We start from the raw sequence: 134,872 nt of genomic DNA on the forward strand, positions 1-134,872 counted from the left end.
CCCGCCCGCGGTTTCCCCGCCCGCGGGGCCTGGGAACCCCGGACGAAGCTGCAGGGCCCCTCGGAGGTTTGGGCTTGAACAGCCACCCAGAACTCAGCACTCGGCGTCGGCTGCGGTGGTGCCACTGCCCGCCCTCTCCCCGACGCTCAGGGCTACTCCTCGGGCGGGGGGGGGGGGGGGGGGGGGCTGCCTACTGGTCCCATCGTCTCCTTTAGCCGTCAAGTCTGCAGCATCCGACCGGGCCAGGACTGTGGCCCGGACGTGGCTTGACCCAAACCAGTTGTCTTGGTGTCGGCCACCGGTTTAACGGACCCAGGAAGGGCCTGGCTGCGTGTGAAACCGGGTGTCAGCGTCGCCCCGTCTTTCCAGACGTGTGCACGGGAGAAGGCCCCAGGCGCCTCGTGCGGAGAGAGCCGGGCCCCTCCGGGTGCTGGCAGACACACTGTCACTGAAGCGGGGACAGAAACGTGAGCCCCTCTCTCTCATCACCCGCTTTGTGTCCGATCCCCACACGGCCCGGCCCGCCTTCCTCTGTAGGACGATGTGAAAGTGCGGCGTTTAACAGACCTCATCGCGCTCCGCCGGGGAGCGGGCTCTGGGTGGGGACCCCCGGCTCTGCAGCCCCCTTCCAGAACGTTCCCGCCTCTCGGGGGGGGGGGGGCTGGGAACGCCCCTCCTGGGATGCAGGCTCCATAAGGCTCCGGGGGGGGGGGGGGCGGGGGCCGTGCCCACGCAGGAGGCTGCCTTCTGGGCTGAGGCGGAAGCTGCCCTCCCCGGGGCTTAGGCAACGGGAAGGAAGCCGCTCGGGCACTGGCAGCTGGGGCGCCAGGGCTGCAGCTGCGACGCGGGCCCTGCCACGGGCGCGACCACCTCGCAGGATGCAGTCTCCGGACCCCGGGGAGTTCCTGGGCGACGAGGAGGAGGAGGACGTGTTCGGGGAAGGTAAGCGCGTCTTCCTGGCAGGAGCCATGCTGACCGGGCTGGGCAGGGACCCGGGACCTCGGGTGCATCGGACGGGACGGCGGGTGGCGTGGCGGCACCGACCGACCCAGGCGCCCGTGGAAGGCACGGCAGAGCGAGGGCGAGGGAGCGCACGGTTCCACGCGGACTTTGCTTTGGGTCATGACTGCGTGGGGTTGAGTTTAGCTTGGAGGATAGGACTGGCTCTCCCGCCGCCTCCTCTGTGCGGTGGGTTCTGTGCGGTGGGTCCGGCGCCGGCCGGGAGCTCCCAGCAGGGCTGCGAGGGGCAGGTGCACGCGGGGACCAGGGGGTTCTCCGGGGAACCCTCCGGCTCTGACCTGCACACCCGCCGCTCCCCTCCGGATCTCTCCCTCACTCTTCCTCTCCCTGCCTCGCCCTCTTGCTCCCAGGCGGGGATCTGCGGCGGGACACCCACCCACCCACCTGCCGGCCAGCACCGCGGGCTTCGCCTCCTACGTCCCTGCTCCCCTCAGGCAGCCGGGGAGCGGGGTGCGGCCCCCGGGGGGTGACTTTCAGTGCTAACTGGTCATCACAGCGTGGTCTGCGAATGCTGCCTGGCACGGGGCAGGCCAGGGCTCCGTGGAGCGGTCTGTGCTCGGACTCGGGGCCTCACACGTGGGCGGTTTTCCCGGAGAACCCACCCCCGGTGCTTTTTCAGAAACTGTGAAGGCGTTTCACGGAGCCCCAGCACGCCGGGCCTCCCCCTCGCGGGCAGCCCGCCGCAGGGGCGTCCAGGCCCCGATGCGCCCGAGACCCTCTCGCCATCGCGTCGTGCGGGCTGTCACCACGATCGGCGTCTGCTTGTCTGTCCGATGTTTTGTTCTCGCCTCAGAAACCCGTGCATCCGGGGTGTGGTCCGGGGTGTGGGCTTGGTCACAGGAGCGTCAGTGAGGCCGAGGAACACCTCCGGCCTCCGGCTGTTTCCGGTTCTCCTGTCGCCGACTCTGTTGACCGGTCTCTCCTGCAGCTGGACCTGAGGGTCCGTTGTTCCGTCGGAGGTGTTTCCCCTTCGGGGCTTAGAACAAAACGGCCACAACCAGGGCCCAAAGCCGAGGTCGGCACTTCCTTCCCCAAAGGGGTTTCTGGGTAACATCCAGCGACGGTGCTACCGGGCGCCGCCTGCAGACGGACGCTCGCACTGCGGGTTGTGTGCGCCCCACCCAACCCCAGAGGTCAGATGGCAGCCAGGAGCCCCCTGGAGCCTGGAGTGCATGCTCGCTCCCCCCCCCCCCCCCCCCCCCCCCCCCCGCAGCGTTCATGGGCGTCAGACAAGATTCAGATCCCAATTCTCCTGCCTCGCACGACCTATGCGACCTGACCCTCGTATTTAACTTTCCGAACCTCAGGGACGCCCGTGGGGGCAGCGATTCCCTGTTGGGCTGTAGAGACCTTTCCAAACCAGCTTCCGCCCAGGGCCCTGCTGCCACCTCCCCTGCGACCTGCTTCCTACTGTCCAGACCGATGCTCTCCTCGAACTCAGTCTCCAAAGACGGAGGAGAAACTTGTAAAGCCGACACCTGGCGCGTGTGCAGTCGGTTCCCAGAGCCACATCGCGCCTCCCCACACATCAGACTGCACCTCCCAGGACCTCCACCCCCTCCCCTCCCCACCCCCTGTCCCCCTGCCCCGGTTAGGTGCTCTGCCGCCGGCCTAGGTGAGCACCCCCTGGCCTAGGTGAGCACCCACAGGCCTAGGTGAGCACCCACAGGCCTAGGTGAGCACCCACAGGCCTAGGTGAGCACCCACAGGCCTAGGTGAGCACCCACAGGCCTAGGTGAGCACCCGCCGGCCTAGGTGAGCACCCACAGGCCTAGGTGAGCACCCACCGGCCTAGGTGAGCACCCACTGGCCTAGGTGAGCACCCACAGGCCTAGGTGAGCACCCACAGGCCTAGGTGAGCACCCACAGGCCTAGGCGAGCTCCCACCGGCCTAGGTGAGCACCCACAGGCCTAGGTGAGCACCCACAGGCCTAGGTGAGCACCCACAGGCCTAGGTGAGCACCCGCCGGCCTAGGGGAGCACCCGCAGGCCTAGGTGAGCACCCACAGGCCTAGGCGAGCACCCACAGGCCTAGGCGAGCTCCCACAGGCCTAGGTGAGCACCCACAGGCCTAGGTGAGCACCCACAGGCCTAGGTGAGCACCCACAGGCCTAGGTGAGCACCCGCCGGCCTAGGTGAGCACCCGCAGGCCTAGGTGAGCACCCACAGGCCTAGGTGAGCACCCACCGGCCTAGGTGAGCACCCACAGGCCTAGGTGCTGCAGGCCTTCGGCTCTGAGGCGCCTGAGAGCACAAGAGGCGGTGGGCACAGAGTTTCCTCCCCACAAGGGAAGATAAGTGCCCAGGAGCCTGTTGCTAAGGCAACCCTGTGTCCTTGGAGTGGACACGGTCTAAAGGACGTCCCCCTGAAGGGGCTGGGGTTGCAAATGCAGGTCCGTTTGGTTCAAAGTGAAAACAAATTCATTCCGATGTACGAACCGCGTGACGATCTGGGGAGGGGCAGAGGAGTGAGCTCACAAAGACGCATTTTTAACGGCCTCTCCGAGGCCCTGTTTGCCGCCGCTGTTGTGTTCTGTGGTTAGAGAGGATGTTGGGGGACAGAACGGAGAGGCCGTGGGTGTGGCTCTGCTCTCGGCCGGGGAGGAGGTGCCTGTGGTTAGAGAGAAGCTGGGATGCACCTGCCCCCAGAAACCCAGTGTTTATTTACACATACCACCACCACCTCTCTCTCTCTCTCTCTCTCTCTCTCTCTCTCTCACACACACACACACACACACACACACACACACACACACACGGGTTTGCTCTCTAAACAGCAGCACCATCAAGCCGGTTAGAAAACGGTCACAATCAGGGAGACGGCTCTTTTTTAAGAATTTAATACGTTTCTATTGATTTCAGAGAGGAAGGGAGAGGGATAGAGAGAAACATCAGTGATGTGAGAGAATCATGGATCGGCTGCCTCCTGCACGCCCCCTACTGGGGATCGAGCCCTGGCCGGCGTGGCTCAGGAGTTGAGTGTCCACCTAGGACCCAGGAGGTCAGGGTTCAATTCCCGGTCAGGGCACAGGCCCAGGTTGCGGGCTCGATCCCCAGTAGGGGGCGTGCAGGAGGCAGCCGATCCATGATTCTCTCTCATCACGGATGTTTCTCTCCCTCCCTCCCTCTCCCTTCCTCTCTGAAATCAATAAAAATATACATTTTTTTTTAAAAAAAGAGAAAAAAGGAACAAAGTAAGAGCAGATTAAATTAAGATTATGTACAAAACCCGTTCAGACGGTTAAGCGCAGCTCTAGGAACAGGATGAGAAGTGCAGGCGCGCTGGCCGAGGCTGCGTTTCACCTCGTGTGACGATAGCGCCTGCTCAGCCATGCCGTCCCCCTCGCAGACCCATCGCTGGGCTGGACCCAAGTATCGGCTGGAGGAGGGGCAGGGACAGGCTGCGCGGCTCCCGGGTGGAAAACGCTGCTCGCTCTTTGCTTTCACGGTTTGCCAAGGTGCCTGGGAACCGCCCCGCCCCCGCAGGCCTGGACAAAAGCTGTGGCTGGCAGTCATCCCCTGCGTTCTTTGTGGCGGGGTCTGGGAGCAGACACGGCCCCCCCCCCCCTCCCCCCCCCCCCCCGCAGTAATTCATGCCTGGGGCCTCGGGCTGGGATTCCTTCCCACCGACGACGTCTAGGCCGCCTCTGCCCGGTGCCAAAGCGCCGGTGTCATTCCAGGGGCACAAACTAAAATAGCACACGGCTCACAGCTCCGCGGGCTCCGCGCCGCGTCCACCGTGACCTCACGGCGACCTGTTCAGATCAGCCAGGGCCCAACGGGGCCCAACATCACAGATGAAACCTTTTGGACGCTCCTCCGGGCCTCCACGAGCAGCCAGCACCGTCCTTTCAGGAACGGGACGCGGCGCACTGAACACAGGGTCCACGGGGCGGGAAGGGGGGAGCATGTGCCGCACGTGAGCCAAAGCCATGTTCTTGAGGACAAAGACACGTGTCGTTGTGATGACTAACACGGGGAAACACGCTGGCGTTCTGCCCTTCCCTCCGATGGAAGCCACTTGGCGTCCGCGAGGCACCGTCCCCACCGACGAGGAAAGTTTCTCGCTCACCGCCCGCATCCCCGTGCTCCCCAGTGGCGGCGGGCTCGCCTCGAGAGTGTCGGGCGGCTAGATGCTGCCTCTTGATCGACTGCCAAGCAGCTGTGATGCTCAGCAGAGATCTTCACAGCCCAGCTGACTTCAGAAGAGATTTTAAAGACGGAAAAGGTGTTGGCCGAGTCCGACGGAAGTGACCGTCTCAGGTCCCAAAAGGAAAGCAGAGCCCTGGCTGGTGTGGCTCAGCGGGTAGAGCACCGGCCCTCGGACTGCGGGGTCCCCGGTTGGATTCCGGTCAAGGGCATGGACCAGAGTTGCAGGCTCAATCCCCGGCCCCGGCTGGGGCATGTGCAGGAGGCAGCCAATAGATGTGTCTCTCTCACATCAATGCTTCTCTCTCTCTCTCTTTCTTCCCCCCCCCCCTCCACTTTCCTCCCACTCTCTAAAAATCAATGCAGCCCTAGCCGGTTTGGCTCAGTGGATAGAGCATGGACCTGCGAACTGAAGGGTCCTGGGTTCGATTCTGGTCAGGGCACAGGCCTGGGTTGCAGGCTTGATCCCCAGTAGGGGGCGTGCAGGAGGCAGCCGATCTATGATTCCCTCTAATCATTGATGTCTCTCTCCCCTCTGAAATCAATAAAAATGCATTTTAAAAAAAGAAACTGTCGGTTCAGTGACAGCAGTAACGAGCCAAGAAACAGGAGAAAGTGACCTTCGGGTCAGACGCTGAGTCCGCCGGCCGCGCAGCTGCACGGACGTTTTGTTCTCTGCGGACTGGCATTCAGGACACGGAGCGCGAGGAGAGCCCGACGCACTCTCTGCGGGGACGGGGGTTTTTCTTCCTATTTATAACCGCGCCACGAGCCGACAGAATGGAATTTGAAGAGCTGCGCGCCAGGGAATCTAACACGCAGACATGGCTCCGGGGCGGCGCTCCGGCCGCTCTCGGATAAATCACAGGACTGTGACGTCGGGCAACGCTCTCCTCCAGGAGCTGGTATATGTGCTGGAGGCGCCAAGGGCGTCTCTGGGGTGGGCTAACTCCATTAGCACCTCTAAAAACTGAAGAATAAATTAGAGACGTAAATCTCAATATAACGCTTTCCCAGAAGACGTTACTATTTGGAAAGACCTGCATCTGCAGCCCGCGGGAAAAACGGGCTGCTCGCTCTGCAGACCACTCCCCGCGAGGGCAGACCCCTCTCCCCGCCGGGCTGCTGTTCTGCGTACTTGGCACACAAAAGTCCGAGAGCCACCACTGTTTTTAAATCTTGGGTGTTCATCATTCAGACTTCCAAAGTCGGGGGGAGGGGCGGGGGAAGGGGGACGGGAAGGTGGCCTAGCACAAAGAGAAAAATATTTGGACTCAAAAGACCTAGTTCAACTTGCTGGTAGTTTAAGGCAAATTACCTAACGTTCAGAAGCTCCATCTGCCACATGGAGGTGATGGTAACGATGGTGATGAGGATGAGGACGGGGTGAGGTGGGGGTGATGGTGATAGTGATGATGATGATGGTGGTGGCGACTGTGATGATGGTGATAGCAGTGATAGTGGTGATGGTGATGGTGATGATGGTGGTGATGATAATGATGATAATGGTGATGATGGTGGTGATAATAATGGTGATGATGGTGATGGTGGTAGTGATGGTGATGATGGTGATAATAATGGTGATGGTGATGACAATGGTGATGGTGGTGATGATGATGATGATGATGATGATGGTGATAGCAGTGATAGTGGTGATGGTGATGATGGTGGTGATGATGATGGTGATGATAATAATGGTGATGATGGTGATGGTGGTAGTGATGGTGGTAATGATAGTGATGATGGTGATAATAATAATGGTGATGGTGATGACAATGGTGATGGTGGTGATGATGTTGATAATGGTGATGATGGTGATGGTGGTAGTGATGGTAGTGATGGTGGTGATGGTGATGTGATGAAGAGGATGACTGTGGTGATGGTCATCGCCCTAGTGAAAAGTCACTAGGAGGTTAAAGGAGAGAAGGTATAAGACGATGGAAACCATTAAGGGGTGACTGCACAGGTGGCGGTTACTATTTAACGGTGATTTTCTCCGCGTCCCAGCCCCCCGTGTCTACACAACCCCCCTCTTCTACTCCCGGCCCGAGATTAACAAAGACGCGGCTGATAGGAGCAGAGCTACTGAGCCCGCTCAGGACGTGCTTTCCTGAGAACGTGGAGGTGCGCCTGCTCACGCATTAACCAGCCCGGCTGCCACCCGATCGCCTCCTGTGACCCAGGCCGGTCTCAGAACAGCCCATCGCTTGGCACAGAAAGTACCGGATTTCCTACCCACTTCTCGTTGCTCTCACCAATCTGGTCTCCCCCTGAGCATTCTCTGAGTATTGAAGAGTAATTCCGGCTACGGCAGTTTTCCTGTGGGGAGCCCCCTTGCCTTGGTCGGGCATGCTGGAGGGGAAGAATTGTATCTTTAACAGTATCTGTAACAACATAGAACCCTATTTCCTGGGTAAATATTTACTGACAGTAAACACACCACAGTTACTGCCTGCCCATCTCTATTTGTTCACATGTTTCTAATTTTAAGATAACATCCACTGGAATTTGAATGTTATATATGTTACGGCATTTAAGACAGTAATTGATAATTAAGATTTTCAATGAAATCTTGGCAATGTCCCCTCTAGTGGTGTTTGTAGTTCCATTGTTTATATATATATATATTGATTTTGGAGAGGAAGGAAGAGGGAGAGATAGAAACATCGATGAGAGAGAATCACTGATCAGCTGCTTCCTACATGCAATCCACGCATGTGCCCTAACAGGGAATTGAACCCTGACCTCCTGGTTCCTAAGTTGATGCTCAACCACTGAGCCAGGGGGCAGAATGTTCCAGAAAGGGCCAGGGAACCGGCGTGGTCGTGGTGTGATGTGAGCGCGCAGAGGGAGAAGCTGAGAGCCCAGAGGTTCTGGTCCGCTGTAAGGATCTGGGTTTTGCTCCGTGGGCGTCATGGGTGGGTGTTGAGCAAAGTGACGTGATTTGATCTGCTTTTCAAAGAGAACATTCTGGCTGTTGTCTTGGAAATGAAGAGGAGGCATAAGAGGCAAAAGCAGGGAGGCCTGCCCAGCCAGGTGTGCCTGCGCGGTTGAGCATCGACCCAGGAACCAAGAGGTCACCGGTTCGATTCCCATCAGGGCACAGGCCCGGGTTGCGGGCTCCATCCCCAGTGTGGGGTGTGCAGGAGGCAGCCGATCCATGATTCTCATCATTGATGTTTGTCTCTCTCTCCCTCTCCCTTCCTCTCTGAAGTCAATAAAAATAAATAAAAATAAAAAGCAGGGAGGCCAGTGAGGAGACGGCTGGGATAATCCAGAAGCGAGTGGTGGGACTCAGAGGCCTGATACTGACTGGAGCCTGCTGCAGGGGTAGGCGTGGGGGTGGGGGTGGGGGTGGGGCGGAGTGGGGGCGCTGGGGGCTCGGGAGGCCAGTTTGGGACAGTGAAGCCTGCAGTGCAGCTATAAATAGGGGTGATCCAGGAGGTCCCCCGCCAGTGCCCAGAACAGTGGGCATTCCAGACGCGTGTGATGAAATGCTGACGTGACAGCAGCATATTCCCAAGTGAAAACCATTCACAGATTTAACTCCAGCTCACGGGGACTGGGCTGTCCAACCTACACGGGCTGTCCGTGGAGCCGGGAGTTCAAGAATGCAGGGCACACTGCTCGCAAACACGGAGGGCTGGGTAATCCCGGCGGGCTTCCCGGAGGAGGCATCCCCACGGCTCTCCACCCCGACCCGGCCTCCCGCATCCCATGCTGTGCTCGCCGAGTTAAGCTGCTTGCCCATCTCGCCCTTGTGCTCCCAGGCCGGACAGCCGAGGGGTCGCAGCCGGAAGAACCTCTGGTGTCTCCTCCCCATAGAAAGCAGGCAGGGTGTCGATCCCTCGGCTAAACTCCCTCTGCTTCTCCCTTCCCCGGGGAGACGGGGAGACGGATCAGCCCCCCTCAGTCACACATCCGCTCAACAGTCAAGAAGTAGCAGCCGGCACATTGCTCTCATTTTACGTCGGATCCCCCAAGCCCGTGGTCAGCAAACTGCGGCTCGAGAGCCACATGCGGCTCTTTGGCCCCTTGAGTGTGGCTCTTCCACAAAATACCACGGCCTGGGCGAGTCTATGTTGAAGAAGTGGCGTTAGAAGAAGTTTAAGTTTAAAAAATTTGGCTCTCCAAAGAAATTTCAATCGTTGTACTGTTGATATTTGGCTCTGCTGACTGATGAGTTTGCCGACCACTGCCCCAAGCGACGTTCCATCACTTCCCTTTAGTCTCACCCCGGGGGACAGGGCTCTTCCCGGGAGTCCCTTTTATCCTCGAAAACCACGGAAAGGGCATCTGCACCCACCAGTCACTCTCCAGACCCCGCAACAGCCGAACAGTTGCATCCCAGCAGGCCGTGAGTTGAACGTGCGTCTCTGCGGACAAGGGCCCAGTGTGAGCGGAGAAGGGTCGGCCTGTCTGTGCATTAGGATCCGACACGCGGGGCACGCGGCCCACAGCTGTGGAACTTGGCTCCCTCCTGGAACGCGGCCCCCAGGGCTGAGAGGAGGACAGCGCCATCCTGACTCCACGGCCTGGGGCTCGGAGCAGGTGGCCGGTTCATCTTCCCCTGGAGCCCCGGAGGGTCAGGGAGAGCCAGGCCATCTGTCCCCCGGCCGTCTCCATCTCTTCCTGCTGCCGCTGAGGAAGCGCGGCAGGATCGGGGGGAAGGCTGGGACGGGGTGCTCTCTTTGGAGATCTGCTTACACCAAAGCCCTTGCCTTTGTCACGGTGGCTGTGAGTGTTCGCCTCCAGCGGCCTCAGCCCTCTTATCTATTTTGAACGTGACAGGAGATGACGCTTGGGGGAGGGGGAGTAATGTATTCACTGTCAACTCGGTGATCCGGCAGGCGGGCTGATTTCGGGCTGATTTCGGAGGGTGATGGTGCCGGTCCCGGGTCACAGCCCCTCTCCAGCTGACGAGGAGAGTGTGTGAGCAGACCAGGGCGGAGGGGAGGCGGCCGGGCGGGTGCCTGCTCCTGAAGAGGCCTGGGGGCCGAGTGAGCGGTGGGCTCTCTCTGCCGGGCCCAGGGGGGCCTGACTGCGCAGAGAATGCCTGGCAGTGGGGGGAAGTGTGGGCTGGGAAGGGGTGACTGGCGGGCACAGAGCACTGGGCCCGAAGCCAGCAGGGCATCGAACGGTCTCCAGGCCTGGCAGAGGTCACCGCCTTCTAAACACCCGGAGCCGAAGGTGAGGGCTGCGCACGGAGCCCAGGAGCCTGGTGCCCGTGTCCACACTGCCCCGCGCCCGATTCCTCGGGCGGGTTCAGCGCCTTGGTTCTCTCCATCGCTCTCTGGCTTGGCGCAGCCTCCGGAGACCCTCCCGGTGTGAGCTGGGCAGCGCCCACGGGACTGCGCCAACCGACAGACACAGCCAAGGACAACGGGGTTTGCTCCCAGCCCTTCAGAACCCGAGCAAGACCCGGGGGGCCGGGGGCGGGCGGGGGAGGCACATCCTTCCGCAGGTGCAGCTGCGATTCAGGCAGATCTCCTTCCCTTCCCGCAAAGGAGAGGCAGCGGGAGCCGCAGGGCCCGAGTAGCTCATTCCTCCCCGTCACGCGCCCCGTCCCGCGCCCTGTCCCGCGCTCATCCTTCCAGAGGGGACAAGGCGGCCCCAAGCACAGTTCCTGACACGAAGGCGTTTATACCCGAAGGAGGGGAAGGGCCCCCACGGCTGTGACAGAAGGAAGGTGCGAGATCGGGTCTGCGTTCGGGACACAGGACCTACAGGGGGCCGAGGACGGCGGCGTGAAAGTGCCCGGCACCAGCCGACGCCGCAGGCGGGCAGAGTGGCAGGCAGTTCTCAGCTGGGCCTCCCGGGCAGCGGAAATGGCCTGAGCAAAAAGGCGGGCGCAGGGACCGTCAGACGTGAGAGCCGGAAGGAAGCCCGGCGATCGATCGGATGGTGCAAACCCCTCCTCGGGCAGGGAGGGCACTGAGGTCGCCGGGGTCGGGGTCTGCGCCGGGTTTCCTACGGGCAGAACCAACATAGATCCCAGGCGTCCCAGCTCCGGGTCCAAGACGCCTCCCGAGCTGTTCCCAGACGCGGAGCAGGGCAGCCGGGCTCAGGGCTGGCCTTGCCGGGAGGGAGCACAGCGATGTGGAGCCTCACTCCGCGCTGGAGGGCAGGGGAGGGGGGGGCGGGGTGTCTAACTCCTTCCAGGTGATGCTCACCCACGTCCTAAGTCAGAAAACCAAAAGGATGAAGGGAGGAAGATGGCTGGTCGGCGCGGCAAGCGGAGCTGAGTGGATGTGAGCAGGTGGACGGCGGGAGCGCCCACCGGGGACAGGACTGGCAGGCTTGGAACCGGCCGGCCTCTGGGTGGCCGGAGGCGTGCGGAGCGCGGTCACAGAGCAGAGGAGCGTTTCCACACCAGGCGCGGAGCTGCTGTGCACGTGGGTCAGAGCGATGAGGAGCGAAGGCCTGGCCACGTCTGCAGGACGCGTCAGCCACACCACGGGGAGCTCTCCCCCGGCCGCCCCCCGGCCGCCCTTCCCACGAATTGCACGCGGCGTTCACTAGCTCTGGTCGGCGGGCGGCACGAAGGAGCCCCAATCGCTCCCCAACCCAACACGGGCTTCTAAAACGCCCGAGAGAGAGGCGCATCGCTTCGGCGGCGGCCAGAAACCCCAGCCTGTGCTGCTGACGTTCCAACACTGTTTGTGCCCCAGAGACCACCACAGCTCCCGCAGCCCAGGGACCCCCGCTGCCGCGACACCCACCTCTTGTCCAGAGCCGTCCCGCCTCCGGGCTCCGCGAGAGGGAGGCCTCCGCCCGGTGTGCCTCTGGTCTCCTGCCTCCTGAGCCGGAAGGAGAGCGTGCTGGATTAACAGCTCTCAGAGCTCTCAATTCCCACCGACACGCGGGCAGCCGGGAGGCCCTGTGTGAACTGTCCCTTCGGGAGGCCCGTTCCTTTCCCGCGTCAGAGCCCCGTAGAGTCTCCCAGCAGGGCCTCCGTGCGGCCCACACCCCGCGCCCCGCAAGCTTCAGGTGTCATTTCCCCGCCGGTCGGACGAGGGTCCCAGGCCTCAGCCTCGGCCTCGCGTGCTCTGATCCGCGAGTGAGGCTCGGGAAGAGCAGGCGCCTGTTTCGGCATCGGGAGGGACCTGGAGGGAGGGCAGGGCATCTAATGGAGAGAGGAGACGGGGTGGGGGGGGGGGGAGGTAGCCCCCTGGGCGCCGGGAGCCGGAGCTTCCGTGGACACACAGGGCCGTGACTTCAGGGGAGGCGTTTGAACGAAGAGCCGTGTGGCTGTGACCTTGGGTTCGCCACTTCACTGCTCCGGGATTGGGACCGGACGGCCCGGGAAAGGCCGTGCTGTGTGGAGCTGTGCTGCCTGGCCTCCGGGGAGGGTCAGTGCTGGAACTATGGGGTCCCGGTCACCAGCAGACCCCACAGCCAGGAGCCTCCCGTCCAACGAGGGAAGCGGCCCTGTGCTGGGCCTTCACCGCCATATTCCGCCTGCTCCACGCCCTTCCTGCCTGCAGGGGCAGGTCGAGGGGTGTTGGGGGACTGTACCCCCTCCTTCCCTCTGAGCTTCCGTCCCAAATCTAGGATGCGAGTGAGATGACCTGAAGGCAGGAGTCACGGCTCCCTGGGTCCCCGGCCCCCCACATTCACTCCCAAGCCTCAGCTAGACACCCGCAGGGGAGACTGGGGGGAGGGGTGGAACACACTGTGGTAAAAAGAGCATTGAGCCCTCACTGGTGTCGCTCAGTGGATAGAGCGACAGCCTGTGGACTGAAGGGTCCCGGGTTCGATTCCGGTCAACGGCAACCTCGGTTACAGGCTCCTCCCTGGCCCGTGCAGGAGGCTACCAATCGATGTGTTTCTCTCACATCCTCCTTCGGGTATGTTTCCCTCTCTCTTCCACTCTCTCTAAAATCAATGGAAACATACCTCAGGGGAGGATTAACAACAACAAAAGAGCCTGGCGTTTTTAAATCGCCCCTGACTTTGGGTAACAGCTTCGCCTTGGTGATCAGGGGCGAGTTACCTGGCCTCTCAGGGCATCAGTTTTCCAATCTGTGAAATGGGCACAGGAATGCGAAAGGGGGGTGTTGTCCATAAAGCATCTAGACTCACCTCCACGGCCTCCTGCCCCCCGCCCCGCCCCTTCCACACCCCGTCTCCCCGGGAAGGTGTTGGCCTTGGCAAGGTGGGTGTAATGGGCTGTCCCCCCACACGCACCACACCCACATTTACACACACTCACACCTCACACAGTTACACACGCACAGCACACACGCACACGCCCCGCCCCCGCCGCCTGCACAGCCCGCACTGCGCCCACAGCCTCCAGTCCGGACCGCAGCCGCTGGGGGCCTGTCCTGGGCGGGTCTCCGTCCTCTCCCTCAGGTGCTCGCCGCCACTCACCGGGCGCGGTTCCGCCCTGGGTCCCAGGCGCCCGAGCAGCCTCGGAGCGGGGCGCAGGGAGCGGATCCCATGGCGCCGCAGGCAGCGCTCTCCTCCCCAGACCCTGCCCGCGCGGTGGCGCCGCTGCCCGCGCTCAGGCTCCCGCCCCCGAACGCCCCGCGCCCCCCACGCTCCGCCCCCGCGCGCCCCCAGCTCCCGCCCCCGCGCTGCCCGTGCTCCGGCTCCTTGAGCGCCCCCGCCCCCCGCGCGCCCTGCGCTCCGCCCCCGCGCGCCCGCCCCCTCCCGCGCACCCCCTGCGCGCTCCTGCCCTGCGCGCTCCTGCCCTGCGCGCTCCTGCCCTGCGCGCTCCTGCCCTGCGCGCGCGCTCCCGCCTCCCCACCGCCCGCGCTCCCGCCCCGCGCGCCGGCAGCTCCGCGCTCGCCGGCCCCTCACCTTCCCCGGCGCCGCTGCACCGCGCGGCCCGCCTGGCACCCGTGAGGGGACCGCTGTCCCTGCGCCCGGGACGAGCGCCTGGTCTGCGAGCCGGGCGGGCTGTGCGCGGGGCCCGAGCCGCCTGCCCGCCGCCGGAGCCGGGTCCCTGTCATGCGGAGGGGTCGCCCTGTCTAGGTACGTGCACCTTCCCCCGCGGTCCTCCCGGCGCCCAGACCGGCTCACACCGTGGGGACCTGGGCTCCCGCACCCGCCGCGGGGCTCGGGGTCCGACCCTTCTCAGGGACACAACGTTGCTGCCTAGAAAGGGTGCGCTGACCGTATTGAGGTGTCTGGGGAATGAGGGGAATGGGGAAACCTGAGGTGCCCCAGAAAGTGGGGAGACCGGCGAGACGGTGGTGGGGAGCCTGAGGCAGTGCCGGTGGAAGACGCCCAGGACCCCAGCTCTGCGCCCGGGGCATGGGGTGCAGGCGCCCGGGGCATGGGGTGCAGGCGCCCGGGCGCCCGGCTCAGGGTGGAGGTCGGGGGTGGAGGGCTCCCGGTGTGAGCCTGCCCCCGGCGCCGGGACTGAGCTCTCCCCCGCGTGTCTGGACCCCAGGGTGGCGGCGGGGGAGGAGGGCGAGGAGAAGGCGTCGCTCTGATGCCCACCGGGGTCTGGAAAGGTGGGGGAGGGGTGATGCACCTGAGGTCAGAGCGCCCCGAGTTTCCAGGGCTGGGAGGGGTCCGGGGAACTGTCACTGCCAGACCGCACCTCCTCTCTGTCCCTGGGGGTGAAAGGGGGAGCAGGGAGCGTGCCTCGTTTTATTATTATTATATATTTGTATGGATTTCAGAGAGGAAGGGAGAGGGAGAGAGAGACAGAAACACCAATGATGAGAGAGAATCAGGGATCGCCTGCCTCCTGCACGCCCCCTGCTGGGGAGCGAGCCCGCCACCCGGGCCTGTGCCCCGACCGGGAATGGAACCGGGACCTCCTGGCTCGTAGGTCACCGCTCACGCCCTGAGCCGCGGGCGGGCGGGCGGAGAGCGCCTCCTTTTTAGGGCCGGTTTAGGGGAGAGGGCGCTGTCTGAGGTTAGACCAGCGGGAGCCCCCGGTGCGGAGGGGGCAGCAGCCTTGCGGGTGCTGATGGAGGGGAGGGCTCCCGGGGAGCAGGAGGGCGGCGGGAAAACCGAGAGGACCAGCTGATTAGAGGCGATGGGGGGATGGGGGGGGGGCAGGGGGAGATTGGCAGCTGGCTCTCTCCCTGGAGATCCCTGTGCGCCTGGGAGGCTGAGTGAGGATGATTGTCTTAGAAAACGGGGGCGGCTTTGCTCCCAGCTCCCCGCTCCCCGCTCCCCGCTTCCAGCCATGCAGATTTAGGGGAGGCCGCCGGCCGTCGAGGGGGGGGGGGCAGGCTGACGTTTAGGACCGACCCATCGTCACCCCCATTCCCAGAGAAATTGTACTCGGCCCTGTCTGTGGGGTTGGACATCTGGTGTGGGCATTCACCCCTGTGGTACCTGACACCCCCTCATTTCTTTCTCTTTCCCTCTGTCTCTGTCTCTCTCCCCTCCTGCCCCCACCCCAGTATTCCTGCTCACTGAGCTCCCCTCCTGCCCCCCTCCAGCCTTTTGGACCTGCCTCTGAGTTCGCCCCCGAACACCCACCCCCACCCCATTGCGTCTCCATCCCACTGGGTCTGCCGCTGTCACAGGCAGGGGGTGTCGGCCGGACCCTGAGGGACTGGCAGCGTGAGGCTGCTCTGGGGTTAGCTGGTCAGCAGCCAGGCGCTGGGTGGGGGTGGGGGGCACTTCTGCAGGAATAAGTTGCAGGGGTGTGTCCCCCGGGGTAACAGCTGCCAGAGGAAACGCCTCCCCCTCCCCCACTTCCTCCAGCCCAGCCCCGGGGTCAGCCTCCCCAGGCAGCCCCCTTCCCTGCAGACCCTGCCAAGTCATGGCTGCCCCCAGGGAGGCCGCGTGTCCGTCTGTCCGGAAGTCTGCTGCTCCCCAACCTCTGAGAACCTAAGCACCCGCGGCTGTTCGGGGAAGCCATGCTGTATTCCTCGTTGTCAAAAGCCCCCGACTGCTGTGGCTTCCCGCGTCCTCTGACAATCCAGCGTGAGGCTTTGCTTAGCACATGTTATCTTCAGCATAAATACAGAGAAACAGCACGCTGGGGGGCGGGGGGAGGGCACACACAGGGTCTGGCACAGGCTTCTGAGGCCTTGGACACAAACTGCAGAAATGCTCTCCTGCCACCCCGTCCGATGCAAAGTACAGTGATCTCCAGCCGAAAAGACCCGCCCCTTTCCAGGGTGACTGGAGAGCCAGGGAGGCTGGGAAGAGGTCAGCCTTTTTTAAAATTTATTTCAGAGGAAGGGAGAGGGGGAGAGAGAGAAACATCCATGATGACAGAGAGTCATGGACCGGCTGCCTCCTGCACGCCCCACACCGGGGATCGAGCCCACCACCCGGGCCTGTGCCCTGACCGGGAACGAACCGAGACCTCCTGGTTCATAGGTCGACGCTCACTCAACCCCTGAGTCACGCCAGCCGGGCAAGGAGGCAGCCTTTATGTCCGGAGATGTCGGTACCTAAACTCACACCAAAATTCCTCTTTGGAGCCGTGAAGTCCATCAACCTCCCCCTCCCCACCCCCCCCATGACGGCCAGGCAGCCTTCCCTAAGTGTGAGGTCACGCAATGGAAACATGCCCCCCCCCCCCCCCCCCCGCCGAGATGCTAGCCAATGCCCACTGCTCCATGGAACCAGCCGCCTGTCTTATGCTTTGGTTTAATTCTCGGATTCTGGGCTCCCCCGTTGGTGTCAAGAGACAAAGGTAGCTGAGGAGGGTGACGCATACGCCGAACACGTGTTACATGCTCGGATCCGGCAGCCCACAGCCCCCCGGGGTGAAGAGTTTATAAGCCAGTGTTTCATTGTGCTGTCACTGCGTTCCCGGGGTGTGTGTGGGCATTCGCTGGGGGCGGGGGTGTGTGCGGGGGGGGGGGGCGGGGGTAAAAGCTGTCTTGTTTTCATTCTGAAAAGCAGCGAGACATCTAAAAGCACTTTCCTGCTCTTCTCGCAGGAAGTGGTGGTGGTGGGAGGGAGCTGGGGTGTTCACCATGGGTGCCCGGGGCAATGGCAGGCCTGCCTTTCTTTTAAAAAAAAAATACCTTTTATTGATGTCAGAGAGGAAGGGAGAGGGGGAGAGAGAGAGAAACATCAATGATGGGAGAGGATCATGGATCGGCTGCCTCCTGCACGCCCCACACCAGGGATCGAGCCCACCACCCTGGGCATGTGCCCTGACCGGGAATCGAACCCTGACCTCCTGGCTCATAGGTCGAGGCTCAACCGCTGGGCCAGACCTGACTCTCCACCCGGCTTCCCCGGCCCGGGGCCCTGCCGCGGACAGATCCTCCCGAGGTTACGTTCATCTGCCGAGCAGGACGCCTCGGGCGGGAGGAGATAGACAGCTTGTGTTTGCGGCCAGTCAGCCGGAAAAGAATACAGCTGAAGGCAGACAAGGAGGCAAGGGAATTGGGGGGCTGGGGCTGGGGGAGGAGGGACAGACAGGCCGGCAGCTCGTCATGTCACCGGTTCCCCAAAGGCGAGCCGAGAGGAGGGCGGGGCCCACGCGGCTGTCAGGTGAGCGAGCACCTCGCCGTGCCCGGGAGGAAGTCTGTGCAGCAGGGAGCCGGGGACGCGGCTGTTCCTTCTCATTTCTCTCCGCCTTCAAACTCGCATCCTCACGCAGCTCCTCACGCATTTCCCTGAACATGGCAGCCTCCCCCCGGGCCCCCGCGGCCTGTGAGACGCGGGAGCCGAGCCTGAGCCCGGGACACGTGTGTGTCTTGAATGAATTCATGTCCAGCATCCGCGTGTCCTCCCGCTCTGGTTTACTGGCCACGGTTTTTGGGTCATCGTACACTCGTCCCACGTTGGTCGGAAACCGGCCCTAAAAATAGTAGATGTTTTTATCCCCGGTTTTCTCGGGCTCTGGACAGACCATGTGCCACGGGCCGGGTGTGGACACCACTGCTCTTTATCTGTGCGTTACTTTTTAATATGTTTTTATTGATTTCAGAGAGGAAGGGGAGAGAGAGAGAGAGAGAGACATCAATGAGGAGAGAGAATCATGGATCAGCTGCCTCCTGCGTGCCCCACACTGGGGATCGAGCCCACAACCCCAGGCATGTGCCCTGCCTGGGAATTGAACCCTGACCTCCTGGTTCATAGGTCGTGAGCCACGCCGGCCGGGCTGCAGCGTAATTATTGCTAGCACCCATTTCACGCAGAAGTGTTCCTGTTCCGGTGATGCATTGGACGACAGTCACTCTAGCAACGGGGGCTCGAGGAGGTCGGAGGCAGGGGAGAGGCCGAGTGGGTGGCCGACGATTTCATTTCGCCCGTGGGCCTGTGTGAGGCTGCCGGGAGACGAAGGAGAGGGAGGCTGTCCTCACGGGAGACCAGGAGGATCGCGCCCGCTGTGGGCCCAGGGCTCCTGTGCTGTCCTTCACGGTGTCCGCGGGGCTGGGCATCGACTGGGCACGGCCTGCAGCCTCGCTTCTGGTTCGACGCTGAAGGAGGGTGAGCTGGGGACAGTGAGGAAGGTCTGCAGGGCCCGTGACGACCTTGGGCTGTTAGTGACGGCGGCGGTGGCGAGACAGGCCCGGCGAGGGCCGGCCACACACACTGCGCACGGAGAAGCCCGTCTCCGAGCGCCTGCCTGTCTGTGCCACGCGTCTCCGGGGTTCGGTGCCACGGCCTCACCGCTGGGCCGGAGGTGGCCTCTTCCTCCTCCAGCACCTTGTCGGGAGGCCGCCGAGGAACAATGGCGCCCTTCTCCAGCGTCTCCTCTGTCCTTGTCCCCGAGGAGGATTGTGGGGGAGGGCCCTTTGCAAACACAAAAGCAACACAGATGGGCGCAAAGGGCACGGCGTGCCTCCCACGAGAAGGAGCCGGTTCTCAGGGACAGTTTCCTGGAACCCGTGCTTCTCCTGTAACCGTCAGTCAGCGGGTCACCCTCAGCAATCTGCCCCCCCCCCCCATAAGTCAGCTGCTGATACTGGGTGAAAGGACAGGGATTACATGGGAAGTAGGCAAAAGGGTGGCCAAAGGGGCAGTTCACAGGTAATACGGGCTGGAGCTGTGCAAAGGGCTGCGGGCGTGCAAGGGCTGGGGGTCTTCAAAGGCCTGCGGGCGTGCAAGGGCCGGGGGTCTTCAAAGGGCTGTGGGCGTGCAAGGGCTGAGGGTCTTCAAAGGCCTGCGGGCGTGCAAGGGCCGGGGGGGGGGTCTTCAAAGCGCTGTGGGCGTGCAAGGGCTGAGGGTCTTCAGAGGGCTGTGGGCGTGCAAGGGCCGGGGGTCTTCAGAGGGCTGTGGGCGTGCAAGGGCCGGGGGGTCTTCAGAGGGCTGTGGGCGTGCAAGGGCCGGGGGTCTTCAGAGGGCTGTGGGCGTGCAAGGGCCGGGGGGGGGTCTTCAGAGGGCTGTGGGCGTGCAAGGGCCGGGGGTCTTCAGAGGGCTGCAGGCGTGCAAGGGCCGGGGGTCTTCAGAGGGCTGTGGGCGTGCAAGGGCCGGGGGTCTTCAAAGGGCTGTGGGCGTGCAAGGGCTGAGGGTCTTCAGAGGGCTGTGGGCGTGCAAGGGCCGGGGGGGGGGTCTTCAGAGGGCTGTGGGCGTGCAAGGGCCGGGGGTCTTCAAAGGGCTGTGGGCGTGCAAGGGCCGGGGGTCTTCAGAGGGCTGTGGGCGTGCAAGGGCCGGGGGGGGTCTTCAAAGGGCTGTGGGCGTGCAAGGGCCGGGGGTCTTCAGAGGGCTGTGGGCGTGCAAGGGCCGGGGGTCTTCAAAGGGCTGTGGGCGTGCAAGGGCCGGGGGTCTTCAGAGGGCTGTGGGCGTGCAAGGGCCGGGGGTCTTCAAAGGGCTGGCGGCTCTGGTTTGCGCGACAGGTTGCTCATCTTTCCATGGTAACAGGCAGCTCCGGGGTGGGGAGGGGCCGCGTTCCCAGGTTAGAAAGCGCCTTCTTTAATCAGAAGAAGAGCTTCAGAGCTTGATTGACATCTCTTACAACTATAGCTGGTCCCCAACATTCTGTTCCTGCCCTGACACCCCCAGGAGGCCGCTCCCGTGCAGCCTCCAGGTCCCCACTTTGTGCTGCTCGGGACGCCTGGCGTGGCCTCGGCCTCCGCTGCCCCCGCCCACCGCCTCGGGGGGTGACTCTCACCAGGCGCCCTGCCGCTCCCCGAGGTTCCGGGTCAACTACCCTGAGCAAGGACTTCAGGACACGGGCCCCCACCCGGGACCCCCGCACGGCAAGGCCCCGCTTCCACTCCGCACGGTCATTGGCCGCGTGTCAGCCGCCTTGAAGCGGTCTGCGCCTCACCAGGTTCTCACCGGGTTCATGCTGTGGGCGAAGTGGAAGGAGTTGGGGGATACCTGGGGACGCAGCTCTGAGAACACCATCAGGCCCCGCCACAGACAACACGGGAATATCATGCATGGCTCACGGAAGGGTTGGGTGTCAGGAGGGCCGAGAAAACACGCGACGGCTCCAATTTTCCAGAACAACTTGGAAAGTCACGTGTAACACCGGTCCACGAGCAGGAAGCTGCCTGCTGGCGGGACAAGCGACCGCCCCGGGATGAGGCCGCCGCGGGCGGGAACAGCCAGCCGGAGCCGCCGCAGAAGCCCGGTGGTCCGAGGAGACGCGACAGCAGAAGACACGGAAGCACACACAGCAGGGCTAGTGGAGGTGCCCCCGACCCACCAACGCCCTCGTCCTAATCCCGGGGCCTGGGAGCACCTGCCCCCCCTGGAGGGGCCCGGGAGTCCCCAGGGGGCTCCATCTGGTTACGTTTGTCCTTGAAACCGGAGAACCGCCAGCCGGCCCGGCTCAGTGGCTGAGCTTCCATCTAGGAACCAGGAGGTCAGGGTTTGATTCCCAGTCAGGGCACAGGCCCGGGTTGGGGCTCCATCCCCAGTGTGGGGCGTGCAGGAGGCAGCCGGTCCGTGATTCTCTCTCATCATGGATGTTGCTCTCTCTCCTTCTCCCTGCCTCTGTGAAATCAATACAAATATATATATTTTTTAAAACAGTCAGGACTGGGGAACGTTTTCCTGCCGAGGGCCATCTGGATATTTAGAGCATCATTCTCGGGCCAAACAAAAGGACCCCCGTACAGATTAGCCCGTCCGTTGGGCAAACACGTGGTTAACTCACCCTCCTGCCTCAGGGACCCAATGATTTGTGCCGGACGTACCCACCCCTGGTCTGCGTGATAGCACCTGCGTTTCTGTGGGTTTGCGCGGTTTTCAACCGCGTGCACACCCATCGTCCCCGTAAGCCACAGAGCAACCCCGTGGTGGCGGCAGGCCTGACACGGGCATTCCGGTTTCACAAGTTAGGGCACAGGCGAAAAGGTCAACTGTCTTATCCAAGGTCACAGCGTGAGGCTTGTCCAAGGTCACGGTGTGAGGTTTGTCTAAGGTCACGGTGTGAGGTTTGTCTAAGGTCACGGTGTGAGGTTTGTCTAAGGTCACGGTGTGAGGTTTGTCTAAGGTCACGTGTGAGGCTTGTCCAAGGTCACGGTGTGAGGTTTGTCCAAGGTCACGGTGTGAGGTTTGTCTAAGGTCACGGTGTGAGGTTTGTCTAAGGACACATGTGAGGTTTGTCCAAGGTCACATGTGAGGCTCGTCCAAGGTCACGTGTGAGGCTGCGAGAGGCTGGCACGGGGGTGTCCTCACCCCACCTGCCCTCCGCCCAGGGTGTCACTCAAGTGGCCGCTGCAGCAAAACCCATGCCATCCTGGGGAGCAAGCGGGTGAGGTCTGCCCCCACCCCGTCCATCACCCCCCAACCCCGTCCGTCACCCCCCCACCCTGTCCATCCCCCCCCCCACCCCGTCCGTCACCCCCCCACCCTGTCCATCACCCCCCCACCCCGTCCGTCACCCCCCCACCCCGTCCGTCCCCCCCTCGGCCTGTTGGCGGCCACGGTCCCAGAGCCCGGGTCCGGCAGTTTCCTCTCAGCGCTCCTTGGCGCCTGCGCTGTGCGCCTGGAAACCTGCCCGTGATGACGTGGGAAGGTCAGGCCTGCTCCCCGGGCTCCCAGGACCTCCCCTCACAGCCGCCCTGGGACTGGGTCACGGTGGCCTTTGGCCCAATTAGGGTGGAGTGACACGTGGTGTTTCTTTTTTAAGGGTTGCGTTTGGGTTTTTTTTAGATCCTCAAAGTGGGTTCTTCACATTAAGATATTTTCCAGATGTCTTTTTTTTTTTTTTGGCTCTGTCCCCACTGAGGGACGAAAGCAGCCACGGCCAGGAGAGGCCACCGGCTCCCCGGCTCCCCCGGCTCCCCTCTGTGAGCTGACAGCCCGAAGCCGGGCGCTGGAAGGCGGGGGTGCGGGCGCACGTGGTTTTCCGTGGAAGAGCTGGTCTCGCTTCTTCACGGTCTAGCTCAGTGGTCAGCAAACTCATGAGTCAACAGAGCCAGATATCAACAGGACAACGATTGACATTTCTTTGGAGAGCCACATTTTTTAAACTTAAACTTCTTCTAACGCCACTTCTTCAACATAGACTTGCCCAGGCCGTGGTATTTTGTGGAAGAGCCGCACTCCAGGGGCCCAAGAGCCGCGTGTGGCTCGCGAGCTGCGGTTTGCCGACCACGGGGCTCACGGATCCACCCAGCCAGGCCTGCACGTAGGCCCCACGTTCGGTGGAAAGGCCTGGCCCGCGTTGTCCCCTCTCCCTGAACCACGTGACGCCCTGTGCGGGCCCAGAGACCAGGCCTTCCGGGCACATCGGCAGCCACTGCGATGGTTAAAAAATGTTTCTATTGATCTTTTGAGAGAGAGGAAGGGAGAGGGGTAGAGATAGAAGCATCGATGAGAGAGGAGCAGCCTAGACCAGCTGCCTCCTGCACGCCCCCTACCGGGGAGGGAGCCCGCACCCCGGGCACGTGCCCCGACAGGGGATCGAACTGTGACCTCCCGGTTCACAGGTCCACGCTCAACCACGGAGCCACACTGGCCGGCTGCTCTCTGCCTTGTACAAAGACACCGTGACGATCTCTGAGACTGAGTACCTTCAGGCCCTCAGTTGGTTAGAGCTGGGAGGGGGCGACACTGCCTCGGGGGAGAGGTGACGTATCCAGGGGTCACCCGAAGCGTGCTCTCGCCGCCGCCGCCGACAATGGCAGATGCTCGCACTGGGGTCATTGGCTTTGACTCCGGAAGCAAGAGGAGCGTAACTGGGGTTCAGGCCCTGCCCTTCCTCGCTGCGAATAGTCATTGTGCACGGTGTCACCCAGGGGGCGGCCGGAGGGTGGGGGTGCAGTGACTGTCCGCGTCCAGCCACCTGTCCACGCCGCCGCCCCGTCTCTCGTCGCCCGAATACCCCTGGAGGAGCAGCTGGAGCGCATCTGCCCCGGGGGGTGGAGGGGGCAGTGAAATATTTTTGGTGCCGAAAAAAAAAATCCCCTCCCTCCTCGGATCCAAACGCTCGAGTTCCTGTCATTCTCGAAAGCCGTGGCCTAGTTCACATTCCGAATTCTGTGCGTCCCACTCGCTCGCACGCCACCCCTACGGTCAGAGCTCTGCGCACGGTCAGCCGCAGGGGCTCGCGACGAGGTCTGAGAAACACGCAGCGTGAGTGACAGCACCCCCCCCCCCCCCCCAACAGTCAGGCGTTCGAGCAGCTGATGGTCGGCAGGGTGCTCACCGGATAGCGAACAGATCCCGCCACAGAAAACCAGCTCGTAAAAATGCCTGCTCAGCCCTGGCCAGAGTGGCTCAGTGGACAGAGCGCCGGCCTGCGGACGGAAGGGTCCCAGGTTCGATTCCGGTCAAGGGCACAGGCCCGGGTTGCAGGCTCCATCCCCAGGAGGGGGCGTGCAGGAGGCAGCCGATCCGTGCTTCTCTCTTGTCATTGATGTTTCTGCCTCTCTCCCTCTCCCTTCCTTTCTGAAATCAGCGAAAACATATTTAAAAAGAAAAAAAAGAAAAAGCAAGTCTGGGGCCAGGGCCGAGGCGGCCGGGTCCCTCCCTGAGCACGGCCCCGCGAGCCCGCGCCTCACACCCTCCCGTGCTGCGCGCTGGTCTATAATAAGATGCCGGAATGCTGAGTGCCTCAAGTGCTGCTTTTTAAAGTGTTGTCATAACAACAGGAATGAAATGACGAATGCAACTCGAGCTGGAAAGGACAGCCTGGCTGTTCCCTCCCGGGGCCAGGGCTCCCGGCACCTCCCCGCCGAGCGAGGGCCGGCTCCGACACACGCGATCCGGTCCGTGTGCTAGCTGTGTTTTCTTTTCATTTTATTTTTTAAATACATTTTATTGATTTTTTTACGGAGAGGAAGGGAGAGGGATGGAGAGTTAGAAACATCGATCAGCTGCCTCCTGCACACCTCCCACTGGGGATGTGCCCGCAACCCAGGTAATGCCCTGGGCCGGAATCGAACCTGGGACCCTTGAGTCCACAGGCCGACGCTCTATCCACTGAGCCAAACCGATCAGGGCTGTCTTTTCTTTTTTTAAATATTTTTTTATTGATTTCAGAGAGAGAAACCTCAATAATGAGAATCATTCATCAGCTGCCTCCTGCACGCCCCCTACTGGGGATCGAGCCTGTCACCCGGGCCTGTGCCCTGACCGGGAATCGAACCCTGACCTCCTGGGTCATAGGTCGACGCTCAACCCCTGAGCCACGCGGCCGGGCTGAGCTGTATTTTCCTGCTGGTTCGGAGGGCCAGGAATCAGTTAGCCGGCCGGAGGAAGTAGGTATTCGTTCGATTCCGGAGGCTGTGTCGGAAAAGCGTTCAGATAACGTCCTCGCCTTCCTCTGCGTCGAGCTACACCACAAGGCTTTATTTATACGTCCCGATCCCGGGTTCTACCTGCCTCCGTGCTGTCCGCGAACACCGTGCCAGGCACACGAGCTGGGCGGCGCTCAGTTCCAATGGCGACGATGAAAACACCTGAGCCCGGTGGCTCCCATGGAAGATGTCAGTGCCGAGCCGAGGCTGTTCGTTAGCAAAGAGGCAGCCACCACCGTCAGCCAGGCGTGGTCACCGTTCGCCAGGCCTGGTCGCCACGCCCGGGAGGAACCGGCTGCCGGCGGGCACGCCTGGGGGTCGGAGCGCCAGGCGGCCGTTCCCTCCACACCCAGCCTTGAGTTTGAACCTGGCGATCAGACGGGGCTGGTGGTGGGCGTGCGTCGCTCTCGGCAGCATCCGCCACGCTGTCTGTGAGGCCCACGCCCCCAGACACGCTTCCCTTTGGATGCTCGTGGGCGTGGTGGGGCCTCACAGGCGTGCGTGCAGGCCACCTGGCAGGTCGGCTTACCGCGGGCAGCACCCACCTCCACGGAGGTGCAGGAGCCCGGGACAGCGGGAGCAGCTGGTCCCGTCCCGTGTGCACGTTGTTCCGTGTGCACCTTGTGCCAGGAGGCCAGGCGTGTTCTGACTTCACATTTTAAGCTGAGTCATGACAGCATCACTCAAACGCCTTGCGAAGTGTAAGCGAGTTTTAGGTCCTGAGTCCCCGCCCCTCCAGTCATCCCGAGGCCGCGGCTCCGCCTGCGTTTGTTTAACCCCGAATGGAGGGCGGTGGGTGTCAATCACCTGGAGGCTCCCTTAGGCCGTCCCCTGCGAATGGACGCCACTCACATCTCTCCTCAAGGCCTCCAGGGACTCCGCCAGCCCCTCATTTAAAAAAAAACAAAAAAACATATATATATATATATATATATATATATATATATATTTATATATACATATACTAGTAGCCCATTTGCCACCGCCTTTACAGCCACCGCGCCTGCACCCGCTCGCCACTGCCCTCCCCTCCCCCCCCGCCCTGCCCCGCCCGGGCTTTCCCTCTGGCAGCCACCTTGCTTTCTGCTTTTCCTCCCTCTTCCAAGTTGTCTTCAGTCTTCACTCCTCCCTCCCTCAGCATATGCAAATTAACCGTCATCTTTGTTGGGTAATTTGCATACTCACCCTGATTGGCTGGTGGGTGTGGCTTTTGGCGGGTGGGCGTGGCTTGGGCGTAGTGAAGGTGCGGTCAATTTGCATATTACTATTTTATTAGGTAGGATATGTTTTGCCCTATCTGGTGTGGCTCAGTGGACAGAGCGTCCGCCTGGGGACTGAGGGGTCCCGGGTTCGATTCCAGTCAAGGGCACAGGCCCGGGGTTGTGGGCTCGATCCCCAGTAGGGGGCGTGCAGGAGGCAGCCAATCAATGATTCTCTCTCATCATGGATGTTTCTATCTCTCTCTTCCTTTCCCTTCCTTTCTGAAATCAATAAAAATATATTTAATATATATATATATTTTTTGTTGACTTCAGAGAGAAAGGGAGAGAGAGAAACATCCATGATGAGAGAGAATCATGGATCAGCTGTGTCCTGCACGCCCCCTACTGGGGATCGAGCCCACAACCCCGGGCCTGTGCCCTTGACCGGAATCGGACCCGGGACCCCTCAGTCCCCAGGCGGATGCTCTGTCCACTGAGCCACACCAGCCTCGCCTCCCCGGCTCCGTTGTCATTTCTCGGAGGGGGAATAAGAGAGCGAGGACGGTGATGGCAGTGACTCACGGCTGTCTCTCTTGCCCTGGGCGCCAGGCCTGGCGTTGCCATCGGAGCGCCAGCCTGAGCGATGACGCCCGACGTTTCTCCCCGGGGCAAGTTCTGGCTGAAAGAGACCATCTCCTTGCCTTAGGGCACAGCCTTGCGGACTAGCTATCAGGGGCCTCCCTCTCCTGACGAGGAAAATTGGAGCCGAGCCGCTCCCGGGGACCTGGGTGCCACCAAGGGTCTAAGGCTGAGGTCGGCAAACTGCGGCTCGCGAGCCACATGCGGCTCTTGGGCCCCTTGAGTGTGGCTCTTCCACAAAATACCACGGCCTGGGCGAGTCTGTTTTGAAGAAGTGGCGTTAGAAGAAGTTTACGTTTAAAAAATGTGGCTCTCCAAAGGAATGTCAATCGTTGTCCTGTTGGTATTTGGCTCTGTTGACTGATGAGTTTGCCGACCACGGGTCTAAGACGTTGGTACGGGGGCGGTGCCTGCGCTGGGGGGGGGGGGGGCAGCGTGGCTAGAGACAGGCACTCAGAAATAATTACACCACCAGCGAGGCCCTGACTGCCCTTCCCACCAGCGATGCCGTTCTGTAGTTCACGAGGCAAGACGCCGCCTCAGAAAATTCGGTAAGAGGCCGGCGCGGTTCTTCTCGGTTCTCCTCCGCCTCCTCGGGAGGAGGGAGGCCGTGTGGAGCGTTTCCGTCGGCGTGGGCAGCGTGCGTGCATTCATCACCCGTGAGCGCGCAGCGTTGACCTCTGAGCGGCGGCTGAGCACGGCCTTGGGTTATTCTGAAGTGGTCCGTACGCAGTAGCCGGTGCCTTCCACAGACCTCTCTCTCTCTCTTTTAAAGATTAGTCGAGCCCTGACCGGATGGCTCAGTGGATAGAGCGTCGGCCTGTGGGCTGAAAGGTCCCAGGTTCGATTCCGGTCGAGGGCATGTCCCTTGGTTGCGGGCACATCCCCAGTAGGGGGCGTGCAGGAGGCAGCTGATCCATGTTTCTCTCTCATTGATGTTTCTAACTCTCTATCCCTCTCCTTTCCTCTCTGTAAAAAAATCAATAAAATATATTTAAAAAAATAAAAATAAAAAATAAATAAAGATTAGTCGCCTGTCTGTAATAGGCACCTTGCAGCCATGTAATAAGCAGACTCCTATTTTTCGGGTTCGCCCTCAATACTCACTGAGCCCGGCAGGCTGTTTACATCTGGCCCGCGTGCCTCTTTCAGACGACGGAATCATACTTCTGCTCCTGACCCAGAGGTGTGGGGGGGCGGGCGGGGGGACGGGGCGCCTGGTTAGGAGAGGAGAGTGAGGGGCACACACGGGCTTGAAGGAACTCCCCAGCCAGAGAGCGCGGCGGGACACGCCTCTGGGGAAGCATCGGCGGGTTGGACCCTTCAGATTCACCCTTTTGCAGAGCAAATGGTTCCACTAAAATCATTTCAAAAACAAACGTATGCAAAGTTGTTAAAATTAAATCTTTTATCGCATGTATGTAGTCATAAACATAAAATACCTTTCTTTAACGTCAGAAAGACTCATTTACTTACCATCTCCCTTATAGTGGTCCCTCCCCACCCTACCCCCCGCCGCCAGTTTCATATCCATATTCATGAAGTAATCGTGACGGTCCTCAGGCGTAATCGCCGCTACAGAACGGTTAGCACTGTGACCACGGGAGCCTCCCGCTCAGGTGACTGGCTCCGCTGTTCCCTGTCCACGTCTTGGCTCCTTGGCATTTCCTCTTGGAGGAGGAAGGACAGCTTTTTCTAGACACGGACACGGACTTCCATAGCGTGAGCGACGCCCAAGTCACGTGCCATTCGATCTAAGTGCAGTTTCCGTTCTAGACGGTTGTGCCACCATCACCCACGGTTTTAGATCATATTTATCAACCCCCCCCCCCCCGAAAAAAAAAGTTCTCCCGTGCTCCTGGGCCTGCTCCCATCCCCGGCACCACTAACACGTGGAGTGGATGTAGGATATATTTTTAAATATGTTTTTCTTGATTTGAGAGAGAGAGAGAGAGGAAGGGAGAGGGGGAGAGAGAAACATCAGTGAGAGAGAGCCATGGATCGGCTGCTTCCTGCACGCCCCTTACTGGGGATCGAGCCCACCACCCGGGCATGTGCCCTGACCGGGAATCGAACTTGTGACCTCTGGGTGCGCAGGATGTCGCTCAGGCACTGAGCCACACCGGCCGGGGCTGATTGTGGAAATTTTCATTTTTGCCTGCGTGTCACCCCAGCAACCTGCCAGCTGCCCGCTGGCCACTGCCTTATCGCGGACGGTTGGCCCCCGTCCAGCTGGTGGGGGCAGGGGCAGGAGCGGACTGGCCAGGGAACTTATACGCGTAGCCCATGGACGGACAATAGTGCGGAGAAGGCCTGGCGGGCGGGGCTGGGTGGAAGGGTGCAAAGGGAAGGAAAGTGGGGGGCATCTGTACACTGCCAGCAATAGAAAATAGCCCCAGCTGGTGTGGCTCAGTGGATAGAGCACCGGCCCGCGGTCTGAAGGGTTCCGGGTTCGATTCCGGTCAAGGGCACGTGCCTCGGTTGCAGGCCCTGGTCAGGGTGTGTGCAGGAGGCAACCCATCGATGTCTCTCTCTGTCTCTCCCTCTCCCTCCCACTCACTCTAAAAATCAATGGGACAATATCCTCAGCTGAGGATTAACAAAAAATAATAAAAAATGAAAAATAAATTGACAGAAACAGATGATGAGGGAGCGTGGCAGCTGGGGGCGGGCCGAGGAGGCTGGAGGCCCACACCGGCCTCTCCCTCCTCCAGGGCTGGGTGCGGGCGTGGCGGGTTCCGTTTGCCCGTGGCCCCGAGACCCCGCTCTGCTCCCCACCCCCACCCCCAGCCCACTCCCTCCTCCCCTGGACCCGCCTTTGCACCTTCCTGCCTCTGTGAGGACTGCACTGGGCCGGGCGTCAGCCTGAGGGTAACGAGATCCCAGCCTAAGCCAGGCTCCCTCCAAATTCCTTCCTGGTCGATAAGGATCATCCTGAGACCAGAAAGACCGGTGGGCGCCAGACCGCTGCCCTGGACACTCCCCGCTGGTCATCCATCCTCACGGACATAATGGAAAGCCTCAGGGTGTTACCCCAACCCTTTTTAGGAATCCCCACAGACATCAGGGGTCCCCACAGATATGAGGGGTCCCCACAGACATCAGGGGTCCCCACAGACAGGAGGGGTCCCCACAGACATGAGGGGGTCCCCACAGACATCAGGGGTCCCCACAGACATCAGGGGTCCCCACAGACATGAGGGGTCCCCACAGACATGAGGGGTCCCCACAGACAGGAGGGGTCCCCACAGACATTAGGAATCCCTATGGACATTAGGGGTCCCCACAGACATCAGGGGTCCCCACAGACATGAGGGGGTCCCCACAGACATGAGGGGTCCCCACAGACATCAGGGGTCCCCACAGATATGAGGGGTCCCCACAGACATCAGGGGTCCCCACAGACATGAGGGGTCCCCACAGACAGGAGGGGTCCCCACAGACATTAGGGGTCCCCACAGACATGAGGGGGTCCCCACAGACATCAGGGGTCCCCACAGACAGGAGGGGGTCCCCACAGACATCAGGGGTCCCCACAGACATCAGGGGTCCCCACAGACATCAGGGGTCCCCACAGACATCAGGGGTCCCCACAGACAGGAGGGGTCCCCACAGACATTGCTTGTCCTCGGGGGTTTCCTGGCCTGTTGGGGGACAGAGGAAGGGGGGTTGTTTCCCAGTCGGCCCTGTGTTTTACTCTCGTTCAGAGGGAGGCTTAAGACTGAAGAGCAGATTTTAAACGTTGGACTTGAGAAATGGCCACGGGTCATTTTAACGAGTTTTACAATGTCAGCCAATTCGGCATCGTTTCCCCTGTTTCTTTTCTCTGCTGAGCCTCAGACTCACCTGGGGACCCCACAACCGGGTTGAATTCCCTGTCCATTCACCCAGAAGGCCTTCGAGTGGGGCCGGGCGTCAGGGCTGAAACGATGACCCGCTGCAGGAGAGAGAAAACCTTTTTGGTTTAAAAATACATAGTTTCTAGCCCAGCCTGGGGGGCTCGGTGTCAGCCTATGACCCAGGAGGTCAGGGTTCGGTTCCCGGTGGTCCCGGCACAGGCCCGGGTTCGGGCTCGGTCCCCAGTGTGGGGCGTGCAGGAGGCAGCGGATCCATGATTCTCTCTCTCCCTCTCCCTTCCTTTCTGAAGGAAATAAAAATACATATTATTTTTTAAAAAGCACAGATTCTGGGGGGGAAAAAAACAAACATTCCTGAGAATGTCCCAAACAGAAGCCTCCCTCCCCCCCCCCCCCCCCCCCGCGGAATGGGTGCCCGCTGGTCCCGCAGGATCAAAGCGCAGCAGCCGGGGCCTGGGGGTGAGTCAGGGCCTGAACCTGCAGGAAAGCCTGGACCCGGGCCTGTCTGCGCGGGGGAGGGGTTAAGGGCCCGTGCGCGGGGGACCCCCTCCCTGTGCGGGGTGACCCCCTCCCTCCCCCCCTCTGCGGGCAAACCCCCTCCCTCTGCGGGGTGACCTCGGGCCCGTGCAGAGCCCGGTGGCAGCGTCCCCGCCTCCGCGTCCTGCTGGGCTACCCGAGTGCGGCTCCCCGGGGCGGGACGGGGCGTTCCAGCTCCGCCGGCCGGTAGGAGGGTCCTTCCAGGGCACCCGGGATGCGATCCCCGCCCCAGGTGTGCACAGGAGCCCCGCCCCTCCGCACGGAGCTCGCCTGCTGGGCGCGAGTGGGTCCGGCCTCCTGGCCCCTGGGCGGGACGGGTGCCCAGGGCGCTGTCTGGGGCCCGGCCCGGGGCGGCTGCGCCTGGCCATGGGGCTGGGTCCGCGCTGGTGAGTCTGGACCGGAGGGAGCAAGTGGCCGAGCGGGTGCCCGGGACTGAGCGGGGTGCGCCTCTGGCTGCGGTTCCCGCTCCCCTTTCTTCCCTCTGCTCCGGGGTTCTTGTCTCCGCTTCCTTTGGGGGGCGCTCCTGTCTCTTGCTTTGCTCCGTCACCACAGCGGCTGGAGCTTATCTTCCAAGTACACTTTAGCGGAGGCCGGGCCGGTGTGGCTCAGTGGTTGAGCATCGACCCATGATCCTAGAGGGAGCCCGTTGGGTTCCCTGTCGGGACACAGGCCCGGGTTGTGGGCGCGATCCCCAGTGGGGGGCGTGCAGGAGGCAGCCGATCCGTGATTCTCTCTTATCATGGATGTTTCTCTCTCCCCCTCTCCCTTCCTCTCGCTCTAAATATCAATAAAAACATTAATAAAAAAACCACAAGTACCGTCCCGGGAGGAAGAGGAGCCCAATGTAAGCTCGCTCCTCTCTGAAGGCGCCGGGAGCCGGGCCTCCTGCTGGGGGCAGCCCTGCGCCCTGCTCCTCGGGCCGTGAGCGAGGCAGGACGGCCTGAGCGCGGGCGTGGCCTCGCTGTGTGTTTGCGGCTGCTCTTGAAAGTAGGTAAACATCACGAAGTTTTTGTGGGTTTTGTGTGTGTGTGTAATTTCAAATTTATTTTGAAAAATAAGCTTTAAAAACAAGAGAGTCAGAAAACACCCGTGGTTGCTGGGACTAGGAGTCCCTCCACGGGGTGCGTGGGGATGTTTGGGGTGATGGGACTGACTGCTTTGGCTGACACAGCCGACAGACTGGAAGTAAATAACTCAATTTACAAACACACACGTATTTTATTGATTTCAGAGAGGAAGGGAGAGGGGGAGAGAGACAAATACCAACGATGGGAGAGAATCATGGACCGGCTGCCTCCTGCCCACCCCACACTGGGGATCGAGCCCGCAACCCGGGCCTGTGCCCTCACCGGGAATCAAACCGAACCATGACCTCCTGGTTCTTAGGTCGATGCTCAGCCACGGGGCCACACCAGCTGGGCATAACTCAATTTTAAAAAAATGATTAAAAGGGTAAGAGCCAAAAACGTACCCAATGTGGAAAAACACAGAGCTCCGGCTTTCTCTTGGGGAGAGGGAAAGTCCCTGTGGGTGGAGAAAGGAGCCATAAAGGAGGTCGATCTGAAGGCCTGGTTGAACCTTGTTTAAAAAACAAGTCCCCGAGGGAGACCCGGTGCCGATGATGGTGCGGCGCAGGGCCCAGCCCGGCACCTGAGAGCCGCCCTCCGGCTCGGGGAGACCTGGGGAGGCGGGTCCCAGCCTGGCACCTGAGAGCCGCCCTCCGGCTCGGGGAGACCTGGGGAGATGGGTCCCAGCCCGGCACCGGGTCCCAGCCCGGCACCTGAGAGCCGCCCTCCGGCTCGGGGAGACCTGGGGAGGCGGGTCCCAGCCTGGCACCTGAGAGCCGCCCTCCGGCTCTGGGAGACCTGGGGAGATGGGTCCCAGCCCGGCACCTGAGAGCCGCCCTCCGGCTCAGGGAGACCTGGGGAGGCGGGGCCCAGCCCGGCACCTGAGAGCCGCCCTCCGGCTCTGGGAGACCTGGGGAGGCGGGTCCCAGCCCGGCACCTGAGAGCCGCCCTCCGGCTCAGGGAGACCTGGGGAGGCGGGGCCCAGCCCGGCACCTGAGAGCCACCCTCTGGCTCAGGGAGACCTGGGGAGGCGGGGCCCAGCCCGGCACCTGAGAGCCGCCCTCCGGCTCAGGGAGACCTGGGGAGGCGGGGCCCAGCCCGCAGGGCTCCTGACTCACCTGACCCGGTGGCACCTGCCTGGCGGCTGACCGCGTAGGGTTGTCTGTCTGAACCTGCCCTGACGGCCGCACTCTCCCGCCTTCCAGGACTGCCAGCCAGACTCCCCGAGATCATGCTGGTGGGGACCCAGTCCTTCTCGCCCGGAGGGCCCAATGGCATCATTCGGAGCCAGTCGTTTGCGGGGTTCAGCGGCCTGCAGGAGCGGCGGTCCAGGCAAGTCCGCGGGGCTCCCCCCGGGATGCGGCTGAGGAGGAGCTGAGCTTCGGTGCTGTGCAGAGCATCTGTGTGCACCGGCCTCGTCAGCGTGCATGCGAGCACACACGCACACACACGCACACATGCACACACATGCAAACACACACGCAAGCACACACACAAACATACAGGCACACATGCACATGGACACACGTCTGACTTTCATTTCTGCCTTGGAAAATAGTCAGCCACCCCAATGGAGCACTGTTAATTCTTTTCTTGTTAAAATATATTTTTTAAATTTATTTCAGAGAGGAAAGGAGGAGAGAGAGAGAGAGAGAGAGAGAGAGAGAAAGAGAGAAATATCAATGGTGAAAATCATGAATCTGCTACCTCCTTCACGCCCCCCTCCTGGGGATCAAACCCGCAACCCGGGCATGTGCCCGGACCGGGAATCGAACCGTGACCTCCCGGTTCATAGGTCGATGCTCAACCACTGAGCCACACCAGCCGGGCTGTGATGTTTCTTTTCTATCATTCAGATTTTCTCCTGCAAAGAAGGTGGCTGGAGATACAGGAAAAGCTACGAATATTTGGGGATAGCTCTCCCTACTCCCACCACCCCCCCCCATTTTTATGTCTTTGATAAATATCACCCAAGAGCCTCCCCGTGTTTGAACCCGTGTGTCCTCTCCGAGCTACAGCAGACCCGCCTTTTCCCACACATCCGTCGTTACGGAGCATTCTGTAAAAATCTCCGGTTTTTTATGTCATCCCCAATGAGGTCAGATGTCCTCTCGTGAGTTTTCTTCCCCTTTTTATTTACTTTGGGGAATACCGAGGTCATACACGTGCCTGTTTGCGGGTGGATATCTGCATGTTCTCGTACAAAACAGGAAAGGTTGGTCATTTATCCATTGCAGCATCCTGTGTTGTCCTTTTTCTCACTCGTTCGATTTGCTACCTTTTTTTTTTCTTTTTTACCTTCTGACCCCCTTCACCTATTTAGCTCTCCACCCACCGCCACCTCTGGCGACCACCAAGCCGTTCTCGTCTCTCTGGGGTTGGTGTGTGTGTGTTTAAATCACACGTGTGAGTTACATCATACAGCATCGGTCTTTCCCAGTCTGACTTCTCTCCCTCAGCGTTACACTCTGTAGGTCCATCAGTGTTGTCCCCAAGGGCAAGATGTCCCCCTTTTGTATGGCTGTGTAACACTCCATCGTGTGCATGCCCATCTCAGCGTCTCCATTCTCTCATTCTCCTGTGGGCGCTTGGGGTTTTTTCCACATCGCGGTCCGTGAGGCTGCAGGGGTCACAGGGGCGTGTAAATCACTGTGAGTTAGTGTTTTTGTTTCCTTTGGAGAAATACCCAGACGTGAAATTGCTGGATCCCGGCTGCCTCCCTGCCACTCACAGAGACATCGGGCTTTATGTTAAACCCAGACCGAACGTACTCCGTGAAAACAGAGCTTAAGGAAAACCCGTCAGTCCAGCCCTGTGTGCCGTGCCTTCACCCTACACAGGATTAGCCATTTGTCCCGCTTACGGCTCTTTATCACAAAGGCAGTCATTCACACCCTAGTCTAATTTGGTAGGCACTCATGCCTGGTGTTGCTTAATGCACATGTTTTTTTTTTTTAGTCGGTGTATGTCCTTCTGCCTGTTTCTAATTTTCACTGGGAGCGTGGGGCCTTGGTTCCCTGTGGGGTCCCGGGAACAGGGCACGTCTTCCCTCGGAGTGAGTGTCACCTGACTGCGGGAAGCCACTGCCCAGCAACGCTCCCAGGTCTCAGCAGTTACATCTAATGCCGAGAAGCGCCCTGTAGGCCGGCTCAGCTGTGTCCTTCCACCCGGACTGTCCCTTCCCCCAAAGGCACGGACACAAACAGAGATGATGGAGAGGCATTTCTCCCGTGGAATTCTTTTGGTCGCCGGAGCCACAGTTTCTGCTCTTCCTTCTTTCACAGGTGTAACTCCTTCATTGAAAATGCTTCCGCTCTCAAGAAGCCTCAGGCCAAACTGAAGAAGATGCACAACTTGGGGCACAAGAACAGCAGCCCCCCCAAGGAGCCGCAGCCCGCCCGGGTGGAGGAGGTGTACCGGGCGCTGAAGGGCGGACTCGAGTAAGAGCGTCCACCTCACCGGAGCCGACCCTGTCTCCTTCCTAACGTGCTGGGGGCGGGGCCGCAGGAAAAACGAGTCTTGCGAGATCATTTTTAAATGTCCGTTTCTGTAGTAGATACTTTATTCTTTCTTTTTTTTAAACAAAATACATTTTTACTGACTGCAGAGAGGAGAGGAGAGGAGAGGGAGAGAGAGATAGAAACATCAGTGATGAGAGAGAATCATGGACCGGCTGCCTCCTGCACGCCCCCCACTGGGGATCGAGCCCGCAACCCGGGCCTGTGCCCTGACTGGGAATTGAACCCTGACCTCCAGGTTCATAGGTCGATGCTCAATCCCTGAGCCACGCCGGCCGGGCGTGGATGTTTTATTCTTGCACCATCACCGAGGAAGCCTTAGATTAATCCCAAAGATGGGACATTCGTTGGGATTCGAGGTGATGCCCTGACAGTGAGGACGATGAAGTAGCCACGTGTGTAACTGACCCCGTGGAGTACTGGCTTCCGTGTAGCCATGTGCACAGGCCGGTCTGTTTCAGCGCTTGCTAAAGACGGTTCTGGGACATCCCCCACCCCAGTCATGCTGGGTGGAGCCAGACAGAGCGCTGTGGGCCCAGACCCCAGCGATCCCCACTTGCTGTCCCCTCCCCGCCCCCTGCTGGTTTTTCTTTTTGGCGCTCAGCCTCGTGGGGTCTCCTTTTGACCACCTGGACCGTCTCGGAGGCAGTGCTAGAGCTTAAGCATGTTGAGAGATTGGGAAGCTGCAGCCCCTCGCCCCCACCGCGCTGCCCCGGAGCGAGGCGCAGGCCCTCCCCTCGGCGGGAGGCCAGCAGGTGTTCACAGTGGCGCCTCCTCCTTTGTTCGCAGCAAGTACCTGGAGGTCCACCAGACGGAGCTGGACAAGCTGACGGCGCAGCTGAAGGACATGAGGAGGAATTCGCGCCTGGTACGTGCCTGCGCCCCCGGGGCCAACTCCGTGGGGTTGTTGGTTGGTTTGTTGCTGTGGGTTTTTGCAGGGGTTTTTTTTTTTTTTTTTGGGGGGGGGGCATTGGCTAAGTGTCTTCTCCTACTGGATGGAGGTGGATACAAAGAAGAACCTTCCAGAAAAGCGGACCCACCCTGGCCAGTTTGGCTCAGTGGTTAGAGTGTCAGCCTGCAGACTGAAGGGCCACGGGTTCGATTCTGGTTAAGGGCATGTACCTCGGTTGCAGGTTCAGGTCTGGACACGTGCCTGGAGGCAATCAGTGGATATGTCTCTCTCTCTCTCTCTCTCTGTCTCGCCCCCTCCCTTCCACTCTCTCTAAAAACAATCCATGGAAAAATGCCCTCGGGTGAGGGTTAACAACAAAAACCGCAAAAGCACTCTCACTGGTATTTAAAATAGCCAGATTTTTACTCTTTTAAAGCAAATGTCAGAAAACCCCACAGACCTCTGCGGCTGGTCCTGGTTTCACTGGCCACGCAGGCACGCAGCCCACGTCCCTCTGTTAACGTCGGTGGCAGTTTTTGCAGAAGACACGTTTTAATTGTTTTTATTTTTTATTTCAGGGTGTGCTGTACGACCTGGACAAGGTAAGTGACCGTTCTGCGTTTGGGGGGTGGGGGGGGTGGGGGACGACATAAGCCCGAGGTCCCCTCGGAGGGACAGTGAGCCTAGAGAGCCGGTGATCGTTCTGAGCCCCGTAAACCCGTGCCTTGACCTGAGTTTGATGAGTCAGGACCTCGATCTCCAGACCCAGGGATACTTCCCCAGAAACGGCCCTGGCCATCGGCGTCTCCGCGCTGAGACGTTTAAGAAGTTCCCAGGCGTGGGGAGGCCCTGCCCCGTCTTCTGCAGAAATCCCAGCCGCCACCGTTCACCAAACCAGAGAGGCCTTTGGCTGGGAAATGCACCAATACCTTACGCTCCACCAAGAAAAACCAGCGATTCTGGTGAAGCTGTGACACGGTCTCCGGTTCCCTGAGAATCGGTTTTCCGTCCCCGGTGGCAGGACGCCCCGAAGCCCGTTTTCAATGCCGGTCGTTTCAGTTCTCCGTGCCGCGCTCTCCACGCCTGTGTGCGCGGCGCCCTCCGCGCCGAGGCGCAGTGGAATCTGCTCGCGGACACGTGAAGGGGTGCGGAGAGGCAGCACGTGCCATAAGGACATCCCTCACCCCCCCCCGCCCCCCGCCGGGACCCTCTCTGACACGCTCGGGCGTAGCGATTGGCACGTGCTCCGTGGTTGGGGGGACCCGGGTGTACTCCAAGGGGATGCCGTCCCCACGGAAACCCAGTGAGCCCATCGATGGCCCCCCGGGTGCGAATCACACTGCCCCGTGGCCGGCAGCCCCCTTCGCAGCGTGTTCACCCCGTGCAGGCGGAAGTGCCCTCAGATTCAGGCTGGGGGCGAAGGTAGCGGCGGAGACAGGAGGGGGGCGCGCCGAGCGTTGCGCAGGCCTCCTAAGGACCAGAGGGGAGAGGCGGCCGGTCGCAGGCCGAGACCGTCCGCGCAGTGATGATGGTCCTCGCTCACACGTCTCCCTTTCCTTCCAGCAAATCAAAACGATTGAACGGTACATGCGGCGCCTGGAGTTTCACATCAGCAAGGTAACTGCCGCCCCCCCCCACCCCGACCACCTTTGCCTGGTTTTCAGTTCCTGGTCAGCCCACCTTTGGCCTGAGCTTGGCAGGTAGTTCAGGGAGGATTTCTTGATTATTATTATTATTATTATTATTATCATTATTGATTTCAGAGAGGAAGGGAGAGGGAGAGAGAGACACATCCATGATGAGGGAGAATCATGGATCGGCTGCCTCCTGCACACCCCCCACTGGGGACGGAGCCCGCAACCTGGGCCTGTGCCCTTGACCGGGGATCGAACCGTGACCTCCTGGTTCCTAGGTCAACGCTCAACCCCTGAGCCCCGCCGGCCAGGCGGCCCCCAGAATCCTTCCCTTTCACGGCCCTGTGATGGGCTCACCCGTGGCTGCCACGCCTCTGCAGCTCCCACTGGTGACCCCACGACCCGGGCAGGTCTGAGTCGCTCCCCTCTCTGCTACGCCCTGGAAGGTGCTGGTGGGGCCGGCAGGCACGGACAGGTTACTCTGTTTGGTTTGAAAACAAGAAGGCGGCTCCGGACGACGAGGCAGGCGGCTTCCCCGTCGTCCGTCCCCGTGGGTCCCGCGGTCTCCGGCGGGGAGTGCTGTCTGCACAGGTCCCTGCAGGCCGCCGGCAGGCCCGGGTCACGGGGCGAGGCCGCTAATCCGCTTACTTGCCGCGGCACCGCCGTGGCTCACAGACGCACGCAGCCTCCTTCGTCCCGGAGCGGGACTCGCCCGGCTCAGAGGGGCTGGCACGGGACGGAAACAGAGAACGGGCTGCTCTCTGAAGGCCAAGGAGCAGGCCGCCCGCTCGGGCTGACGCAGGGCCCGGCGCCCGGGTCACGGTCGTGGAGACGCCGGTGGGGACGAGGGTCAAGGGGCATCTCCGGAGACCCCCGGGGGACACGCCCGGCGGCCGGGATGGAGGCGCCGTGCGCGTGTTCCTGCATGTTGATGGCACCCCTCCCGCGTCAGAACGCTCGGCGCCGATCATGTGGAAGTTCGGATTCCTGCCCCAGTGAACCCGCATCTCGGAACCCCCGGCCGGGGCCTGGCGTCCGCACGGACCCAGCTCCCCAGGTGTCCCCGCTTAGCTCTCCGTGTGGCCACCACCTCCACGCCAGCCCCCAGCCAGAGATGTCGGCACAGGCGGGCCACCCCTCCAGGCCTAGACTCCCCTCTCTCTTTTTTGTTTTAACCCCCACCCGAGGGGGTTTTCCATTGATTCCAAAGAGAAAAGAAAGAGAGAGAGAGAGAGAGAGAGAGAGAGAGAGAGAAACATTGATGTGAGAGAGAAACACCTCCCGGCTGCCTCCTGTAGGCGCCCCAACTAGGGATCGAACCACAGCCTGGGCGTGTGCCCTGACTGGGGATCGAACCACAGACTTTTGGTGCACAGGACGGCACTCCCAACTCACGGAGCCACGCCCCCGGGCCCGGCCCCCAATCACGACGCACCCACCGGCCCCCAGAGCGAGAGGCGGCTGCCCCCCCCCCCCCCCCGAGTGGCGCGGCTCCTCTTGGCGAAGGGGCTGTTGGCCTGAGAGAGCCGGCGCCTCTCACCACGAGGCTCCTCGGCGGCGGCTCCGTCGTGTGGAGCCACGAACTCTCCAACGCCCTTTGCTGTAAGGAGCCTCGCGCTCCCCTTCAACCGTAAGCGCAGCCTGGGAGGTGACTGTCACCTGTGACCCCGCTCAGAATAAACTGACGATGGCGTCAGCCTGGGAACCAGGAGGTCAGGGTTCAATTCCCGGCCAGGGCACAGGCCCGGGTTGCGGGCTCCATCCCCAGTGTGGGGCGTGCAGGAGGCAGCTGACCCATGACTCTCTCTCATCATGGATGTTTCTCTCTCCCTCTCCCTTCTTCTCTGAAATCAATAATATATATATACATTTTTTAAAAAACAACAAAGTCTGCACCTCGGAGGCAAGCTTATAACCACCCCTGCTTCCTGTGTGCAGAGGAGGCGCCAGCCTTCATTGCCCCACACCTGTGGCATGTACGGGGACCACACCTGTGGCGTGTACAGGGGACCACGCCTGTGGCGTGTACAGGGGACCACACCTGTGGCGTGTACAGGGACCACACCTGTGGCGTGTACAGGGACCACACCTGTGGCGTGTACAGGGACCACACCTGTGGCGTGTACAGGGGACCACGCCTGTGGCGTGTACAGGGGACCACGCCTGTGGCGTGTACAGGGACCACGCCCGTGGCGTGTACAGGGGACCACGCCCGTGGCGTGTACAGGGACCACACCTGTGGCGTGTACCGGGGACCACGCCTGTCACGTGTACAGGGACCACGCCCGTGGCGTGTACAGGGGACCACGTCCGTGGCGTGTACAGGGGACCACGCCTGTCTCCCAGGGGCCACCTGCGTCCGTTCCCTCCCACCTCTGCGCTTGGGAAAGCGGCTCAGAGTGCAGTCGGTCTTGACGGGGAGAGGGGTCCTGGCAGCGAAGGCCGTGCCGGCCTCCCTCTGAGCGGGTGCCCTTCTCCCTGAGCCCCCGCTGAGCTCGGGGCCTGCGGGTCCCCGCCCCGGGCTCAGCGCCGTCAGGACTCAGCGCCCGGCCTCCCCGCTTGGTCCGCAGGTGGACGAGCTCTACGAGGCTTACTGCATCCAGAGGCGCCTGCAGGACGGCGCCAGCAAGATGAAGCAGGCCTTCGCCTCGTCCCCCCACAGCAAGGCCGCCCGGGAGAGCCTGGCCGAGGTGCACCGGAGCCACAAGGAGTACACGGAGGTGGGTGCCCCCGCCGGCCGCCCGCGGGCACCGCCCAGGACTCCGCGGCGCCTGCGCCAGCCTCACTCTGCTCTTCGCACTTGAGTCTCACTCTTCGTCTCTCTTGCTTTTTTAAAGAAAAGTACATTTTTATTGGTTTCAGAGAGGAAGGAGAGGGAGAGAGCTAGAACATCAGTGATGAGAGGGCATCATGGAGCGGCTGCCTCCTGCACGCCCCACACTGGGGATCGAGCCCGCAACCCGGGCCTGTGCCCTGACCGGGAATTGAACCCTGACCTCCTGGTTCATAGGTCGATGCTCAACCCCTGAGCCCCGCCGGCCGGGCTGCGTGCCCTGTGTTTTCCCTTTACGTGCACCTCCAACGTCTCCGGTGTGCGGACCCCCCGAGTGTTACCCCGGGAGCCGAGCAGGCCGTGGTGGAGATCACCCCGCAGCCGGGTGTGGCGAGCCCGCCTGCCTGCCTGTCGCGGGCGGTGAGCAATGTCCCTCTGTCCCCGCAGGAGACAAAGAGGCTGCCGCCCTGGTTTCTGCCGTCCCCTGGGCCGAGCACGTGACGCAGGGAGGGCTGAGCCTCGGGGTCACCGGATACCGCGTCTGATGAAATGGCTGAATTATTAAGGCAGCGCCTCTCCCGTCCCCTGAGGCCTCGCTCAGGGGTCAGGTTTCCCGGGCGACGTCATCGCCCCGGGAGGGTCTGAGGGACACTCCCCAGAGGGGCATCTGCCTCGGCCTTGGATGGGGACCTCTTGGGTGACCCGCAGGGCCACTCTGTGGGTGTTGTTTTTGTTTTTGAAGATATTTTTATTGATTTCAGAGAGGAAGGGAGAGGGAGAGAGGGATAGAAACATCAGTGATGAGAGAGAATCATGGACCGGCTGCCTCCTGCACGCCCCACACTGGGGATCGAGCCTGCGACCCGGGCCTGTGCCCTGACCGGGAATCGAACCCTGACCACCTGGTTCCTAGGTCGATGCTCAACCCCTGAGCCACACCAGCCGCGCTCACACGGATTTCTTAATGGTAACCTCTGTGACATGCGTGTCCCCCGCATAAGCGCATGCACACCGTGACCCCAGCTCAGAAGGGTCAGTCATGCTGGAGAGTCTCACTCTTCGTCTCTCTTGCTTTTTAAAAGAAAAGTACATTTTTATTGGTTTCCCCCTATTTGGCCCCATCGTGTCCTGTTTTAGCTTCTTTGTCTTTAAAGTCAGGATACAACCCAGTTCACCGAACCCCTTCCATCCGGTTGTCTCTTCCGTCTACCTTCCCCCCTGATACTGCCCTTTTGTAGGATCCAGGCCGGTTCTTGTAGAATACCCTGCACTCGAGCCCTGGCTGGTTCGGCTCAGTGGATAGAGCGTCAGCCCACAGACTGAAGGGTCCCCGGTTCCGTTCCAGTCAAGGGCACGTACCTGGGTTACAGGCTTGGTCCCGGCCCCGGCTGGGGCACACGCGGGAGGCAACCCATCGATGTGTCTCTCTCACGTCGATGTTTCTCTCTCCTTTCCACTCTCTCTAAAAACCCATGGAAAAGCATCCTCTCTATAAAAATAAAAGAGCATGCCCGCATTCTGATCGCTGGTTTAGGATGTAACCTAACTTGCTCTGTGCTCGCAATGCCCCGGACGCGGAGCCTCGCCGGGCCTGGGTGGGGCGTTCTGTGAAGATCCCTTCCCCGGCGGCGGTGGCTCAGTGGGGACGGGTCGGTGCGCCGTGGGTCTGGGCCGACCGGAAGCTGCCGAGCCCTGACCGGCGCCGCCCCCGTCCCCTGTCCCCTCACAGAACATGTGCACCATCGAGGTGGAGCTGGAGAGCCTGCTGGGCGAGTTCTGCATCCGGATGAAAGGTACTCGCGGCCACGCTGTCCCTGTGTCCCTGCTCAGCCCTCCCGCATCTGCTCATCGAAACCGAATCCTAGCCCCGGCCGGCGTGGCTTAGTGGACAGAGCGTGGGCCTGTGCACCGAAGGGTCCCGGGTTCGATTCCGGTCAAGGGCACGTACCTGGGTGGCAGGCTCCTCCCTGGCCCGGGCCCTGGTCGGGGCCATGCAGGCGGCAACCAATTCCTGTGTCTCTCACATCGCTGTTTCTCTCTGTCTCTCCCTCTCCCTCCCACTCCCCCTAAAAGTCAATGGAAAAGTGTCCTCGGGTGAGGATCACCAACAACAACAACGAGCCTGAATCCCCGGGCCCTGGCTGCCCAGGCCGTCCGGAGGCAGCTCCGGGGAGGGGGCCTGGGGGCGGGTGGCAGCCAAGGGACCCGCCCGCCAGGTCTGCGGCTGCAGGGCTGCTGGTCGGGAGACGGTGGTGCTGGGGCCAGACTTCCCTCCCCTGGGGACCTGGCCACCCTGCTCAGCAGCATCCCCGGCCGCCGTGGCTACCTGACCGGCACGGAGACCTTTCTGTGGCTCCCACACCTGCCCCTCCCCGCTCTCCCCGCTGTCCCCTCTCCTTAGCTTCTCTCGGGGGGTCTCCCTTTTCATTATAGACTCATCGACGTACACTTCCCTCATCTCACACAACCCCGAAGCACATCTGGGCAGGCTTCCCGGGGACACCCCACCCCGCGGAAACGGTCCCCCCTCGATAAGGGAGCCCTCCTCCCACTGCCAGGAAACCCCCAGCATTGCCACGAGCGACCTGCTTATCTGTTGCTCATTCTGGGAAAGAGCCGCCCCAGCACACACCGACACGAACTGGGGACGTTTCATCACACGGCGGGCCTGGCCACCGCTTCCTCCCGCCACACCCACCACTTCCCTTTCCCCACGCCAACACAGACGGCTTGCCGAGGGGGCGAGGGGGGAGCAGATGAAGACAACGGGTAAAGATCCAGTTTGGCTCCGTGGACAGAGCGTCGGCCTGCGGACTGCAGGGTCCCGGGTTCGATTCTGGCCACGGGCATGGACCTCAGCGGCAGGTCCCCGGCCCTGGTCGGGGCTGGTGCAGGAGGCAGCCAGTCGATGTGTTTCTCTCACATCGATGTTTCTCTCTGCCTCTCCCTCCCTCCCTTCCACTCTCTAAGAATCTACGGGGAAGTAACCCCAAAGAGAGAGCTTGCTGCTGTTGGCCCAGCCCTGGGCTGTGTGCGTCTGGAGGGCCGGCCCTCGGCCCCGAGGCCCCACACCTCCCGGAGGAGACGGCTGGCCCAGCCGTGTGGGCTCAGATCGCTGGAGGCCTGGGGGGTCGGAAGGGGTGCCACTCACCGGCCTGGGAGGAGGCCGGCTCCCCAGTGTCACCTCTGAGGGAGATCGGGAGGGCCCGTCCGGCAGGTGAGCAGCCCAGGACAGCGCCCACCCCACAGGGCGTGGCTTGCTCAGACAGGACAGGGAGTGTGTCCTTGAAGCCTGCTTCCCCCGACGTCCTGTGGCAGCCCTAACATGCCGGCAGCTGCTGCCACCTAGTGGCGGGTCGTGGCCACGGCGGGTGCTTTGTTAGGCCTCCCTTAGCCTTGGTGATGCCTGTTGGTGTGCCCCCTCTCATAATTTTTTTGGGGGGGGAGGAGAGGGAGAGGGAGAGAGAGAAATGCCAATGATGAGCCCTAGCTGGTGTGGCTCAGTGGATAGCGCGTCGGCCTGTGGAATGAAGGGTCCTGGGTTCGATTCCGGTCAAGGGCACATGCCCGGGTTGCAGGCTCAGTCCCCAGTAGGGGTGTGCAGGAGGCAGCCAATCCATGATTCTCTCTCATCATTGATGTTTCTATCTCTCCCTCTCCCTTCCTCTCTGACATCAATAAAAATATATTTTAAAAAAGAAAAGAAACATCCATGATGAGAGAGAACCATGGATCGGCTGCCTCCTGCATGCCCCCTACTGGGGATCGAGCCTGCAACCCAGGGACGTGTCCTTGACCGGGAATCGAACCCACGCCCCTTCGGTGCATGGGCCACACTCTAACCACTGAGCTCACCGCCCAGGACACCGTACCAAAACGTTTAGAGTCGTACAGAAACGCCGCCCCAGTAGCTCCCCCCACAGAGGCCCCAAGTATTACCACACGAGTTCCCCAAAGTCCACCCCTTCGCGTGTGCATGTTGCGGGGCCGTGCAATGTGTCTGCGCCTCACGTCCGACCGCTGGCCCTTCGCAGGTCTGGCCGGCTTCGCGCGCCTCTGCCCCGGGGACCAGTACGAGGTGAGTCTGTGTGGGGCCGGTCGGGATGGAGGGAGGCGGGAGGTAGGGGCCCGGTCTTCATTACTCGGCTCCGTACATTCTCTGGTTCCTCTTCACCTTCGTTACTTGGGGGGGCGGGGGGGGGGGGATGAAGCCAGCAGGAGCGTTAGGAGAGGAACACAGGCCCTTCTGTAACTTTTATCTGGACGCCCTGAGTTTAACTGGATGCCCCGTTGGCTGAGCTGTTACTGTTACTGTCGCTGTCGTTGTTACTGTCTCACCGAGCTCTCGGGAGGGGCGTGCAGACACCGTGATCCTTCGCCCTCCGTTCTCCTAAGACCCTGTCGACACAGGGACGTGCACACAGAAACGTTTGTGAGAGTTTACTGAGCCAGCGCGGGACCTCATGGTTGAGATGATGCTCTGCAGAGTGGCAGATCTGCAGCTTATTTTACATGTTTGTATTGATTCCAGAGAGGAAGGGAGAGGGAGAGAGAGAGAATCATCAGTGATGAGAGCATCATGGACCGGCTGCCTCCTGCATGCCCCCCACTGGGGATGGAGCCCGCAACCCGGGCCTGTGCCCTGACTGGGAATCGAACCCTGACCTCCTGGTTCATAGGTCGATGCTCAACCACTGAGCCCCGCCAGCTGGGCAAGCGGCACCTTATTTCTTGCTCTGACCGCTGAGTAGATTTTAGTTGATGCCCATCGTCTCTGCGAGGGGCTGGGCCTGGGAGTTGGTCCGTGGCTGTCCTACTGAAGTGGGACTGGCCCGAGAGAGCAGCAGGCCCTGTGAGCAGGCGGGCAGGGGCGACGCTCTTTACCGAAGAAAGCTCCCACCCTGGGCCTTCCAGACAAGAACCCCCTCCCAGGGTCTCCCCACTCGGCGTCGGCGCCTCGCTCGGGGCCCAGGCGTGTGGGGGAGAGGACGGCGGAGGAGGGGGCGGTGCTTGGTCTGGAGGCGGGTGAGGACGCGTGCCCGTTGGTGTCTCCCAGATTTTCATGAAGTACGGACGGCAGCGGTGGAAGCTGAAAGGCAAAATCGAAGTCAACGGCAGGCAGAGCTGGGACGGAGAGGAAACAGTGTTCCTGCCCCTGATCGCTGGACTCATCTCCATCAAGGTACAGTGTTCGCGGCCCTGCAGTCTCCTGGTGCCACGCCGGGGGGGCCACGCCGGGGGAGCCACGCTGGGAGGGCCACGCCGGGGGAGCCACGCTGGGTGGGCCACGCCGGGGGAGCCACGCCGGGGTGGCTGAGTCCCCAGCCTCCTCCTGCTGCCCAGTCCCTGGCACCCTCAGCTCCGACGTCAGCTGTGACTCAGAAAGAAACGACCGCAGTGTCCCGCCTGTCTGCCCGCTGTCCAGCGCCTTCCCCTCGCTCTCTTCCTAGGTCACAGAGGTCAAAGGGCTGGCCACCCACCTCCTGGTGGGCAGCGTGACCTGCGAGACCAAAGAGCTGTTTGCGGCCCGACCTCAGGTGCTGGCCGTTGACATCAACGACCTTGGCACCATCAAGCTGAACCTGGAAATCGCGTGGTAGTAAGTGGCCCTTTCGGGTTCCTCAGTGGACACAGGTGGGACAGGCTGTGCTGACCACGGGCGGGGGCCCCTCAGGTGCCCTCAGAACCACCGGGAGCTTCTTCCGGAAGCCACGCGTGGGCCCCTCCAGACTCTGTGCCTCCCGAGAGAGAGGCATATCTAGGTGTGCAGGTGAACTGAGGTGCGCAGGTAGATTGAGGTGTGCGGGTCGGTGGTACGTGTGCGGGTAGATTGAGGTGTGCGGTCGGTGGTACGTGTGCAGGTCAGTGGTACGTGTGCGGGTAGATTGAGGTGTGCGGGTCGGTGGTACGTGTGTGGGTAGGTTGAGGTGTGCGGGTCGGTGGTACGTGTGCAGGTAGATTGAGGTGTGCGGGTCGGTGGTAGGTGTGTGGGTAGATTGAGGTGTGCGGGTCGGTGGTACGTGTGCAGGTAGATTGAGGTGTGCGGGTCGGTGGTACGTGTGCGGGTAGATTGAGGTGTGCAGGTTGGTGCGGGTAGGTTGGAGGTGTGCAGGTCGGTGGTACGTGTGCAGGTAGATTGAGGTGTGCGGTCGGTGGTACGTGTGTGGGTAGATTGAGGTGTGCGGGTAGATTGAGGTGTGCGGGTCGGTGGTACGTGTGTGGGTAGATTGAGGTGTGTGGGTCGGTGGTACGTGTGCAGGTAGATTGAGGTGTGCGGGTAGGTGGTACGTGTGTGGGTCGGTGGTTCGTGTGTGGGTCGGTGGTACGTGTGCAGATAGATTGAGGTGTGCGGGTCGGTGGTAGGTGTGTGGGTAGATTGAGGTGTGCGGGTCGGTGGTACGTGTGCAGGTAGATTAAGGTATGCGGGTCGGTGGTACGTGTGCGGGTCGGTGGTACGTGTGCGGGTAGATTGAGGTGTGCGGGTCGGTGGTACGTGTGCCGGTGAACTGTACTTAAAGCCGTGATGATGACTGCTCGTCCCTCGAGTGGTTCTTACATTCAGCTTCCTCTCCTCTTGGCTGATTTTCTGACAAACCACGGGTTAGAAGTTCCTTGAGTGAAATCAGGTGCTTCTGGGCCTGCGGTCGGTCACGCAGGTGCCTGACCGCTCACCTTCCGGGACCTGCTGTTTTCCAGCCCCTTCGACGTGGAGGACGTGACCCCGTCGGCCGGCACGGGGAGCAAGGCGGCCGCCCTGCAGCGGAGGATGTCCATTTACAGCCAGGGCACCCCCGAGACGCCCACCTTCAGAGACCACGCCTTCTTCGTAAGTTCAGCGCGATTCTGGGGTGGAGACCGGGGTAGAGACGTAAGCCCGAGGCCGTGCTGGCCTCGTCGGACACCCTGCGTTAGGGCCTCTCGTCATTCCTAGCGAAGCGGTTCTGAAGCTCACCCCCACTCACCCAGCGACACCCCAGCCGCCTCTGCTGTGCGCACAGGTGGGGCCCCTCTGCCTTCCTGCCCCTCCCCCGCGCTCCCTGCTGCTCTGTTACTAACACGGATTCCTCCCGAACCTTCGCAGCATTTTTTGTTGTTCTGTTAATCCTCAACAGAGGATATTCTTCCATTGATTTTTAGGGAGAGTGGAAGAGAGAGGGAGGGAGAGAGAGACACTTCGATTGGTTGCCTCCTGCAACCAGGGCTGGGGCCGGGGAGGAGCCTGCAAACGAGGTGCATGCCCTTGACGGGAATCAAACCCGGGACCCTCCGGTCCGCAGGCCGACGCTCTGTCCGCCGCGCCACACGCCACACCAGCACTTTGCAGCCACGTGTGTTCTAACCTGAAACGCTTGCTGAGGCGCTGACCCTAACCTGTCCCCTGCTCTCCCTGCCCGTCTCTCGCTCCGGAAGCGGTGGCTGCAGCCCTCCCCGGACAAGCCGCGGCGGCTGTCCGCCCTGAGCGCCTTGCAGGACACGCTGCTGGCCAAGCTGCACCGCAGCCGCTCCGTGTGCGACCTGCCCTCCCTCAGGCTGAGGCCCACGGCCGTGCTCGAGTCCTATGTGAGTGCGGGGGCGGGGGCTGCGTGCTCTGCTGTGTCTCCTGCGTGTCCTCCTCTGTCTGCTCCCTGGGGGGCTCCGTCCCGCATGCAATTGGTGGGAGAGGCCGTCTGTCTTTCTCGTCTCACGACCCTGCTTCGTGCGGTGGTTTCTCTCGCTGCTGTGAGGAGACCCGCGCCCTTTTAAAATGATGCTGGGACACTGAGGTCGGGAAGGCCTGGTGCCGCGGCCTTATGCTCGGTGCTCACAAGGAACAACCGCCCGGGAGGAACGCGGGACTTAAACCCACGGGACTAGAGCTGTTTCCTTTAAAGCAGTGGTCGGCAGACTCATCAGCCAACAGAGCCAAATATCAACAGGACAACGATTGACATTTCTTTTGAGAGCCACATTTTTTAAACTTAAGCTATATAAGTAGGTACATTGTTATTAACTTAATTAGAGTACGTGGTATTTTGTGGAAGAGCCGCACTCAAGGGGCCAAAGAGCCGCATGTGGCTCGTGAGCCGCAGTTTGCCGACCACTGCTTTAAAGAGGTTCTTAGTTCACTGGTCTTAGCTCCCTGTAGTGTTTGTGCCAACTTAATTAAAGCAGAACAGAGCCCGGCCCACGTGGCTCAGTGGGTGAGTGTCGACCTAGGAACCAGGCGGTCACGGTTTGATTCCGGGTCAGGGCACAGGCCCAGGTGGCGGGCTCGATCCCCAGTTGGGGGCGTGCAGGAGGCAGCCGGTCCATGATTCTCTCTCATCATGGATGTTTCATCTCTCTCTCCCTCTCCCTTCCTCTCTGAAATCAATAAAGATATATTTAAAAAATAAAATAAAAGCAGAACAAAGTAACACATCTTTTCAATGAAATAGCATGTCTTTCAAGCTAGATGCCCAAAAGGATTTTGTTTGGTTTGTTTGTTTTGTTTTGTTACGAAGGCGTTTAGTTCCGTGGTTGGCAAACTGCGGCTCATGAGCCACATGCGGCTCTTTGGCCCCTTGAGTGTGGCTCTTCCACAAAACACCACGGCCTGGGCGAGTCTATTTTGAAGAAGTGGCGTTAGAAGAAGTTTAAATTTAAAAAATTTGGCTCTCAGAAGGAATTTCAATCGTTGTCCTGCTGATATTTGGCTCTGCTGACTAATGAGTTTGCCGACCACTGGGTTAGTTTATGCTCATCGGTGTCACGGGTGTTCTCATTTCCCGGATTTCCCAGTGCGCTCCGCTCCTTACAGTAGTCAATGTGCGATCTCACAGGCTGGGGTACAAAAAGGGTTTTTTAAATGGTGCTGTGACCCCCCGCGTGTGGCCGCGAGTAGCGTGAGGTCCTGGGATTAGGGAACGTGCTCCGGGCCAGGCCCCCAGCCTTTCCCTGGAAAATGAGAAAGCTGAGAATTCTCCCATCAACGCCCCCTCTTCCGCACGGAAAGGGAGGTTTTTAAAGGCGTGTTTGCTGTCGCCGGACGCGCACACACACAAAACCAACAACCAAAATGCTACTATGATGCGAGATCTGGGTTTTTATTTATTTTATTTTTATTTTGTTTCCATTTTTTTATTAAGGTATTATATGTGTACATATCTTACCATTTCCCCCCCCCCACCCCACTCCCATACATGCCCTCACCCCCCAGAGTTTTGCGTCCATTGGTTATGCTTATATGCATGCATACAAGTCCTTCGGTTGATCTCCTATCTCCCCCACCTCTCCCTAACCTTCCCGCTGTAACTTGACAGTCTGTTTGATGCTTTACTGTCTCTGTATCTATCTTTTTGTTCATCAGTTTATAATGTTCTTTATTATCCATAAGTGAGTGAGATCATGTGGTATTTTTCTTTCATTGACTGGCTTATTTCACTTAGTATAATGTTCTCCAGTTCCATCCATGTTGTTGCAAATGATGAGAATTCCTTCTTTTTTACAGCAGCATAGTATTCCATTGTGTAGATGTACCACAGTTTTCTGATCCAGTCATCTGCTGACGGGCACCCAGGCTGTTTCCAAATCTTAGCTATTGTAAATTGTGCTGCTATGAACATAGGGGTGCATATATCCTTTCTGATTGGCGTTTCTAGTTTCTTAGGATATATTCCCAGGAGTGGGATTACTGGGTCAAATGGGAGTTCCATTTTTAGTTTTTGAGGAAACTCCATACTGTTCTCCACAGTGGCTGCACCCGTCTGCATTCCCACCAGCAGTGCACGAGGGTTCCTTTTTCTCCACATCCTCGCCAACACTTGTCGTTTGTTGATTTGTTGATGATAGCCATTCTGACAGGTGTGAGATGGTACCGCATTGTCGTTTTGATCTGCATCTCTCGGATAATTAGTGACTTTGAGCATGTTTTCATGTGTCTCTTGGCCTTCTTTCTGTCTTCTTTTGAAAAGATTCTATTTAGGTCCGTTGCCCATTTTTTTTATTGGATCATTTATCTTCCTTTTATTAAATTGTATAAGCTGCCTGTAGATGTTGGAGATTAAACCTTTATCAGTGATAGCATTTGCAAATATGTTCTCCCATGCAGTGGGCTTTCTTGTTGTTTTGTTGATGGTTTCTTTTGCTGTGAAAAAGCTTTTTATTTTGATGTAGTCCCATTTGTTTATTTTCTCTTTAGCTTCCATTGCCCTAAGAGCAGTATCAGTGTTTATTTTATTTTTAAAAAAATAGTTTTATTGGTTTCAGAGAGGAAGGGAGAGGGAGAGAGAGAAACATCAATGATGAGAGAGAATCATGGATTGGCTGCCTCCTGCACCCCCCACCCTGGGGATCGAGCCCGCAGCGTCCTGACCTGGAATCTAGCCATGACCTCCTGGTTCACAGGTCGACGCTCAACCACTGAGCCACCCCAGCCGGGCTGGTTTCCTATTTTAATTGTGTTACAGCTTATCCGGAAATCAGCCACACCGAACACCCCATCTGTATTTAAAAATAACACAAAGAGAAATTTAAAATGCTAACAGACACCTCCCTCCCGCAGTCGAACCTCCCGGATGACGCCTTCGAGAATGACAAGGCTGCCGAGGAGAAGAGGCCGCTGTCCCTCAGCTTCGACGACCTGCCCAACGGGGACTGTGTCCTCCCCGCCAGCCCGTGCCCGGCCCACCCCGAAATCACCGTCACCCCCGCCGAGCTGCACCGGGGCCAGAGCGCCGAGGACCCGGGCTCCGTGTCCTCCAGGGGCTCCTCCGGAGGCGGCCCGGGGCCCGCGCCGTCCCCAGAGGAGGACGCGGAGGGGCCCCCCAGAACCGAGGCCCGCCCGGCGCCCCCGGGGCCCGCGGCCGGACGCCTGTTCCTGGAGAGGGCCGTGGCGGAGGCGCTGCTGCGGGAGTCGGACGAGGCCTCGGAGCTGAAGCCGGTGGAGCTGGACGCCTTCGAGGGCAACGTCACGAAGCAGCTGGTGCAGAGGCTGACCTCGGCGGAGGCGCCGGCCGCCGCGGCGGAGAGGCTGCTGTTCGAGGGGCCGGTGGCCAGCGGGGAGGCGGACGGCGGCCGGTCCTTCCTGGACGGGAGCCTGGAGGACGCGTTCCACGGGCTGTTCCTCGCGCTCGAGCCCCACAAAGAGCAGTACCAGGAGTTCCAGCAGCTGAGCCAGGAGGTCATGCACTTGGACGATGTCCTCAAAGTAAGTGCCTCTGCGGGGGCCCCGGGGCCGGGGGCGAGGGAGGCGGCCTGAGCGGCGTCCCGTCTGCGGCAGCGTGTCTTCATCTTCCATCCCGTCCCATCGCAGATCTGTACCCAATGGCTCTTCATTTTTTAAAAAATATATTTTTATTGATTTCAGAGAGGAAGGAAGAGGGAGGTAGAGATAGAAACATCAATGATGCTGCCCTAGCCAGTGTGGCCCAGTGGATAGACCTGCAGACTGAAGGGTCCCGGGTTCGATTCCGGTCAAGGGCACATACTTTGGTTGCAGGCTCCTCCCCGGCCCAGGCCCGGGTCAGGGCTTATGCAGGAGGCAACCAATCGATGTGCTTCTCTCACATCGATATTTCTCTCTGTCTTTCCCTCTCTCTTCCACTCTCTCTAAAAATCAATGGGAAAAAATATCCTCGGGTGAGGATTAAAAAAATTTAATTCAAAAAATAATAATAAAAATAAAAAATAGACACACCCATATTGTACAGGATCAAGTTCTGCAGATGCCAAGCATAGGACAGGAGAACCAGGAAGTTGTGCCCCAGAGGCTGGACAGGGCCTCGGAGGTGAGGGCTGGGGCGAGGGCTTTGCGCCCGCTGGCCGGCGTTCCGGCAGCGGCTGGACGTGGCTCTCTCTCTTTCCCCTTCACGTTCCCAGGATGCATAGCACCTTGAGGATGAGAGACTAAATGATGCCGCCCCTCGGACGGAGATCCCGAGGGCGACTGAGCAGCTCTGATGCATGAGCACCTGTGCTGGGTGGCCTCCTGGGCGTAGGGACAGCCCCCGCCAGGCCCTTCCCGCCTGTGTCCCGAAGTCAGCACGGAGGACCTTAGTTCTGCCACCTTGCAGGACTTGCCCCGTTCCACCCACCCCAGCGAACCCTTGACTATTGGGAAGTACCTCTCTCCACCTCCATGCCTGTAGCAATGGGCGTTATTCTGTGTGTGATGTCTGCGAGTGTGTCCAGCGCCGTAGGATTCTCCAGGCCATGGGTCTGCCCCCCATGACTCCGGGCCACGGGCTGGGTCAGGGAGGTGACGGAGCAAGGTCCTTCCCAGGCCGAGCTGGGAGGAAGCAGCACTGCCTCTCATGGTGCCCACCATTCATGTCTCCTCGATGCAAAGGAAAATGATGTGCTGTGAATGTAGATGAGCTTTTAAGGCCACTTACCCAGGATGTGTGGGTTAGTGAAGGGCGCCCCCCTCTGTTTTTGGGGGCCATCCTGTTCATCCTTCAGAGCAGGGGCCTCGCTAGCAGCTCCCGCCTTGGGAAGACGAGACCTCGTGGAGTTAGAGGCTGCTCCTGTCCCGCACTGAACCCACCTCTCCCTCCATGTCTCCTGGGCCGTATTTTACTTGGGGTTGAGCTCCAGGCAGAGGGACATGGCAGCTCTGATTCCCAAGGCTTTTAGGTTGTAATAGATGTTTTTTAACTTTCTTTTAAAATATATTTTTACTGATTTCAGAGAGAGGGAGGGAGAGAGAGAGAAACATCAATGATGAGAGAGAATCATTGATTGGCTGCCTCCTGCACACCCCACACTGGGGATCAAGCTCGCAACCCGGGCATATGCCCTAACCAGGAATTGAACCGTGACCTCCTGGCTCATAGGTCAGCGCTCAACCCCTGAGCCACGCCAGGATGTTTTTGAACTTTTTTTTTATTTTATTGATTTTTTACAGAGAGGAAGGGGGAGGGATAGAGAGTTAGAAACATCGATGAGAGAGAGACACCGATCAGCTGCCTCCTGCACACCCCCTACAGGGGATGTGCCCGCAACCAAGGTACACGCCCTTGACCGGAATCGAACCTGGGACCCTTCAGTCCGCAGGCCGACGCTCTACCCACTGAGCCACACTGGGATGTTTTGGAACTTTTTATTATAAAAATTTCCAACAGAAGTAGAGCAAATAGATAACGGATCCTCCCCGCCCCGCGCCCCCCCCCTCCGCACCCCCGCCATCTTCCTCATGCTCCTCTCCTGGCCAGTGTCCTCGTCTCGTCTTTGAGCCGCTTGCTTCCCTCTGTATTAGTTCGGAACAAATCCCAGAGATTGTGCCATTTGACTCACTGCTGTTCTTTTTTTAATATGAATCTGTTAAATGCGGTTTTTTTTTAATGCCAATAAAATACAATAAAACAAAAGCTTCAAACAAAGACAGTGTCACCTGTTCCTATGGGTCAGAGCGGGCGCTGGGTCCCATCGCCTCCGGGACGCTGACTGTGTCCCCCCCGTCGGGGGTGTGGGGACGCTGATGTGCGGCTGCCCCTGCCTTGCAGTGCAAGCCGCCCGGGAGCCGCAGCACGCCCTCCAGCCTGAGCCTGACGGTGGAGAGCGCCCTGGAGAGCTTCGACTTCCTGAACACCTCCGACTTCGACGAGGACGAGGACGTGGACGAGGGCGGCCCTGTGGGCGGCGCCGACTCGGTGTTTTCCGACACGGAGACGGAGAAGAACGGGTGAGCCGCGCCCCCGTGCGCCTCTCCCACCTCGCTGTGCTGCGCCTGGCGTCCCCGCCCTCCCTCCTCCGCCCCCTGCCGCCCCGGGGGTCTCGGCCGGAGTCAGCTCCTCGGTGCAGCGGCACAGCCCGGTGTCCGCCGGGCACACGGCACCAGGGCCCAGCCGGGTGTTTTGTCCTTCGAGGCGAAGTGCCCAGCCAGCACCCCCACGCCTGTCTGTGAGCTCTGGTGCCCCATCTTTGTGAACCGTGGGGGTGGGGAGCCCGAGCCGGGCAGCCGGGAGCTGGCCAGGGGTGCGAACCGGGGACACTGGTGGTCGGCTCTGCCCGTCCTTGTGCCCCCCGCACCCAGGCTCCTTCTGGAACAAAATAGACGCAACAAACGTAGTTTCCCACGTGAGTGCCCATCACCATGTATGTCTCCGTGGCAGCGCTGCCGTGGGTTTTTTGTTTTGTTTTTAAATATGTTTTTATTGATTCTTAGAGAGGGAGGGAGAGGGAGAGAGAGATGGGAACACCAATGATGAGAGAGAACCGTGGATCGGCTGCCTCCTGCAAATCCCCCCTGGGGATCAAGCCTGCAACCCGGGCACGTGCTCTTGACCGGGAATCGAACCGTGACCTCCTGGCTTATAGGTGGACGCTCACCCTGAGCCCCGCCGGCCGGCCGGCCATGGGGCACAAACAAAGCCCGCGAGGCAGAAGGAGGCTGTACCTCCCGCGGGACCAAGGCCCCTTAGCGTTTGTCCCGAGTGGAAGTCCGTGTCTCCTCCAGGCAGCGTTCCTTCCTCCTTTCCTTCCGGGAGGGGCTGACGGGAGGTGAGGAAACGGTCGGCAGGTTCGTTCTGAGCAGGACTGCTCCTGGGACGTGGCACATACAAAGACGGTCTAAGCCGGGACCCTGGGCAGGGCCCCCATCGGAAGTGTGGTCGGGGCAGGTTTCTGAGACGCGGGGAGGCTGCTGGCGAGTGGTTCTCGGTGCCGAGAGCCCGGGAAGCCGTTGTTCTGCCTGACCTTTTACACCAGGCACATTGGTGACAGGCGGACTGGAGCCGTCGTGTTGGCAAGGTAGCTCGAGCCCTGGCCGGGTGGCTCAGTGGATAGAGCATCGGCCTGCAGACCAAAGGGTCCCGGGTTTGATTCTGGTCAAGGGCACGTCCCTCGGTTGCAGGCTCCTCCCGGGCCCTGGTTGGGGCCGTGCAGGAGGCAACCCGTCGATGTGTTTCTCTCACATCGATGCGTCTCTCTGTCTCTCCCTCTCTCTTCCACTCTCCCTAAAAACCAATGGAAACTGTCCCCGGGCGAGGATTAGAAGAAGAGGAGGAAAGGTAGCTTGGATTTTCCCGGCCACGGGAAGTAGCTCTGGGGGACCTGCAGGGAGCCACGTGGAGTGGACCCGTGCTTTCCACTCGGAAAGAAACGGCTCGCCTGCCGCTCACCTTCCCGCTTCAACAGGTACAGGTCAGCTCACCCGGCGGCCAGGGCGCACCTCAGCGAGGCGCTGACGGAGGACACGGGCGTGGGCACCAGCGTGGCCGGCAGCCCCCTCCCGCTGACCACGGGGAGCGAGAGCCTGGACATCGCCATCGTCAGGCACCTCCAGCAGTGCACCCGGCTCGTGCAGGTACGGCCGGGACGGCAGCGCGGCCGAGGCCAGCGGTTCACGCACCGGGAGAGCGTGCGCTTCTTTTTTGAAATATGTTCTTATTGATTTCAGAGAGGAAGGGCGAGGGGGAGAGGGAGAGAGAGAAACATCAACGATAAGAGACAATCACTGACCGGCTGCCGCCTGCACGCCCCACACGGGGGATGGAGCCCACAACCCGGGCCTGTGCCCTGATGGGGAATCAAACCCTGACCTCCTGGTTCACAGGCCGACGCTCAGCCACGGAGCCACGCCGGCCGGGCGAGATCGCTTGGTTATAGTTATGACTATTAGACACCAAGCTGCTAATTTCAGCTTGAAAACAAGGAAATAGATCCAGGCTCAGAAAAACCACCGCGCGTATAAAATACATCTTCTGGGGCGTACACGCCCACGTGCAGCCTGAACGCGCCCCCCGTGGGGAGAGGGCGCACTGACTTCCAGTGGCCTCACCGCTCCCCCGCGGAGAGTTCCAGAATGTACGTGGGCGCGGGCAACGCGAAAAGCCCCAGGAGCCTTCTGGTTTCGGCGGGTGAACCCAGGAGCATCACTGCCAGGGACGAGGGCACGTGGGGCCGGGCCAGCCCCCAGCGGGCGCAGGAAGCGCGGTCGGGAGGGCGCTGCACCGCACGCCTGAGACAGCGCTCTTGTTTCCTCCTCAGCAAATCGTCTTCTCCAGCAAAACCCCCTTCGTGGCCAGAAGTCTCCTGGACAAGCTTTCCAGGCAGATCCGCGTGATGGAGAAGCTCGCCGCCCTCAGTGACGAGCACATCGGGAACATCGGGTCCGTCCTGGAAGGTGAGGCCCTGCCCGGGAGGTCACCCTCCCCCCTCTTCACCCCCCTCCCCCCTCTTCACCCTCCTCCCCTCCCCCCTCTTCACCCTCCTCCCCTCCCCCCTTCACCCTCCTCCCCTCCCCCCTCTTAACCCCCCTTCTCCTCCCCCCTCTTCACCCTCCTCCGCTGTGTCTGGACAGGCAGCAGTAGAGCATTCAGAGCAGGGGCTGCCCCACAGCTGTGGGGTCTCACTAGCGCCCCCTTCAGCTTCGGAGTCAAAGTGCACCCCGCTTCTGCACCCGGCTTCTGCTGGGCCTCCTTCATAGGCAGACACGGGTGTGCCGACACGGGTGTGCGGACATAGGTTTGCAGGCACAGGTGTGCATACATGTGTGAACAGACAGATGCAGGTGTGCAGACACGGGTGTGCAAACAGCACCGTGTCACCTGACGAGGCTCCCCGTGGGGATGTGAGATGCGGATTGTCCTCGCATCACTGAATTGTCTAAGACAGCCCCACCGTGGCCCAGGGTCAAATGCAAGACACCCCCAAACTCTGCAGGGAGCCCAACCTCAGGGAGAGCCTAAGGCCTTCGTGAGGGTCCTGGGTCAGAGAGTTTTAGGGGGGGAACTTGACCCGGGAAAGATGCCTTAGAACGTGTGTGATCTAACACACACGCACACACGCACACACACACGTGTGTGGTCTGGCGACACGCCCCTTTTTTTTTCTCACTGGAGGATATTTTTTCCATTGATTTTTAGAGAGAGAGGGAGGGAGGGTGGAGGGGAGGGCGGGAAGGGGAGGGAGGTGAGAGGACTGGGTTCTAGCGCCGAAAGCACAGGCTCTGCCTCCTGCCCGGCTGCATGGGCTCCTCGGCAGGACGTCTGGTCCTGTGGGCCATCGGCTGACGAGCCGTCTTTAAGAAACAGTAATAACAGCCCTAACCGGTTTGGCTCAGTGGATAGAGCGTTGGCCTGCGGACTGAAAGGTCCCAGGTTCGATTCCGGTCAAGGGCATGTACCTTGGTTGCGGGCACATCCGCAGTAGGAGGTGTGCAGGAGGCAGCTGAATCGATGTTTCTCTCTCATCGATGTTTCTAACTCTCTATCCCTCTCCCTTCCTCTCTGTAAAAAATCAAAATATATTTAAAAAAAAAAGAAAGAAAGAAATAGTAATAACAGGTGGTGGCAGCCCGGCCACGTGGCTCCGTGGTGAGCGTGGACCTAGGAACCAGGAGGTCAGGGTTCGATTCCCAGTCAGGGCACAGGCCCGGGTTGTGGGCTCCATCCCTAGTAGAGGGTGTGCAGGAGGCAGCTGATCGATGATTCTCTCTCATCATTGATGTTCCCATCTCTCTCTCCCTCTCCCTTCCTCTCTGAAATCAATAAAAATATTTTTTTAATAATTTTTTTAAAACGGGGTGGTGGCCACGCCTGCCCACCCCGCCCGGTCCCTCTCCCGGCCTCACGGGCGTCCGTCCTTCCTTCCTTCCAGCCGTCCCCGAGCTCCACCAGCAGCCGTCCCTGCTGTCCTTCTGGACCGAGTGCTGCGGCCCGGCGGGCGTGTACCACAGCTCGGCCGACCGGGTGGTCCAGCAGCTGGAGGCCAGCTTCGCCGGCGCCATCAACGCAGACTACCCGGGCCTGGCAGACCCAGGTGGGCCCCGTGGCGGGGAGCAGACCGCCTGCTGCGGGCGGGATCAGGAGAAACACACAAAGGGGGGACGTGCACACGGAGTTCGCGCAGCTCCAGTGCCATGTTCAGAGCTGGGTGCTGTCATCGCTCCACACCCTCGGGGGCTGGGAGGCGATGTTAAGACTGAATTGGGGTACAGGCTCCGTTTTGGGTGAATCTCAGCCCTTTTGTTGAGGAAAAGGAGTCTGCCACCTGACAGCTCACCGTGTCGTCCGTTGCCATGCAGCTGGGACGCAGGCTGCGCTGACGTGTAGGCGGGGAAGGGGCGCAAGGTGACCAGATGGGGCACAGCTGTGGCCTGTACCTCGACCCAAACGGCCCTCAGGCAGGGGTGTAGACGGCCAGGTCACCGGCTGCGCCTGGGGTCAGTCCCCTGGCGGGCTGCGCTCCGTCCTGCTCCACAGTGAGGGACGAGTGAAGGAATGAATGAGTGGCCGTGTCCCCTAACGGCTGCCTGTGTCCTCTCTTCCCCAACAGTGTTTCGGACGCTGGTGGCCCAGATCCTGGACCGGCCGGAGCCCCTGCTGCCCCCCAGCCTGGCCTCCGAGGTGGTCACCGTCTTCCAGTTTCACGGCTACTTCTCCGGCCCCGGGGTTGGCGGCCTGGAGGGCCACGTGCGCCAGCTGGCGGGACAAGGTGGGCTGCTCCCGGGGCCGGGTGGTGGAGGGACACGGAGTGGCCTCTGGCCGCCTGCTTTTATGTATAGCATTGCTTTCAGAGGGAGAGGGAGAGAGAGAGAGAGAAACATCCATGATGAGAGAGAATCATGGATCAGCTGCCTCCTGCACGCCCCCTACTGGGGATGGAGCCCACAACCAGGGCCTGTGTCCTGACCAGAATCGAACTGTGACCTCCTGGTTCACAAGCCAATACTCAACCCCTGAGTCACGCCGGCCAGACGCACTGTGTATTTTTTCATTTGCCCGTTTAGTTCATCTGACAGTTAATTTTGTGGCCATTATGGGCTGGAGACCACGCCCGCTCTCCTCCCAAGCGCCTCGCCGGCCTTCTCAGAGTCATAGCGCTGATGGGCCCTGTCCTGGCCGAGCGGGAACCCCCTCTGTCCCGCGCTGACTGCCCGGACCTGGGTCGCCGCTGGGTTGCGCCCGCTCGCTGAGCGCCTTCCTCTGCGTTTCCTCTCCAGTCTCCATGGTGCGGAGCCTGCAGTCGCTGCGGGACGAGAAGCTGCGGCAGGCGGTCAGCGGCCTGGCCCCCAGCAGCCTCCCGGCCCAGCAGGAGGTGCTCCGAGCCCTGGCTCTGCTCTTGACCGGAGCCGACCGCGGCGTCGGCCAGGCCGTGCGGCTGTACCTGGAGGCGGCCGCCGGGAACCGGCATTTCCGGGAGAAGGTAGGCTGCGGAGCCGTGGCCCGAGCCAGGCTGCTTCCTCTCCTGTCCCTGCGGTGACTGTGGCGCCATTTTCCTCCTGTAGAAAGAATGTGTATCTTCTTTAAAAATATTCTTTATTGATTTCAGAGGAAGGGAGAGGGAGAGAGAGCTATAAACATCAACAATGAGCGAGAATCATGGATAAATTCTCCTACACACCCCACAACCCAGGCATGTGCCCTGACCAGGAATCAAACCGTGACCTTCTGGTTCATAGGTCGGCACTCAACCCCTGAGCCACAGGTCAGGCAAGAATTTGTGTCTTGGACGGTGGCTCAGTTGGTTGCAGCAGCATCCTGTACACCCAAAGGTTTCGGGTTCGACTCCCAGTTGGGGCGCGTATGGGAGGCAACCAATCAATGCTTCTCTCTCTCTCTCTCTCTCTCTCTCTCTCTCTCTCTCTCTCTCTCCCTCCCTCTCCCTTCTCTCTCTCCCTCTCTCCCTCTCTCCCTCTCTCCCTCTCTCCCTCTCTCCCTCTCTCCTTCTCTCCCTCTCCCCTCTCCCCTGCCCCTCCCTCTCCCTCCCTTCCTCTCTAAAACCATGAGCATACCCTCTGGTGAGTGCCCTGTGAAATAGCACGGTTCCTGCTGAGCACCTCTGCAGGGCCCCAGCGTCACCCGAAAGCTGGGCTCATGGCTGTGCACCTTCCAGCTGCCTTCTCCCAGAGCCCCTGACCTGGCCCGCACACGGGACCCACATATTGGGATAGGAAATTTAAAGAGATGGCTCTTTTAGCAAACATGGGTTTTAATGGGCTGTTGGCTCTGAAGGCAGTGCGGGAAGAATGGTGTTAGCTGTGGTCTGTGTCAGGCAGTAACTGCTGGGAACCCCTAAAGCCAGCGTGGCCGGGGTGCTCACTGCCTCCTCCCGCCAGGCCCTGCTCTACTACTGCGAGGCCCTGACCGCCCGCGACCTGCAGCTGCAGAAGGCGGCGTGCCTGGCTCTGCAGAGCCTGCAGGTGAGGCCGCGGGACTGAGCCGTGTGTGTGTGTGTGTGTGTGTGTGTGTGTGTGTGTGTGTCTGAGGTACAGGACTGAGCCGTGTGTGTGTGTGTGTGTGTGTGTGTGTCTGTGGTGCGGGACTGTGTGTGTGTGTGTGTGTGTCTGTGGTGCGGGACTGTGTGTGTGTGTGTGTGTGTGTTCTGTGGTGCGGGACTGTGTGTGTGTGTGTGTGTGTGTGTGTGTGTGTGTGTCTGTGGTGCGGGACTGTGTGTGTGTGTGTGTGTGTGTGTGTGTGTGTGTCTGTGTGTCTGTGTGTCTGTGGTGTGGGACTGTGTGTGTGTGTGTGTGTGTGTCTGTGGTGTGGGACTGTGTGTGTGTGTGTGTGTGTGTGTGTGTCTGTGGTGCGGGACTGTGTGTGTGTGTGTGTGTGTGTGTGTCTGTGTGTCTGTGGTGTGGGACTGTGTGTGTGTGTGTGTGTGTGTGTGTCTATGGTGCGGGACTGTGTGTGTGTGTCTGTGTGTCTGTGGTGCGGGACTGTGTGTGTGTGTGTGTGTGTGTGTGTGTGTCTGTGGTGCGGGACTGTGTGTGTGTGTGTGTGTGTGTGTCTGTGTGTGTGTGTGCGTGCGTGTGTGTGTGTGTGTGTGTGTGTGTGTGTGTGTCTGTGGTGCGGGACTGTGTGTGTGTGTGTGTGTGTGTGTGTGTGTGTGTGACTGTGTGTGTGTGTGTGTGCGTGTGCGCGTGCATGTAAAGTGCCCGGGTCAGCGGCGTTGCTGGTCTCCTTTGCCCTGTTCGTTGCTCGGAGTCCTTTTTCTCTTCTTGCGTCAGTACCAGATGGGCCCTTTCAGAAACCAGCGCTGCTCTGTGGTCTGGTCCGTCCTAGAAAGGCCTCTGCTCCTCCGGAGAGGCTGTGATGGCGCACTGGTGTGCGTTGTGTCCAGACACCAGGGGCCCCGTCCACCGCGCACAGCACTGACCCCAGGGTGCCCGTGGGTCCCGCCGTCCCCGTGACGGCTCTCCCGGGCAGCTCGGCCTTCACCGGTCGGGGCTCGGGGGGCGCGCCCCTCCTGGGAGCCACATGGGAATGGAAAGCACTGACGCCCCACCGTCAGCGGGCTCACCTTTCCGTCGCCAAGATTTAGTCACGGTCAGACCGGTCAGCCTGAGGGAGGCACAGAGGGCCAGCCCAGCCCCCTCCGCTGCAATCCCCAAGCTCCTCCTACAGCTCAGATTTCTGTTAATAATGTAAATAATGAAATCATAGGAAACACAACGAAGCCATCAGGGCGCCTGCCGCTGGGGACCTGGCTCCGTCGGGGAGTTCACCCCGCCCGTGGGGTGGCGCCCGGGAGCCGGGACCCATCTCCCCACATGCAGCTGGGGGGCCCGGGTAGGACGGCCCTCCGGCCCCCACCGGCTGAGAGGCTGGTCCCCGCGGCCCCGGACAGGTGTCCACTCACGCTGTGCACGCCCGCCCCCCGCAGGCCACGGAGAGCATCAAGATGCTGGTGAGCCTGTGCCAGTCGGACGCGGAGGAGATCAGAAACGTGGCCACCGAAACGCTCCTGTCTCTGGGTGAGTGTGTGCACGGGGTGTGTGCGTGCACGGGGTGTGTGTGTGCACGGGGCGAGTGTGTGCACGGGACGTGTGTGTGCACGGGGCGTGTGTGTGCACGGGGTGTGTGCACGGGGTGAGTGTGTGCACGGGGTGTGTGCGTGCACGGGGTGTGTGTGTGCACGGGGCGAGTGTGTGCACGGGGCTGTGTGCTTTTGAGTCCTACGCAGAGCTGTCGGGGGGTTCCCTGTGCACCGTGCAGTACGTCCCCCCATGGCTGCTGCTCACACACACACACACACACACGCACACACACATGCACACACACTCACACACACACTCACAATACACACACATATGCATGCACATACACATACATACATGCACACATACATGCATGTACACACTCACACACACCCAGCGTGAGGACTCCTCAGTGTCCACGTCTCTCCGGCTCCGTCCTGACCCCTGGGTGTGGAGGGTGAGGCCTGGGAGCCTTCGGGACGGCTCCTCAGTCTGGGCAGGATTTCGGGGTAAGAACCTGGAAGTCACACCGAAGTGGCAGGAGCTGGGGTCCGGGCTCCTGCCTCCTGCACGCCCCTCATTGGGGACCGAGCCCGCGACCCAGGCCTGTGCCCTGACCAGGAATTGAACCCTGACCTCCGGGTTCATAGGTCGCCGCTCAGCCACGGAGCTCGCCGGCGGGCTGTGCACAGAAAGCCCTGGCTGAGCACAGCTGCCTGCCCTTAGTCTCTGTGTGAGGTGGATGGACTTCCTACTGCTAGTCCTCTGTCCTTCACTTCCCCTTTCTGGTCACATTTTTAAAGAGGAAAAATGGAACAAAACAGTCAAGTAATTGATACACGTTGGCCATTCCAGGCGTTCCTACTGACAGCCTGAGCCCGTGGTGGGCGGTAGACTCGTCACCACGTTGGCATGGTAATTTTTTGGCTGGCGTTTGAAAGCCTAAATTTGACCTTTATGAACGACCATGTAGGCGTGCCAATGCAGACGTGTAAAAGTAAAAGCCGTGTGAACGTTGCATGCTCCAAGGTCAAGGACCCACCACGTGGAGGCCGGGCCCGCCTGCCATAGATTCCCTGGGAATTGCAGGAATAAACCCGCTTAGCGCACTCACGGGCGCCACGTGCCCCCAGCACCTCTGCCTCCCACCTGCCCGCGTCCCGCCTCTGGCCTTAGCTCCAAAGATAGAACCCCACCTGGAGACAGTGTGATTCACAGCGAGAGAGGGGGCTGTTCCTGGCCTGACCTTGTGACGAGCGGAAGCGCTGAGCTGACGCCGGTGCCGTTTCTCACGTTCCCATCCAGGGGAAGACGGGCGGCTGGCCTACGAGCAGCTGGACAAGTTCCCCCGGGACTGCGTCCACGTCGGAGGCCGTCACGGGACCGAGGTGGCCACGGCCTTTTAATGACCCCACAGCTGTCTTCACAGCTGGCCCTTGGGTCCCGGAGGTGCCGCGGTGTAGACAGAACTCAGTTCGGTCCCAGCGCCTCTTCCCGTGGCCGCTACGAGAGGGCTGTGTGCAGCGTGGTAGGTCAGCCACGGCGCCGACCGCGGACAGCGCTGAGTAAGCAGAGCCCGTCGTCGGTGATACGTATGGAATTTCAAAACAGCCATCTTCGTACTTTTCCGGAAGCTCTGGAGCTTGAGGCCGTCCTGGGAGACTTGGGTAAATGTCGTACAGCTTGCAGTTCTCTCCGTCGTGTTCTCAGGGTTGAGGGCCCCCACCCCCCACCAGCGACCTAATGCTACCTTCAGTGAAAAGCACAAAAAAGAATTCCTTCCCATAGAAGTTTGCCTGCCGGACCTGGTAGAACGCCACATTGTCAGAGCGTGATGTTTGCACATGTCGCGTGTCCCAGTGTCACTGCGCCTCCTGTTCCTCTTCCTCCTGAGAATCCCCAAAGCGTGTTTCCACGGTGGCGAGAAGACGGGGAGGTGACCAGGAGCAGACGACCTCATGAGGTCACACCCCGACTCCTTAAACACAGAGGCACGCCACGCGCAGGCTTTTATTTTTGAACAAACAAGAGCCATTTTTTAATGATCTTTTTCAACCGAGGTACTTCGCTGCTAAGACCAATCCAAACCCAGCCACGGCTTCGGAAAAGCTGGGGCGCCCCCTGAGGTGCGAGAGCAGGGAAGTTGGAGGGACAGTGAAAAGGGGTCCTTGCTTCCGTGACAACCCCATGAGGTCAGGATGAAGGCTGCCCCCTGGGGTGGTGACTGCCCCCTGCTGGGACCCCTTGGCCAAATAGAACAGCAGCCACCCTCACCGCTCCCATCAGGGGAGCAAACCCAGGCGCTAACGTCCATGCCCGCTCAGGAGCTCCTGGTACATAACGGGGCGTCCTCCTAAGCGTGTACGGGGCAGGATATGCCAAGTTATCTAATAGGTGTGAGTGTAGCTTGAACTGTACTCTGGATGTGTTTGTATAAAATACCAGTGAGGTGTCCTTTTAAATATTCACACTTCAGCAGACCTTTAAAGCAGCTCTTAGTTCACGTTAAATGGTGTCTGCCGAGTTTCCCGGCAAATAGTCCTTGGGACTGTGAAGTTACAGTGTGTATATATATATCTATTTGTATATTTATAAATATTATATATATATATATGCCTTATCCTTCCTTTGAAAAGTTTCTTGTACAGTCTATAGTTAGGATAGTCTGTATAAGCTGCCGTCCATATGAAATGGTGGAGAGGATTTTTTTTTTTATAGAAAACTCAAATCACAAACGTTATCAAGTGTTTTGCTGGTTTTGGTGTGTGTTTTTTAAAAATTTTTTGAATATTGCATGAGCAACGGACTCCGGGTCTTTTGTATTCACTTCTGCATTTTGTTTTGGTTGAGGGGGGCGCGTTGTTTTGTGGCATTTGTATCCGTCACTGTTCCCATCCTGGACGTTCAAATAAAAACTATTTTTGAATCTCTGGTCTCGGGCACAGAGTCCACTGTATTTTTTCACATGCCCTCATGAGTTGGTACACACACAGGACACTTCGTTCTCCACTGAAATTTGTTCTGATCTTGACATTCCTTCATCCATAAATAGGGATAGTAATATTTGCTTCTTGGATATTTTCTTTTAAATGTATTTTTATTGATTCCAGAGAGGAAGGGAGAGGGAGTGAGAGATAGAAACATCAATGATGGGCCCTGGCTGGTTTGGCTCAATGGATAGAGCGTCGGCCTGCGGACTGAAGGGTCCCGGGTTCGGTTCCGGCCAAGGGCACATGCCTGGGTTGCGGGCTTGGTCCCCAGTAGGGGGCGTGCAGGAGGCAGCCAGTCAATGATTCTCTCTCATCATTGATGTTTCCATCTCTCTCTCCCTCTTCCTTCCTCTCTGAAATCAATAAAATATATTTTTTAAAAAAAAGAAAAAAAAAGAAACATCAATGATGAGAGAATCATGGATCGGCTGCCTCCTGCACGCCCCCCACTGGGGATCGAGCTCACAACCTGGGCCTGTGCCCTGACCTGACCGGGAATCGAACCGTGACCTCCTGGTTCATAGACCGACGTGCAGCCACGGAGCCACGCCGGCCGGGCACACCTCGCGTATTTTATGAAACTGCTTGGAGAAAAAAGACTCTGAGCTCCTAGAGGGGAAGAAGCATCATCCTTCATCCGCATTCTCAGCCCAAACCCCAGGCAGCACCCTCTGCTCCCCAGCCCGTGTCGTCCAGGAGGCTGTTGCTAGGTGACGCGTTCCAGAGTTCTGGACTATTGTGGCCGCCGGCACGCGGTGGACCGGGGGCGCCCGCCTGTCCACACCATGGCCAAGGCCCGGGTGTCTTCTGTGCAGTACGAGCCTCCCGTTTATCAGTGTGTGGTGCGGCTGGGCCAGTGCCTCCGGAGGTTCTGGAACGTCCACGTCATGAGCTTTTTCGGAAAGCAGGAGGAGGAAGAGCGTATCCCCCCAGGGCAGAGTATTTTTCACAAAGAAAAGATCGTGGCACTTGGCCAGATGTTGAAGAACAAATTCCTGACCATCGAGGAGAGGGCTCAGGCCGCCCACAGGATCGGACTGCTGGCCTTCACAGGTACGATCCTGCCAGGGGGCTGACCGCCAGTTTCACACCCCTTTGCTGGTTACAACACTCAGTTAGGTCTTCAGGGTGCTCGTCCTGAAATCCCAGCAGCTCTTCCTTTGCCTATATTATTAGTTTTCTGTCTTTGTACCACAAAAGACATTACTGATTATTTTCTCCTTAGGGATCTGGTTTTTGTTGTTAACTTATTTGGTACAAAGAATTCTTTTTTTTAATATATTTGTATTGATTTCAGAGAGGAAGGGAGAGGGAGAGAGAGAGAAACATCAACGATGAGAGAGAATTATTGATCAGCTGCCTCCTGCACGCCCCACTCTGGGGATCGAGCCTACAACCCGGGCACGTGCCCTGACCGGGAATTGAACCGTGACCTTCTGGTTCGTAGGTCACGGCTCAACCACAGAGCCACGCCGGCTGGGCTCAGCTAAAACTTTAACATTGACGAGAACCTTCTTGGGATGGAAGAGAAATGCAAGCCGGGTGGGAACTCCAGGGCCGGAACCCGGCCAGCGACGAGGCTGCTCCTCGCTCCTCACCTCCAACAGGCTCCTCCCTGCTGGGCATTTGAGATCGGAACGAGGAAGACCTGGGGGTCAGGAGGAGGATCAAAGTCGCGTGCAGGACCAGGTGGGGTCAGGGGGCAGAGCCAGGACAAGCTTGGATGGTCTCGCTGGTCCCAGGCCTGAAAGAGCTGGGCTAGAGCGGGAGAGGAGGGCAGAGCGGCGAGCGGCCAGCTTGTGAGAAACCTCTCCAACCGCCAGGCCCGGCTGTGCAGCAGCTGTCCTCTGGGGTTCTCCTCTGGGGTTCTCTTCGCTGCTCTAACGCTCTTGTATTTTTCTGTTTTAATCCTCACTGGAGGATATTTTCCCATTGGTTTTTAGAGAGAGTGGAAGAGAGAGAAGAGAGACAGAGAGAAACATCGATGGGTTGCCTTCACACATGCCCCAACCAGGGCTGGGGATCAAGCCTGCAGCCTAGGTACATGCCCCTGACTGGAGTCGAACCCGGGACCCTTCAGTCCCCAGGCCTACACTCTTTCCGCTGAGCCAAACTGGCTGGGGCAAACGCTCTGGTGTTTTTTCAAGCACTGAAGACGGAGGAGCAGGAATGAGACCCCGAGGGAGGTGCCCGTGAACCCAGGCCTCCTGGGGGCCTGAGGACGGGGCCCTTGGCAGGCAGGGACCTCCCAGAGCCCAAGGCCCCGAGCACACACGTTCCCCAGACCCCGAGCATCCGTGTGCGGCAACAAGAATAGGCACAGCTGAGCCGCCCGTCCCTGGCCACCAGGCCCGCCGAATGCTCCTGGAAACCCGGTGCTTGCCTTCCAGGAGGACCCATGGCCGGGAGGTTTGCGGCCGAGTACATGAAAGAGGTGGCGCTCTTGCTGCAGAACGCCCAGGTGGCCCCGAAGACGAGGATCCTGCTGCTCCAGAGCGTGGCCTGCTGGTGCTACCTGAACCCCATCACCCAGAAGAGGGCCAAGTTCCTGAAGCTCGTCCCCATCCTCACGGCCATCTTTGATACCGTCCCTGAGTCGGCCAGCAAGAACGTCAACAGCAGCCTCCTGCTCAAGTTCTGGGCCTGCTACACCCTGTCCGTCATGACCTGCAACAACGTGTCCTACATGGAGGAGCTGAGGGAGTACCAGAGCCTCAAGCACCACCTGCAGGCGCTGTCGCGGGAGAACTGGGAGGGCTGGCCCGAGAACTTCGCCGAAGTGCTCTACTTCCTCATCGGCTTCCACAGGCACTGACGCCTCTCCGCCCGGGGCCCCGCCGTCGGGCCCCGGAACACGGAAATAAACGACCGAAGCCCACACGCTCCTCCCCGGCGTCTTTCTTTAGGTAGTTGGAAACTCCCCGTTAGCCCTGGCTGGTTTGGCTCAGTGGATAGAGTGCCGGCCTGCGGACTGAGGGGTCCTGGGGTTCGATTCCTGGTCAGGGCTCACGCCGGGTTGCAGGCTCGATCCCGTGTGGAGTGTGCAGGAGGCAGCCAATCCATGCATCTCTCTCATCATTGATGTTTCTCTCTCCTTCTCTGAGATCAGTAAGAATATATTTTAAAATGACCTCCTGCAGGTGAAGGTGGTAAGATGGGGACTTTGGGAAGATGCCAGGGGCATTGGTGGGCGTTACCGGGTATTAGGCAGTAAGCCAAGGCGCCCAGAAAAGCCAAGCCACCGCGGTGCCGGCCTCCAGCTGCCGTGTCCCGGGCTGAGTGGTTCTCTGGCTGCCAGAACACGAGCTTCTTGCACATCAGACGGCGTTGGTTGCGACATTGGTAGCTAATTGAAAACTAGATTCATCACCTGAAGTTTTCCAAACTCTCTGGATCAATGCAGTTTCCCGGTGACCAAGAACTTGCCTGAAGCAACCCTTCAATGCGTGACAGAGCTCCCTGATGCCAACTTAGAGAGGCCGCGTGCCTCTCGGAGCACACGCTCAGTCCTACTCCACAAACAATGGCCGTGTACTCCACAAACAATGCGCCCATGTCCTTGTCCTTCTGCAGAACGGACTTATGGGAAACTCCTAATTAATTTCGATCTGGTCCCACTTCTTCCATATTTGTATGGTTTTAAAAATATGTTTTTATTGATTTTTTAGAGAGGAAGAGAGAGAGATGGAAACATTCATGAGAAACAGGGATCAGCTGCCTCCTGCACACCCCACACTGGGGATCGAGCCTGCAACCCGGGTACATGCCCTGACCCGAACCCAACTGTGACCTCCTGGTTCACAGGTGGACACTCAACCCAAGCCACACCGACCAGGCATAGACGTAAGCTCTGTACTGTTTCTAATGGAATGTGAGTCGTTTCAGGACCCTTAGCTATTCTTGCATCTCGTCACTGGGCTGCACCTGGTCCCCACCCCCCATGGGCGGGTCTGACGCCCGAGAGCTCCTGACACCACCTCTCATGCTCTTCACCAAAACCCCTCAGGAAGAGTGTGGATCGTGGGGCCTGGAAATCAATAGTCCCGACCCTGAGCTGGAGGTGCAACTAGCGTGGTGAGTCAAACCTCAACCATTTCCGTCTAAAGGGGGACAAATCCATTTTCTCCTCGTTTCCTCCAAAACAACAGAGGGGTAGAAAGAAAATGACAGAACACCATAGAAATAGACAAATTTTACTTAGACTTCGTTTCTCCAAGAAACACATATGCTCACCAGGAAAGTGAAGTTTATTTATCATGTACACAAGTCGTGTGACATGTGAGGAAATGTTATTTACATAAAACACCACAGGTTAAAACACACAGCATCTGTATTTTAATACGCTAGGGTCCCAGGGCCCAACAAGGACGTCTGCATCACACAGCTGCTTGCTCTGCCACCAAGAACTGCCGTGGCGGGAACGGGGGCACGTCTGAGTCTGCGCACAGCTCACACGCCGGGCCGGGCGTCCGTGGAGGAAGACACGGCTGCCCTGGCACTCACGCCCGCGCCGGAGCCTTCCGTCTCCGGATCCTCGCCCGCCTCCTCTTCAGAATCAAATTCCTCGCTGCTCTCCGGCGATTCGAAGTTCTCCAGAGTGTCTCCTTTCAGTCGCTTTTAAAGAATAAACCACGTTTGTTATAAAAACTTTAAAACCCAAGCCCACGCTCTGAATGCCGTACGTGACCCTCGGAGTTGTAAGGAGGTCGCTGCACAGTCTCAGTTAAATCCACTCACAACCCAGGCCGGTCAGTCTCCACCACGTGGGATCACATTGCAGCAAAGTCACGTGGCTGGCTGACCTGCTCCTTGAGGCACTGACCGCTCCGAATGAATGAGCCCTCCTCTCAGGCGGGGGAGGCTGGCCGCTCCCAGCCGCTGCGGACAACACCCCGCAGCCAAGGCGGCCGTGACAGCATTGCCAGGTGAGGACCTCAGACGTTCAAGTCTGTCGCGGCCCCAACATGCAAGCAATTCAGTACAAAAAAGGTTTTATTTGGAAATCTTGCATCCCATCAGCAAGATGACTTTTTGTGAACATCGGCACGTTTTAAGACTCAGGCTTTAGGCTGAGCCTGGTAAGGGAGCAGTCCCGAGGCTAATGTGACAAACAGGTACTTCCCAATCAAAGAACGTCAGATGAGCCCCCAACCCCCTCGGGGCACCAGCGAGCAGTGTTGTGAGCACAGGAAGGTCACGCGGGCACAAACGTTAAAGGCAAACGGTCTAGAACGTGTTGGCTCGGCGGGACACTCACCTCCAGGACCTCCGCCATGTACTGCACGTGCTGCGCCACCTCCGCCAGCTCCTGGTTCTCCCTCCGCAGGCGGGCGATCTCACTCGCCTTCAGCTCGATCTCCCTGTGGAGCTGCGGCGTGGATCAGCGCGGTGTTCCCGCCTCCCGCCGCACCCGCAGCCCCCCGGTGTGACCGACACGTCTGCAGCCCCAGCAGAGGGGCCGTCGCTGGCGCCCACCACAGGCTGCTTCCGGTAAAATATCCTAACAGCCGCCCCAGTTAACTTCTCTCGGGCCCAGATCACAGCCGCTGACTCTGCTCCAGCCAGCACGCTAAGCATTAAAAGGTAAAAGGCACCAATTCTCCTCTGGGCTCACCTTCTCGTTTTCCTTCAGCGCTTCATAGAGAGCCTTCCGCCGCTGCTCCGCCACTTCCTTCCAATACTGCGAGGACGGGCTTTCTAAAAACAACGTTTTACACGACACTGAAAACCACCCGTTACATGCTGCTGTGAAACCCCATCATCCTCTTATCTATTTAAAAAGCAATTTACAATCTTAGTACCACCCATACTACTTGGCAATACCCACTTTCATAAACCTGAAGTTAGAAAACCAAGTCAACTTTGTTCTATCTTATTTCCCCGGAATTTTAGGCATTCTGACACATCCCACTGAGGGTCTGTGGAGAGCTGTGTGTGCAGGTTACATCGACTGACATTGTCGCCTGTGCGGTGAGATCAGCAATCTGACACAGCCCTTTCTGTATGTGACTGGAGTGTTTTGCCCCCAAATCTTAACCAATCAGATAAGCGTGTCACCAGCCCTACGGTTCATCCCGCCCTAGTAGAGCTGCTGTACTGCGCAGCCAGCCTTCCCTACTTCGCCCGATGAAACCCTACTGCCCACCATCTGCTTCCTTGCTCTCCTCCAGGCAACTCAGAGGGAGCCCAACGGACTCCATGACCTTGAGTAAGTCAATTAACTTCTCTAAGGCTCCCATTTCCCATCAATAACAACATCAGTGACCTTCCATGATGCTTAAAAACCATCGCCAGCTTCCTCTCCCGGTGCCGCCTGCCATTCCATTAAAAACTTGCATTTACTCCCGGCCCAGCGCCTCCCGTCCTCACGCCCTGGACTTCCGCCAGGCTCCTGCGGGCTCCCGCCCCACTTCTTCAAACTCAGTCTCTAGACACCTTTTCCTGAAAAGACTGCTTCTAAGTCTTGGCAATCCCATATCCAAGTTGCCACGTTAATCACTATCCTTCCCTTTAATATTGCATCCATATTTGGATCTTACAAAACAGTAAGACTTGTCCACATGTGGTGTTTGTGCATTTACAACCATAAGGAATACCAGAGTATCAGAGCATTACAGTGAGCTAGTCGTGTGCCCAGCCCGAGGCTGTGGGCAGAGTCCTACCAGCAGGAGGTAACACTGACCTGTGTGACAATGAGTTTCCGAGATAAAGGCTCTCCACACACTTCCCTCATACCTGCCACCATGAGATCCAGTGCCTCCTGGGTAACTCCGCCAGGCTCCTTGCTCTCACCGTGCCCCGGGACAGCAGTACCTCCAGAGCCGGAAGTCTTAGACGCCGACTGGTCACTGCGATGTTTCAGTTTGGACGAGCCTTTAACCAGCTGCCGTGGAAATACACGCATCAATCTCATTTGTTTTTATCTAATAAACAGGAAAGCTGAGTGCACCTGGGAACTAGAGCAGGCACGGCTTCTGAAGGTGCGTGTTCAGAAGGAGGAAGAACCACCAGGGTGAGCCCTGTACCGTTAGAGTCCAGAGAAAAGAGGGAGAAGCAGGGAGGAGGGGGAAGAGCCACTGGTGAAAGGAGAAGTTACGGCTAACAGAAAGAAAGAAATCAAAGATAATATAGAACCAAAATATAAATATGTGGGAACTTTTAAAGACTCTGACATTTGTTAAGAGATTTTTTAGAAGCTCAGAGGTCTTGTTATTTACGTGTTAAAAATGGAGCTGCATCTGTTTGTATCTTTCTTACATCTTTGGATCTCCTTTAATAAATCATACCGCTTAAAACTCCCCCCAATGGAAAGGTATGTTTTAGGAATTTTATTTGCAGCAACTGTTTTGGGTTAGACCTGGATCTAAAGCTAAACTGAAATTATTTTTATTGTTTAAATAATTCAGTTCCATAGAAAGGCAGTATTTTCTACCTGCAAGAATCTAAACATCAGTACGTTTCAAGACTGTGCCTTTCAACAATGATTTTGTCATTTACATACAGAAGTAAATGAAGGATCCACCATTTTATTCTCAAAACATCCAGCATTCCCCCCGTGGGTTACTTGATAATGAATTATATCATCTCAGTTCTACCAGTATTACACCAGCATCCTATTCATACCAACGTCAAACTTCCTCAATTGATCAATTAAACAAAAACCACTTGTGTGGGGAGTACACAATTGTTATTCTTAAATTATTGCCAAATGTCAATGATTTGGGTATTTCTTCTTTTCTTTTTAATATTTTATTGATTTTTTTACAGAGAGGAAGGGAGAGGGAGAGAGAGCCAGAAACATCGGTGAGAGAGAAACATCAATCAGCTGCCTCCTGTACACCCCCTACTGGGGATGTGCCCACAACCAAGGTACATGCCCTTGACCGGAATCAAATCTGGGACCCTTGAGTCCGCAGGCCGACGCTCTATCCACTGAGCCACACCAGCCAGGGAGATTTGGGTATTTCTAACCAAGGAAACCTTGCAAATGGTTTTCATACACAGGTTCTAGCCCCATAACACATACCTCGTTCTCTCTGCCCACGAGAGACCCGGCTGTGGACGGCTGGATCATCTTCAGCGTTCTCCTCGGGACAGGACTGCTCTAGAGTCAAGAGAATTCGTTATCGGGTTCCTGAGCGCTACATGGAGGTGACTGTCTTAGCCCTCCTACAACTTACCAAAAAGAAACACAAGAACACTGATACGGATGGGACAACATAGGGTTACAGTTGTGAGTACACGAAACAGAGTTTATTCTTGTGTTATTATTTACTAAGTGCTGTATTATTTTCTATATGAATAGCTGTACACCTACGTTGGCCCCACCCTGAATTTGGTCTGCTACGTAATTTTGCAATGCTAGGTATGAACAAGACATTGGTTTAACCAACTAGTAAACTTATTTCCCTAAAATTATAATAAAGTTTGAAGAAACTCTAAGAATGCATCCTATCACCCAAACTTGACACATTTGTGGTAGAAACCCAGAAAACAGGTAAATCGGGGGAAAGAGTAATTGTTCACACTGCAAAACACTTCTTCCCTAACGACAGGATTTGTCTCAGACTTCCTTGGAATCATGACTATCCCCTAACATCCCCACGTGCTCACCAAAGGAACAGAGTGTAAGAACATTGCTTACACAAAGCCACAGACATGTAATGGGACCCCTTACCTGCCTGTGGGAGCAGTTTGCTCTGAGCCCATTCATCAGGAGACAGCTGAAATGTCAGAGCCTGGGGCATTTTAAATACTGCAAAAGGTCCACGCTATTGCTTTGGAAAAAGATAGCCTTCCTTGTAAATATGTAAATACCTTCCCGTATATTTCCTGATCTGAAAGCTCTCTCTAGTTTTGCAAAAAAAAAATCATTAGTTATTCTGCCACCACGGGACAGCAAACAATGGTGGCACTCAAACAAGGTCAGCAGGCAGGACACCGGAGCAGCGTGAGAAAGCGGCGCCTGCACAGCGCACTCCACGGCGCGAGCTCACCTTTCCCACGGTCAAGTTTCCCTGCTGATCATTATCTCACCGCTTAATTGAAGAACCGATGCCAGCTACGGTGAGAACAAACACCGCACCAGCATTTCGGATATGATTTAGATTAGCCCACAGTCTCCAGACAAATACTAGCAGGAACAAACAGCTCCGGAACCTGAGTAACAGGAGGTGTTAATTCAAGTGCTTGCTACCCACAATGACCAAGGAAGCCACACTTTACTGTCACACAAAAAAAGGCATTTCCAAGACTTAACTTTTATAATGTAAGCTTTATGGCATCTACCCCTCGAAATGTAATACTGCTATTATCGTTTTCTTTACACGGATTATGCATTGGAATAATAGACTCATTACGGCCAAAAGGTTCTTATATATTATGGGTCTTAGTCTTTTTAGAGAACAACTTGAGATTCTGTGAACCTTTTTAAAAAAGAAAATTGTATTGCTTTCAGAGAGGAAGGGAGAGGGAGAGACAGAAACATCAGTGATGACAGAGAATCATGGATCAGCTGCCTCCTGCACGCCCCCTACTGGGGATCCAGCCCATAACCTGGGCATGTGCCCTTGACTGGAATCGAACCCGGGACCTTCAGTCCACAAGCCAACGTTCTATCCATTGAGCCAAACCGGCTAGGGCTCTGTGAACCTCTTTAAAACACACACAACACACACTCACACACACACACACACAACATTTTGCATATAATTAGCAAGGAATCTGTGAGTAGAATGAAAGCAGTTCACAGAAGATCCCAAGGAACCTAGTGAAAACTATCAGAGCTAACCAAGTTCAGCAAGGATGCAGGATTCAAGATCAAGGCACCAAAAATCAACAGCATTTCTCTATGGGAACAATGAGCACATTGGAAATCTACCTAAGGAAACAGCTCCATCTACAACATTAAAAATAAAATATTTAGGTAAAAACTTAACGAAAGGCGTGTAAAGCTCAATACTCGGAAAACTACAATGCTCTGTTGGAAGAAACTAAAGACTTAACTAAATGGGAAGATCAGAAAACTTAATATTCAACCATAGTTAATTCTTTAATGGTTCCCTACTGTTACTTTTCCTCCAGCCAAAAATTCAGCGATTTAAGGTTTAGGGAACAACAGCCAGGTTAAATTAGGCTAAATTATGTCAAAACACTTCCACGCACATGCTCTCCACCCAGACGAAAGCGATCCCATCACATACCTGCACGCGCCCATGGGTGCCTTCCTGTTTCTGCTTCATATTGGGGTTCATTGTGCACCTGGGGAAGGAAAGCGGTCACCAACAGCAGAGGGAGGCCGGCCCCTGGGGGCGGGGCCTGCGCCTTTCCCGGGGCTGGGGGGAGGGTCTTTTCTCAGCCCTGCCCAGGACTGGAGCCACTGACGCCAGTGACCCTTGACATCTGTATTGTATACACACATACACACACAATAACTCTGGTGGGGAAAATCTTATTGCAAAAGGAAAACAAAAAATGTACAAAACATGCCGGCGTCCTGGATGCGGTACAGGGCTCTCAAAGATCTGCGAATGCCACCAGGGAAGGCGAAGCACAGATACGGGGTGTGCCCCCCTCAGTCCTAGAGGACAGCACCCCAACTTCGCCCTTTCAGAGGCAGGCAAGCTGTGATAAACTCGGCAATAACTTGGGAGGGGCTTAATATACGATCCAAGGAGACGATGCATTTACATTTGTAGGACATGTTTAAGCGCCATCAGGGGCTGAGACACTGGAAGCGAGAGCAGCAGGTAAAGGGGCAAGTACAGGGGTTCAGCACCCCACTGGGCCAGACTGACACCCGCGTTTGGCCCCCAGGCCTGTGTCTCCGAACGATCTGCCCGAGTTGTGGCCATGCCTTTACTGGGTCCGGGGCGCCCACACTTTGACTATATGGCCCATCGCCTGCACCTTTCCCTGTGCCTCGGCGCACAGACGCAAACAAGAAAGTTGGGGATGCACCTTATCTTCTGTGCCATTTCGTGTGGGGCCACTGCTGGTCGGGACCCCCTCGAGTGAACCAGGGCGATGTTTTCCAAAGCGAGCGTCGCTGCCCGGGACCCCGCAGTCATTCAGGGAGTCACCAACGTCGTTTAGGGGAAAAAAAGTAAGTGATCGGAACGGAATTGAAAATACGCGAAAACGTGCGAGTGCGTGGCCTGTGGGGAGCTGGTCCAGCTTCGTGAATGTTACGGAGCTGGATGGCTGCGTCCTCAGTTGCGATGTAAAATGTGCTTTCGTCCGCGTCACGTTGCAAAGGCTGGAAGCCACCGCTCAGGTAAGTTCCGCCTTCACCCGTGGGTGGCCCCGCGGTCTGCAGCCCTGCGCCCGGCTGCCGCGCTCCGGTTCTTTTCAACGAAAGACACGAGCACGGGCCTGGGTCCCAATGAAAGGCTGACGCTCGGGGAAACCGGTGTCACCAACGCCAGTGCCGCTGTTTAACGAGGGGCCAGGATTCAGCGACCGTCCCCGCGGGCCCGGTGTGCGGGCCGCACGCCCCTCGCGCCGGATCACCGCCTGTCCCTGGTCCGGGGGGTGGACGTCCCACTTCCCCACTAGCCAGGCGCCCGGCAGAACCAGGCACTTCGCCGGCCACACCGCCTCCCAGCCCCGACCAGCAGGGGGCGCCGCGCTCCAACCGCGCGCGCCAGCCAATAGGGAGCGCGGACAGGGAGCGCGCCAAAATCGGCCCAGCCAATGGGGCGGCCCGGCGGCTCACCGACTGCCCCGCCCCGTCCCCGTTCCCAAACTCACTTACCGCGACCCCGCGCAGTCACGGGAGAACCGAAGCCGGCGGGCGGGCAGCCCCCGCGTAGACCTCCTGCCACCGCTCACTCGCTGGAGGGAACTGTTCGGTCCTGGCAGCGCCGCCTCGCCCAGACCCCGGCCCACCCGCGCCGGCCCCAACTCCGCCCAGCGGCTGACGCGCGCGGCTCCAAAAGCTCGCCAACCCCGCCCCGACGGACACGTGACCCAGCCGAGGGGTGTGGCTTCCCGAATCCGGCCAATCGCCGTCCGCCTTGCCCCCCCTCCCACCTGCGCCTGCGCGACGGTCGCGGCGGGTCTCTGCGCGAGGGACGTCGCTGCGTTGTCCCGCGTCCTGACCTCCGACCCTGCCCCCAGGACAGCTCTGCTCGCGGAGACACCCGCTTCCGCCGCCGCCAGCACCGGGAGGATGGCGACCTGCACGTGCAGCACACGACTCCTCGCGGTTCCGGGCAGCCCTGGCCCCGCGGGGTCCCTAATGTGGGCAGAGCCTGCACATTCGGTTTTTTTTGCATTTTGACTCTTCGGGTTCAGGAGGCGCTCGGGTACCACGTGGGTTCCCGACGCGGGATACCGCTGCCCTGCAACTCGGGGCGACGAGACCTCGGTCCTGCGGGCAGCTTTTCTAACTCCCCCCTACCCCCCAAGTCCTCCAGTGATCTCGGGGCGGGATGCGTCGGGCCCACCAGGTGTCACCGAAGTCTGCGTTCCTGCCTCTCAACTCCTTGTCCTCGGCGGGAGGGAAGGTCTCACTGTGCCCGCGACCCCGGCGCCCACCGGCCACCGCCCTCCCCGGACCTCCTTTGACAGCTGAAAATGGGCAAAGCACAGTCGGATGGCGCTGACTTTGCGGGAAAGGTAGCACAGGACATCTAAATCCGTAAAGGACACGATCCACGGACTGGAAACCATCAGAAGACTTGGTTTTCGGAGTTAGAATGGCGGCAAGCACCGGCACTGTGTCCCTTGACTTTAAAACAGCAGCCAGGCCTCAGTGACTCACAGCCAGTGACCTCAGCACGTGATTCAGAGGCCCCCAGGACAGAGCCCACACGGGTACGTTCGGTTCAAAGTCTGTAAAGGTTACACTCGGGCCTGGCGGGCGTGGCTCAGGGGTGGAGCCACCACCTATGAACCAGGAGGGCGCATGCCCGGGTTGCAGGCTGGATCCCCAGTAGGGGGCGTGTAGGAGGCAGCCCATCAAGGATTCTCTCTCATCATTGGTGTTTCTCCCTCTCCCTTCTCTCTGAAATCAATAAAATATATATGTATATATATACTTTAAAAGTTACATTCAAGTACACTGCACTGGGTAACGTATAAAGCACAGTTCATAATGATGTTGTTTCCTTCCAGAACTGAAAAGCTGGGAAAGAACGTGAACATGGAGAGCGAGCCGGAGGGTAGAATCCAACTGTTCCTGTAGTTCAAAACCTGCAGAGCTGTGGGAGCACTTCGATTTTCCGGGGGTGTCATGAAGCCCACTTAGTCGGTCGTCAGTTTGGAATGGTGTGGGGACTTCATGCATTTCAATTTCAATATCCCGAAGGAGATGATGACTAGTTCAGGGAAAATCGTGAAGGCCCAGAGCCTGCGACAACCCTTTCAGCAGTTTAGGTCAGATCCCTTCGGCTCTCCTGCTACGTGGTCAGCTGGTATATGTGGCACCTGAATGCAGATCTAGACTGCGCCATCCAGGTGGGGCCACCAGCCGCATCCTGGCTATTGAGCACGGCAGGCCTCACAGGAGTGGACGAATCGCCTGAGGTGCTGTTGTTTTTTTAATCCACACCCGAGGATATTTTCCCATTGATTTTGAGAGAGAGGGAAAGACAGAGAGAAATACTGATGTGAGAGAAACACATCGATTGGTTGCCTCCTGCATGAACCCAGACCAGCGCCTGGGCCGGGGAGGAGCCTGCAACCGAGGTATGTACTCTTGATCGGAGTCTGCAGGCCGATGCTCTATCCACTGAGCCAACCGGCTAGGGCTCGCCTGAGGTTTTGAGGGCTTTTCTTCCGAGCTCGCCTCAGCACCTGTGCTCAGTAACAGAGCATCTGCCGGGGCAGGTGCTGACACTCACTCCAAGGAGCACCCACCTGGGAGGAGGTCCCTGTACCCTCTCCTTTTCCCTGGATCTTTTTGCCCCTGGCTGGGCAGCAGCCTGATATCTGGCAAATGGCACAAACCACAAACATTTTCCTGGAAAGTGTTGAGCTTGAGATTGCCTGTCTCGGAGGGCGCCCGGGCTTGCCAAGAGCAGGGAGCTGGAAGGAATGAATGCCCTTGAGCAGAAGAGCCAGAAGGGATCCCGTCAGGACCCAGTGCAGACTGAGGACTGCACGTCCCTTGTGCTAACGCTTACAGACAGACATTTGTCGTTTTGTGACTTCTGCGAGAGGGAGGCAGATTGTGACAGTTCTCTAAGTCCAGGGCTGGGAACCTTTCTGTAAAGGGACAGAGAGTAAATAGTTTAGTATTTCTACAACCCCTAAAAATATAAAAGCCATTGTTAGCGCCTCTCTCTCTCTCTCCCTCTCCCTCTTCCTCCTCCCTCCCCCCCCTCCCTCCTCCCCCCTCCAGGCCCTGGGCCCAATTTGGCCCCAGGACCATCTTCATTCTACGTAGTTGATATTCTTTTTTTAATAAAATATATTTTATTGATTTTTCACAGAAAGGAAGAGGGATAGAGAGCTAGAAACATCAATGAGAGAGAGAAACATCCATCAGTTGCCTCCTGCACACACACCCCTCCCCCCACTGGGGATGTGCCCGAAACCTAGGTACATGCTCTTGACCAGAATCAAACCTGGGACCCTTCAGTCCGCAGGCCGACGCTCTATCCACTGAGCCACACCAGTCAGGGCCATAGTTGACATTCTGAAGCTGAAGAGAAAAAGGGGGAAGTCAATCTAAGTTACTTTTCACCATTCCAAGAAAGGCTATTTTCTTGTAAGAGATGTGATAAACAATTTTGAAAAGGGTGCATGAAAGAATCATCTCTCTCCCTTCCTGAGTGGAAAAGAGAAGTGAGTTCTGTGTGCAAGCCAAGTACCAGGCAACTGGCTTATGAGAGAGCCACGGCCGGTGACCTCAGGTGGCCGGAGAACGAGGGGAGGAACTAGAACCTGGAACATCTGGCCCTTTGGTGAGAAGGGATGGTGCAGTTGGCGAGGTATGAGGGCAGGGTCAGGAGTGGGACCAGTGCACAAAGAAAATGGGAGTCTTCCTGTTAAAAATGGTGAATAGTTTGGAGATGGTGACAGCAGAGCAGTAAAGCAGCTCTGGCCCTTCAGCCACTCCTGGGGGGCACATTCTGGAAGCAGGCCCAGCCCTGCCCCACCCAGGGAGGTTCTCTAGGCAGGTCCGCTCGACACAGCCACCTACAGGCTACACCAGTAAACCAGGCACTGCTCGCCTCTGCAGGACAAAATTTAGGCTGAGGCAGCGGGAGTCGGCACCGCCCGAGAGTGTGCCATTTCTGTTGACAGATTAGAGAGAAAAGGTGCCGCCGACCTGCCCCAGGGCACCGGGAAGCTACTAGAGAGAAGAGCGCCTTCGGGGAGCTCTGCCCCTCACAGTTCAGAATCCAGTCGGATTAATGGCACCTCCCCCGGGAGGGGACCCGGGGCTGCTGAGAGAGGGACTTCCTTCAGTCCCCTCACCCTGCCCTGGGGCAAGAGCTTTTCAAAGTACATTTGAATTGAAAAAGAAGCTGGAAAAGCGGCGTAGAACCCGTGGGAAGAGGTGACAACCGGCAAGAAAAAGGACCGGTTAGTTTTCCTCATCTTCTCGGTAAAGCAGTGTTTCCTCCTCTGGGAAGTTTTAACAAAGAAAAAACTGGAGCCCAAAAAAGGGTGTAAGAGCATTGACACACGGACAATGGACTTGGGTGAGCTTGAAGGCTGAGCCACACGTGGCTGCAATGTGGACGGGCAAGCTCGGGACACTGGCCCTGCCTCTGGCTCTGCTGACCTCCAAGCTATCCCTCTTTCAGGACTGGCGTGGGGGAAGTGGGGCCTGCAAATAAAGCCTTCTTCCACATCCATCCTCCCATGCGGCTTCTAGAAAGTTCATTTTCTGAAGATATTGCCAGAACCTCACTCCTACGAGTGATAGGGGCATTTAGTTCTCCCATAACACTCCTACTTTGCAACTTTACATACATTTAAGGAAGGTTTTCTGCAGGGTGAAATCTAACCAACTGAGCTACCTGGCCAGGCCTGGTTTTTTTGTTCATTTTTAAATTAAGTAAGAAAATTGGCTATTTATTTGAATCAAACAAAATGCAGAAAATCAGTTAGCATGTGAGATTAGCATTAATAAGCAATGTATGTTTATTATTGGAAAAGAGATTTTTAAAAAAGAAATTCGTCTAAAGCAAGATCGTTTCCTTTTTTCCCCTAAATATGGTAAAACTATAGATTTAACAGAAGTAAAACAGCTGGTGTTATTAGGAAGTCGCACATGTGTCGGTTTTGCTCTTTGTTGGCTTTTAAAAATAAAGCAGCTGTCCTTTTTATTTCCCATTGCATGTCACATACTGAGTGCTTTCAAACAGCTAGTTAAAGGATCCTGATCAGAATGTTGTGATAGTAAAATAACCTTCATGGGGCTTCTTTCTTATGAATTCACTAACAGAATTAAGAAGAATGCATAGTTAAAAAATGTATTCTTTTCTCTACCCACTGCATCCCTGGTATCTCTCCCTCTTCTTTTAAGGACACCCATCTTACTGGGTTCAGGCCACCCTAATGAGCTCCTTTGACTTTAGTTTTGGACAACAATCGATATTGAAGGGTGGGTCCCAATTATTCTTTTGGCTCAAGGGTGAAAAAGGAGTTATTACAGGTAATCTATTTTGATTTTACCAAGTGAAGAGCAGTAATTTGGGGACCCAGTAGACTTCTAAAATTTTATCACAGAGAGTAAGTAGCCCATGAGGAGTATATAGGCTTTGCTTTTGTCCAGTTTTGGCTTTTGCTGATTACCTAATAACATAACCGCGTTTCCATCAGCACATTGTAGGTCTAAAAAAAGGAAACGAAGGCTGTCTGGTGCCAGGGCCTTGTGATTCAGTGGCCAAAGCCCCACAGTACCCTCTTCACATTTCTAGGAACTTAGGCCTGCGGTCCGGGGGATCCTAATAGAAATCGTGTTCTGAAGGAAAGGGGGTGGGGGGACCCACGCTGCAGGATGGGGTGTTCTCCTCCCCAGTCGCTGCAGCAGCGCTCCAAGGCATCTTTGACCTTGTTCAGAACTTGAGGACCGCCGAGGCTGCTGCGCACGTGGCGAGGCGGGGACAGAGCCCTGTGGGACCCGCGGGACCCGTATCCTGCCGCACAGACACTGGACATGAATTCCCGGCTTGGGGCTGCAGGGCACCGCAGGACGGACACCTCGAAGGACTGCCCGTCCGCGGGTTAGGAATAACAGCGGAACGAAATGCAACAGGAACCTACCCCCGGCCTCCCGACACCCTTCCCTCTCCTCCACTCCTCCTTCCCCCGCCTCATCCCCCTACGCCCCGCCCCCTCTCGACCCACGGGCCCCGCCCCGCGCCCTGCGCGCGCAGGAGAGGCGCACAAGACCCCGGAAAAGCGGTTCCATCCGGGTGCTCTACCAGGGAAGGCATGGGGCGTGGCTTTATGACGACAGGGGGTGGGAGGGGCCAACTCCGTGGCCCTGGACTTCCGGAGGGAGTGGGCGGCCGCGTCCCCGCCCCAAGGACGCTCCATTCTGGACAAGAGGGGGGGTGTCTATACTCACACTCCCGTTGGAGGCGGAAGGATCGCCTACGCAGTTTCACATCAAAGACTCCGCCTTGTGAAGCCTTTCTTCTAACCCTTCCCCGGGCTCCTCTCTCTCCCCTCCTGGATAACCCCGACGTCCCGCGCGTCCCGGGCGCTTCTCCCCCTCGGTTCCCGCGCGGGTGGTGAGGCCCGCGGGGCGCGCAGGCGCAGCGCGCTCGGGGCGGTGCCGCTGGGGGGCGGGTGACGCAGCGGCGTTGCTGCCATTTTAAGTTGTTTGTTCTGGCTCCTCGGCTCAAACGCGACTCTGCCGGGACCCGGGAGGCGCCGAGGCCGCCGCCGTTTCCGCAGCCACCGGTGGCGGGGAACGAGGCTGTGCCGCCGCGGACGCGCGTCCTCTGCTCGGCTCTCTGCGACCCGCTGTCCCGCGAGCCGGCGCCGCCGGGGGCAAGGAGGACTCGGAGCAGATGCTTGGACTGAAATAACTTTACTTGGGCTTGACTCGCCGGAGGACCTTAGCGCAGGGCTCCCTCCCTCCCTCCCCAGCCCGGGGCCGCCGCTCTCCTCCTCTTCCCGCTTTCTCTCTCCCGCCGCCGTCCCGTCCTCCCTCCGCCCGGGGCGCCGAGCCAGACTATGGGTCCCAGGTGGGGGCTGCGTGGCGGCAGCAGCGCGGGCGGCCCGGCCCCAGTGCGCGCCGCAGCGGGGATGGGGGGGCTCGGCTGGCTGCTGGTGTTCTCTTGACATGGCTCCTGCCCGCGCCGCGAGCAGCGCCCCCGCCGCCGCCTCTTCCGCCGCCGCCACCGCTCCGCCCGCGGGCTGCGGCTAAGGGCCCGCCCGCGACCCCGCCCTGCACCATCCAAACTCGGGAAACATGGTCTGTTCAACGTGAGCGCGCGAATCCGGGAACTCCATTTCATTTTTCGGGGGGTGGGGTGGGCGTCCTTATAAAAAGTAATTAATATTAATACAACTCTTTTATTTTTCCCCCCCCACTGATCCTTCCCATTCACCCGGCCCCGCCTCCTGCACCCGGGCGGGAATTGTTTCCACGATGAGATGAGAGAAGACCTGAGCGATCCGGTGTCTCCCGTGGTGCGAGTGAGTCGCCGCCGCTGACGGCAAAGCGGGGAGTGGGCCTGGGCGGCGGCAGGCAGGTGGTCCCCCGGCGCGGCCTGGATTTGGGAGCAGCACCCGCCCCCTTTGCCTCAGCGATGCCCACGGTCCGGATCGGGGACCGGTCCTAGGGAAGGCTCCCCTCGGGGCATGTAGGGCTCCTGGCCGGGCTCGGGGTGCTGTCTGACCACAGAGCCGGAGCGCTTCTCCATCGTGTTCTCTCCCCCGCGCCCTCCGCCACCATGGTCCTGGGCAGCAGCGTCGGCGGCCGCCTGCGGGTGGGGTGGGTGACGGGGCAGTTGGAAATGACTCCGCGGTTTCTCCTCCTGGCTCCTGTGGGCGACAGCTGCCCGCCCCCGGCATGCACTGTAGTTGATCGCAGGGAAACCCTGAGCCTCTCCCCTTCCTCCTCGACCGATTTTGCACTGTTGTCTCTGCTCACCACCAAGAGTCATCACTAGCCAGCACTGACAATACACAGCAATAGTGAAGCCTGAGCTGGCTACGAACTGATTCGGTTCTGCGGCCATGGACCGGGCTGGGTAAAATCCAATTGGGTGTTTCAGTTTCGTTTCCCTTCCCTGTTTTGGTGTTTTGGGGAAGGATTTTTTTTTTCTTCTCTTCCTCTTTTTTTTTTTTTTTTTTCTTTTTGGTATTTGGAAAGCAAGGATCACCCTCTCCCCCTCCCTGAACCTTGTCATCATCCCTTTTCTAAAGGGGAAAGTCCGGATGGGTTCTAAGGATTGGACTGGTGTCAGCGGTGTTGGGTTGCACACCTAAACCCTGAGACCAGGCTTTTCATTTCCCCCTCCCCCAGAGCCTGTATTTTGGTACTTGAGCCAGATGTGTTTTCCAAAAAATTAGTTGAAGTATATTTTCTCCTCTTTCCTTCCTTCCTCCGCTTCCTTTTCCCATCTCGCCCCAAACGTTCTTGTCCGAACATGACTGGGCAGCACCGCGGGCTTCTTCACCCTGTAGCATGACAGCCTGCTGAGGGGCCGTTTTGGGGGTGCAGCTGTGATTTTAGCCATTCAGTCCTATTAGCAGGGGAAATGACTTGTTTCTGTTGTACTTGAGTCTTAAGAAAAAGTGCCCATAGTTTAGCGACAATTTCCAAAGGCTTTAGTACCACCTGTATTTCAAAATGGGGGACCCGAACTCCCGGAAGAAACAAGCTCTGAACAGACTCCGCGCTCAGCTTAGGAAGAAAAAAGAATCTCTGGCTGACCAGTTTGACTTCAAGATGTACATCGCCTTTGTGTTCAAGGAGAAGGTAACTTAAAGTTCTTAGGGAATTAGCTCAAGTGGTTCTGAGTTGTTAAAGTGACGGGTCTCAGCTTAGAGAGTGGTAACCAGGGGGCCACGTTGTAAAGTCTCATTTATGCTCCACAGTGCGTTTCACTTGTGGTCACGGGGAGGACCTGGGACTGAGGCTAGAGGTGGTCTCCCCTGAAGGAGAAGTAGGGGGCTGGGCTGGGAGTGGTAAATGGGATCAGGTGTTAACAGCAGCCTGCTCCTCAGCCAGGATGCAGGTCCCTTCCCGGTGTGCGGGCAGTGAAGAGGGGTGCACATTCCATGTAGGAGCAGTTAAATACCCATGGTTAATTTGTGTGGAAGTGGATTTTACTGAAATTAAAGTGAAATAGAAAGTTTAAATATGTTTGGCCTTAATCAGAAGTCCACACTTAAATAGCAAATAATGAGTCGTTTTCTGCAGCTTAAAGTAATGGCGGTTTCTTAATCTTTATTTGACATGAGATTAGTTTATGAATATAAGGAAGTAGTAGGATTTCTGCACTTAAATTGTGAGCTAATTTCAGATCAGAAGTGTAATCTTAACGGATCTGTTTAACATTTGGAACATTCCCGAGGTTTGACCCTCCTCTTAACTCGTAAAGGTTTCGGGGAGCAAGCTCCTCGCTGCTGCAGGGTGTAGGGTGCAGATGGCGTTGTGGGGTGCTTTCAAACGGGGTCGTTTTGAGTGGTTGCTCCCAGGTTGGATAGTCCCAAAGAGTTACTTCTCCATTCTCTCTCTCGCTTTTGTGTGTGTAAATAAGTTGACTAAAGAATAGGTAAGACCCGATTTTAGTTGACAAGATTGTAATGCAGGTTCACTAGAAACAAATCCAAAATATAAGTGGTTATATTTGATCTTTATGTTCAATCCACTGTACCATCTGGCTCTTTAAACCCGAGAAAACCTGTTTTTATCTTGTGAATGAAGAGGATCTGAAACAAAATTTGGTCAACTTTTTTTTCCCCTTTCAAATATTGACACTTGTAGTTATGTAATATCCAAAAGAAATAATGGAAATTGACCTCTTTAAGGGTAAAACAGTTCATTTATTTTGATAGCTTTGTCTTTAAATTGCTGAGATTTTAATTTAGCTGTTTGTAGAACCAGTTAAATGAAGTTATTTCAAGAGTAAATCACTTTTTTTTTTTAATCTGAGGGATGCTAATGTTTGTTTCTCAGAGCATTTAAGAAATATTCTTTTTAAAAAATACTTTTATTGATTTCAGAGAGGAAGGGAGAGGGAGAGAGAGAAAAACATCCATGAGAGAATCATTGATTGGCTGCCTCCTGCATGCCCCCTACTGGGGATTGAGCCCACAACCCAGGCATGTGCCCTGACCAGAATGGAACCTGGGACCCTTCAGTCTGCAGGCCAACGCTCTATCCACTGACTAGGGCAAGAAATAGTTTCTAAAATAAACACTTGCTGTGGATACATGATGCTGTGAAACCATGTGGTAAACATTCTGATGGGTTGGGGTTGGGGTGTGGGTAGGGCAGAAGGATTTACCTATTTTAAATCAGTATTTTCAGCACAAAAATTACTTCATTGAAGAATTTTGCTGAGTTAGAATGAAGGTCTGTAACATTGTAATATGGACTGAGTGTTAAAAGGCAGTGTGTTATCAGTGGATTGATAACTTTTTTTTCTTCTAGAAGAAAAAATCAGCACTTTTTGAAGTGTCTGAGGTTATACCAGTCATGACAAATAATTATGAGGAAAATATCCTGAAAGGCGTGCGGGATTGCAGCTATTCCTTGGAGAGTTCCGTGGAGCTTTTACAGAAGGACGTGGTACAGCTCCATGCCCCTCGATACCAGTCTATGAGAAGGGTAAGTTGGGTTTGTCTGGGTTTTGTATATGATAGTGAGTTCGCCTTGCGCACGGCACCCTGACCCCCAATAATGTGTAGTTACTGTGCCCATGATTCTCTTTAAAAGCTGACTTCAAATGGGTAACTTTCCTCATGGTATTATGCTGATAATGGTGTGCATTATGCTGTTTTATATTACTATTCATTGCGTTTCCTTTGGGGGAGAGAAATAATGTCATGTCCCTAATAAATAAGAAACTTAAAGTAGAAGATGCTGCTATTGCTGCCAACCTTCTGAACGTCTGCCACTCATTGGACGTTACTCCTCGTATTTGCCCAAGAGGCCCCACCCCCATAGTGGTAGGGTCGGGGAGACTGGAGGTGACCGTGTCCTGGTCTGGAAGGTCGATGGCCTCTGGACAGTACTGTGCCGTACTGTGACAGAGGACCATCAGCATCGGGCAAAGTTGTAACAAGAAGGCAGTGATCCATACTAGATATCCCAAGATGCCTTTGCTTAAATACTTCTGATTTTGGAGGGTGGAAGTAAACATTCAGGGACTTAGAAAAAGACAAAGCACCGAGCCCTAGGTGGAGTCTTCACCTCTGGTGAGTTCAGGTGGAGGCACCTGAGTGACTGGACTGGACAGGAATTCGAACTCGGTCCCGTTGCTGCTGCCTCTTCAGTGAAGTCGTACACGGTGGCCCTTGCACTGTTAGTGTTTCTGTAGCCAGGCCGCACAATTTGTGATGCTGCTCCTTACAACTCTGTCTCTGTACAAGTGACTTTCTCCTTTCTCTTTCTGTCACCTTACAGGACGTGATTGGCTGTACTCAGGAGATGGATTTCATTCTTTGGCCTCGGAATGACATTGAAAAAATTGTCTGTCTCCTGTTTTCTAGGTGGAAGGGATCTGATGAGCCTTTTAGGCCTGTTCAGGTATTCTCTTCTGAAATAAGTGTGGTGAGCAGCTAAAGCAAAACTCCTGGAAGAGGGTCTGACTTAGGAAATTCCTGGGGCTATGCTTTGTAATGAATTTGTTTTAGTCCCTTCCGTCCTTTTGACTGTTGAGAAAGCACTGAATTGTAGAGTCTCTTGAGAATGAGGCTCTCAGCTGCCCAGGATGTTTGCGATTATGGCCAGAGGAAGTTTGTAATTGTAAGGTTGGCGTTGGCTGGCTTTAGGACAGGTCCTGGGTACAGTTGGCAAGCTCTCCTCCCCGGCACCACACACACTCCTGCCGTAGCAGATACAGGCCGTCCTGGGCCAGCACTTTGAGGAGAAGAGGAGCAGGAGGATGCTCCGTGTCTCAGGAGACCGTTCACAGTGGTGGCCGCTGGCTGCCTGTGGTCAGTGAGCATGTGAAATGTGGCAAGTGTTCCTGAAGAACTGAATTCTAACTGCGTTTTAATTAAGGAGCCGTATTGGCTAGCATGTACAAGAGCACAGCTGTATGTGTGTTTCACATCGTGTAACATGTTTGTGGTATGGTTACATGTACGTGTTTGTGCTTTTTAATTAGGCTAAATTTGAGTTTCATCACGGTGACTATGAAAAGCAGTTTCTGCATGTACTGAGCCGCAAGGACAAGACTGGAATTGTGGTCAACAATCCGAACCAGTCCGTGTTTCTCTTCATTGACAGGCAGCACTTGCAGGTGGGCATGGGTCACATCGGGCTGCTTCCAACCCTCCCCTGATGGTCAAACTGCTTTCTGTGCGCGTGGCTTGGTTCTGTATTGCCCTTCGTCACTGCGTCATTTTTGAAGTTATTTAAAGAACAAGAAGCCCATCTCCTGGGCCTGACCCTAAGACATTGGTCCCCAGACTTGGCTGCATATTAGAACTCGCTGGGGTGCGATTTTTTTTTAATTGATTTTACGAGAGAGGGAGGAGAGCAGGAGAAATGCCGGTTTGTTGTTCCACTTACACACTCATTGGTTGATCCTGTGTGTGCCCTGATCAGGGATCAAACACCTACAACCTTGGAGTATTGGGATGATGCTCTAACCAACTGAGCTACCTGCCAAGGGCCAAGCGGGGGTGCTTTTAAAAGTTACTTTTTAGATTCTCATGTATTGATTTGAGAGGGCCAGAGGAGGGGGCGGGGAGGAACATCTGTTAGTTCCACTTTTTTTTTTTAATATATTTTACTGATTTTTTTACAGAGAGGAAGGGAGAGGGATAGAGAGTTAGAAACAATGATCAGCTGCATCCTGGACACCCCGCCATTGGGGATGTGCCCGCAACCTTGGTGTATGGGGACAACACTCTAGACAGCTGAGCTACCCATCCAGGGCCTGGCCCATTTTTTTCATTTTAAATATCAACCTCATTTACATACACAGACGCCAGGAATCAGGAAGGCCACCTGTGTTTTCTTCTGTCCTTTTTAGAGGAGCTACAATGACAGGGTGAGCTCTGAGGCAGGTCTGGTTTGATTCATCTGGCGGTTGTGTGTGACAGCACCTAGCACACTTGCCCCAAGTTAGATGGTTAAGTCCAACTTCCTTTTTTTTAATTGTAGTACTTAGAGTCTCATGGGTCTGGTTGGTAATTGTTTGGCTTCTTTCTAGTTCTTTTCTCTGTATGTGCTTATATCTTTTTTACCATTTCTGTTCCCCCCTGGCTTCTGCTCGAGCCACGTCTGTTATCTGTATGCAAGCATGACTTCGAAGCTCTCTTCAAATCTGTCCATGAAATGCCTTTAACCCTGATTTCTTTCAGCGATTAGTCTGTGGTTGACTTATCATTCGGTCTGCCTGCATCCTTCAAACGTTTATTTGTGGTCACACTTCTCTGTTTTCCTGTATTTCCTATGGCAAAGCTCTCAACTCCCAGGGTTCCTATCTGTGGCCAAGAACCATCAGGTATTCCCTTACTCTGTGCTTTGTCGCCATATCCTTAAGTGCTTAATAAATTGAGGAGGTCGACTTCATGTGGCAATCGAGCACTTATGTTAAAGCCTTATTTATTAAGAATATTAAAACTCTTCCCTTTCAGACTCCAAAAAACAAAGCTACAATCTTCAAGTTATGCAGCATCTGCCTCTACCTGCCACAGGAGCAGCTCACCCACTGGGCGGTTGGCACCATAGAGGACCACCTGCACCCTTACTTGCCCGAATAGAGTGCTGACCAGCAAGTGGAGACGATCAGAGTGCAGCGGCAATTTTTTCTTGTTTTCTTACCACTTTATTCTTTCAGAGTTTAAAGAAAATGGACTCATGCACAGAACACTATGCATTTTGAAACTTGTTCATCCTGGATTTGTTTTTAATCATTTGTATCTCAGAACTTAAATTCGATGTCTTCTGCACAGACTGTGTGAAAGAGGATGCTTTGCATCTGTGCTGCACTGCGTCAGCATCTTAAAATGTGAAGTGAGAGGACTATGTGCACTGAAATGCCGATGTGTCTGAAAGCACCAGGTGATACTCATGGTTGATGGTCTTCCATGTGTGCTGGCTTTGCCTCTGGCATCTGTCATCAGTATTTGGAGGGTGAGAAGGGAATGTAACAGGTATAAACAACATTTTAGAAACTTCATAGCTTTGCTCGAATCACCGTTGATCCTGAGCACTGTCAGATTCATTCTAATAACCAGAAGTGGTTGTTCAAAAAAACACAACCACAGGAAAGAAACCTTAAATGAAAAAAGCATCTCAATTGTAGGCATAATTGCCTCATATCTTACTGGGCCATGTTTGTTTCCTGGTACTCATAAATATGTGTGTTTTATTTCCAGATCGCTTTTCCAGGCTGCTGTTACAAAGTGTTCTGTGTGGACACAGTCAGACACAGGAAAGCAGATCTGGAGCCTCGAGTGGCTAACGCAGCTGTCAAATCGATTCGCTCGTAGCTACAGAAGCCAGGATAGGTAGAGGACTTGCCTTTTGGTTTTCGTTTTCTTTTCTGGTTTTAAAGAGGAGATTTTTATTACAAAGAAAAAAAATTCCAGTGAATTGTGCAGAAATACTGGTTTCTACACTATCCTTAAGAAAAACTTATAAAGGGTTTTTTGGGAGTAGGAAAAAGTTATTGAAGTTGAAATCTTAAATTGTAAAAACCACCATTGAGTGTCAAAGTTATAAAAGCATAACTCATTTTGTGCAATGAACATAAGGAAAGACTACTGTATAGATTTTTGTTTTGTTTCTTTTAAATGAAGAAAAGCTTTGCTTAAGGGTTGCATACTTTACTGGAGTAAATCTGAATGATCCTACTCCTTTGGAACAAACAGTGCTTACTGGTTTCCAATTGTATTTAGCTTTGGGTTGAAATTTGAAAAAATGAAAACCTAAATAAAATAGGTGAAGTTCCCTGACGATGCAGGTGAACACACAACACGTGAAGTGGTCACTCTTTCCTGGGCTCTGGGAGCGTCATTGATGACCTGGAGGGTTGGAGTCCCGGCTAAGGCGCAAATTCAGAAGGAAAAGCCCAGCCACTGGGGTGGTCATGTCAGCAAGACTAGAAATCATGAAATAATGCTTTGCGTGTTTGCCATGGGCAGGCCTGCTCTAAGCTCTTGCCCTGAAGTCTCTGACAGCCCTGCGTGGACATGTGGGTGCCTGCCTGCCCAGGCTCACATGGTGAGGAGGGAGGGTTTTAACCAGCTGCCTGGTTCCGTAGGGCCCAAGCTCCCAACTGTTGTTCTCTGATGAATTCAACAAGTTCTGCATTTCCCAGCCATTGGTTTTAGTAAGAACTGAAGGCCCAGTGCATGAAATTCGTGCACAGGTGTGGTCCCTGTGCCTGGCCAGCTATTGAAACACGAGTGTCTGGTGTGGAAGGGCAGGTCCCAGCTGACCTCTGGGCTCCCGAGCACCCTCCTCCACCTGAGTCATTGGGCCCCGCGCCCCGCCCTTCACACACTGGTTGCTGTCTGTGGGGCGATCCCCCTCGACACTCGCACCCGCCTTGGCCTGGTGCCGCCCACTCACCTGTGGTATGGGGCTCTTGTCCGGGCTGGCAGCACCTCCATGGCCTCCCACCCTCCTCCTGCCAGCACCGCGTCGCCCCCTGGTGGTCAGCATGTCATAGGGAGCGGTCGAACTTGTAGAGGGGACAATTTGCATAGTAGACATGTATAGATTTTGAAAAGTTATGAGTAATGCAGAAAGCTGCGTACCCTTTAACCCACATTCAGTCTTAACATTTGCCACATTTGTTTCTGTCTTTCTTCCTAACTAAACATACTTGAACCTCTGAGTCTGGTGGCACCTCACATGCACATCTTGATTCCTCACTCCTTAGTGCTTAGGCGTATGTCCCACAGGAGTTACCAAGCTCGGAAGTGTACCAGTGCCCTCGGTGGTGTGTTTAACCCCCTGCCGCCCAGGATCGCTGCATTGGGCTGTTAGGTCTCTGGTCACCTTTTACCTGGGACAGTTCCTCAACCTTAACCAACCTTGGCATTGCTGAAGAATACAGGTCAGCTTTTTAAAAATATTTTTTTATTGATTGCAGAGAGGGCAAGATAGAAACGTGAATGACGAGAGAACTCATTGGCTGCCTCCTGCACGTCCCCAGGGCATGTGCCCTGACTGGGAAGCCAGCCGTGGCCACCGGCCAGGCAAGGACAGCCAGTGTTTAAGGAGTTGCTCATCTTGATCTGGGTGAATCTTCTTCCCAGCGAGGTGTGGATCTTGCGTTCTGGCCAATGACCTTACACCCTTCCCAAGTGACCATCCCGAGGCTTCCTGCCAGTTGGCTGTGTCGATGTTGGTTCTGGCAGGTCCAAGGTGTCCTGTTAGCTCCTCAGGAGGGTGTGGGTGCCTTTTGCCATAACCCATCCTGACTGTGACGGTGGTGGGCAGAGATTTCCGTATCTTCTCCCTTCACCTGGGTCAGCCTGCTGCTGCCAGGAGAGCCTCCCGTCCATCACTGATGAGTAACCTACCTAAGAGTTGGGCTCAGTGCCTCAGCAGTAAGTCTAAAATGCTCAGCATGGCATGGGCAGGACTGCAACATGGACTGAACAGTTTGGGAGTTGGTCTTTCTGATGCGGTGCAGTCTGGGAGATTTGAAACCTGCAGGGTTTTATTCTAGATGCCAGTCAAGTGGCTAACGGATGCCCGCCCCCAATGGGGAATAAGCCGTTCCTGTAACAAACCCTCAGAAAAGCAGCACCGCGCTCTTGTACCGTCTGTGCTTCGCCTCCAGCTCTCTCGGGGGTTAGTCTAGGCCACATCACTCGGTCTGCTTTCCAATGTGAGCGATGGTCCATCTATTTTGAAGTTCCATCATCTTTATTTTTAGGGTAAGAGGGAGAAACATTGACTGGTTCCACTTACTTATACATTCATTGGCTGATTCTTGTATGTGCCCTGACCGGAATCGAACCCGGTGTGTTGAAACAATGCTCTAGCTAAATAAGCTACTGGGCCAGGGCTGAAGTTCCATAATCTTGAAACTGGGATTAAAAAATGTAAGACAGCATTTTAAAGCGGAGCAGGATTAACCAGATTAACCATTAATTTGTTTCTCCTTTAGTTTAATATTAGATGTCAGTTTTAAGGTGTTTGTTTCTTTGCCTACGTTTTCAAAACACTGAGCTAAGAACTTTTCACCCCAGTATCATACATATGGTTAAACGCTAACACTGAAGAGGCTTATAATTAAAGAAAAACAGATGCCCCTGCCCGCTGTCCCGCATGGTCTCTGCTCCCCCCTGGAACACGAGTTCTCGGCTGCTGCCGGTCGTGCTCTTTATTAGGCAGGTACATGCAGTCGTCCCCTCGACTCCCCCGGGTGGTGGAGGCCTGTGTCCTAGCTCCCCAGGTGCTTGGTGTGCCTGCCCTGAGCCACCAGCTTCCCGGTCGTCTTGTTGGTCAGGTCCACGGAGGCAAAGGCCAGCGTCCTCCCTTGCTTCAGGATCTGTGCTGTTATCACCACCACTTCGCCTATTTTCGCCGGTGACATGTACCTGGAAGGGAAGCAAGTTGACATAGTTAACGGCAGTTCTTATAGGGAAAGCCGTGCGCACGGCAGAAGAGCCTTATGCTGAGCTATTTCTAGGAGGGAAGGAAGTAGCCATGCCAGTGACACTCCTGTCCCTTCCAATGTGAGTGGCTGGTCCTCACCCACACCAGTTCCTTTTCCTTCCCATAAATAGAGGACGGGACTTTGCCTACACCCCCTTTTTTCATTGTTTCCCGTTTCAGATTTACTTGGAGCTGGCGGGAGATTTCCTCAGGCTTTCATTTAATCTGCAGAGCTTGCTGAGTGAAGGACCACTTGGTGTCTATATCGTGTCGTATTGATGTTAAGAATCTACTCCACTCTAAGATGGCTATATAAACGCAAGGTCCTTGCAGTCCTGGTGATGAATTGTGTATACATATTAAGAGAGACACTTCCAACCCACCTGTATTCAAATTGTCATTTATTTTTGAAATATCTATCGTATATCTTTGAGACTATGTCCTAGCTTCTGTTCAAGGTACTCACTTAAAAAAAATGTTTTTATTGATTTCAGAGGAAGGGAGAGGGGGACAGAGAGAAACATGAATGATTAGAGAACCATTGATCAGCTGCCTCCTGCACGGCCCCCACTGGGGAGTGAGCCCGCAACCCAGGCATGCGAACCAAACCGTAAACTGGTTCATAGGTCGACGCTCAACCACTGAGCCGTGCCAGCCGGGCAGGGAGTCCCTATTTGAAGCTCAGGCCAAAACTTTTGTCGACATAACACTTTGAAAGGCCAAAGCTGTCCTCCTAGAAACTCGTCATGGGTGTCAAAGCCGCCGAATCTGAGCAGATCGGGCCCAGCAGAGCTAGGCTTGAAGGCCGCCGCTCCAAACAGACCCTGAGGGCAAAGAGCCGCCAGCAGAGCTGCTCAGGGCGCGAGGGAGGCTGCTGGCCACTCCGCACCAGAGGCAGACCTCGCTCTGTCATCTTCACCTCGCTCTGTCGTCTTCATCTCAAAGAGCACATGCCTCTCGTCCTTGGATTTGCTTACTGCACCCTCAATTTAGGTTATTTCCATAGCAACAAGGGACTGTGCGGTGCTAGCCTGATACCGACTTTGATTGCTTACACACCTAACGACTGCATTTCCATCGCCCTCATGTCCCATAACACTGGCTTTCCCACGCTAACCCTTGCCAGTCCCCTGGGGAAAAAATCATTTTTCTGTTAGTTTGGAGGCAAAAGCAATTGTCTGGAAACTCAACCCCTGGCCCCTGCGCTGCCATTGGACAGGACTGGGCAGCCTTGCTGGCTGGCGCTGGCGCTGACGGGTGTACATTTGGGAACATGTGACGCCTGCAGGCACGTTCCCACACGGTGTGGTTGAACCTGCAGAGCCCGTCTGTGCGCCTCAGGGAGACACCCTATCTGTGGTCGCCTGTCCCTAGGAGAGGTGTCTCTATGGAGGTTTCTCCGTTTTTTCTTTGCATTCCCTTCAACCTGTACGTGTCCTGAACACGCGTCAGGACTGTGACACAGAAGCCGTGAGTCTGTGGTGGTGGTTTTCCCACCAGCATCTGTGTTAGAGGCCGAAGGTTGGCTTTTTCAAAAAATGTTTTGTTGTGAATCTCACCCGAGAATATTTTCCATTGATTTTTAGAGAGAGTGGGAGGGTGAGGGAGACACATCTATTGGCTCCCTCCCACACGGCCCAGCGATTGAACCTGCAACGGAGGTACACGCCCTTGACTGGAATCGAACCCAGAACCCTTCAGTCCCTGGTCCGACGCTCTATCCACTGAGCCTAACCTGCTAGGGCTGCTTTTTCGAAGGTCTGGGTCACTTCCTTTACGACGGGTACACACTGTGCCTGGAAGGTAGTTCCTTTACTTCTAGGTTCAAGGCGGAGAACACTAGGGCCAATCTCAAATGGGTGCAGCGCGGCTACTTACGTGATGTTCATGTCCACGCTGACGCCCGGCAGGGCCCTCTCCGTGCAGAGCAGAGCCATGGTCGAGATGCTGTCCACCAGGGTGGCCGTCAGCCCCCCGTGGAGCGTGCCCAGCTTGTTGGTGTGCTCCTCCTCGACTCTCAGCTCACAGGTCACCCTCCCAGGAGCCGCCGAAACCAGCGTCACCTGAATGCGGAAGGAAAGGATGGTGAGCACCCTATGGGCCCTGGACTAACCTGAGTCACCCCAAAAAAGGTGACTCAGAAAGTCAACGTGACCCCTCTCTCTCGGACAGAAGTTAGCCCTACGGAAACTTTTTAAAGAAAAAGGGACATACAGGGAAAAACAACAGTAGTCTTGGCTGGTTCCCACTCCTCTGGCAGAGATCAACATTCCATGTTCTGCACAGCAACCTGGCATCTCTTACTGTCTGCTGGGAAATTTTGCACCAACGAAGCCAGCTGGCCCCTGGGATCTGTTAGTCCATTATAGGTTTAATGTGAATGTTCCCTAGATTTTTGCACATGGCAATTTTTAAAATTACATAGTAATGAATGGTTTAAAACAATTTTAAAAACAAACGAAGAAATTCCGTAATTCAAGGAGTTACTAGAATCAATAAGGTTATGCCAGAAGCTCATTTTAGGTGCAAACCCTCCACCTAGCACCCGAGTTTGCTGCCGGGCTGCAGCTCCTGGCACTAACAACCGCGGGCTGCGAGCGCGCCCGGAACGCGCTGTCCACCGCCTCCGGCGCCGCGGGCCGCCTGGAAGGGTCGCACAACCGCCCTTTCTGGCCCTGGAGGCGCGCAGTGCCGTCTCCCCGAGTGACAACCACGCTTAGCTGGGAACGATCAGACGAGCTCCTTGGCGCCCTTGACCTGGCGCCCCCCGCGATCGCTACGCTGAGCTGCGGGCGCAGCGACAAGATCTGGCGAGATGAGCGCGGCGCCTCCTCTCCCTGCACCACAACCTGCGGCTGCGCCTCCGGTACCTTTTCCAAAACTTTGTCAAAACCGGGGACTCCGCTGATGGCCGCCATCACCTCCCGCAGTTTGTGGGTCAGGCTCATCGTGAGACGTCCGCGAGCTTCGGGGCCCCGCGCAAGACTGAACCTTGGAAGCGCCGGGCAGCCAGGCGCTGGCAAACGCACAAGGACGCGGAGGACGCAGACGAGTCGCCGTCCGTCCGCGGGGCGGGGCGCCCCGCCCCCCACGCCCCGCCCCCCTGCGCTCGCGCACAGACGTGCCGCGCCCCGCTGTGACCGCGCGCGCATGCGCTGTGGTGCCCTCCCCTGCGCCGGCCGTTCCTTCCTCCACTGCGCAGCCGCGCCGACCGCCCTCCCAGGGCCGCCCACGTTTCCTCGCCGGGCGGTTGACGCGGGAGCCTCGCGGCGGCGGGCGCCTGCGCAGAGCGGCGGGCGGCGGTGAGAATCCGCGGCGATGGAGCGGAAGCGCAGCCCGGAGAGCGGCCCGGAGGCGGGGCCGGACGACGGGGACCCGGCGGGGAAGAAGCGGCTGCTGCTGTGTGCGGACTTCACCTCCGTCGCCAGCTGCGATGTCGCTGTGGCGCGGCGGTACCTGGAGGAGAACGCCTGGGAGGTGGAGGTGCGCGCCGGGCCCGGGGTGCAGGGCCCGGGGTGGTGTGCAGGACCAGGTGGGGGTGCAGGGCCACGGGAGTACAGGGTCTCGGGGGGAGGTGCAGGGCCTGGGAGGGTGCAGGGTCTGGGAAGGTGCAGGGCCACGGGGGTACAGGGCCTGGGGAAGAGGGTGCCGGGCCTGGGAGGGTGCAGGGTCCGGGAAGGTGCAGGGTGGGGGGCGGGACGGGCCGCGCGCTCAAGAGCCCACCCCGTGTGCCTGCTTTCCTCAGAGGGCGCTGAACGCTTACTTCGAGCCGCGAGCGGAGGAGGGCGCCCTCCCGAGCCGCCCCGCGACCTCGCCCGCGCCGGGGTCCTGGTGAGTGGGGGGCGGGCGGGCGGGGCTGGGGGGCGCCCCGGGAGGAGGGCGAGTGCGGGCGGCACCCTCCGAACTGTTCTTCACTCCAAGGGCAGGAAACATGCCAGCGAGAGGTTCCAAACAAATGAATGAGGCAGAAGCCTCTATGGAAACATGGTGACTTGGAAGTCCGCCTGCGTCCTGTATTGATTGTTTTTACTTTGTTTTTCATATTTTTTGTTGATTTTTAAAGAGAGGAAGAGAGAGAGAAACATCCATGAGAGAAGCATCATCGATCGGCTGCCTCCCGCACGCCCCCTACTGGGGGTCAGGCGCACAACCCGGGCCTGTGCCCTGACCCGGAATCGAACCCGTGACCTCTTGGTTCCAGGGTCAGTGCTCTCCGCGGGCAACCAATGGTTTTCTGTAAAATGCACCCCCTGCCCTGTGATCGCGAGTGACAGCAGGCGGCTTCATCTGCAGAATAAAATCCGGACCCCTCCCGGTCGCCGTACATTTGCCTTTAGAGGAGAATGCGAACTGGAGAGGGCGCGATGGGATTAGAAAAAAGCACCACGTGGGAACCACCGCAGCGGGAATTATTTCGGACAGAAATGACCGATGGGGATGGGAAACGAGGTGTTCGCACAGGCCCAAAGCGCCGGCCCACAGAAGGCTCCCTACAGGGGGAGGCATCGCTGGGCGGGGAGGGATGGGGCAGACACCACCCCAACCAGGACCAGGCAGTCAGGCCGCATGACCCGTGCTGGGACAAAGCCCACATGGGGTGCCTCCTGCGAGGGTGACACTCTAGCCCTCTGGTGCGTTCCTCCCCAGCAGCACGTAATCCGAACCCGATCTTAGGAAAACACCAGACAGGCCCTCCTGAGGGACCGTCTACAAAGTACGGGGCCCAGGTCACGAGAGGCAAGGACTGGAGGACGATTCCGGATTAACTGAGACGAGAGAACGTGCCAGGTCCTGGGTGAGGACCTAGTAGCACAGTTGGCGAAATGTGAACAGGCCTTTACTTAGAAAAGGAAAAGATTTTTTATTGGTTTTTAGAGAGAGAGAGGAAGAGGTGGGGAGAGACTCCCGTGTGAGAGCTGGCATCGAAGCAGCAGCCTTGGTGCAGGCACGAAGCCCAGCCCGCCGAGCCACACGGCCAGGGCTCGGCTCTGCACTTTCAGAAACAAGATTTAAAATGAACCCAAAGAAGTGTGGGGACGTCTCGGTCTGACGGGTCCTAGTTTATAAATCAGGGCATGGCCGGGCCTGAGTTCACTCTTAGCTGTAAGTGAGCACGCACCTGGGTGGCACAGGAGGCGTCTGTCTTCCCCAGTCGGGACTTCTGCTCTTCTGCTGGCGGAGACGGGGTGCCCTCACCTGTGAGGTGAGGGGCGAACACTTGGAAGCACGTGTTGAGTCGAGCCGCTGCAGGCTGTCTGTGAAGCTGTGCTTCTCTCTGGTCTTGGCAGTGTGGACCTCACCCTCGAGGAAGCGCCTGACCCCGGGGGCTCCGGGAGCGGCTCCGCTGGCCCCCCTCGGCAGGAAGACGGCAGCGCCTTCTCCCTGGTCACCTGGAACGTGGACGGGCTGGACCTGAACAACCTGTGGGAGCGGGCTCAAGGGGTGTGCGCCTCCATCGCTCTGTGAGTGCTCGCGCTGCTGAGGGAGGGTGGCGGGTCGCGTCTCCCTGCGTGCAGAGGGCCGCCGCCGAAGGCCTGAGACCCCAATTCCGGTCCAGCGCCCAGGGTGGCGGGAGGGGCGGGCAGGAACAGACCTCTGCGGGAAGCCTCCTGTGCTGCTAGCTCACTAGCCTTTGTGTGTGACCGTGGCCGTGAGAACGGCCAGCGGCTCCGCGTCTGCCACACCGGCTGTCACCTGTGGAGTCACCGGTGGGCCTCGGCGCTCTGGGGCTGTTTTCTTCGTCGGGGATCACTGTTCCCGGAGGACGGAGGGGGGATCACACGTGACGTGTCCCTCGGGGTGCAGGACTGGGGTGCCTCTCAGATTACTGCTTCCTGTTGTCAGTGATTCTAAACAACTTCACAGTGTGGTGTCACGTATATGTTTTTTAAATTAATCTGCAGTATTGTGTGTGAAATAGCACAGATCTCTCGTTTTATCGTTACCGAGGAGCAGCATGAACAGTGACTAGTGGGTGTCTGAGACGGTCATAGCTTTGCATTTCTCTTACGTGTGGTGTTTTGCTGATCTAGGTACCACACATGAAATGGCACATGCCTGCTGTTCATCATAAACCGATGTTTTTAAACAGGTACAGCCCAGACGTGGTATTTCTACAGGAAGTCATTCCCCCGTATTACAGCTTGCTAAAGAAGAAAGCAAGCAGCTATGAGATTATTACAGGTAACAGCTTTCCTGTCATTTAACTTGTCTTTTTCTTTGAAAAACCTGTCAATGAAAGAAACCAGTCAAAGCCTGTTGGAGCGCAGAGACAAAACTAAAGTCCACACACAGTAAGTTGAACAAACAGGCCAGACACACAGCACTGAGAGGACCACAGGAGAAGATTCGATGTAGCTTTGATGTGAGAAAGGGGTTGAAATGAATGCTATCTCAGGGAAATGTAACTTGTCAAAATTTGAGACAGTGAGTAGCTTTTTGGTGACATTAAATCATTAAAAATTTTAAGTGTGATAATTGCATTGTAGTTATACTTTTTTCCAGATTCTTAATTTTTCAGTTATAATTCACATGCTATATTAGCTTCATGTGGTTATGCTTTTTCAAAACTCTTTTTTTTCCTTCTAGCTTTTTACTCTAAATAATTTAGTTTTTTTATTTTCCACCTGTTTTGTTTTTATCACTTTGGCTACATGTCCTGATTCTGGGCTCAGTCCCATGTTCCCGTCGCCTTTCCCTCTTCCTTAGGCCGTGGTTTGCTCTGACGTACTGTCTAATCCAGACTTGCTGAGGAGAGGGCTCCTGCTCTCTCTGTGGGACGGCTTTTCTGCCTTCTCCTGGGGATTCTTTTTCTTGCTTCTGGTTGGATTTCTTGTTTTCTGAACCCGTGCCTTCGCGGTGTCCTCCCGCATTTTATTGGCGCACATTCTGGAATCCCTTCTAAGAAAGCGTGCGTACGGGGGCGGGGGTTGTGACCCCTGTGATTCGTCCCCATAACTGGCTGGTGGTTTGGCTGCACGTAGATTTCTAGGCAGAAAGGTATTGTCAGTGTTTTCGGGTTTCCATTGTTGATTATAAATTTGAAGCCTTACTAATTCCTGGCCTCCCCTCTCCCTAAGCTTTGAAGGTCTTCTTTTCCATCCTCGTGTTCTTTGGGTGGTTTTTTGTGTTTTAGGTTTTTTTTCTCATTTATTCTGAACACTTGGAAGGAACTTTCAGTCTGGAAGTTTGTGACCTTCAGTTCAGGAAAATTCGTCCCTCTCTGTGTCCCTCTCCTGCCCCCCTGCCACCTCTCCAGCCTTCCTCCTACCCCTTCCTTTCCCTTCCACTCTTTTTTCATTCTTTTCTCCTTTTTCCTTCCTTATCTTTTTCTTCTTTTTTGGATCCTCTGTTCTGATAAACCAGTTGCCACTCCTCCATCCATTTGGTTTTTTTTAAACTGTTGGAAGCCTCCATCACTGCCTCTTCTGTTCTCTTTTCTTCTTGCAGCTTCACACCTTCTAAATGTTCTATTCATTTGTAATAACTTTCCTGGGCTTCCGAGTGAGAAGTAAATGCATGTCAACTTGCCTCAGTTTGTCTCATCTACTCTGTCTTCAGGAATTGCTCCAACTTACTTGTTTCCTGTTGGCACCGCTAACTAGTTGTGGCACCTACGTGAAGTCGTGTTTACTTTTCTGTTTCTCCATACTTCCGTGACGTTGGGGAGTTTTCTATTTCTCCGTACTTCCGTGACGTTGGGGAGTTTTCTATTTCTCCGTACTTCCGTGACGTTGGGGAGGGCGGGTGAACACAGGGACGTGGTTGGCCATCTTCAGCTATTTTGAAACAACAGTTTACTTTCAGATTGAGATCCACTTAAGTATCTACTTGTTTGTTATAAATCTTCAGTGGGGAACCTGTTATACTAGTGTCTTCTCAACTGAAATTCTGTTCTCCAAACATCCGCAGGTCATGACGACGGGTATTTCACAGCCATAATGCTGAAGAAATCAAGAGTGAAATTGAAAAGCCACGAGATCATCCCTTTCCCAAACACACAAATGATGAGAAACCTTCTGTGTGTGCATGTGAGTGATCTTTAAAGATCCACTGCTTTTTAAGAGAAGCACAGGCTCTCCTTCGTAGTGCCAGGGCGGGGTCCTTTTTCTCCGCTCACTGCTGTCCTTACAGAGAACTTGCTCCTCACTTGTAGATTCTTCTGTTAATGTCAAAGAACTCGGTAAGTTACGTTTTTATATAAATTTCAAACAGACACAATCTTGTTTGACTTGTTAGATGTTTTCCTGAGAATGTGAAAGGTTTGTTTCTTCCTAAATGCGTTGTCCTGCGCTGGAAGGAACAGCACCACGACGATGAGCAAGCTCCCTTCCGTGGGTGTGCCCCAGCCAGTGGCTAATCTGCTGATCCTGGGGTCAGAGGTCAGCATTGGGGCTGACGTAACAGCTGTGCCTGTTTGTCCCCTGTCAGGCGAGCGTGTCGGGAAACGAGCTGTGCCTTATGAATTCCCACCTGGAGAGCACCCGGGGGCATGCGGAGGAACGCGCGAATCAGTTTAAAATGGTTTTAAAGAAAATGCAGGAGGCTCCAGAGTCGGCCACCGTTATATTTGCGGGAGATACGAACTTAAGGGATCAAGAGGTGAGTGGCAGCAGCAGTTCGGTGTGTAGGGCAGGTTACTGCTGTGGAAGCTGATTCCGGTTCCTTTTGAAGAACGCAGTAAACTGGGCACTGGCCCTTATAGGTGGACAACCAGCAATATTGACTCCGCCGTGCTCTGTCCCGCATCGCGGAAGCAGGCAGGAGGCCTGCTGTGTGGCGGGGGAAGCGGGGCGGGTGCCACAACGCAGGACGGTGTGGGTTAACGCGGGCTCTGGGGGAGCCGGTGGTGAGGGAGCTTAGCAAAGGCACGCTCATCGTGGGTCTGGTTGCCAGGTGAGGACAGAAAGAGCTGAGCATCATGGTTGCCCCCCTTTTCCTGGTACTGCGTGTCCAGGTCTGAACAAAGTCTCTCCTTCATCCAGTTGCGACGTGAGGTTTCTCAGGGCCTTTATAGACTTAGAACCTGCCTTCCCCCCGTGGCCCAGCTCACGGCAGCCGGAAAGCGATCGGACATGGAGATTCTGCTCAGGTCCCCGCGGCAGCTCCAGGGGCAGGAGAGCGGTGCGGTGAGGACTCTGCCCCGGGAAGGCAGCTTCCCACGGGAGGAGGCGGCTCGGCCTCCTGGGTGCGGTGTCCCGGCACGGTGGCTTCTGTCGGCTGTTCACAGATTGATTGTTTATGGCAGCGGTTTCTGGTGTCTGGTTGAGGGACTGGATGACTTCAGTTCCGCTTTTCAACAAATGGTGTTCGAAACTGATACCACGTGCAGGACTGTGAAGTTGGGCCTTGACGTCCTGTATCGCAGTCCTCGGCGTGGACCAAAGGCCTAACGTCAGCAAGAACGAGGGGAAGCGTCCTGACACGGGCGTGGCGGTGACTTCTTGAGCATGACACCAGCAGCACCGACAGCCGCGAGCAAGGAGGGAGGTGGATGTCGTGGAGATAAACTTGTGTGCGTCGGTGGAGTGAAAAGGCGACGGGGGGGTGCGGGGAAATGTTTGCACATCGTGTATCCGACAAGCAGCTCGTGTTCAGAACGTGTAAAGAACGCTCACAAGAAAAGCCAACAATAAGAACCTGGTTTCTTTTCATCCTCTTCGCTTCTTGCCACTTACTGAGCTGGCTGCGCGCCTCACAAAATGGAGGCAGTGAAGGACTTCCTGCCACAGCCAGGCCAACGCGTGCCACGTTGTCAAGATCAAGAAAAAGCAGCGTAGTGTGACGTTCAAAGTCCAAGCAGCCACGACAGGAGAAGCTGGAGCCGTGCCTGCCCCAGGTTTGGCACTGAAGCTGGAATGAACCAGACATGATGATCTGTATTAAAATGTTAGAAATTCTTCAAAAAAGACAACCTGATTAAAAAATAAGCCAAAAAGGTCTGGCTGCACAATTATGTGGATATACTTAATGCCATTGGTATATGTATGTTTTTTTTGTTGTTGTTGTTTTTAATATATTTTATTGAGTTTTTACAGAGAGGAAGAGAGAGGGATAGAGAGTTAGAAACATCGATGAGAGAGAAACATCAATCAGCTGCCTCCTGCACACCTCCCACTGGGGATGTGCCCGCAACTAAGGTACATGCCCTTGACCGGAATCGAACCTGGGACCCTTCAGTCCACAGGCCGACGCTCTATCCACTGAGCCATAACCGGTTTCGGCGGTATATGTATGTTTTTAAATGGTAAATTTTATGTGTAACTTAAAAAACACACGAGTGAATAAAAAAGGAAGAATTAATATTGTTAGTAAATTTCAAATAGAACTGAAGGCAATTGGCATTGGATCATATAAATGGCATCTTCCACATTTACATATATAATAAACAACATAAACTAATGAACAAAAATAGAGCCAGAGAAAAAAATATTTTAGACTATAATGAAGTAATCCTGTTATTTGCAGATTTTTAATGTTTCCAAGTCGCCATTTTAATTTAGGGGAAAACCCTTGAATCTTACAGAGTTTTCTGTCTTTTCAGGTTACCAAATGCGGGGGTTTACCCGGCAACATCTCGGATGTCTGGGAGTTTCTGGGCAAACCTAAGCACTGCCAGTACACGTGGGATACGCAGATGAACTCCAACCTCGGCATCCGGGCCACCTGTAGGCATCGCTTTGATCGGATATTTTTCCGAGCGGCAGAGGGAGGCGGCCACATCATTCCCCAGAGTCTGGATCTCCTTGGGCTGGAAAAGCTGGACTGTGGCCGATTTCCCAGTGACCACTGGGGCCTTCTGTGCACCTTGGACGTCATACTGTGAAGTGTTTCCAAGTACAGGTCACATGTCCTGAGTAGCTTTGTGCTGGAGATTTGCACAGAGAATTCCTGCCCATCTGGAAAGTCAGGTTTAATATGGAAGAAGGAATATATTGGACCATCGGAAGAGAAGGGAAAACTGTGTTTTGTGTCCTTAGGTTTCAGAACAAAGTGTTAATGTTTATTTTGAGGGAATGTCTGTGTCCAGAATATGAGGTCTCCTGGTGAGAGGGCTGAAGGCTGTTGCCTGTCCGCAGTGCTCAGGGCTGCTGGCCAGATCGCACTGCCTCTGGGCCAGCCTTTATCGTTGATTCAGCGTAGAAATCAGGAACCAAAGTAATGAATGTTCTGAGTCTTCAAGAGGGAGAACCGGGAGGCCTCTGAGTCCTTGGCGCTGGGTCTTCGGTACCAGGTCCTGAGCGTTGGAGCAGGTGACAGCTGCCCTGTGTCAGTGACCCGCCTCATTGGTGGGCTGTACGTGAACTCGTGAGCTAACGTTCCTTCACTGAAATGCACATTGGTAGCTGTGGGACCAAGAGCGCCAGGTTGGGCGTGACGGGATGCAGGTCAGTTTACAGCAGCTCCGGGCTGGTTTTCGAGAGCTGAAGGCTGTGAAGAGAAACGGCCTAGTTTTGCTGTGCTGAAGTGGGTTACTTTACAAGAGGCGGGAGCACTTAAATGTGCTTTAAGGGAACATTTTTTCCCGTAAGAGAGAGATACTTTAAGTAAAGAAATGTACTTGCTTGTATTTGTTGTGTGTGTGGGCCAGGGAGGGGATTGAATTTTAACTCCTGTCTGGCTGCATCCGCAGCTTCCCCGTGGGGGAACACGGCAGGCTGGGGGGCGGCTGTGACGGCACCTGAGCAACACGGTGAGGCAGCGACGAGGGCGCGGAGCCACATGCTGCTTCCGTGCAGTGGCTCTCAGTGCGAGAATTGAGAGCCTACTTGCAGTGCCTTGAGTTTTTTACTTAGAATCTCACGTCTTCCCAGTACAGTGGCTTTATGTCCTTCACCCCCTCCTTGGTGGGATTGCACCTCGGAATCTTATGTCAGCGGGAGAGGCGCCATTTTGCCGGGATGGGGTGCACTTGGCCCTTCCAGACCTCACTTCCTCCCGCCTTCAGAACCAAGTTCCTTGTCTTGTTCAGTAACCGCATAGAAACCAGAGCCGAGCGTGAAAAGCTGCACCCCGCCCCGCTCCCCAGTCTTCCCATGTGCGTGCTGTCCTCAGGCAGAGGCTCCGGCGGGCTGATGTCGCTCCTCCGCGGCTGCCCTGCCCTCTGCCACGGCGGCGCGCTTAGCGTTCCCTGTAGGCAGGCAGCGTCCATGCAGCCCTCCTCCTGGGTTCCTGTGTGGAGGTGCTGCGGTCTGGGCTGCTCCCAGCATCCTCTCCATCCTGGGCCAGTAGGCTCCGCCAGAGGAGCGGGACTGCCCGTGCGGGGGGCGGGGGGAGGTAGCGCGGCCGGCTTGCTGGACCAGGCAGACGGAGGGGTGGGCTCCCAGAAGCTGGCCGCGGAGTGGGAGCGCACAACCCAGTGCCTGGTGCTTGGAGGGCAGGGCTCGCGGTGGCCCGCAGGTTGCCCTGGTAACAGCGGCGATGGACAGGCATTGCAACGCCAGCCAGCGGGACGCATCCTCATGGACACCAGACTGAAGGACGCTCGGGTCTGGCGGCTGTCACTGCACAGGTAAGAGCCGCAGGAGCCCAGAGAGTGCGGGCGTGGGTCTGGTTTAGTTAGAGGAAGCGGGGCGGGATTCGAATCTGTACCACCAACTTGTTTTTATTTTTTAAATGTTTACATATTTTTTTAAAATTGACTTTAAAAAGGAAGGGAGAGGGGATGGAGCCTGCAACCTGGCCCGGACCAGGAATCGAACTGTGACCTCCTGGTTCCTAGGTTGATGCTCAACCACTGAGCCACGCCTGCCGGGCCATGAACTCGTTCCTTTTTTTATTTTTTTAATACATTTTATTGATCTCAGAGAGGAAAGGAAAGGGAGAGAAACATCAATGAGAGAGAATCGTTGATCGGCTGCCTCCTGCATGCCCACACTGGGGATGGAGCCCGCAACCTGGCCTGTGCCCTTGACTGGAATAGAACCCGGGACCCTTCAGTCCCCAGGCCGACGCTCTGTCCACTGAGCCACACCAGCCAGGGCACGGTCTTGTTTCTGAACAAGTTAGATCAGCCGGCTCCCTCTGGGTCTAAATGTCCATGGCCCTGTATGGCACATTCTGTTTGCTCCCTTTAAAAAAAAAAATAAGTCTTTATTGTTCAGATTATTACAGCTGTTCCTCTTTTTTCTCCCCATAGCTCCCCTCCACCCAGTTCCCACCCCACCCCATGCCCTTACCACCCCCACTGTCCTCATCCATAGGTGTACGATTTTTGTCCAGTCTCTTCCCGCACCCCCCACACCCATTTCCCCCCGAGAATGGTCAGTCCACTCCCTTTCTATGACGCTGATTCTGTTATATTCACCAGTTTATTCTGTTCATCATATTTTTTATTCACTCTATTTTTAGATTCACTTGTTGGTAGATATGTATTTGTTGTTCATAATTTTTATCTTTACCTTTCTTCTTCTTCCTCTTAAAGAATATCCTTCAGCATTTCATATAATACTGGTTTGGTGGTGATGATCTCCTTTAGCTTGTTCTTATCTGTGAAGCTCTTTATCTGACCTTCAATTCTGAATGATAACTTTGCTGGGTAGAGTAGTCTTGGTTGTAGGTTCTTGCTATTCATCACTTTGAATATTTCTTGCCACTCCCGTCTGGCCTGCATAGTTTCTGTTGAGAAATCAGCTGATAATCGTATGGGTGCTCCCTTGTAGGTAACTAACTGTTTTTCTCTTGCTGCTTTTAATATTCTTTGTCTTTTGTCCTTGGCATTTTAATCATGATGTGTCTTGGTGTGGTCCTCTTTGGATTCTGTGCCACGACAGCATGGCCAAGGGTGAACCCGAGTGGGGGCAGGTGAAGGATTGAGAAAAGACAGACAAGAGGATGAAGCTGGGTCTGGGTGGGACGCTGTCCTCTGATGGAGAGCTAGCGACAGCGCCACGGACCACAGGCCGTGTCTTTATTTTACAGCCGATACCACGAGGCAAAGGAAGGGCGTGGTCAAGATGTTTACAGCATCCGCGTGGGTTTCGATCCTACTCAGTTACACGCACCTGAACTCTATCAAGCCCACGTCACTCAGGCACGTGGGGCCACGTGTTTGGACCACAGGTTCAAGCTGACAACTCCAGCTGTTGGCTATCATGGTGCTGGGAGGCTCTGCCCTCCACGCTGGGACGTGCACGTGGCCATGAGAGGACTGTGCCCTCTCATCAGTCCGAGGCTTGAACCTGTCCAAACACTGTAGCCGTGCCCCACAGGATTCCTCTTGTTTGGGGTTCTGTGCGCTTCCTGGACTTGTAAGTCTATTTCTTTCACCAGGTGGGGGAAGTTTTCTGTCATTATTTCTTCAAATAGGTTTTCAATATCTTGCTCTCTCTCTCTTCTGGCACCCCCATAATTTGGATGTTGGTACACTTGAAGTTGTCCCAGAGGCTCCTTACACTGTCTTCATATTTTTGGATTCCTTTTTCTTTTTGCTTTTCTGGTTGGGTGTTTTTTGCTTCTTTGTATTTCAAATCTTTGACTTTATTCTTGGGATCCTCTAGTTTGCTGTTGGATCTCTGTATATTATTCTTTATTTCAGTCAGTGTATGCTTAATTTCTAATTGGTTCTTTTTCATATCCTTGAGGGTCTCACTAAATTTCTCGGAGGTTTCTAGAAGATTCTTGAGTAACCTTATAACCATGGTTTTGAACTCTATATCCAGTAGTTTGCTTTCCTCCATTTCTGTCATTTGTGACCTGTTTCTTTGTCTCCGCATTTTTGCTGCTTCCCTGAGTTGGTAGGGTGGCTTTGTGTGCGAGGTGTCCTATAGGGCCCAGTGGCTCAGCCTCCCCAGTTACTTGAGGTGGACACTCTTGGTGCACCCCTTTGTGGGCTGTGTGCACAGTCTTGTTGTAGTTAAGCCTTGATTGTTGTTGGTATCACTGGGAAGAATTGACCTCCAGGCCAATTGGCTGTGAGGATCAGCTCTGACTACAATGGGAGAACTGTTGTGCTGGAGACACCCTTATGGGGTAGTACTTGCCTCAGTGGGGCTTTGGTGCTCACTGAGTCTGCCCCCTGAGTGTGTCCCTTACGGATCTGAGGAGTTGTAATCTGGATGGTCTCACACTGACCACTGGGTACACTGGCTCTTGGATCTCCAAGGAGGTGCTAAGTTAGCCTCTGCCTGAGGCCACCCAGCAGGAGCTACGGAGAGATCTGCAGATTCCTCTTCTTAGTTTGGGGTTCTGGAGGTGCCCAGATGAGGCCCAGCTGTGAAGCAGTGCAGGCTGCTGACAAGCCTTGGGCCTTCTTTAGGAGGCTCTGGAGCTCTCTGACCCAGCTGCAGTTTGTTAGGTTGCAAAAGGCCAGGCCATTCATATGCAAATGTCTCTGCACACAGCTTGGTTGGGGCTTGGTCTCAGGGAATCACGGGGCGGTGCAAACAGCAATGGTTGCCCATTGGCCCTGCCCCTGATAGGTCCCTGGGTCTCTGTGTCCCGCAACCCCATGCAGGAACAAAGATCGCTGCAACCACCTCAGAGAAAGCCGCCCTCGTGTCCCGGCCCGATGCCAGACAGTCCAGTTTCTTCCCGTATGAGTCTGGGTCCCCTGAGTCTCGCCCGGAACTGGAGTTCAGAGCAGTCGGGAGTTTGTCTCTCCCTCCCGATTGAGAAAGACCACAGTGTACTCAGTCGCCAGCCCGTTTCCACGGCGCCTCCGTCCCTTCGCTCTCCGCACCTCCGCACCTCCTCCCAGTCTAGATGGGCTTTTCTCTTTCCTTCTTGTTGTAGAACTTACACTCAGCCAGCCTTCCTGTGGTTCTGGGTGATACCTGGTTTTCCTTTTAGTCGTAGTTTGGATGTGGTTGTGCGAGACAGCAAGTTCAGGCGTTTACCTATGCCGCCATCTTGGTTCCTCTCCTGTTTGCTCCCTTTTAAAGTAGAAATGGGAAGTTCTCGTGTGGGGTATTTCTAGATTTATACTTTAGACATGAAGGTCATTGGAGGTGCTTTGTAAGTTGTGCACAAGCATCTCTTAGTTCTGGGTGGACGTGTGAGGTCAGGTGCCGCGTGACCTGCCTGCAGGACTGGGCTGTGGGTGCGGTGAGGGGGGGCGGCATGTGTGCCTAATGTGGTAGACTCCCGATTTAAAACGCAGTAGCAGCTGCCCTCGCCGGTGTGGCCAGTGGAGAGCGTGTCCACCTGCGGACTGAAGGGTCCTGGGCCCGAACAAGGGCACGTACCTCGCTTGCAGGCTCCTCCCTGGCCCGGGCCCTGGTTGGGGCACATGCAGGAGGCAACCTATCGATGTGTTTCTCTCATTATTTCTCTCTGTCTTTCCCTCTAAAATCAATGGAAAAATATCCTCGGGTGAGGATTAACAAAAGTGTAAGTAAATAAATGGGAAAATATTAATAAACCAAAAAAAAGCAACAGCACCTGCTACTGCCCCACCCCCTCCTCCTTCCACTTTGATTCGGATGGTGACTTTTCTTACTTATGTTTAATTAGAATAAAATAACTTTAAAAACACGCAGCGAGCCCCAGGTGCCGTGCAGGCCAGTGTGCCGACTCCGGGACTAGGTTGCGTTCTCCGTGGGTATCTGACAAGAATTTCAAAACTGAAGTTATTTATTAATTTGGTAATTTAATGTAGTGGGTGACACCGGTTAATAAAACCATACGCGTCTCCAGTGTACAACTCCGTAACACATCTGCACGCTGCCTCGTGCGTGGGCCACCACGCCTGGCCTCCCGCCGCCGCCGCCACTGGCCTCCCTTCCCCTCTGGTGATCACCATACTGTTGTCTGTGCCTGCTTTTGTTTTTTTCTCAATCCCTTCGCCTTTCTCACCAGCCCCTAATCTACTGCACTTTCCAGTGTATAAGACGACTGGGCGTGTAAGATTTTCCTGGGTTAAAAAGTCGTTTTACACGCCGGAAAATACGGTATATTGGACTATATTGATGGGATTAGATATAATGGGTTAGATATATTGAACTACCGTATTTTCCGGTGTATAAGACGACTTTTTAACCCAGGAAAATCTTACACGCCCAGTTGTCTTATACGCCGGAAAATACGGTAGTTTCTCTCAGCGATAAAGCCAGCATCGTGTCCCGTCTGCACAAACCCTGTGTCACCTCAGCTCCGGGTGGAGGAGAGTGGGGTGTCTTGTGTGGATTCCCTAAAACCTCAGGCAGAGCCCCCAGCATACACCCCACCTTCCGGTCCCCGTCCTGCCCGTCTGCACTGGGCTAATCGTGCCCAAACCACGCTCAGGCGACGCACTGGCAAGAAAAAACCGTCACCACCAACTTGAACGCAGAAACAGGAAGTTCTGTTAGTTCAACATTTATTAGTGACAGTTGTACAGACCGGCCGCACACTCCCCACGAACTCCCACGTTTCATCCCACAACAGAGCACGAGGCAAGTCCCAGCACAGACATTTTCAAGTAAGAGGATGCCCAGGGCAGCGGCACACGCGGTAACCCTGGGCTCCGCCTTCAGAGGCGGCCACGTGCGCCCCAGCGAGTTACTGCACGGACAGTGCGTAGCAGCTGAGCTCTCCAGGTGAGGATTCTGGGGGGGGGGGGGGAGTGCTTTCTCCAGGCCGAGAACTGGGGGGACGTGTAAACCTGCTAGGGAGATGTACACAGGACCCTGTGGCCGGGGAGATGGGCAATCTTAGCCGTAGCTGGAGCCTCATTAAACCCGGAGAACTCACTGGACCAAGTCCCCTGTGGACGTGGGAATGTGGGAAATGGCTCACCTCCACCGCCGGGCTCCTGACACCGTCACAGGGCACGAAGGCCCGTGCCCGTGCGAACGCGGGAGACCCTTGACCAGCTCTGGTGCCGTCACGTGAGAATGCACATGTGAGAAAGGCCTTGGGGTGCAGCGAACGTGGCAGGCCTTCAGCCACAGGGCTTACCATGTCGGCTCCCACAACGCTGCTTTTTAAAGGGTTTGGGGCCATGTTTGTATTTTTGTTTATGTTTCCTTTGAGCTATGTGATAACTGCGGGGAGGAGTTCCTGGTGAGGACTCACTGGAGCGCAGCCCAGAAGATACCGTTACACACGGGCGGGCGGGCGCTCACCACAAGTGATCAATCACAGGCAGGTCCGTCCCTCCCTGCGGGTCTAGGGCAGGGCTGGGTCCCTCCCTGCGGGTCTAGGGCAGGGCCGGGTCCCTCCCTCTGGGTCTAGGGCAGGGCCGGGTCCCTCCCTCCCTCTGGGTCTAGGGCAGGGCTGGGTCCCTCCCTCTGGGTCTAGGGCAGGGCCGGGTCCCTCCCTCTGGGTCTAGGGCAGGGCCGGGTCCCTCCCTCCCTCTGGGTCTAGGGCAGGGCCGGGTCCCTCCCTCTGGGTCTAGGTCAGGGCTGGGACATTCTCTAAGAACCACAGTGAGTGCTTCAGGCTTTGGGGGCCGCACTGTCCCTGTGACAGCTACTCGGCTCGGCCGGGAGAGTAGCCACAGCCCCTCTGGCAGGTGCAGGGCCGCGGCCGTGTTCCAATAACTGTATTTACGGACGCTGAGTGAGTTTCATGAAACAGTATTGTTCCCCTCCCCCATTTGGAAATGTGAAAACCGTTCTTCGCTCTGGGCTGTGTACACACGGCAGGTGACACAGGGGCGGGGAGGGAGCCCTCCTCTGGTCTCAGCTCTGAGCCACCTCAGGGTGGCGGAGTCACGCCCTGGAGGTCACTAGCCCAGAGGCAGACAGTGCTGTGGCAGGTCTCGGGGAGTCTGCTGGGTCTCGGGGGGTCTGCAGCCACAGGCACGTGGCACCAGATGACCCTAGTTCGGTGAGGGGAGGGGCAGATGAGGAGGTCTGGACGAGCTTTACAACCTTTGTCAAGTTTTAACAGCTGGTTTGGCTCGGTGGTTGGGGTTTGGCTCGGTGGTTCGGGCGCCCGCCAGCGGACCAGAGGGTCAAGGGTTTGAGTCCAGGTCCAGGCCTGCACCTGGGTTGCAGATTGCTGCCCAGCCCAGGTCAGGGCTTGTGTGGGAGGCAACCAATCAACGTCTCACATCAGTGTGTCTCCCCGCCCTTCCGCGCTCTCTGAAACTCAAGGAAAACAGCCTCGGGTGGGGGACCAGAGAGGCTGTTGTAGTTCCGACACCTGGAGGGGCATGTGAAGTGAGGGGTGGCGTGGGCCAGGGCGCAGCGAGCTCCCTTATTTCCTGAAGAACACGGCCCCTACATGCCGCCGAGGCACACGTACTTGACCTCCAGGTACTCGTCGATGCCGTACCTGGAGCCCTCGCGCCCGAGGCCCGACTGCTTCACGCCGCCGAAGGGGCACTCCACGGCCGAGAGCAGCCCCTCGTTGACGCCCACCATGCCCACCTCCAGCCGCTCCGCCACCCGCCAGATCTGGGCGGGGTCCTGGGAGTAGAAGTAGCCTGTGGGGAGGAGGGACGGGCGTGAGGGGCGTCACGGAGGCGTCCTGTCCAAGCCGAGGGCACTGCCCTCGGCCTCCTCCCTCGGCCTGGCAGCGCCCGGCTCCCAGCGAGACCCCAAGCCGGGCCTGGCCGGTGCGTCCTCTCACACCCTGGACATTCTTTCTAAAGGACCAAGGCCTGCCCGGCCAGCGGGGCTCAGGGGTTGAGCATCGACGGAGGAACCAGGAGGTCAGGGTTCGATTCCCGGTCAGGGCACAGGCCCGGGTTGCGGGCTCGATCCCCAGTGCGGGGCGTGCAGGAGGCAGCCGATCCATGATTCTCTCTCGTCACTGATGTTTCTACCTCCCTCCCCCTCTCCCTTCCTCTCTGAAACCAATAACAATGGAGATATTTTTAAAAGGACCAAGGCGAACCCCCCAGGCTCACTCCTGGCTCTGACCCTCCCCGAGTGCCTGAAGCCCTCCCGTTCCCCATCCTTAATGAACGCCCTCAGTCACCCCGCATGGCGTGACTTTCCCCCGCAGTCAGGAACCCACACATCCGGACGTGCAAGGCAGACCCCTCAGTCCCCGTCCCTCCCGGTGACAGCGTGGCCACTGCCCTTTTACCTGGAAATGGTCATGGCGCCCTCTGCCCAGCCCAGGCCCGGAGGGAGGGAGGAAGGAGCAGCACTGGGATTTCCCGGCAGCCAGCCCCTCACGGCTGTGAGTCCCCACCTGGAACCACCGTTCAGCCTCCCCCATCCCCCCCTGTCTCTCCCCTCCCCCCCAAGCTCCCGCAGGCACCAGGAGGCAGAAGGACAGAAGGACGTGAGCGCACACCTGCCCGCCAGCCCCCGTCCTCGCGAGCACCAGACAAGTGCCCTCCGACCCAGCTGGCGTCACAGGCCAAGGGCCCTGAGGCAGGACGGACACCCACCTGCTAACCCCACGTCGGCCGCGTTCGCGATCGCCAGCGCCTCCTCCTCCGTGTGGAACCTGCCAGGTGAGCAGGGCGTCGGCAGAGTGAGCAGCGAGGAAACGCCGGCTTCCTCCCGAGTCATCTCCCCCTTCAGCTCCCCGGCGATGGCGAGACATGGGGCTGCAGGGACCCAGCGCGGGTGGAGGGGAAGGCGCCCCGTGCCAGGCCTTCCTCGCAGAGCGCCCTGAGGGGCACCGAGGCCCAGCCACCGTGTCCACAGAGCCCCTCTCGGCCGCCCCGCCCACCACCCGGCCTCCAGGCTCCCTGCGACCTTGGCGGGCGAGGTCTTACTTGATCACGGGGGCCAGGGGCCCGAAGGTCTCCTCCCGAGAGCAGAGCATGTCCCGCGTGACGTTGCTGAGCAGCGTGGGCTCAAAGAAGTTGTTCCCAAGGGGGTGCCGTTTCCCGCCCATCACCAGGGTGGCCCCTTTGGCCAGCGCGTCGCTCACGTGTGTCTCCACCTGGGCGAGGAGGGCAGAGCCCCGGACCCAGTGAGGACGCCTCGAAACCAGGCCCCTCCGTGAGGGGCGGGGCTCTGGGACCGGCGGGCTGGTGTCCTCAGTCCGGCTGGAACCCACGCAGCCTGGTCCCTGCCTCCCCCCCTGCCTCCCCGCGCCACTGAGATCCCACGTCTCGGGGCTGCGCGCCTGCGTCAGGGATCCTCCTGGAAGGGCGTCTGCAGTCCAAGCGGGCGTTCGGCAGAAACAGTAACAATTAAAAACAGCCCGGCCGGCTGCTCGGAGGGGAGCATCGGCCCATCCAGCAAGAGGTCCAGGTGCGAATCCCGGTCAGACACAGGCCCAGTTTGGGGCTGGATCCCCAGCGGGGGGCGTGCGGGAGGCAGCGATCCCTGATTCTCTCCCATCATTGATGTTTCTCCCTCCCTCTCTGATATCATCCCTTCCGTGTGCAGGGAAAATTAAAGAACTCGGTGTTTCGAGGTCCCGAGGCAGCCAGGGGTGAGCCCACCGCCATCAGAGGAATTCAGGCGGCGCAGCAGGTCTAAAGGGACGCCCGGGGGACGCCGTGGCTCGGGAGCCGGAAAGGCTGTGAGAGGTGACGCCCCACGACGCACACCCGTTGGCAGCGATTCCGCTTTTTCCGACGTCTCCGTCGTTTCCAAAGCAGCCTTGCTGGGCACCTAACCCCCGTGCCTTTTGCCAGGTAACCTTCGACACCAACACCGCGGAACTGCAGACGCCCAGCGAGCTACCTTTTCCACCGCCTTCTCGTTGATCAGCGGGCCCTGAGTCGTCCCCTCCTCGAACCCGTTCCCCACGCGCAGGCTGGCCCTCATCGCCGCAGCCAGCTTGCTCACGAAGGCATCGTGGATCCCGCTCTGCACCAGGAACCGGTTGGAGCACACACAGGTCTGGAGAGAGAAGAGCAAACTGCGGGACGTGCGTGTCGGCAGCCGCTGACCCGGCCAGAGACCGAGACCCCGCGGCTGCCGTGCCCTCCGCGAGCAGAGAGGAGTTTGCGTAACAGGACTTCCTTGAAGCCAGGGACTCCCCCTCTTCCTCTCGGAGCCCCCAAGCCTGTCGTCCCCGGTGAAGGGAGGGACTTGCTGAAAAGGTGAGAGAAGGAAGAACGGGCCATGGAAGGAACCCAGACGTTTCCTCCCGGGAGACGCGGGAGGTGGAAGGATCTTCGTAAAACACGCCCGGAACTCACCTGTCCCGAGTTCCTGAACTTCGATGCCATGGCCCCCGCCACGGCCTGGTCCACGTTGGCGCTGTCGAACACGATGAACGGGGCGAGGCCGCCCAGCTCCATGGACACCCTCTTCACGGAGTCGGCCGCATGGTGCAGCAGCGCCTGGGGCAGAGGGGAAGGGGCCGTGGGTGCGCGAGGCCTCAACCCCAAGTGACCCGACAGCGAGGACGCCAGGCGCCCAGGGGGGCAGATGTGATGACGCTTCGCATAAGAAAAGGGGGAGCGCCCGGCGGCGTGGCTCAGGGGCTGAGCATCGACCTATGAACCAGGTCACCGGTTCGATTCCCCGTCAGGGCACAGGTCCGGGTTGCGGGCTCCATCCCAGGTGGGGGGCGTGCAGGAGGCGGCCGATCCATGATTCTCTCTCATCAGGGATGTTTCTCTCTCTCTCTCCCTTCCTCTCTGAAATCATTTTTTTAAAAGTCCCCTTCGTTTCTGTAAGTACCTTTATACTAAATACAGTTTTCATTCGGTCCTGGGACATGCATTTCGACACCCAGGGAGAGTTTCTGGGACCTTGGATCCTAGATTACGGGTGGGACCTGCACTCCAGAGCGGAGACCGGGGCGTGGCCTGAAGCAGGCCCCGTGCCTGAGAGCCTGCAGCCTCTGCGGCCACCTTCCCGCGCGGTGACCGGGGCCGTGTTTAGACGCTGTAAAGGGGAAACGTGAGAACGACGCACCTTCCCGGTGGCCGTGGAGCCGGTGAAGGAAATCTTGGACACGAGCGGGTCGGTGCACAGCGCCTCCCCCACCTCCTGGGCCCTCCTCCGGGAGCAGGGCACCACGTTGTAGGCCCCGGCGGGGATCCCGGCCTGGCTGGCGAGCTGTGGAGGGACCAGCAGGCACGGGCAGCGAGTGAGGAAACAGAAAAGGGAAATAAACCGACGTTTTCCTCTAAAAAGCAACGGGGAGGAACTCAGCTGCCGGTGGGGACAGGATCAGAAGACATTTGGAGTGAAAGGAGAGTCTTAGCAGGGCCGGTGTGATGTGCGGGTTGTCACTCGTCTCTAAAACGAGGCGTCACCGGGACAGGCCTGGGCGGGAGCAGCAGGAGAGCTGAGGGACGGGGGGCCGCCGCCCCGCAGTCGGCGCTGCTTTAAGACACGGGGAGACCCTTCCAGCCACGAGGTGTCGGGGTGAGTGGCGGGGGCGGAAGGGTCAGGGGCTCCGGAGTGACGGCGGGGGGAGGGGAGCGAGGCGGGCAGGCGGCATCTGCAGGGCCTGGAGGCCTCTGCCCGAAGCTGGGCTTTGCTCTGAGTGACAGGAGCCAGGAGGGGCTTCGCGCACAGAATGGCTGGATCTGAAGGGCCCCCTCCCCCCCATGGGCAGACAGCGCTTTAGGGCAGCCACAGAGGTCAGGAAACTCCACCGCTGTTCTGTCTAAAAGGGCAACCTCTGACTTGAGAGAACGGCGGAGGAGTTCGAGCAACGCCATCCGGCGTGAGGCGTGGGCACGGCGGAGGCTCCCACCCGCGTCCCCGTCCCGGGGCCAGCGTCCCCGCGGGCAGGGCGGGCTCACCTCGGCCAGCGCCAGCGCTGAGAAGGGCGTGTCTTCGGCGGGTTTGACCACGACGGTGCAGCCGGCGGCCAGGGCGGCCCCCACCTTGCGGGTGATCATGGCGCTGGGGAAGTTCCACTGGGGACAGGGGGCAGAGCCGTTGGAGGAGGCGCCGGCCCGTGGGCACCTGACCCCCACCCCATGCCGATCCCCCCACGTACCGGGGTGATGACGGCGGCCACACCGACCGGCTGCTTGAGCACCAGGGCCCGCTTCTCCGGGGATGCGGTGCTGATGACGTCGCCGTAGATGCGGCGCGCTTCCTCGGAAAACCACTCCAGGAACTGGGCCGAGTACAGGACCTCCCCCTGCGCCTCCGTCAGCGGCTTCCCCTGAACCCGGCAGAAAAGGACCCCCATCACCTCGGTCACAACAGCAGGCTGTGCTCGGACCTCCAGGCGGCGAGCAGAGGGGCGGGCCCCTCGCCCACCCACGTGGAGAAATCAGCAGAATCCAGCGGCAACGGAGGGCGCTCGGACCACGGCCCGCACCTGCCTTTCAGCGAGTTCCCACTCAGAGGAGACAGAACCGCACCCGCTGACTCTCCTCCTCCTCACCTCGCCTCAAGGCGGTGGCCGGGGCGCAAGGAACGGATGCCAGCGGCGGGGATGCCCACAGAAGCAACAGGAAAACCAACCACAACAGTCGCACAGACCAGACGGGGTTAGAACACACACGCACACGCACACACGCACACACACACACACACACACACACGCATGCCGTCTCAGCGAAAGGAGGGCCCGGCTTTACGAGGAACGGTCTGTGCCCGGCACAGAGCTTCGCTGACATCTGACCACCAGGCAGGGAACCCCCATCGTGTAGCCACCAGGTGGCGGTCCGGGCTCCCGCCAGCTCCCCGGAGCGCCCGCCAGACTCACGCTCTCGGCGGTGATGATCCTGGCCAGGTCGTCCTTGTGTCGCATCATCAGATCATACCATTTCCGAAGCAACGCGCTCCGTTCCTGGAAAAGAGGAAACGGCGAGAAAGGGTGAAACGCCAGGCGTACGAGGCCCTCGACCATCTTCGGCTCCTGCGGCCTCAGCCAGGGCCCGGCCCGGGAGACGCAGCTGCCCTCCCCGAGGAGCAGGAGCACAGACCCCGGCTCCCGCTGCCGGAGCCCTGTCCCCGTTAAACACCGAGCCCTCCCACCCCACCCCTGTCCCTGCGAATCGTCCTCCAGGCCTCCCATCCGGGCGTCACACAGCACTTGTCCTTGTGTGGCCCGCGTCCACCCGTGCGTCCCCTTTTTAAAACGTCTCTTTTTTATTGATTTTAGGAGAGAGAATCACGGACCGGCTGCCTCCTGCACTGCATGCCCCACAGTGGGGATCGAGCCCACAACCCTGGCCGGTAACCTAACCGTGACCTCCTAGGAGGTTCATAGGTCCACGCTCCACCACTGAGCCACGTGGGCCGGGCTACAGTTCCTGCTTTTAACAGCTCAGGGCAGGTGAACCTGGGTGCGCCTCCCTCTCCCTGTGCCATGGGTGTCTGCGGGCGCGTGCTGAAGGGCAGGTGCTACTCAGTGCAGGACGAGAAGGAGGGGGAGGAGGAGGAGAGGAGGAGGAGGGGGAGGAGGAAGATGCGTCTCTTAGTTTTCTCCCTCTGGCTCCCCTCACCGCCCACCCCCCTTCCCCAGCGACTCTAAGAGGTCCGTTCTCAGCAGCGTTGCCCTCTTCAGGCGGAAAGCCTGGAGGGTGGTCCTGGGCCCCTTCCCCTCCTAGTTTTCTGCCGCGCACCCCTCCCCAGGGCACGGCCAGCCCGGGGCGCTGCCCCGCCTCCCGACACCAGGTGGCGGCGTCCCGCGGGCCTCCCCGCAGCCTGGGACGGACTCAGGTGCGCGAGGGCACGGGGACCGGTCGGACACCTGCGGCGGCGTCTGGCTGCACGGCGCTCGGCCCGGGGCCCGCGCTCCGGACTGAACGGCCCCGCACCTTTTCTCCGAGGTGCACGCGATAACCGGGCCGGGGCGCTCACCTTGGCCAGGGCGCCCTTCCAGCTGCCGAAGGCGTCGTGGGCGGCGCGCACGGCGGCGCGGGCCTCTGGCGCCCCGCAGTCGGCCACCCGGCCCAGCTCGGCGCCGCTGGCCGGGTCGCGCACGGGGAAGGCGGCGGCGGCGGGGACCCAGCGGCCGCCCACGAAGGAGTCGGTGCGCAGCAGCGCCGCGGGGAGGCCGCCCGGGCCCGGCGCGTAGGTCCGGAGCGGGCCCGGCCGGGGCGCCCCGCAGCCGGCGCGGGGGCCGAGGAGCGCGGATCGGAGGCGCGGGGCCCCGCAGCGCGGCAGCCGCACGCAGGTCGCCATGGCCCGGGCGGCGGCGGCAGGAAGCGGCGGGCGCGCGGAGCGGAGCGGAGAGCCGGGCGCGGAGGGAGGTGGCGGACGCGGAGCAGCGCCCCCTCGCGCCCCAGGCGGGACCTTACGGAGCGCAGCGCCGCCGCGTCCCCGCAGCCCGGGGCGGGAGGGGTCCGGGTGGGCGTGCCCTGCGGGCCGCGTCCCCTTCCCCTCGGGTGCTGGTGTCCGTAGCTATCCCTGCGCGCCCAGACCGCTGCGGGACCCGCTCCCTCTCCCCTCGCCCCTCGCCCATCTCCCGTCTCCCATCGCCCAAGCCCGCATCGCCGTGGTCCAGGGATGCGCGGGGCGAGCCCAGCTGCTCAGGCCGCGATCGCGCGCCTTGTCCCCGCAGCGCCGCTCCCGGGACGTGCGCGGGCTCTGAGCTGCGGGGCTGGCCGGGATGTGCCTTGGGGGCGGGTGCCGGGGTGCTCTGCCCTTCGGAGGGGAGCAGCCCTGTTAGGTAACAGCCTTTGGCGTCAGACCAGCCAGGATCCAAACGCCGAATCTGGCGGACAGGCTGGGCGCCCTCGGCCTTGGCTTCCCGGTTCCCGGCGTGTGAGTGGAGCCCAGGCTGTGGGGACTCCGGCAGGGACAGTCGCCGCCCCTGGAATTCCGGGCAGAGCCCTGGGTGGTGTGGCCCAGGGGGTAGAGCGTCCGCGGCCTGCGGACTGACCGGTCCCGGGTTCGATTCCAGGTCAGGGCACAAGCCCGGGTTGCAGGCTGGATCCCCAGTAGGGGGCGTGCAGGAGGATGAATATGACTCTCATTATTGCTGTTTCTATCCCCCTCCCTTCCTCTCTGAAAGCAATAAAAATATATGAAAAATATAATCAAATAAAATTCAGGTCAGAACTCAAGGTCATACTGCCTGCCCAGGTCTAGCCACTTAGGCTGGTAGGTCCCCAACACGCCATGAGGACCGCGTGTCAGAACCAGTGTCAGAACCAGTCCAGAACCAGTGTCAGAACCAGTGTCAGAACCAGTCCAGAACCAGTGTCAGAACCAGTGTCAGAACCAGTCCAGAACCAGTGTCAGAACCAGTGTCAGAACCAGTCCAGAACCAGTGTCAGAACCAGTGCCAGAACCAGTGTCAGAACCAGTCCAGAACCAGTGTCAGAACCAGTCCAGAACCAGTGTCAGAACCAGTGTCAGAACCAGTCCAGGGGAGTGATGGGGTGGGACTTGGCCCCCAGCTCAGGAGCAGCCCGAAGCAGCACCCTAATGAGCATGAAAGAACAGAGGGGCCCCGTGGGGGGCGGGGGGACTCGGGCTCATACAGCCACTCTGTGCACCGATCCCCATTTCACAGGGGGTGTTCCTTCCAGGCAGTGCTTGTTGGGGTGTTTTGTTCAAAGAGCTAAAAATCTGAATTTCTATGTGAATGTTTCCACTTCCAGAAAGTTGGCCCGTGTTTGTAAAACACGCTGTCAGCCAAACAAAACAATCGGCCCTGGTCTCCGCCTCCACGCAGCGGCCAGGCCCCGGTGCAGCCCGGCCGAGGCCGAGTTAGGTTACAGGGAAACTTGGCAGAGGGCTCAGGGTCTCAGATCATCCCTTCTTCTCGTCTCCTCTCCCCGCCGGCTCCGCTGAGGCCGGCACCTTTCCTCCCCCCGTAGGGTCTCCCTTCTGGCTTTTTAAAAAATGTTTTTTATTTTATTCATTTATTTTTTTATTTTTTTTTTATTTCAGAGAGGAGGGGAGAGGAGAGAGGGAAACATCAATGATGAGAGACTCACGGATCGGCTGCCTCCTGCACGCCCCACACTGGGGATCGAGCCTGCAACCCGGGCCTGTGCCCTGACCAGAATGGAACCCTGACCTCCTGGCTCCTAGGTGGACGCTCAGCCCCTGAGCCAGGCCGGCCGGCTCCCTTCTGGCTCTTGATGCGTAACCTGCCCGAGCTCTAAGCTCACCGCCATTCCCAGAAGACGCTCACTGACTGTCCCACGATGAAGGGCTGCCGCCTGGACAGCACACGGCAGGTGCGTTCTGAGCCCAGGGTTTTGGGAGCGCGGCGTCTGGGTCCGGCCTCTGTCCCCTGCCCCCGCCCCACGTGGGACGCGTCTTGGCTGGGGCTGCAGGAATCCGGCCCCACAGCAGGGCGCTCTGGGAACGCAGGGGAGAGAGCAGGACTGGCCGCTCTTGTGTAACCCACACGAGTGTCGGCATCTGTTGCCAAACACGGAGCGAGAAGCCGCCCCAGCGGGTCCTCCCGGCCGTCCCGGCACAGGCGGCGGAGCCCCAGGAGCGGCGGCGGCGGGGACAGGATGCTCGGGCCCGCGGCCCTGGGAAGGTGAGGGGCCGGGCCAGGGACCCCCTGTGCACAGGGGGGCTGTGTTTGAAAGAAAGCAAATGCTTGGAGGCCGCTTTGCTCATGACTCCATAGAGCTCCCCGTCAGAGGGCAGCGCCGGGGAGCCTCGCAGGAGCCGCCGCTCCCACGGGGGCACGTGGGTCTCCCTGCCAGGTGTCTGCCGTTCTCGGGAAGCCAACAGTCAACAGCTAACTTCCCGGCCAGTATGATTGAGAGACGAGGCTTGGTTTCCCTGCCAGCCACTGGCTCTCGGGAGAGCGGAGGGTCTGGCCCGGATTGGGGGCAGGTGGGGGGCGGGGTCTGGCCCAGCACCGGGAGCCTGAGCCACGGCCTGTCTGCCTGCAGGGTCTGGTCCGGCCTGCTCCTCGGACTGGGCGTCCTGTGCCCGGGGGGCTCACCGTGCGGCATCTCGACCCACATAGAAATAGGTGAGTGCCGGGGCAGGTCGGGCGGCGGCGTGAGGGACGCCAGATCTGTCAGGAAGGGGGTGTGGGGCCTGGTGTCCTGCCGCGCCGGCCGCCCACCAGGAGCGGAGAGGCCAGGGCCCAGGGCTCCCGGCTTGCGGGCTGTCGGTGGGCTTGGAGGAGAGGTAGGAAGCCGGGGGGGTCTTGGAGCTTCTGTGGGGGAGAGTGAGGAGCTGGGGGCGCCAGAGGCTCCGGGAGAGAGGGGTGGGGCGCAGTGCGGGGTGTGAGGAATGGTTCCCAGGTGCGAGCCCATGTGAAGTACACGTGTGGGTCCCCGGGTCCGGTGGCTTTAAAGGGGGTCGGCTTCAGGCCCGGCCGGCGTGGCTCAGTAGTTGAGCATCGATCTGGGAACCAGGAGGTCACGGGTTCGATTCCCGGTCAGGAAACATGCCCGGGTTGAGGGCTCAATCCCCAGTAGGGGGCGTGTGGGAGGCAGCCAATCAATGACTCTCTCTCATCATTGATGTTTCTCCCTCTCCCCCTCCCTTCCTCTCTGGAATTCATTGAGTATTTATATATGTTAAAGCAGGAGGGAGTCGGCCTCCTTAATGAACGGTACAGTTCTAGGAAAGTGAAATGGCTGAAACGATAGAAGTGCGCCAACATCAAGGGGAGTTCTCACGGCTTTAATCCTCGGAGCCTAACGAGTAACAAGAGGGATGAAATCCAAACGCCAACAGTCATCCTGGCCGGCCTTCCTCCCGCAGGTGCCAAGCAAAGGCCCTCACGGGGAATACACGTTAACAGCATGAGACAGGTTAAATATGTATAAATGTGTTCACGTGAGCGTACGTAAGGCAGCTCCTAGCCTGCGACGTGGAAGACGTGTTACGTAAAAGGGAGCTGTAAGCTCACTCAGTGACGAGGTCGGAAGGTCTCGTGAAGATGGCGTCTGCGTTTCCTCGCCTCGCAGCGGCGGGTGGGGAGGGCGGACATGGGTGTCAGCGCATCAGAATCCGCCGCATCCAGGGGTTTGAGTCCGTCAATCGCAGAATCCTGGCCCAGGCTACCCGTGTGGGCCGTGCCCGCCCGTGGCTCTTACCGCACCGATGTCCACAGCAGTGGCTGTTTTCTTGTATGAATTTAAAAATTGGATGTGGCCCTCGCCGGTGTGGCTCAGTGGATAGAGCGTCGGCCTGCGGACCACAGGGTCACGCGTTCGGTTCCAGTCAAGGGCACGTAGCTCAGTTGCAGGCTCCTCCCCGGCCCGGGCCCTGGTTGGGGCTCGTTCAGGAGGCAACCCATCGATGTGTTTCTCTCTGTCTCTCCCTCTCTCCTCCCCTCTCCCTAAAAGCCAATGGGAAAACGTCCTCGGGGAGGACTAACAACAACAACACAGAAAGCCTGGAGGTGACTCACGGAGAAACAAGGCCTGAGTCACCTCGGGCGTCTCCACAGGAACGTTGAGTCTGAGGAGGTTCGGGTGTGGTGTCCCCTGTGGGCGTGCGGGCGGGCAGGTGGCCTCTGAGACTGGTTGTCCGAGTAAAGTGATGAGGACACCTGGGCTCCGGCTCAGCCCGGTGCGGCCGGCATCGCCTCTCCGCGTGGGCTTGTTCATCTACGGGGTGTGACGATGGGATGGCTCTGGGGTGGGATGGCTCTGGGGTGGGATGGCTCTAGGACAGTGGGATGGCTCTGGGGTGGGATGGCTCTAGGACGGTGGGATGGCTCTAGGACGGTGGGATGGCTCTGGGGTGGGATGGCTCTAGGGTGGGATGGCTCTGGGGTGGGATGGCTCTAGGACGGTGGTGGGATGGCTCTGGGGTGGGATGGCTCTGGGGTGGGATGGCTCTAGGATGGGATGGCTCTGGGGTGGGATGGCTCTGGGGTGGGATGGCTCTAGGACGATGGGATGGCTCTGGGGTGGGATGGCTCTGGGGTGGGATGGCTCTAGGATGATGGGATGGCTCTGGGGTGGGATGGCTCTGGGGTGGGATGGCTCTAGGGTGGGATGGCTCTAGGGTGGGATGGCTCTAGGACGATGGGATGGCTCTGGGGTGGGATGGCTCTGGGGTGGGATGGCTCTGGGGTGGGATGGCTCTAGGACGATGGGATGGCTCTAGGACGATGGGATGGCTCTAGGGTGGGATGGTTCTAGGGTGGGATGGCTCTAGGACGATGGGATGGCTCTGGGGTGGGATGGCTCTAGGATGGGATGGCTCTGGGGTGGGATGGCTCTGGGGTGGGATGGCTCTAGGATGGGATGGCTCTGGGGTGGGATGGCTCTAGGACGATGGGATGGCTCTGGGGTGGGATGGCTCTAGGACGGTGGGATGGCTCTGGGGTGGGATGGCTCTGGGGTGGGATGGCTCTAGGATGATGGGATGGCTCTGGGGTGGGATGGCTCTGGGGTGGGATGGCTCTGGGGTGGGATGGCTCTAGGACGATGGGATGGCTCTAGGACGGTGGGATGGCTCTAGGGTGGGATGGCTCTGGGGTGGGATGGCTCTAGGACGATGGGATGGCTCTAGGGTGGGATGGCTCTAGGATGGGATGGCTCTAGGGTGGGATGGCTCTAGGATGGGATGGCTCTGGGGTGGGATGGCTCTGGGGTGGGATGGCTCTAGGACGATGGGATGGCTCTAGGATGGTGGGATGGCTCTGGGGTGGGATGGCTCTAGGACAGGCTGACTTCTGTTTGCTGAGCTCCTGCCAGGTGCCAGCCATCGCGCTCGCCGCAGCGTTTATTTCCTCGAGTTCTCCCGTGGCCTGGCAGGTGGGCCTCACTTCCTCCCCCACAGGAGGGGGCTGAGGCCTCAGCGGCTAGCTTAGTGGGGCTGGTGGAGCAGGAAATGTAAATCATCATGCAGACGTGGGGTATCGTTCTGATATTTATATTAACTTATATCACAAGAACAGCGCACGACTCTGACTATGGCTGATGAAAACAAGTGAGAGCAAACTTAATGTTCACTTCCCACTACTTCACAGTTATAACCATAAAATTATGTTTTCCTTTTCTTTTTAAATATATGTTTTTATTGATTTCAGAGAGGAAGGGAGAAAGAGAGAGAGAAACATCAATGATGAGAGAGAATCATGGACCGGCTGCCTCCTGCACACCCCCTACTGGGTTTCAAGCCCACAACCCGGGCATGTGCCCTGACTGGGCATCGAACCGTGACCTCCTGGTTCCTGGGTGGAAATTTACCCACTGAGCCATGCCAGTCGGGTTATATTTTATTTTTAAAATGATGTCTGGGGCGTCTGTTTTCAGCATGTGGTTGAACTTGATCGATGTGTGTGTCTATTTCTCAGGACACAGAGCTCTGGAGTTTCTCCACCTTCAGGATGGAGGCATCAACTACAGACAGGTATCGTCTGATCTTCCTCTTCTTCCAGGCGCCAACGGTCCTAGCAGACTTAAACCGTGGCTTTCAGAGCCATTTCCCTCTCTTTATGAACCGTTAGGAATATTCTGGGCTAAAGGCACATGTCCCCAGCACTGGTGCTGACGCACACGGCCATCTCACTGGCAATCCCTGAGGCCCGCGTGCTCACCCCTCCCTTTAATTCACAGAGGCCCTTTATAGTGACACCTCCATTCCCTTCAAACATGGGGGGTTGGTTTATTATTTTGTCTCCATCTGTGGGGACCTGCAGAGTCTCCTCCCTCCCACAGCCTGCTCTCCGGGGCGGGTGGGACGCGGCTCACTGGTCCAGTTTGGTGCGATGCCGCAGAGGGCGTGGCCGGGGCGCCGGCGGGCGCACAGGCGGATCCCCACGGGCCAGGCCGCGACCGCTCGGCCAGCCTGCGCGTTCCAGGTCCGCGTCGGGCTGGCTCTGGGTTTTCTTTGGGTAAAACACCCGGCGGTGCCTGCCCTTTAAAGACTTGCGCTGACCAGATGGATAGGGAGCAGGGCACGAAGCGGAGACACCGGGGCAGCAATGGACGAGACCGAGGACCACGGGTGCCTCCCGTCCTGGTCGCTCTTTCTGAGGAAGAAATGGGATGTGGCCTGTGAACCGGGAGCCGGAGCAGGTGTGACCTGGCCCCGCCCACCGCCCGGAACAGGTTTCCTCTCCCGATTGGGAAACGGGTAACTCACTGCAGGCAAAGCAATCCTGATAACAACGCTGACCTTTCGCTTTATGGTTCCAGGCGTTTTTCTGCATTTATTAGTACTTTTCCCCCAAAAATGATTACACTCGACACATCCTATATAATAAAACCCTAATGTGCAAATCGACCGAACAGTCGAACGGCTGGTCGCTATGACGTGCACTGACCACCAGGGGGGCAGATGCTCAACACAGGACCTGCCCCCTGGTGGTCAGCGCTCTCCCACAGCGGGGAGCACCGCTCAGCCAGGAGCCGGGCTCATGCCTCCGCTGCAGGCGGGTCGTAAGGCGCAAGGGGTCCTGGACTGCGAGAGGGATGTCTGCCTGCCAGCTTAGGGGGTCCTGGACTGCGAGAGGGATGTCTGCCTGCCAGCTTAGGGGGTCCTGGACTGCGAGAGGGATGTCTGCCTGCCAGCTTAGGGGGTCCTGGGCTGCGAGAGGGATGTCTGCCTGCCAGCTTAGGGGGTCCTGGACTGCGAGAGGGATGTCTGCCTGCCAGCTTAGGGGGTCCTGGACTGCGAGAGGGATGTCTGCCTGCCAGCTTAGGGGGTCCTGGACTGCGAGAGGGATGTCTGCCTGCCAGCTTAGGGGGTCCTGGACTGCGAGAGGGCGCAGGCCAGGCTGAGGGACACTCCTCCCCCAGTGCACGAATTTTGTGCATTGGGCCTCTAGTTATTTTATAACTTTTTGCATTTACTGTAGCAGATATCTCTCCACGTCCCTGGAGACCTTCCGAATAATTTTAACAGCTACTCGTCTTCCTGTTGCCCGAAGTGCACCATAGTGTGTTCAACCAGCTCCTCGGTTTACTCTTCATTTGGAATGAAGGGAGCCCGGAGGCAGTTGAAATAGACGAGTAATTCTCGAGTGCCCTTTACCTGGTCTCCCCAGCCACGGGAGCGTGCGTGGCTGCCTCTCCGACCTCCCCCTGCGCATTGATTTTCCCTCACGTGGCCTGATGACCCTGAACTCTCGTGGTGTGATTCCCGGAAGCCAGGCCATTGCCCTGTGCCCGCAGCGTGATCCTCTCGTTCAGGAAATCGACGCTGCAGTAACACGGCTGCCCACGCCCCCGGCCTCCGCCCGGCTCCTCGGGGGCCTCGGGGCTCCCGCCGGGGTTCCAGGGCCTGGGCCTCGTCTGTGCTCAGGGGTGGGTTCCGGGGACAGACCCTCCCTCGTCGTCAGCGACCTTGTCTTGTTGGAAAAGGGCAGTCGGGTAACTGTCAGACCTCCTGCCGGCTGGGCCTGCTGGCTCCCTGCCATTCGCTTCTGCTGCGGGTGTTTTGGGCGGGAAGATGGTAACACATCGAGGCGATGCGAGATTCTTCCCGTGGCATCTTATGGGCAGGCACACAGGGCTGGCGGGCGCCATCTGGGGTAATCATTTTTGTTGCCATGGTTGCATTTTTAGTCCTAAATTTCCATTCGCCCGGCGAGGCTCAGGGGTTGAGCATGGACCTATGAACCAGGAGGTCAGGGTTCGATTCCCCGTCAGGGCACAGGCCCGGGTTGTGGGCTTGATCCCCAGTGGGGGGCGTGCAGGAGGCAGCCGGTCCATGACTCTCTCTCATCACTGATGTTTCTCTCTCTCCCTCTCCCTTCCTCTCTGAAGTCAATAAAAACTACATTTTTTTTTAAGGGAAGCAGGTGTCCTTAACCCTCCCCCAGCCCCCAGCCCAGCCACCCTCTGCAGCACAGGCCGCGCAGCCCGAGAGCCGGGAGCATCTCGCCGTCCGGGGGGAGAGCTGTGGGCGCCCGCTCCGCTCCTGGGGACGGAGAGGAAGGAGATGCCGTCCCGTCCCCTCGGGGCGATGTGCTTCCACAGGAGAGAGCCGGCGCTGCAGGCTGGGGCAGTCGCGTGGGATTCCACGTGAATTTCATTTTCACCGCCACCCCGTGTCCCGCCTCCATCTGCCCCCCGCCCCCGCCCCCTGACCTCTGCTCCCGCCGCAGCTGCTGCTGGAGCACCGGGACGCGTACCAGGCGGGGACCGTGTTTCCCGACGCCTTCTACCCGGGCATCTGCCAGAGAGGTGAGGGGTGCCCTCCCCGCGTCCCCCACCTGCTCAGGAGGGAGCCCTGGGGTTAAAAATCAACCCGCGGTCGGTCACGATTCCCACGCGTGTTGTCACGCTTCCCACGCGTGTTGTCACGTTTCCCACGCGTGTTGTCACGTTTCCCACGCGTGTTGTCACGTTTCCCACGCGTGTTGTCACGTTTCCCACGCGCTGGCCCTGGGCCTAGTTCAGGGCTGCGTTCCCGTGAGTTGGGGTCCCTTGCCTTTCCGCTCTTCCTTCTAGAGGCTTCCTTGGGGCCCACAGGAGAGCCCACAGGTGGAGGGGCAGGTGGAGGGGGGCGGTGGAGGGGGACAGGTGGAGGGGGCAGGTGGAGGGGGGCAGGTGGAGGGGGACAGGTGGAGGGGGGCGGTGGAGGGGTGGGTGGGTGGAGGGAGGCGGTGGAGGAGGTGGTGGAGGGGTGGGTGGAGGGGTGGGTGGTGGGGGGGGGGGGGGGGCGCGGGGGCCTCCTGTCTCTCCGGCGGACCCCGAGCCCTCGCTCTGTCTCCCAGGGCGCTTTCACGAGGTGTCGGAGAGCACCCACTGGACCCCCTTCCTCAACGCCAGCGTCCACTACGTCCGGGAGCACTACCCCCCGCCCTGGGGGAAGGTGGGGCCCTCTCCTTCACCTCCTGGCCCCCCCTTCCCCCGGCCTGCGAGGGTCACGGCCCTCGGCCCTCAACGCCAAGCACAGCCCGGGACCAGCAGACGCTGGTTAACACGTGAAATCATGTTGAGGTTTGGGGTCACGGGTCGTATTGCTCGGACACTAGTTCACCGGGAAGCACTTGAAACACGGCACAGGGTCCCTTTTGGTAACCAGACACGGGTTTCTGTTGTTGATCCTCACACCCGAGGATATTTCCCATTGATTTTCAGAGAGAGTGGAAGGGAGGGGGAGGGGGGAGACAGAGAGACACATGACCGGTTGCCTCCTGCACGCACCCTGACCGGGGCCGGGGGACCTGCAGCAAGGTACGTGCCCTTGACCAGAATCGAACCCGGGACCCTTCAGTCCGTGGGCCGGCGCGCTATCCACTGAGCAACACCGGCCAGGGCTAGACATGGATTTTCCATTAAGTGTCAGTAATGGAAATGAATTCATACTTATTTTTATTTTTATTTAAATCTTTTTAAAATATATATATATATTATTGATTTTTTACACAGAGGAAGGGAGAGGGATGGAGAGTTAGAAACATCGATCAGCTGCCTCCTGCACACCCCCTACTGGGGATATGCCCGCAACCAAGGTACATGCCCTTGACCGGAATCGAACCCGGGACCCCTCAGTCCGCAGGCCGACACTCTATCCACCGAGCCACACCGGTTTCGGCTGAATCTCTTTGTTGAAAGTACACTACATATGTCCCCCTGTACCCAGTGACCCCCTGAGTTCACACTCACTCAAACGCCCCACGGGTGTCGTGGGAGCCCAGGCTCAAGGCGGGTGTGTTTGGGGCAGGACACGGAGAAGCTGGTGGCCTTCCTGTTCGGCGTCACGTCCCACATGGTGGCCGACGTCAGCTGGCACAGCCTGGGCATCGAGCAGGGCTTCCTGAGGACCATGGCGGCCGTGAGTGCCCGTCCCGTCCCGTCCGCGCCTTCCCGGTGACCCCGCCACCGAGGTCACGGAGGGCCCCCCACCCCCAGGGAAAGGGACACGTCCGACCGCTCACATCGTGCGGGAATAGCCTTCGTGCCCAACGTGTAGTTAGTAGATTTCCTCTTTTTAAAAAATAAATGTGTGTTGATTCCAGAGAGGAAGGGAGGAGGAGAGAGAGAAACATCCATGATGAGAGAATCATGGACCGGCTGCCTCCTGCACGCCCCCCACTGGGGATCGAGCCCACAACCCGGGCCTGTGCCCTGACCGGGAATCGAACCGTGACCTCCTGGTTCCTAGGTCGATGCTCAGCCACTGAGCCCCGCCGGCCGGTTATTTGGGGCTTTTTTCCTTTTGACTTCCTGTGTGGAATGCCGCATTCCCAAGGGGGCACCGTGACCTCACCGGGCGCCTCGGCCTCTGGAGCCCCGGGGCCTCCATCAAGGTCGCAGGATTCTGTGAGGGGCGGCGTGAGGACTCGGTGGAGACGTGCGGCCGTCTGACCAGGCGCACGGGCCCCAGAGCTTTATCTGACAGCTCAGTGCCAGCGTCCCTCCTCCAGCAGATAATAGTGAAACCAGTGCTTCCCGGGACCCTGAGCCCGGCCGCCCGCCCCCGGGGACGGAGCCGGCTGCTCGGTGACGCCTGAGACGCTGGTTCTCTGCTCCTCAGATGGACTTCCACGGCTCCTACTCCGAGGCGCATCCGGCTGGAGATTTTGGTAAGTTTACTCTCATGGCCGAGGTTTCTTTTGCGGTAGATTTCATGTGTAATGAAGTCACTATTTAAAAGTGTATTTTAAAATATGTTTTTATTGATGTCAGAGTGGAAGGGAGAGAGAGAGAAACATCAATGATGAGAGAGAATCATGGGTCGGCTGCCTCCTGCACGCCCCCCACTGGGGATCGAGCCCTCAACCCGGGCCTGTGCCCTGGCCGGGAATCGAACCCTGACCTCCTGGTTCATAGGTCGACCCTCAACCCCTGAGCCACGCCGGCCGGGCTGTCTATATATGTTGTTTTTATCATATCTCGCCAGCAGCACATGCTGACTACTTTCTGCTTTAATGTGTGGTTCACCGAGCGCATGGACATACCTCACTCGGCAGCCGTGCACTTCCCAACAGTTGTGAACATGTGTGTTTTTGGAAAGAAAAACAATACCACGTTTTATTGACTTGTGTTGTAGCTTTAGAAACACTGCACTCTCACGTCAGATGGGGTTCATGGCCTCGTGTCTGCTGACACCCCGCTCTGCGGCGGTGGAGGCCGTCTCCTCTGTGGGCGGTTACCTGTGACCATCCCAGCGGACGGTGAGCGGTGGGTCTGACGGAACGCCGGCCCATCTTCCTTAGAGCGAACGCACTTGGTTACGGGGTCCCTGTGCCCCTCAGGTCACGTTTCACTCGCTAAGATTTTAAAAGATCAACTGCCACAAAGACATGCCTGCACCGAAAACAGCAAACAGAAGCGTGTAACTAACAGTTGGGCAGAAGCGTGTGACAGTTGAGCAGAAGCATGTAACCGAGCGCTCGCGGTTCGGGTTGTGCGAACCCGTGTGGGCGGCGCCGCCCGTGTCCCTGACGTGTCCGTGTTGGCCCCGCAGGCGGAGACGTGCTGAGCCAGTTCGAGTTTAACTTCAATTACCTGGCGCGGCACTGGTGAGCGCGGGCCTCCGGGAGCGCTGGGGGTGCCCGCGGGACCCTGGGCGTGGGGGCGTGGAGAGCGGGGCTGCGGGACAGACGGCCGAGGCAGCTCTGTCCGGTCTGTGGGGTGCAGCCAAGAGGAAGGAGCCCTCCCCACCCCGTTTCCTTCTCACCGGGCACCTCGCGGTCCCGAGGGGTTGCCTAGGATCGCCCCCGGGGATGGCTGCGTTTCTCCCGCCGTGTTCTATCCATGAGCTTGAACGGACGTTGTTAGGAACATTCAGGTGTCAAACCCGACCCCTCCCGGCACGCCGAGCCTGGGCCACCGCCGTGGCCTCCATCTCCCGTGGCGCCGTGGCCCCGCGGCGGCCTGGCCGGATGCGGCGGCGGCCACGCCCTGTCACACGGCTTTTCCCTCTGGAGGCTGACGAAGTCGTGGGAGGTGGCGGAGTCTGTCCCCCAGGCCCAGCCCCGGAGGGTGGAGGCCTGGGTGGGGAGGACGCCCGCAGACCAAAGAGAAGGGAGGGCAGGGGGCGTGGCAGGGGCCCTGGCCCGGCTGCCTCGGCACGAAGGGCGCCCAGGACCGCGGGTCACGCGGGTGGCCCGAGGCCAGCTGGCCCGGCGCCCGGGGGAGGCGGGGACACACGGGGCATCTGCCCGCGTCGGACGCCCATTGCCGCCTCTCAGTGTCCATTGGGTTTGGCCTTTGGAAAATGTTCACTTTCTTGCTGGGCTGGTGATTGACATAGGAAAATATTTTTGTTGTTTTAAAAAAACCTAGCCCTTTAAGCTGTTTTTAGTGGAAGGACCGTCCTGGGTTCTTGTGAAAATAGAAACTGGGCCTCACAGATCCTTCCTCGCAGACACGCCGGTTCACGGCTGCGGCTTCCGTCTGGAGAGCTGGGGTCTCGGAGAGGAAGCTGGGGGCCCGGTACCGAGCTGAGGCGCTGCTCGTGGCCCCCGAAACAGCTCGTGTCTGTGGCCCGACAGTTCTCCCCACTTCTCACGGGGACGGGGAGCGGGGGCCGGGGCAGCCATTGTCGTACAACGGTGACCTTGAGGACATTTCAGCTGAAAAGGGAAAAGGCTGCCCGTTGCTCCTGGGACCCTGAACCCACAAAACCAAACACCCCTGCGCCCGGGGGGCCCCCCTCGCGCTCTGGGCCGCATACGTGTTAGGTGACGGCTCCGGGGTCTGTTCCCGGCGCTGGGCCGGCCCGGTGTGTGGAGGGACCGCCCGCAGCCGCCGAGGCGGTGGGACCAGGCACCGCCCGCAGGCCCTCTGGTGGCGGCAGCCGCGTCACCTCTGCCATCGTCTTCGCCTTCCGAGTCCCACACGCGCCCTGATGCTGACACCCCCCAGGTACGTGCCGGTCGAGGACCTGCTGGGCATCTACAGGAAGCTCTACGGCAGGGACGCCATCACCAAGCACGCCATCGTCGAGTGCTCCTACCTCCAGTTCTTGGAGATGTAAGTGCGGCCGGAGAGACGCGCAGGAGCGTCCCGGGGGCCCTGTGTCCGTCCCGGTGACTCTGTGTCCGTCCCGGTGACTCTGTGTCCGTCCCGGTGACTCTGTGTCCGTCCCGGTGACCCTGTGTCCGTCCCGGTGACTCTGTGTCCGTCCCAGGGACCCTGTGTTCGTCCCGGTGACTCTGTGTCCGTCCTGGTGACTCTGTGTCCGTCCTGGTGACTCTGTGTTCGTCCCGGTGACTCTGTGTCCGTCCTGGTGACTCTGTGTCCGTCCCGGTGACTCTGTGTTCGTCCCGGTGACTCTGTGTTCGTCCCGGTGACTCTGTGTCTGTCCCGGTGACTCTGTGTCCATCTGGGGGGCCCTGTGTCCGTCCCGGTGACCCTGTGTTCGTCCCGGTGACTCTGTGTCCGTCCCGGTGACTCTGTGTCCGTCCCGGTGACTCTGTGTCCGTCTGGGGGGCCCTGTGTCCGTCCCGGTGACTCTGTGTCCGTCCCGGTGACTCTGTGTCCGTCCCGGTGACTCTGTGTCCGTCCCGGTGACTCTGTGTCCATCCCGGTGACCCTGTGTCTGTCCCGGTGACTCTGTGTCCATCTGGGGGGCCCTATGTCCGTCCCGGTGACTCTGTGTCCGTCTGGGGGGCCCTGTGTCCATCCCGGTGACTCTGTGTCCGTCCTGGAGGCCCTGTGTCCGTCCCGGTGACTCTGTGTCCGTCTGGGGAGCCCTGTGTCCGTCCCGGTGACCCTGTGTCCGTCCCGGTGACTCTGTGTCCGTCTGGGGGGCCCTGTGTCCGTCCCGGTGACTCTGTGTCCGTCTGGGGAGCCCTGTGTCCGTCCCGGTGACTCTGTGTCCGTCTGGGGGGCCCTGTGTCCGTCTGGGGGGCTCTGTGTCCATCTGGGGAGCCCTGTGTCCGTCCCGGTGACTCTGTGTCCGTCCCGGTGACCCTGTGTCCGTCCCGGTGACCCTGTGTCTGTCCCGGTGACTCTGTGTCCATCTGGGGGGCCCTGTGTCCATCCCGGTGACTCTGTGTCCATCCCGGTGACCCTGTGTCTGTCCCGGTGACCCTGTGTCCGTCCCGGTGACTCTGTG

The 134,872-nt window shown here is 57.9% G+C and overlaps 8 protein-coding genes across 17 annotated transcripts in view; 5 read left to right on the forward strand and 3 right to left on the reverse strand.

Annotated features, from left to right (window-relative positions):
- Positions 1-795: 795 nt before the first annotated feature.
- RIPOR2 (RHO family interacting cell polarization regulator 2) lies at positions 796-65,476 on the forward strand. 3 transcript variants are annotated; one of them, XM_054711774.1, is made up of 23 exons: positions 796-942; positions 33,265-33,391; positions 35,344-35,499; positions 36,367-36,445; positions 37,048-37,071; positions 38,033-38,086; positions 40,674-40,823; positions 42,606-42,669; positions 44,911-44,954; positions 45,933-46,058; positions 46,327-46,475; positions 47,573-47,702; positions 48,287-48,436; positions 51,399-52,043; positions 54,340-54,518; positions 55,973-56,141; positions 56,825-56,960; positions 58,436-58,597; positions 59,114-59,272; positions 59,781-59,983; positions 60,897-60,980; positions 62,444-62,534; positions 63,843-65,476. In XM_054711774.1, the coding sequence occupies exons 1-23, from the start codon at positions 879-881 to the stop codon at positions 63,941-63,943; spliced, it is 3,246 nt and encodes a 1,081-aa protein (XP_054567749.1). In that variant the 5' UTR covers positions 796-878; the 3' UTR covers positions 63,944-65,476. The 3 variants fall into 3 exon arrangements, with proteins under 3 accessions (XP_054567749.1, XP_054567750.1, XP_054567751.1); XM_054711775.1 differs by lacking the exon at positions 48,287-48,436; XM_054711776.1 differs by lacking the exons at positions 48,287-48,436; positions 54,340-54,518; positions 55,973-56,141; ... (5 more) ...; positions 62,444-62,534; positions 63,843-65,476 and adding an exon at positions 52,715-54,210.
- A 761-nt stretch (positions 65,477-66,237) lies between these two features.
- ARMH2 (armadillo like helical domain containing 2) lies at positions 66,238-68,405 on the forward strand. Its single transcript, XM_008147308.3, has 2 exons — positions 66,238-66,580; positions 67,918-68,405. The coding sequence occupies exons 1-2, from the start codon at positions 66,313-66,315 to the stop codon at positions 68,340-68,342; spliced, it is 693 nt and encodes a 230-aa protein (XP_008145530.1). The 5' UTR covers positions 66,238-66,312; the 3' UTR covers positions 68,343-68,405.
- A 1,351-nt stretch (positions 68,406-69,756) lies between these two features.
- On the reverse strand, positions 69,757-77,486 carry GMNN (geminin DNA replication inhibitor). 4 transcript variants are annotated; one of them, XM_054712130.1, is made up of 8 exons: positions 77,283-77,482; positions 76,487-76,958; positions 75,730-75,787; positions 73,554-73,626; positions 72,263-72,410; positions 71,142-71,224; positions 70,785-70,895; positions 69,757-70,141 (listed from the first exon to the last, which is right to left on the reverse strand). In XM_054712130.1, exons 3-8 carry the CDS (start codon positions 75,741-75,743, stop codon positions 69,977-69,979), a joined length of 594 nt encoding a protein of 197 aa, XP_054568105.1. In that variant the 5' UTR covers positions 75,744-75,787; positions 76,487-76,958; positions 77,283-77,482; the 3' UTR covers positions 69,757-69,976. The 4 variants fall into 4 exon arrangements, with proteins under 4 accessions (XP_054568105.1, XP_054568104.1, XP_008145531.2 ...); XM_054712129.1 differs by lacking the exon at positions 76,487-76,958; XM_008147309.3 differs by lacking the exon at positions 76,487-76,958 and having other exon boundaries at positions 73,554-73,631.
- Positions 77,487-83,938: 6,452 nt separating this feature from the next.
- C22H6orf62 (chromosome 22 C6orf62 homolog) lies at positions 83,939-91,613 on the forward strand. Of its 2 annotated transcripts, XM_054711452.1 has the most exons (6): positions 83,939-84,139; positions 85,108-85,427; positions 87,108-87,284; positions 88,083-88,205; positions 88,789-88,923; positions 90,269-91,613. In XM_054711452.1, the coding sequence occupies exons 2-6, from the start codon at positions 85,299-85,301 to the stop codon at positions 90,392-90,394; spliced, it is 690 nt and encodes a 229-aa protein (XP_054567427.1). In that variant the 5' UTR covers positions 83,939-84,139; positions 85,108-85,298; the 3' UTR covers positions 90,395-91,613. The 2 variants fall into 2 exon arrangements, with proteins under 2 accessions (XP_054567427.1, XP_054567428.1); XM_054711453.1 differs by having other exon boundaries at positions 83,939-85,427; positions 87,111-87,284.
- Positions 91,614-93,746: 2,133 nt separating this feature from the next.
- ACOT13 (acyl-CoA thioesterase 13) lies at positions 93,747-97,335 on the reverse strand. The gene is made up of 3 exons (XM_008147071.3): positions 97,124-97,335; positions 96,132-96,316; positions 93,747-94,195 (listed from the first exon to the last, which is right to left on the reverse strand). Exons 1-3 carry the CDS (start codon positions 97,199-97,201, stop codon positions 94,039-94,041), a joined length of 420 nt encoding a protein of 139 aa, XP_008145293.2. The 5' UTR covers positions 97,202-97,335; the 3' UTR covers positions 93,747-94,038.
- Positions 97,336-97,489: 154 nt separating this feature from the next.
- On the forward strand, positions 97,490-105,816 carry TDP2 (tyrosyl-DNA phosphodiesterase 2). Its single transcript, XM_054711575.1, has 8 exons — positions 97,490-97,736; positions 97,999-98,084; positions 99,542-99,715; positions 100,345-100,436; positions 102,165-102,283; positions 102,684-102,854; positions 103,238-104,091; positions 104,797-105,816. The coding sequence occupies exons 1-7, from the start codon at positions 97,572-97,574 to the stop codon at positions 103,643-103,645; spliced, it is 1,215 nt and encodes a 404-aa protein (XP_054567550.1). The 5' UTR covers positions 97,490-97,571; the 3' UTR covers positions 103,646-104,091; positions 104,797-105,816.
- Positions 105,817-107,046: 1,230 nt separating this feature from the next.
- ALDH5A1 (aldehyde dehydrogenase 5 family member A1) lies at positions 107,047-120,237 on the reverse strand. Of its 2 annotated transcripts, XM_054711574.1 has the most exons (11): positions 119,822-120,237; positions 118,722-118,805; positions 118,002-118,172; positions 117,802-117,918; positions 116,963-117,106; positions 116,239-116,382; positions 115,778-115,936; positions 114,856-115,025; positions 114,523-114,581; positions 113,454-113,604; positions 107,047-107,323 (listed from the first exon to the last, which is right to left on the reverse strand). In XM_054711574.1, the coding sequence occupies exons 1-11, from the start codon at positions 120,143-120,145 to the stop codon at positions 107,263-107,265; spliced, it is 1,584 nt and encodes a 527-aa protein (XP_054567549.1). In that variant the 5' UTR covers positions 120,146-120,237; the 3' UTR covers positions 107,047-107,262. The 2 variants fall into 2 exon arrangements, with proteins under 2 accessions (XP_054567549.1, XP_008145533.3); XM_008147311.3 differs by lacking the exon at positions 107,047-107,323 and having other exon boundaries at positions 112,429-113,604.
- Positions 120,238-122,317: 2,080 nt separating this feature from the next.
- The window catches only part of GPLD1 (glycosylphosphatidylinositol specific phospholipase D1), a 23,435-nt gene continuing 10,880 nt past the window's right edge, over positions 122,318-134,872 (forward strand). For 2 of the 3 annotated variants that reach the window (XM_054712002.1, XM_054712003.1), the window contains exons 1-9: positions 122,319-122,465; positions 122,830-122,912; positions 126,207-126,262; positions 128,964-129,042; positions 129,576-129,673; positions 130,529-130,639; positions 131,342-131,390; positions 132,275-132,329; positions 133,678-133,785. In XM_054712002.1, coding sequence (XP_054567977.1) covers positions 122,440-122,465; positions 122,830-122,912; positions 126,207-126,262; positions 128,964-129,042; positions 129,576-129,673; positions 130,529-130,639; positions 131,342-131,390; positions 132,275-132,329; positions 133,678-133,785 — 665 coding nt within the window. In that variant the 5' untranslated portion in view covers positions 122,319-122,439. Of the gene's footprint in view, positions 122,466-122,829; positions 122,913-126,206; positions 126,263-128,963; positions 129,043-129,575; positions 129,674-130,528; positions 130,640-131,341; positions 131,391-132,274; positions 132,330-133,677; positions 133,786-134,872 lie in introns of all 3 variants that reach the window. The other variant, XM_054712004.1, reaches the window with a different exon arrangement.

Source organism: Eptesicus fuscus, chromosome 22 (genome assembly GCF_027574615.1).
Source record: "Eptesicus fuscus isolate TK198812 chromosome 22, DD_ASM_mEF_20220401, whole genome shotgun sequence".
NCBI lineage: Eukaryota > Metazoa > Chordata > Mammalia > Chiroptera > Vespertilionidae > Eptesicus > Eptesicus fuscus.

Coding starts and splice junctions, on each gene's coding strand:
- TDP2 (XM_054711575.1), top strand. CDS start 97,572: ATGGAGCGGAAGCGCAGCCCGGAGAGCGGCCCGGAGGCGGGGCCGGAC. Junction 98,085..99,541: donor TCGCCCGCGCCGGGGTCCTG/GTGAGTGGGGGG, acceptor TGGTCTTGGCAG/TGTGGACCTCACCCTCGAGG. Junction 102,284..102,683: donor GAAACCTTCTGTGTGTGCAT/GTGAGTGATCTT, acceptor GTCCCCTGTCAG/GCGAGCGTGTCGGGAAACGA.
- ALDH5A1 (XM_054711574.1), bottom strand. CDS start 120,145: ATGGCGACCTGCGTGCGGCTGCCGCGCTGCGGGGCCCCGCGCCTCCGA. Junction 118,173..118,721: donor GGATCATCACCGCCGAGAGC/GTGAGTCTGGCG, acceptor TGCCGGGTTCAG/GGGAAGCCGCTGACGGAGGC. Junction 115,937..116,238: donor AGTTCAGGAACTCGGGACAG/GTGAGTTCCGGG, acceptor TTCTCTCTCCAG/ACCTGTGTGTGCTCCAACCG.
- RIPOR2 (XM_054711774.1), top strand. CDS start 879: ATGCAGTCTCCGGACCCCGGGGAGTTCCTGGGCGACGAGGAGGAGGAG. Junction 46,476..47,572: donor AACCTGGAAATCGCGTGGTA/GTAAGTGGCCCT, acceptor GCTGTTTTCCAG/CCCCTTCGACGTGGAGGACG. Junction 59,984..60,896: donor ACCGGCATTTCCGGGAGAAG/GTAGGCTGCGGA, acceptor TCCTCCCGCCAG/GCCCTGCTCTACTACTGCGA.
- C22H6orf62 (XM_054711452.1), top strand. CDS start 85,299: ATGGGGGACCCGAACTCCCGGAAGAAACAAGCTCTGAACAGACTCCGC. Junction 85,428..87,107: donor CCTTTGTGTTCAAGGAGAAG/GTAACTTAAAGT, acceptor TTTTTCTTCTAG/AAGAAAAAATCAGCACTTTT. Junction 88,924..90,268: donor TTGACAGGCAGCACTTGCAG/GTGGGCATGGGT, acceptor CTTCCCTTTCAG/ACTCCAAAAAACAAAGCTAC.
- GMNN (XM_008147309.3), bottom strand. CDS start 75,780: ATGAACCCCAATATGAAGCAGAAACAGGAAGGCACCCATGGGCGCGTG. Junction 73,632..75,729: donor GCACCCATGGGCGCGTGCAG/GTATGTGATGGG, acceptor TCTTGACTCTAG/AGCAGTCCTGTCCCGAGGAG. Junction 70,896..71,141: donor CGCTGAAGGAAAACGAGAAG/GTGAGCCCAGAG, acceptor TCCACGCCGCAG/CTCCACAGGGAGATCGAGCT.
- ACOT13 (XM_008147071.3), bottom strand. CDS start 97,201: ATGAGCCTGACCCACAAACTGCGGGAGGTGATGGCGGCCATCAGCGGA. Junction 96,317..97,123: donor TTGACAAAGTTTTGGAAAAG/GTACCGGAGGCG, acceptor TTCCGCATTCAG/GTGACGCTGGTTTCGGCGGC. Junction 94,196..96,131: donor AGCGTGGACATGAACATCAC/GTAAGTAGCCGC, acceptor CTTCCCTTCCAG/GTACATGTCACCGGCGAAAA.
- ARMH2 (XM_008147308.3), top strand. CDS start 66,313: ATGGCCAAGGCCCGGGTGTCTTCTGTGCAGTACGAGCCTCCCGTTTAT. Junction 66,581..67,917: donor CGGACTGCTGGCCTTCACAG/GTACGATCCTGC, acceptor CTTGCCTTCCAG/GAGGACCCATGGCCGGGAGG.